Below are 144,179 nucleotides of genomic sequence, written 5' to 3' on the forward strand. Positions count from 1 at the left end.
CTAGAGAGTCAGCCACTGTTCTTAATTTAATATTAACCCCTTTTCCATACTGGTCCGTTTTTGATCTACCCAGGAAAATTACACAATAAGATATGGATAAACTCACATCAGTTAATAATAAACCACCTACCTTGTGCTTGCTAAGAGCAACCAGTTCACCAATCCTGAGAGCTGCAAAAAAACGCTATCACAAAAGCACAGCGAAACAAACAAGTCTCCACTGAGTCATAACAAATTGAACCTAAGACCTCCCATAGTCGTCCTAACAGTTCTACCAAAAGAGGGCGCCTAGAATCAGGATGGCAATTCCCTTTTTTGAACCCTTTTAATACCTGTTTTACTGGAAAATAAGAAAACAGTGACACCCCTCCTTTAAGTTTCAAAAAGAACGATATACCCGATAAGTCTTTGTGGAGCGATGCATAACTCTTACCATTGTATAAATACATATTAATATACTGCAAAACCCATTCCACATTAGGATTATTATAAGACATATGATTCGACTTGCAAAAAACTTTCCATTCCTTCCATGCTGCGGCATACGCCGCCCATGTACTAGGAGCCAGAGAACCTTGAATAAAACCAGGTATGAGATTTAAATTATCTGCCACAGTTCCTCTGGACAAGGCACCATCTGACAAGAATCCGTCCGGTTCCGCTGTAAAAAAGACAGTGTTGTCTGATCACATGTCTCCAACACCAAGGAACATTTTAACCATATATTAAATGACAAACACTGCAACACCAATCGCTTCAAAATTCTACTTCCCCAGAAGCACTTAGACGACAACGTATTAATGCAAAAAACTACGCCACTGTTCCCAGACCGTAATTTAATACGTCTGTTTGCCAGTGCAGAACCCCAAATTGAGAATACCACCAAGATGGCAAATAATTCCAAAACCACATCCTTCTTTACAACGCCCATAGAATGCCATACATCCGGCCATGCATCTCCGGACCATTCAGAGTTAAAAACCACCTGAAAACCCCAGCTCCGATCCGAAAAAACAAAAAGCGATAATTCATCTGAAAAACAAAAATCATGCTGTATACAAGACACCCCGTTAAAATCCCGCAAAAACTGCTGCCAGACCGATAGGTCCTCCTTCATTTCCTTTGATAACCTCAAGTGCGCATTTGGTGACTTCAACCCCTTAATGCCGTCATACAGACGTCTACAAAAAACCCGACCCATAGGGATAATTCTCAGGCAAAAATTCAAAGACCCTAATAAGGATTGCATCTGACGCAGCGTCACTTTACTCCTCAACAGCATGTCAGCAATTGCTGCCTGCAATGCCAGTACTTTATCTGCAGGCAGACTACATTCCATAGAAATGGAGTCCAAAGTGATACCCAAGAACTCCAACCTATTGCAAGGTAAAACCGTCTTCTCCTCTGCAATAGGCACGCCAAAGTGCCGCATCAAGGCCAAAACTTTTTCCAACAAACTCAAACACAAACCCGAAGACCCATCACCGATAAACAAAAAGTCGTCTAAATAGTGTAAAACCCCACCCCCGGGAACCATCTCCTGAATAACCCATTGTAAAAAGGACGAAAAACACTCAAAATAAAAACAAGACAACGAAAAACCCATAGGTAAACACTTGTCAAAATAAAATTCCTGATTAAAATAAAAACCCAATGAATTGAAACCATCCGGGTCCACTGGCAAGATCCGAAATGCAGACTTAATATCGGTTTTTGCCAACAACGCCTTGCTACCAAACGTCCTTAACAACTCGACCGCCATATCGAACGATGCATAATGAACCGATGCTAAATCCGTGTCCACCTCATCGTTCAATGAAAAGTCTTTTGGATAGGACAAGTGATGAATCACTCTGAAAGTGCCAGGTTCCTTCTTAGGTACTATACCCAAAGGGGAAATTCGAAAATCCTGAAAAAGGGGGGTTAGAAAAAGGTCCTTCTATTCTCCCTTGATACAACTCTTTCCTAATATGCTCTAAAACAAACTCTTCATGCTGATTAACGGAAGCTAAATTATTAACTAAAACGCAACCTGGACCTCTAAACCTAGGAACAAAAAACCCAGAATTAAAACCATTAAAAACAACATTAGCCTTCGGTCTGTCGGGGTACCTGTCTAGCCAGGGGAGCATGTTTACCAGGTTCACTGGTGTCCGGGCCTTTGAGAAAATGCTCCCTGGTGCTGGTAAGCTGCTGGCCCTGCGACGACTGCTTCTTAAAACATTTGAATAATGGATGTCCCCCCCCACAAAAAGAGCATTCATGCCTGAATTTGCAATTATTTTGCCATTTGCACATACTTTCATTAAACGAGAAACAGAAGCCCCTTTTTAGCTGTGCATTTTGTTGCTGTCTATTCCCATAACTCTGCTGTGGTGCCATTAAGTTAAGCCACAGGCCCACATCCTTCTCACCCCACCGCATAGAGGGGTGTACTGACATTTTTTGGCGGAATGACTCGTCATAAACGAGCCAAGCCGTCCCACCAAAATTCCTATAGGCTTCAAGAATCGATTCCATGTGCTGAAACAACCCACTGCAATGCTCAGACTCTTTTTCACCTAATACAGCTGCAAAAATAAAAAAGGCTTGTAGCCAATTATGAAAGGATTTATACGGCCTCTTTTTTTCACTGTCACCTTCACTTTTAACATCTGACACTACTATACGTGACTGTTCTTTTGCGGATGGGAGCAAAGAAAAAATATCCACATACTCTTTTCTCCATATCCTTTCCTTCACTCCCATGCTCAAGTGAAAACCCAGGGGGGAGGACTGACATGTAATAGCTTCTTTAAACAAATTGCCCGGAATCCCCTCAACCTGGACATTCTGAGCTGACGCAGATCTGCCCTCCTTCCCTAACATTTCCCTACATACACTATACATCATATTTTTTAACATACCTACATTAAAATCCTGCCCACCACTAAGCAGCACATGTGGGTTCTCACCGGTCTTCCGTGAGCCTGCATACACGTCCTCTGTGTCCCGATCTTGATAGCAACTCCTGGAACGCTGCCTCAGCGCCGCCATCTCCGCTGCGCCTGCCGCAGCTTCGTCCCCAGATGATGATCCGGACGCCCATGCCTGAGAAACCACCGCCGCCTCATGCGAGCTCTTTTGCAAAGGAGGCGGCGGTGGCGGCAGCGGGCTATAGCAGCCCAGGACCAAATCCCCGCTGACCGACGGCACCGCTACCGGAACGTGCTCGCGGTCGCATGGGGGAACCAGGCGGACGGACACTGGGCTGCACACTTCCGGGTGACGCAACTTCCGGGGACCCGGTACCGTCGGCAGCTCTCGCGATGAGACCGGAATCACGCGAGAAGTCCTCGACCGTCCTCTTGCAGCGACCGCCTCCATCCGCGCTGGTAACTCGGCACCCGAACCGGATCCTCCGCTACCACGGGCCGCCGACCTCTTCTTCCGTCCCCGCGACGATTTCCTCGCTGATGCCGGCGGTGAGTATCTTGCTCTTTCCTTGCGACTTCTTTTTTCCCCAGAAGTCACCGCTGGCTCCGACACCGCCGACCGTTCTTCCATCCGAGTCGCCGCTCCTGGACCGGGCATCTCCGCTCCCGAAGCCGAAGTCTCCAGGCATCTTCTTAGCCACGCTGCTCCGTCTTCTTCTCCGGCTCTCTGAAGTATCTGCTGGATAAGACCTTCCATGACCAGAAGCTTTCTCTTCATCAGCTGTGACTGACTCACAGCTGGTGAAGCAGCCCCGTATATAAAACAAAACCTGCACAGCAACCAAAAACTTCCAATCAATAACTTTAAAATTAGGCGCGCAGCAACCCCATTGGTTACTAGGGGACACTCACGTTACTAGGCAGATTTGAAAATTAACCCCTGACTATAAAGACACATAAACAATCCTCCATAAACCCTCATGTTCAGTGTCATCATGCAGTCACTGCGCTATTTGCTAACAGGGACTGTTCATTAATTTCAGCCTATTGGATCGGCCTCCACAACTGTCACAATCTCTCATGTGGCCCCTGAGGAAAATTAATTTCCCACCTCTGTGCTGTTATGTATAGTGCTGTACATTTTTCTATCTCCAGATGTGTACCAGAGCACCTTAGTATTAATCCCGAAACCTATCACATGATCAACCAAGAGAATCATGTGACATGTCATGTGATTCATTGGGAGCTGGGGAAGGGTGGGCACGCCTTCTGAACTGCCTGGGGCCCTGGCTACTTTTAATCCGCCCCTGATGCCAGAATAAATGTATTCACTACAATTAAAAGGGTTGTGCACTATTTTCATAATAATGACCTATGCTTAGGTCATCAATATCAGATTGGTACAGTTTCAACACCCAACGTCCCCATGATCAGCTGTTATCACCTCCTGTGGTGGTTAAATGGGTATTCCCACCTCCAAGATCCTATCCCAACATGTAATAGGTGTAATAATCATAATTAATTATAGAATTACAGAACATCTTACCTCACCACAGTATGTAGAGCAGCTCCTGAGTACTGCAGTTTAGCTCCTGTTTACTCACTCATTATCCATTACACGATTGATGACCTAAGGATTGGTCTTTAACATTGTAGTGGATTACCGCTTTAAATGGATTGTTTCATCAGAAAATAACCTATTATTAAAATCAGGTTTTTTATGTGAAATGTTTTCATTAAAAATAAGAAATTAAAATTCTTCACAAAATTCACATGTACATTAGCCACAATGTACAGACTACGACCATATCTGTTCTATTGAAGCATCTAATGAGCAAGGGCAGAGGTCATTGTGATGTGAAGGGGGCAGGGCCAGGTGTGACATCGCCTATTGTGATTGGTGGCTTATGTTAACAGCTGTGTATAGAGGAATATTATCTGTCATTGTAGTCCTGCCTCTGATGGTAAAGATACTTATATCAGTGTATTATACGATGAGGTAACATTACAAGTAAGCACGTGTTTAAGAACAAGTAACGGACTCTATGTGGCCTGAGAGTTGAGCAAGTAAGCTTTTATTCATTTGGCATAGAACTGCTTTAAACACATTTGAGCCTGATACTTATACATGTATTAAAAATCTCTTGATGTTGATAGTCTTGTAAGCCTGATCTTCAGCCCACTGATCCATAAGGCAAGCATCGCTCTTCAGGATCTGTTTTAGAAATTAGCTCGTATTTGCAGGTTTCCTTATTAAGCTTGCAAAAACATCTCTCTGAGTCATATTGAGTTGGCCTGTTAGCACTATGGAAAAATACAGAAATCCATTAGTTTGAAATTCCACATTATAGCTTCTCTATACATAAAAGTCCAGCTCTTTACATTCTCAGTGTTTGTTACATTTTTGAAGCCGCAGAATTTCTGCACCTTTGTTTACTTGCGTTTTTTCATTGGATTTTTGATGCTGTGTTTTTATCACATTTTTTACGCTGTCTCTGGTGTGTCATGTTTTAAGTAAAACTGCTTTATTTTATCCTTCCTGGTATTAACATTCTTAGCATGTAAAAGATACACATCTGGTTTTTATGCATTTCCACCTAAGAAATGCCCCCAAAAGCATTTTTTGCCAGCAGATTTTCTGCATTTAATGCAAGTCTATGGGGCGATTTTGCATAGAAAACTCAGCATACCCACAAGAGAAATTTACATGCTGCGGATTGGAAAAACGTACAGTGGGTGAGTTTACAGTGTAAAAGGAGTGCAGTGCACAGATTTCTTTAAATCCATTTTTCTTGAACTTCAAAACACTGCATTTTTGACTGTGAAAATACGCAGCATCAAAAATACAAAAAAACTCATTATGGGAGTGTACCCTGAATGTTAGGTATTTTTTTTTTTTTAAATCAATAAAAATCTTTTATTTGGCAGCTATGTATTAGATGTGTATAGGAACCAAGATTTTGATTATTTTTACTTTACTTCGTGCTTTTCCAATAACCTTACATTTTCTCACTTCATGCTGGATAGGCCATTTCTTCCTGGTATTGTCAGAACTTTGTTGTGTGTTAATCAGATGGCTTCTGCAGCTATATCTTGCCTTCTTTTTTCATGTCTCCAAAGAGCTATGACAGACTACAGCTGCATCCCCCTCCTCCCAGTTTAGCGGTTATTGTTCAACCCTAAAAAGATGTTTTGACGCTCAGCAGGATTTTGAGTATGCAAAGAATCTGCATGCCCGGACAGAAGTATTGTAGATTGCTTTTACCTAATAGGTACTGTATATTATAAAGGTTTGTATATTCTCAATAGAGCAAATCTACTGAGATTTGAATTTGGGTATACAGTAGTGATGAGCGAGCATGCTTGTCACTACTCGGTACTCGCACGAGTATCGCTGTACTCGGGCTGCTCGGCGGGGACCGAGTAATCTCGCGATACTCGTGCTGTACTCGTGGTCTTCATCCCTGCATGTTGGCGCTCTTTTGAGAGCCAGCCCTCATGCAGGGATTGGCTGGCAGACCACTGCAATGCCACAGCCCTGTTAGTTGTGGAATTGCAGTGATTGGCCGGCCTGCACAGCGTGACCGAGCCTTTATATCGGCCGGCGCGCTGTGCTCTGCTCACAGCTATCCAGACAGTCAGTGTAGGGAGAGTGTCGCTGATTCAGGGAAAGCTTTGCGGCCCTTTATAGCTTTTTCAGTTGCAGGGCTGCAAACAGTGTGACCAAAAGTCCTTCTCAGGACTATTCTAGTTGTATACAGGCAGGCAGGGTATAGCCAGGTCGGAGTACAGTAGCAGAGTCCTTCTCAGGACTATTGTTGCTATATACAGGCAGGGTATAGCCAGGTCTGAATACAGGCTAGTGACCAAAAGAGTCCTTGTCAGGACTATTGTACCAGTATACAGGCAGGCAGGCAGGCAGGGTAGTGGTGACCGTATACCAGCCTTCATCATATCTGGGGCTGGTGTACACAGTGTAAAACAGTCCAGATAGTGTCTGACTTGTCTGTAATTGTCGCTCCCCAAAAAAACCTGTTAGGTTATTATTGCGTCCGTGCTTGGTTTTTAAAACCGCACGTGTGTGCCTGTTGGTGGCAGCGTACAGGTGCACTTGTGTGCAATTTCCACACACTTTGATATAACGCACAAGTAGTGAATATACACGTCAGCAGTGCACAGCATTGCAAAATGCGCAAGGGCATTGGCAAGGAACAAGGAAGTGGACGTGATGGTGGTGTGGCGCCCCTGACCTGGTCAGGCACCACTGAGTACTGCACCCATGCTGGGGACAGTACAACACAGGTAATCCAGAAGGCTGACTGGGGTGTGGAACACAGGCGCATAGTGATCAGGTCTCACACATGTACCTATGAGAGGACCCCTGGGGATCCCAGGAGGGGGAAAAGCCTTCACCTTCACTGGAATAGTGGAGGGGGCCAAAAGCCTCCATCTCCTCTCAAGGGGTGTGGTAAGAGAGTCTGGTTGCTAGGTGGCGTAGGCAGGCACAAAAAGGGAAAAGAGAAGGAGGAGTAAACAGTCTAGAGTCTGCAGCAGAGTGTGGAGGAGTGAGGAGCAGGAAAGTGAAGCTCAGACAGGAGCAGCAGTGAAGGTCCCAGATGTGAGCCGGTTCAGAGCAGAGTCCAGGGAGCTCCGAGGAGAGCTGACCCCTTCCCCTGGGCTGCTGTAGTCTGACAGCGTCCGCGCAGTGGCTACCGACGGGGGAGAACGGTCAACTAGGAGTGCTACCCGAAATCCATCTTCAGCTAGAGAGAGAGCAACGGAGTGGGAAGTAAGGAGACTGCTAGAGAGTACCAGGCCCAAACGGGCGGCAGATCCCGAAGCAGAGATAGATCCAGCTTTCTTTTGCTAAACCTGCCGGTGTGGGGCTCTCAAAGCCCACGCCACAACACCACAAAAGCCGCAGCCACGTAGCCACAGTTAGGGCCCATAGGTCACAGGAGGCAAGCAGCTGGAGTGGCCTGGTCCAGGCGACAAGCAAACGGCAACCGAAGGGGAGAGAGGCTGCAGCATCTTCCCTGGGTGACCCCCATAGGGACTAAAAGTCGGGGTTACCCCAAACCACCAAGGGCTAAGGAAGGCGAGTTAGTAGTCACCCTCACAAGTCAGCCTGAAGGACACTTGGTTCCCACTTGGTTCATCCCAGCTACGCCCGGGTCACTCACCCTGCCATCAACTGTGAGTAAAAACCCTGAAAGACATCCTGCCTGTGTTGAGTCATTCTGCGCCTTGTAGTTCTACACATCTACACAGGGCCCTGGGGCTTGCCTCACTCTCAGGAGGCTACTACAACTGGCTGCACCCACCATCAGCCCCAGGCATCCCTTAACCTGCAGTGGCGGTCCCCCACTGACCGCAAATCTGAGAGTGGCGTCACGACAAACTACAAAGAAGGTTTCCTACCTGTGACCAGACAGATCCATCTACGTGGAGTCCCTGAAGGTAATGCACCGACACAGCGTTCACGGGGCTTCACATCTGGCGTCACGAACAGGATAAGGACTAGACCTGTTCAGACAGGTGACCATGTGCCTGGGCGGTCCGCTTGGAAAATTGGAAGCGCCGCCATATTGCCACCATGAAAAGCGCGCTGAAAAACAACAGCAGCCCGCGCTGGAAGAAGTTACCGCCCACGAAGAGGTGTGGCTACCCAGAGATCCCCTGCAGAGTTCTGACCTCGCTTGTGAAGAGAGCGGAAGCGTCCAGAGACGGCGGGAAGGAAAGGGAACCACAAGCCTGCTGCTGCAGAGAGAAGAAATGGAGTCCGGACGTGGATACCCAGAACCAGGCTCTGCTGCCTGGTGGTGCCGGGAGCTTGCTATCTTCTGCGATCAGCTGGAGGCCAGGATTATGCGACAGCTCAGTGAGGGACGCACGGAGCTTCTGGAGATGGCTGCGGCGGTTCGGACCTACGAGGAGGGAGCCGCGCGACGCATGCCAGATCGAGCGGCGACGACTCAGATCCCGATGGTGCCACCGATGGGTGAGTCCAGAGTTGCCCCGGCCAGCGCAAGTGCTCCGACCCCTGCTGCTACGACCGCGGTCCCAGAAGAGGCGCCTGTCGCGGCGACGCTGAGCGAGGCCGCAGCCACGCTAGGTGCGGCCCGCCAAATCCAGGCTGCCGCAGCGACACCCCGCCTGGCCCGCAAAGGTCCGACTGCCACGGCGATACTCATCCGTGCCGCAGGTGTGACGCTGACCCAGGCTGCCACCCTGCTGAGCCCAGTCCGCCAAGACCCCACCGCAGCAGCGACGCTCGTCCGAGCCGCAAGTGAGATGCTGAACCAGGCCGCAGCCCCGCCAGGTGCGGCCCGTCAAGCCCCGATCACTGCAGCGACGCCCAGCTCTACCTGCACGGCCCCCATTGAGGATGCGACGCCAATTCAGACCGCGGCTGCAATGCCCAGTCCGGCCCGCCAAGAACTGGCCACAACAGCGACGCAGATCCAGGCCGCCGCCACGCCAGGCTCGGCCCGCACAGACCAGGCCGCCGCCACGCCAGGCTCGGCCCGCACAGACCAGGCCGCCGCCATGCCAGGCGCGGCCCGCCAAGACCAGGCCGCCGCAGCGATGCCCTGCGCGGCCCGCCAAGAAAAGACTACATCACCATTTACCCCGGCCTGCAAGGCCAGAGCAGACACCGCTCCCCAGTCTAAGGAGGTCCCTGCAAGGAAATCCCTGATAGGTGAAGACCCCGCGTACTGGCAGCTGAAGGCTGACATGGAGGCCAAGTTTCCACAGGAGATGGTGGACCAGTACATGCTCCCTCCGCACACCCCTAAGGCAACCCCTGCGGCAACCACGCCGAAGAGTCCACCGCCTGGGCCAGCTGAGGAACACTCATCCCCAGCGCTGCCACGACCAGAGTGCAGCGAAGAACTAAGGGGGAGAGGAGGGCAAGAAGTTGAGGAGTTGCCCCCGGAGCCAGCAGCAGTGCTAGTCCCAGAGCCGGAGATGCTGCCATATTCCCGCTGGGACGAGGAAGACCTGACACCTCCTGCTGAAGAAGACCTGCCCAACCGCCCCACCTGGGAGCTTGTAAGCTGCACTTCGCAGAATCCAGCCCGCAAGACACAGCGCCGCAGTAGAACCCAGTCTTTCCCTGCACCGCCATCCCCAGAGCAGAAAGACGAAGTCACGGCCAGAGACCTACAAGAAAAACGGTTCCTGAGAAGAGCCAAAGCACAGATCAGAGGACCCCTGCATCGAGGAATTGTCGAGGATTTCAGCCTCAAATCAGGATACGGCTTTATAGTATCACCTGGTGTGAAGGAAGGGATTTTTGTCAATCGAAGGGATGTGAGAGCCCACCTGCCCAGAGGACACCCTGGAAGAAATTTGAAGATAGGAGACTCAGTGGAGTTCACTATGCATCAGGGAGAAAGAGGCTGGTATGCCCTAGATGTTGCACCATGTTCTAGAAGTCTTTGCAGAAGCCCTGCAGTCACAACAGAAGATGAAGACAGAGACACTGAAGAAGAAAGAAAATACAACGAACCCACAGACGAAGAAAGAGATCAAGAAACCAACAGGTGCCGCAGCCCTACAGGCCCAAGCCCTGGTATGGAAGAGTAGAGGAATCTGCATAAAGTAAAGCATACAGCAAGTTAAAGTTTTGAAAAGTTGGAAGTTTTGCAACGTTTACGTTTAAGTATGTGCCCACATAAACTTGTGTGAGAAAACCATAAACCTTAAGGCTATGAACTGGCTATAGCCACAAACTCTCGCAGTGTAAATAGTTACACCAGAGGGCACCACCACCACCAGAGTCAGCCTGTTTAGGGGCTTGGCTCGTCTGCAACCAGGAGGAGCCCGTCCGTATATAGGGCCTTGGCTCGCCTGCGACCAGAGAGCATGCCTGTTTATGGGGCCTGGCTCTCCACCACAAAGAGGGTACCTGGTCAGCACCAACTGTGGAGGCCGCCTCTACATCCTGCCAGAAGAGGCTGAAGGCGCGGATCCACCAAGCCAGGTATACCCTGAAACCACCAGCCCATGAAAGCCGCCTCTACATCCTGCCAGAAGTGGCTGAAGGCGCGGCCAACGGGAGAGGCAGATTGGAGGAAAGGTCTGGGGAAGTAGATGGCCCAGATCTGGTTACCAAAAGGACCGGTGACCTGCCTCCTGAAAGGGTTTGGGTGGGTTAACGGACTTGTGGGTGGAGGGTGGTGATGTATGGTACCTGGTGCTTTTAAAATGTTTTACATGTTTTAATGTTTTTATGCATTTTTAAAATGTTGTCTTGCAGCCCGAGGACGTGCTGGTGATAACTAAGGGGGAATGTGGCGCCCCTGACCTGGTCAGGCACCACTGAGTACTGCACCCATGCTGGGGACAGTACAACACAGGTAATCCAGAAGGCTGACTGGGGTGTGGAACACAGGCGCATAGTGATCAGGTCTCACACATGTACCTATGAGAGGACCCCTGGGGATCCCAGGAGGGGGAAAAGCCTTCACCTTCACTGGAATAGTGGAGGGGGCCAAAAGCCTCCATCTCCTCTCAAGGGGTGTGGTAAGAGAGTCTGGTTGCTAGGTGGCGTAGGCAGGCACAAAAAGGGAAAAGAGAAGGAGGAGTAAACAGTCTAGAGTCTGCAGCAGAGTGTGGAGGAGTGAGGAGCAGGAAAGTGAAGCTCAGACAGGAGCAGCAGTGATGGTCCCAGATGTGAGCCGGTTCAGAGCAGAGTCCAGGGAGCTCCGAGGAGAGCTGACCCCTTCCCCTGGGCTGCTGTAGTCTGACAGCGTCCGCGCAGTGGCTACCGACGGGGGAGAACGGTCAACTAGGAGTGCTACCCGAAATCCATCTTCAGCTAGAGAGAGAGCAACGGAGTGGGAAGTAAGGAGACTGCTAGAGAGTACCAGGCACAAACGGGCGGCAGATCCCGAAGCGGAGATAGATCCAGCTTTCTTTTGCTAAACCTGCCGGTGTGGGGCTCTCAAAGCCCACGCCACAACACCACAAAAGCCGCAGCCACGTAGCCACAGTTAGGGCCCATAGGTCACAGGAGGCAAGCAGCTGGAGTGGCCTGGTCCAGGCGACAAGCAAACGGCAACCGAAGGGGAGAGAGGCTGCAGCATCTTCCCTGGGTGACCCCCATAGGGACTAAAAGTCGGGGTTACCCCAAACCACCAAGGGCTAAGGAAGGCGAGTTAGTAGTCACCCTCACAAGTCAGCCTGAAGGACACTTGGTTCCCACTTGGTTCATCCCAGCTACGCCCGGGTCACTCACCCTGCCATCAACTGTGAGTAAAAACCCTGAAAGACATCCTGCCTGTGTTGAGTCATTCTGCGCCTTGTAGTTCTACACATCTACACAGGGCCCTGGGGCTTGCCTCACTCTCAGGAGGCTACTACAACTGGCTGCACCCACCATCAGCCCCAGGCATCCCTTAACCTGCAGTGGCGGTCCCCCACTGACCGCAAATCTGAGAGTGGCGTCACGACAAACTACAAAGAAGGTTTCCTACCTGTGACCAGACAGATCCATCTACGTGGAGTCCCTGAAGGTAATGCACCGACACAGCGTTCACGGGGCTTCACAGTGGTGCAGGCAGAGGCCGAGGTCGTGGGCAAGCTCTAATTTCGCCACAACAAAGGGCCACATCTAGTCGCTCGCACGTCCTGTCCCAAATTCTTGGGGACCGCAGCAGTACACCGCTCTTGAACCAAGACCAGTGTCAACAGGTTGTTAGTTGGATAGCAGATAATGCTTCCAGTCAGATTGGCACCACCACAAACACTCTGTCTTCCACACGGTCAAGTGTCAGTAGCCGTGATACTGCACCGCACATTTCTGAACCTGATCCTCCTTCCTACCACCAGGCTGAGTACACGTCCTCCTCGGACATTAATGATCCCACACTTGGACACTCGGAAGAGCTCTTCACGTTTCCATTCACACATTCTGGCCTCTCGCCAGCTCATATTGAAGTGGGTCATGAGGAGATCGTCTGTACAGATGGCCAAATATTTGAGCAGCCACGTTCTCACGAAGTTGGCAACGTGTCTCAACAAGTGGTGGACGATGATGAGACACAATTGTCAGCAAGTCAGGAGGAGGAGCAGGGTGCGGAAGAGGAAGACGACGTGGTGGATGATCCAGTAACTGACCCAACCTGGCAGGAGGATATGCAGAGCGAGGACAGCAGTGCACAGGGGGAGGGAGGCGTAGCATCACAACAGGCAGTAAGAAGCAGGGTGGTGGCCCCAGGCAGAAGTCAGGCAACCGTTCCCCGGAACAACACGACGACACAAGCTGCCTGTACAAATGTTAGGTCTTCCCGAGTCTGGCAGTTTTTTAAGTTGGATCCAGATGATTCAAAAAAGGCCATTTGCAACACCTGCCGTGCCAGCATCAGCAGGGGTACCAAAACTAGCAGCCTGACCACCACCAGCATGATCAGGCACATGTCAGCCAAGCACCCGACTTTGTGGGAAGTACAACAGAGTCGAGGAGCAGTGCTTGCTGATGTCACTGCTACGTCTTCGCTGGTTGTGCATGCGAGCCAATCCTCTGTCCATGCTGCCTGCGAACAAGCCTCCTCCACTCCTGCACCTGCAGTTGCCTACGCAGAAAGAACACCATCATCAAGCACGTCCTTGTCCCAGCGCAGCGTTCAGTTATCCATTCAGCAAACCTTTGAACGCAGGCGCAAATACACTGCCAACACCCCACATGCCACAGTTCTAAATGCTAACATTTCGCGACTGCTTGCGCTGGAAATGTTGCCTTTTAGGCTGGTGGAGACAGAAGCATTCCGTGACCTGATGGCGGCAGCTGTCCCACGTTACTCGGTCCCCAGCCGCCACTATTTCTCCCGGTGTGCCGTCCCCGCGTTGCATAACCACGTGTCACAAAACATCACATGTGCCCTGAACAACGCTGTTTCACCCAAGGTCCACCTAACCACAGACACGTGGACAAGTGCTTGTGGGCAAGGCCGCTACATCTCGTTGACGGCACACTGGGTTAATATTGTGGAAGCTGGGACCCAGTCTGAGCGAGGGACGGAACACGTCCTTCCCACACCAAGGTTTGCAGGCCCTACCTCAGTCAGTGTTTCACCCACACTCTACAGCTCAGGAATGTCATGCTCTTCAGCCTCCTCCTCCTCCTGCGCATCCTCATCCACTGTGCCCTCCACACCAGTCACAAGCTGGAAGCACTGCAGCACTGCCTCGGCGAAGCGGCAACAGGCTGTGCTGAAGCTAATCTGCATAGGTGACAAACCCCACAATGCAGAAGAGCTGTGGACAGCTCTGAAACAGCAGGCAGATCACTGGCTCACACCTCTGAACCTAAAGCCAGGAAAGGTCGTGTGTGACAATGGCCGGAACCTGGTGGCGGCTTTGAGGCGAGGCCAGCTGACACATGTTCCATGCGTGGCCCATGTGCTCAACCTCGTGGTTCAGCGGTTTATAAAGTCATACCCAGAGCTGTCTGATCTGCTGGTAAAAGTTCGCCGCCTGTCTGCACATTTTCGAAAGTCACCTACTGCTTCAGCCGGCCTTGCCGGCTTTCAGCGCCGTTTGCATCTTCCGGCTCACAGACTGGTGTGTGATGTCCCCACGCGTTGGAATTCAACTCTGCACATGTTGGTCAGGATATGTGAGCAGAAGAGGGCAGTTGTTGAGTACCTGCATCACCTAAGCCGTCGGGAAATGGGTCAAACTCCACACATAACACCTGAGGAGTGGAGATGGATGTCAGACCTATGTACCATCCTCCAAAACTTTGAGGACTCCACCAAGATGGTGAGTGGTGATGACGCCATTATTAGCGTCACCATACCGCTACTCTGCCTTCTAAAACGGTCTCTGCTGAAAAACAAACATGATGCATTGCAGGCGGAGCGCGATGAGTTGCAGCAAGAAACAGTAGTGGGTGTGGGTGATAACACACAGCCCAGCCTCGTCTCATCACAACGTGCAGTGGAGGACTATGACGAGGAGGAGGATGAAGACATGGAGCAACTCTCCGGCCAAATTGAGGATATGACATGCACACCAGTCATATCCTCGGTTCAGCGTGGCTGGCCAGAGGACAGGGTAGATGAGGAGGAGGAGGAGGAGGAGGAGGAGGACAGCATGTTCAGTCATCTTGTTGGTCAGGCTACTGAAGTCCTGGCTGTTAAGAGTCTGGCGCACATGGCTGACATTATGGTAAGCTGCCTGTCTCGTGACCCTCGCGTTAAGAACATCTTGGCCGACAATCATTACTGGTTGGTAACACTGTTAGACCCACGCTACAAGGAGAACTTTTTGTCTCTTATTCCCGTGGAGGAGAGGTCAACCAAAATGCAGCAGTTTCGGAAGGCCATACTCACGGAAGTAGGCAAAGCATTCCCCTCACAAAACGCTAGCTGCATAGGTCAGGAATCAGTGGACAACAGAGGCGTACAGCCGAGAGAGGCACAAGTCCAATCCGCCAGAGGTAGGGGAACAGTCTTTAAGATGTGGGACAGTTTTCTCAGCCCCTCACGTACCACAGCCCCTGAGGTGCGGGGTAGTGCCACAAGAAATCCTAAGTTTGCCCAGATGCTGAAGGAGTACCTTGCAGATCGAACAACTGTACTCCGACATTCCTCTGTGCCTTACAATTATTGGGTATCCAAGCTGGACACGTGGCATGAATTGGCTCTCTACGCCTTGGAAGTCCTGGCCTGCCCTGCTGCTAGCGTTTTGTCAGAGCGTGTTTTTAGTGCCGCAGGTGGAATCATTACAGATAAACGCACCCGCCTGTCAACTGAAAATGCTGACAGGCTGACTCTGATCAAGATGAACAAGGGTTGGATTGTGCCAGACTTCACCACACCACCAGCAAATGAGAGCGGAATTTAAAGTTTGCCATGTACCTCCACTCACCCATGCTGGATACCTGCCTTTTTTGAAGCTGTCTTTCCGCCCGGGCCTGGGCGTTCCCTGCATCGGTTGGAGTCTGAGAGTGAAGAGGGGTGAGCTGACTATGATTTTTTGTCCACTCACCCATGGGTACACACGTCTGGACTTTGGATAATCGCTGGACTGCTCCTCCTTCTCCTCATGCGCCACCATGATGATGACCGTTACAAATTGCAATACTTAGGCCTTTGTTTCAGGTATACCCCCAGTGGTAAATTTTTTCGCCCATTCTTTGCAGAATGGACATTACAACGACAGGAGACCCGCTCCTTTGCAATGGGAACAATGTTTTGAGGCCCTCATGCACGTCTCTACCCAGGGACAATGTGGAGCCTCCCAATTTTTGGCTGCCCTGCCTAAGGGCTATACTATAATACACCCACTTCCTTAAAATGGACACTTAATGTTTTGAGGCCCTCATGCACGTCTCTACCCAGGGACAACGTGGAGCCTCCCAATTTTTGGCTGCCCTGCCTAAGGGCTATACTATAATACACCCACTTCCTTACAATGGGCACTTCAGGTTTACAGGCCATCATGCACGTCTCTATCCAGGGACAATGTGGAGCCTCCCAATTTTTGGCTGCCCTGGCAAAGGGCTATACTGAAATAGACCCACTTCCTTACAATGGGCACTTCAGGTTTAAAGGCCATCATGCACGTCTCTATCCAGGGACAATGTGGAGCCTCCCAATTTTTGGCTGCCCTGGCAAAGGGCTATACTGAAATAGACCCACTTCCTTACAATGGGCACTTCAGGTTTAAAGGCCATCATGCACGTCTCTATCCAGGGACAATGTGGAGCCTCCCAATTTTTGGCTGCCCTGGCAAAGGGCTATACTGAAATAGACCCACTTCCTTACAATGGGCACTTCAGGTTTACAGGCCATCATGCACGTCTCTATCCAGGGACAATGTGGAGCCTCCCAATTTTTGGCTGCCCTGGCAAAGGGCTATACTGAAATAGACCCACTTCCTTACAATGGGAACTTCAGGTTTAAAGGCCATCATGTACGTCTCTATCCAGGGACAATGTGGAGCCTCCCAATTTTTGGCTGCCCTGGCAAAGGGCTATACTGAAATAGACCCACTTCCTTACAATGGGCACTTCAGGTTTAAAGGCCATCATGCACGTCTCTATCCAGGGACAATGTGGAGCCTCCCAATTTTTGGCTGCCCTGGCAAAGGGCTATACTGAAATAGACCCACTTCCTTACAATGGGCACTTCAGGTTTAAAGGCCATCATGCACGTCTCTATCCAGGGACAATGTGGAGCCTCCCAATTTTTGGCTGCCCTGGCAAAGGGCTATACTGAAATAGACCCACTTCCTTACAATGGGCACTTCAGGTTTAAAGGCCATCATGCACGTCTCTATCCAGGGACAATGTGGAGCCTCCCAATTTTTGGCTGCCCTGGCAAAGGGCTATACTGAAATAGACCCACTTCCTTACAATGGGCACTTCAGGTTTACAGGCCATCATGCACGTCTCTATCCAGGGACAATGTGGAGCCTCCCAATTTTTGGCTGTCCTGGCAAAGGGCTATACTGAAATAGACCCACTTCCTTACAATGGGCACTTCAGGTTTAAAGGTCATCATGCACGTCTCTATCCAGGGACAATGTGGAGCCTCCCAATTTTTGGCTGCCCTGGCAAAGGGCTATACTGAAATAGACCCACTTCCTTACAATGGGCACTTCAGGTTTAAAGGCCATCATGCACGTCTCTATCCAGGGACAATGTGGAGCCTCCCAATTTTTGGCTGCCCTGGCAAAGGGCTATACTGAAATAGACCCACTTCCTTACAATGGGCACTTCAGGTTTAAAGGCCATCATGCACGTCTCTATCCAGGGACAATGTGGAGCCTCCCAATTTTTGGCTGCCCTGGCAAAGGGCTATACTGAAATAGACCCACTTCCTTACAATGGGCACTTCAGGTTTAAAGGCCATCATGCACGTCTCTATCCAGGGACAATGTGGAGTCTCCCAATTTTTGGCTGCCCTGGCAAAGGGCTATACTGAAATAGACCCACTTCCTTACAATGGGCACTTCAGGTTTACAGGCCATCATGCACGTCTCTATCCAGGGACAATGTGGAGCCTCCCAATTTTTGGCTGCCCTGGCAAAGGGCTATACTGAAATAGACCCACTTCCTTACAATGGGCACTTCAGGTTTAAAGGCCATCATGCACGTCTCTATCCAGGGACAATGTGGAGCCTCCCAATTTTTGGCTGCCCTGGCAAAGGGCTATACTGAAATAGACCCACTTCCTTACAATGGGCACTTCAGGTTTAAAGGCCATCATGCACGTCTCTATCCAGGGACAATGTGGAGCCTCCCAATTTTTGGCTGCCCTGGCAAAGGGCTATACTGAAATAGACCCACTTCCTTACAATGGGCACTTCAGGTTTAAAGCCCATCATGCACGTCTCTATCCAGGGACAATGTGGAGCCTCCCAATTTTTGGCTGCCCTGGCAAAGGGCTATACTGAAATAGACCCACTTCCTTACAATGGGCACTTCAGGTTTAAAGGCCATCATGCACGTCTCTATCCAGGGACAATGTGGAGCCTCCCAATTTTTGGCTGCCCTGGCAAAGGGCTATACTGAAATAGACCCACTTCCTTACAATGGGCACTTCAGGTTTAAAGGCCATCATGCACGTCTCTATCCAGGGACAATGTGGAGCCTCCCAATTTTTGGCTGCCCTGGCAAAGGGCTATACTGAAATAGACCCACTTCCTTACAATGGGCACTTCAGGTTTAAAGGCCATCATGCACGTCTCTATCCAGGGACAATGTGGAGCCTCCCAATTTTTGGCTGCCCTGGCAAAGGGCTATACTGAAATAGACCCACTTCCTTACAATGGGCACTTCAGGTTTAAAGGCCATCATGCACGTCTCTATCCAGGGACAATGTGGAGCCTCCCAATTTTTGGCTGCCCTGGCAAAGGGCTATACTGAAATAGACCCACTTCCTTACAATGGGCACTTCAGGTTTAAAGGCCATCATGCACGTCTCTATCCAGGGACAATGTGGAGCCTCCCAATTTTTGGCTGCCCTGGCAAAGGGCTATACTGAAATAGACCCACTTCCTTACAATGGGCACTTCAGGTTTACAGGCCATCATGCACGTCTCTATCCAGGGACAATGTGGAGCCTCCCAATTTTTGGCTGCCCTGGCAAAGGGCTATACTGAAATAGACCCACTTCCTTACAATGGGCACTTCAGGTTTAAAGGCCATCATGCACGTCTCTATCCAGGGACAATGTGGAGCCTCCCAATTTTTGGCTGCCCTGGCAAAGGGCTATACTGAAATAGACCCACTTCCTTACAATGGGCACTTCAGGTTTAATGGCCATCATGCACGTCTCTATCCAGGGACAATGTGGAGCCTCCCAATTTTTGGCTGCCCTGGCAAAGGGCTATACTGAAATAGACCCACTTCCTTACAATGGGCACTTCAGGTTTAAAGGCCATCATGCACGTCTCTATCCAGGGACAATGTGGAGCCTCCCAATTTTTGGCTGCCCTGGCAAAGGGCTATACTGAAATAGACCCACTTCCTTACAATGGGCACTTCAGGTTTACAGGCCATCATGCACGTCTCTATCCAGGGACAATGTGGAGCCTCCCAATTTTTGGCTGCCCTGGCAAAGGGCTATACTGAAATAGACCCACTTCCTTACAATGGGCACTTCAGGTTTAAAGGCCATCATGCACGTCTCTATCCAGGGACAATGTGGAGCCTCCCAATTTTTGGCTGCCCTGGCAAAGGGCTATACTGAAATAGACCCACTTCCTTACAATGGGCACTTCAGGTTTAAAGGCCATCATGCACGTCTCTATCCAGGGACAATGTGGAGCCTCCCAATTTTTGGCTGCCCTGGCAAAGGGCTATACTGAAATAGACCCACTTCCTTACAATGGGCACTTCAGGTTTAAAGGCCATCATGCACGTCTCTATCCAGGGACAATGTGGAGCCTCCCAATTTTTGGCTGCCCTGGCAAAGGGCTATACTGAAATAGACCCACTTCCTTACAATGGGCACTTCAGGTTTAAAGGCCATCATGCACGTCTCTATCCAGGGACAATGTGGAGCCTCCCAATTTTTGGCTGCCCTGGCAAAGGGCTATACTGAAATAGACCCACTTCCTTACAATGGGCACTTCAGGTTTACAGGCCATCATGCACGTCTCTATCCAGGGACAATGTGGAGCCTCCCAATTTTTGGCTGCCCTGCCTAAGGGCTATACTATAATACACCCACTTCCTGACAATGGACACTTAATGTTTTGAGGCCCTCATGCACGTCTGTATGCAGGGGCATTGGTGAACCTCACAATTTTGGACTGCCCTGGCAAAGGAAAATACTACAAAGACTCACTTCCTCAAAATGGGCACATTAGACTCAAGAGGCCTTCATGTACGTCTCTTCTCAGGGACATCGGAGTGCCACACAATGTTTTCACGTAAAATCTTTCATGTATTAATCTCAAAAAGTAACATACACCAGCTCTATCTCACTATTGGGTATTTGGGTATGTGCCCTTAACATTTCCGCCATGAAAAATCATTTTGGGGTCATTTTGGAAGGTTTTCTGGTGAGTCCGTAAAAATGGCGTAAAACGCGGACAAAATTGTTCACAGCTGTGACTTTTCAGTGATAAATGCTTCAAGGGGTCTTCCCCATGCTGTTGCCATGTCATTTGAGCACTCTTCTGAGACTTTTGTGCCATTTTTAGGGTTTCTCCATGCTGCCGGGGGGTCATTTCACAAAAATACTCGGGTCTCCCATAGGATAACATTGGGCTCGTTGCTCGGCCCGAGTACACGAGTATCTTGGGAGGCTCGGCCCGAGCTTCGAGCACCCGAGCTTTTTAGTACTCGCTCATCACTAGTATACAGCAAAAAGAAATCCCAGTTATAATATAAGCTGTAATATATATTTGTTAAAAAGAGGATAAAGGATTTCCCCCAAAACAATACAATATATTAACCTTTCATGTACCCCTAAACAAGTGTGCACTGGGAAACATGAGTAAATAAAGTGCAAGTGCTAAACCGTGCATATAAAAAATGCTTTGATCTCACCAGTTCTGTAAAATGAGAATCATAGTCCATGGAGCCTCTGGGTTAGGTTAGTTTCACACTTGCGTTGAACGGCATCCGTTGCATTGCGTTGTGTGACGGATGTGTTGCATATAGTGGCACAACGGATGCAACGGATCGTACAAAACAACGGAATCTGCTTTTTTTTTTACATTTTTACCGGCGGCAGACTATTGTGAACGATCAGCTGATCGCTCACAGCAGCCGGCCGCCGGGTGATCAGCTGATCGCTCACAACAGCCGGCCACCGGGTGATACTGAAGTTCCACGAGAGGAGCGTGTAAGCGGTTACCCAGTCCCAGATGATTTCCTTAATCCGGCCGATGCGGCTGTGGGATCCGAGCTGCCCTCGCCCCAGGCAAGCACTCAGTCGCCGTCGCCTCCACCCTTCGCTGCAACTGACCCTGAGGCGCTGCCCACACCACCGGCAGTGGATCTCGCAATTTCTGAAAGAGATGATCAGTCTGTGGCTTCCGACCAAATTGACCCGGTTACCGTGGACTTGGAACCGGAGGAAGGCGATTCAGTTTCCAGTACACCAGAAGCAGCATGGGTACCACGTTATGGAGGAAACGGCCGCAAGATGATCCTGTCGCATGGGCACAGTTGGCATTGGAGATCATGGAAATGGAAGCAGAGTCCACTTTAGATGAGGAGATCTCAGTAGATACAATGGAAGTGGTGCCTATCTGCCGTCGCTGTGGCTTATCAGGGCACTTTGCAAGAGTGTGCCCATGAGGTAACCAGCACTAAGAAGGGGACCGGAACCTGCAAGTTTCCAAAGTTTTAAATAGACTGCACCCTTGTTGAACCTTTCTCCCACTCTTTGTTCCAGGATAATAGGCCATCAGGGCCTTGTACGGTGCAGTACTGGTAGACGGCACCAGGAGGCCCCGGTGGGGGTCAGCGCAAGGGGCAACAGCTACCAGGTTGCTCAGGGTTTTTACAGAGAAGAATGTTGAAAAATGTTACAATGCCAGTAGTTTTACGATGCCATAGAACTGTTAGGTATCGTTTTTTTGTTTATTGTTTTTCACAGTTTGTTGTTTTTCATATAGATATCAGCAAATGACAGTTTGAGTAACTAATTGAAAATTAACGAAGAAGTTACCAGATTAACAACTAAATTCCTTTTCAGTGTGTACAACTGGTACATGGACTCCATTATATTTTATAAGTATATATAAGTAAATATGGACCATTGTCACAGGACTGGCGTGACCGGCTCAAACTTGTGTATTGTGAATAGTTGCACCTCCTGTGCCAACCAGAGTCATCTAAAGACAACACCCGGAACCTTAACCTGGTCATGGACCCGTGGATAGGTTTTCAGGGGGTCAGGTTGTTTGGGTGGCGGTTTATTGGGTCCGGGACATTGGGACTGGACTGTCGTAGGAGGGGCTGCAACGGAGCAGGTTGAGCCTCCGTTACCAGTAAAACCGGTAGCGCCCCACCGTTGGACGATGAACTTTTAACAGTTAGTAATGTTTAAGAAAAGTGCCTCCACTGCGTGGGATGAACCTGTTAATAAATGCTTTACTAATATTACCTTTCTTTTTCTAAGGTTAAAACAAAATAAACCTCCGGTGTCCTGTAGCTCGGGGACGAGCTACGTTTAACCAAGGGGGAGTGTGACACCCTGGACTATCAGGTCGTCACAGGGTATTGTGTAATCTGCCCTTCTGCACAGTATCCACATCCTCCTTGGTTACAGATCCCTGGCCTTCGGTGTTGCTAAGAGCAGAGACAGTCAAAACCCTAGGAACACTCTGCACCACACCCACCAGACACACCAATGGGGAGCCTGAAGGGAATAGGGCCACCCACTTGGGGGGTTGGTAGGGGAGAGTCAGAGGTGTTAGGAGCAGGAGAGTTGAGTGGTGACTCTCGAATGGAGAGGTCACAAGGAGTGTGTAGTGCTGGAGGGGAAGGAGAGAGGATGACAGGAGCAGGGCTCCCTGTAGAATACTAGGTGGCAGACATTGGTCTGGGCCTGGTAGGAGCTGGAACCCCCGGTCGCAGGGGATTGTGTCAAGGGGCATGGATCTGCCGAGGAGGGCAGCCGGAGGCCTTGAGCCATCTCCGGGCAGGGACCAGGGCACGACGGGGTACGTGGACCTTAGGCCGCGAAGTAGCTTCCCGCATCCTGGTAATTTACCTGACAAGGGTAAAGTCTTCAAAGTTCATCCTCCACCCGCTCCAAAATCTGGGTACTAGTCTAGACTAGACTAGGAGTCGGAGACCCGGTTGCAGGGTATTGAGGCTGGGTTTCTGGACCTGGTCTTGGAGGACGAGAGGCATCTGAGTCTAATAACCGGTCCGTGACCTAAAGACGGCGGGGTACAGTACCCTATGTTGGGGAGTAGCTTCAGGCAACCCGGCAATTAACCTGCGGAGGATAGTGACATTATGGACTGTCCCCAAGAGGCTCAGAGATCAGGGGCATTAGCGGAACAAAGGGGATAGAGCTTTCTAACCCATGCAGCCCACAGAAATCCCAAGCGTGAGCCCTTGAGAGCACAGCTCCACTACCAACAAAGAGGGAGCGGGACCCGGACAGCTTTAAGCCAACAGGCCACCATAACACTTTGAATTTGTGCACGGAGGCAGGCTCCGGATCACCCGGCAGTACTATAGGGAATGGATACCCGGATGGGCTCCCCCAAGAGGGCAGCGGCACCCAGAGACTTGGTTCACCTTGTTGTCAGAGTCTGCTTTGCGGTTGCGCCATCAACGATGCTGCCTAAGTGAGTACATGGTCCTCCCCTGCTTCCAACCGGCCTTGCGGCCTTGTGCACCCCCGCTCCACCATCATCCAGAGTCCCGGGGCCTTCCCCCTACCCATGGGTGGAATGTCATCTGGCTGCCCCACTCCATCTCCCCAGGGTACTCCCATCGGCAGCGGCGGTACTCCCTTTACCGCTAACCACGGGTGGCATCACGAACTCTTATCCCCTGTAAATAGTCCCCTTTACATTTGAGTGGCCGCAAGCCCCTGGGTCCGGAGACCCTCGAGCCACAGCAAATCCCAGATCCGAGCAGTTCGACCGCTGCAGGGGCGGCACACATCCACTGTACTTGTACTGCACAACACAGCGGATTAGATGCTGTGAAAAGACGCTGCGTCCAAAATGCTGCTACTCCTGATTGTGGGCCTGTTCCCTTACACGTAACTTCAGTGAAAGCGCTTAGCGCAGAGCGCAGTCAAAATATGAGCCGTGCCGTACTGCGATCTTTTAGAGGCAGAATAAATTAATAAATAGCGGTTAAATATTTGGCTTTATTTATTTATTTTTTATGCCCCCATCTCATTGTAGATTGTAAGCTCTCACAAGCATGATTGTCTTTTTTCCCTCTAAATATTGTAATTCTATAACTGTTACTTGTTTGTATATGATCCTCTTGAATTGTAAAGCTCTGCGGAATATGTTGGCGCTATAGAAATAAAGATTAATATTATTATTATTATTATTATTATTATTATTATGCCATTCACAGTGTGGCATAAATGAGTAGGTGGTTTTATTCCTCAGGTCAGTAAGATTACAGCGATACCAGATTTATATAGTTTTTTTTTTAGGTTTGGAGACTAGCACAGTAAAAACGCTTTTTTACAAAAGAAACGTTTTTGCATCACCGGATTTTGAAGGCTATAACTTTTTTATTTTTTTGCCGATAGTCATATGAGGGCTTGTTTTAAGTGGGATGAGTTGGAGTTTATATTAGTACCATTTTTGGCTACATGGTTGCTTTTGATCACTTTCACAATAAAAAAATTTGTAACTCAGAAATTGTTTTGTTTTTTTTTTTATACGTCGTTTACCATGCTGTAAAACTGATAATACAGCTTCTTCGGGTCAGTATGATTACAGCGATATGTCTTTTATATAGTTTTTCTTTGTTTTGCAACTTTTACACCATAAAAAAACTCTTTTACTGGAGAACTGTTTTTACATTGTTGTATTCTGAGAGCTACAACATTTTTATTTTTTGGCTGATGGAGCTGTATGGCTGCTTGTTTGTTGGACAAGATTACATTTTCAGAGGTACCATTTTTATTTACGAAAAACTTTTTGATTGCATCTTATTCCACTTTTTTGTCAGCTGTATGTTGGAAAGACATGGTTTACCGTTTTATAGCTCGGGCTGTTACAGACGTGGCAATACCAAATGTGTGTACTTTTTATTTTACACAAATATAACTATTTATTGAAATATTTTTTTTTAATTTTGTTCTTTTGGTTCTGATTTTTTTTAATAGTTTTACTTTTTTTTTAATTTTTATTTTTACTTTTTCACTTAATCCCTTTATGGGACATTACATTACAATGCTCTGATTGCAGCTGTAATGTCCTGCAGTACTTGATCACTTCAGGACATCGCAGCTGTCAGAGCTGCAGTGAGAAAACCTGTGTGATCATGCTGCAGGCATGATCATACAGGCTTTCCATAGTCAAGTGACCTGGAGAGCGTCCTGATGACCTCGGATCACTATGATAACACTCATGCCCTTGCAATTACATTGCGGGGACCCTGATCGGAGGGGAAAAAGAGCGCGATCCCTCTCCCAATCTCCTTTGTGCCAGGGCTTGGGGCTCGGCTGTCAGGTAAGCCAAGTCCCCGGCTGTGATCGCGGGTGTGTACCGCCCCCGTGTCAGCAGCCGAGCTGCTCGGATCCGGACCCGCGGTGGCTCTAGGGGCATCCGGACCCGGGGGGGGCCTCGCAGCCACTCGAATGAAGGGGGGAATTTACAGGGGGTGTGGTATATTAAGAGTTCGTGAAGCCACTCGTGCTGTGTGGTAAGGTGGAGTACCACCACTGTGGCTGAGAGTACCCGGTGGCGATGGAGTGGTCAGCCAGGTGTTTAACCCCTCCACGGTAGGGGGAGATGCCCCGGGACTTGGTGATGGTGACAGGGAGGTGTCGTTGGGGAGGTAAGGGTCACTTGCGTACTCACTCAGTCCAATAACGCTGACAACGACAACTTTAGTAAACCAAAGTTCTGGACACCGCTGACGCTGACAGGGAGCATGTTTGGGTCCCGTTTCCGTTGGTGTTGCCTGTTGATCTGTGACCTTTCCCTTGGCACCTTGTTTCCTTCTGGTTGGTCCCTGTAGCTTGAAACTAGTTGGGTCCTGCTTCCCAGTATGGCTAACTGAGTGAGCTTGCTCTCAGGGTTCACACTTGGGATTTTCTGGACCGTATGTGTGGAAAGTCCTAGCCCCCTCGTTGTGCTAGTACCCCGATTTTGGAGCGGGTGGAGAGCAGATCTTGAAGGCTCTGTTCTCGTCAGGTAAATTGTCAGGTTGCCTTAAGCTACTCCCTGACCTAGGGTCCACGTACTCTGGCCCCAGCCCGGTGATGGTACAAGGCCGCCGGCTGTCCTCCACGACAATGCCGTGCCCCTTGTCACGATCCCCTGCGACCGGGGGTCCAGCTCCTACCAGGCCAAGACCAACATCTGCTACCTAGTAGTTCCAAGGAGCCCAGCTCCTGACCTCCTTTCATTTTCACCTCCAACACTACACTGACCTACTTCTGACACTCCTGACCTCCCCTTAACCAACCCCCCAAGTGGGCGGCCCTATTCCATTCAGACCGTCCTCTGGTATGTCTGGTGGGTGTGGTGCAGAGTGTTCCTAGGAGTTTGATTAGCTGGTTTTGGCAACACCAATGGATAGGGCCCCGTAACCAAGGAGGAGGTGGATATTGCACAGAAGGGCAGATTGCACAATATCCTGTGATTACCTGATAGGCCAGGGCGTCACAGGTGCACTCGGAAAGGGATTAAATCATTCTCTCTCATTATTCTGGTGTTCGGCAGATCTAAATAATTTTGGTTCCTAACTGACCTAAAACAGGAAAGGTTTATTCTGATTTCATGTCAGGTAATGAGAAAAATATGCATATGTGTCTTTTTAGATCATGTATGTGAACTTCTGGTTTCAACTATATATAGAGCCTATTACTACAGTATATGGAGGACTATGAGGGGGATGCATTATACCATATGGATTACTATGTGGGTCTATCTAATATATAAAGCTGAGTGTATGTGTATATGTATTTCCGCTAAAGGAATCCGCACCGTCGCATTTACAGTCACGAAATTTTGCACAGACACTTCATGTGACCTAGGGAATGTTATAGATTATGTTTTGACAGGAAAATGTAACCCCGCACTTTACAGTTACTCTCCAAAAAATCATGCCTCCATTAAAGTAAATGGAGCCTAGAATTACTGGTTTTAATAGCAGCTGTGATTGGTTGCTATAGGAACAAAAGACATTGTTAGTATAAGAAGCTTATGTGTGAGGTAATATGATGTCGGTGGGGAGACAATAGAGAGAGACAGAGACAGACAGACATAGACACAGAGTAAGAGGCAGACAAGGAAAGAAACAGACAGAGACAGAAAGGGAAAGAGACAGAGAGATAGAGACAGACAGTGAAAGAGACAGACAGTGAAAGAGACAGACAGTGAAAGACACAGACAGAGACAGACCTGGAAAGAGACAGACCTGGAAAGAGACAGACCTGGAAAGAGACAGACAGAGACAGGCAGACAGGGAAAGAGGAGACAAAGATAGATGGGGAAAGAGACAGACCTTGATAGAGAGAGATGGGGAAAGAGACAGAGGAATAGAGACAGAGAAGGAAAGAGACAGACAGAGACAGGCAGACAGGGAAAGAGACAGACAGGAAAAGACACAGATAAAGAGATGGACAAAGACAGACAGGGAAAGAGACAGAAAAAGAGATGGGGAAAGAGACAGACGGGGAAAGAGACAAACGGGGAAAGAGGCAGACGGGGAAAGAGACAGACGGGGAGAGAGACAGATGGGGAGAGAGACAGACGGGGAGAGAGACAGGCGGGGAGAGAGACAAGCGGGGAGAGAGACAGGTGGGGAAAGAGACAGACGGGGAAAGAGACAGACGGGGAAACAGACATACGGGGAAAGAGACAGATGGGGAAAGAGACAGACGGGGAAAGAGACAGATCTGGAAAGAAACAGATGGGGAGAGAGACAGATCTGGAAAGAAACAGACCTGGAAAAAGACAGACAGAGACAGATGGGGAAAGAAACAGACGGGGAAAGAGACAGATGGGGCAAGAGAGAGACAGACATACATAGAGACAGACACAGAGATAGAGAAAGACTGATACAAAGACAGAGAGAGAAATAGACAGACAGAGACATAGACATAGATAGACAAGGAAAGAGACAGACAGACAGCAACACACAGACAGAGACTAGGAGAGAGACAGAGAAACAGTTACTATCCCGAGCAACGCCCGGGTACTACAGCTAGTTATAATATATGAAAAGATATGTGGGACCTTGATAATACTTGGAGGACTTTGTGGAAACCATTATATTATTAAGTCAGCTATGTGGGGCCATTATAGTATTTGTAGGTCTATGAGGGAACTTTATACTTTATGGAAGTCTATCTAAGGGCCTTTATAACTAATGCAAGCAATTATATGTTGTGAAGGTTTGTGTGGGTTGCATTATACTGTTTGAAGGGCTAGTGGGAATCATTATAGAGTGTGAAGAAGTGTGAGGGTCATTATGCTATATGGAGGGCTGTGTGAGGGTCACACTTGGGGATAATACTGTATTGGAAATCACCAACTATTCCTTGCCTGGTTAGTTGAAGGGGGGTACAGTTATGTCAGCATACTGCGCTCGGGAAAGGTACTTTGGAGGAATTCACTGTGGGGGTATTATACAGTGTTTGTGAGGTACTTTAGCTGGCATCATATTTTATGGGTGCAATGAAAAGGGAATCTAGGGGAGTCAATAGGAGGAAAATTACTTTTGTAAGAGCCATCAAGTTATGAGATATGCCCTTATGTGACCCAGTCTCAAATATATACTTTATATATATATATATATATATATATATATATATACATATATATATGTATATATATATATATATTTTTATTTGTCACGGTAACATTGCTCTCCTCACAGGGAGTGACGTTATGCCTGGAAGGAAAGGGGGTGGGTTCCCATGCTAGGTGCACCAGCACTCGACACTTCCTAGCTCGAGACCAGAAGGGGGAGCTCAAGAACCCGGTTTGAGGGGAGCTTCCCTTTGCCTTCTGACCTGCAGGAGAAATTAGACACACGTACAAAAGTGAAACTAGTCAGAACAAGTCAGGAGGAGAAAGCATATGGTCGCTGAGAAGGGAGCTGCGGTATAGCTTCCTCAGGGCCGAGCGCACAGGACCGGACACCGGAGTCCGAGGCTGCGTGGGTACTGAAATCCCCGCAACTGAATCCGGAGAGCAGGGAACTGCATGTCTTCTGGCCCACAGAGTGCCCAGGGCACAGCAGCATAGTAGAGCCAGGAGCCGTGATCAGTAAAGCGGCACCAGTAAAAGGCTCGCGCTGCCTGCCATACGGGTGAGAACCAGAACCGACACAAGGAAGAGGGTTACAGCGTAGCTTCAAGCCGCAGGGACCCACACATCAGAGCAAGAAGGAAGGCCTCTGAACCCAACTGGCTAGGTGGATCCTTTCAATTGCTTCCAGGCTGACCGGACCTCGATTACTAGCTTGACCAGTCTCCTGGGCCTGTATCATCTACTACTAAGTAAAAGGTAAAGGAAACTACAGCCCCTGAGTTGTCCATTTATTGCCAGTGTCCTCAGTCCTGCACCCCAACGTTAAGTCCCTCCACCATTTGCAAAGACTGCTACTCCCAACAGTCCTGGGGCCCAGCTCTACCTGTGGAGAGCTGTACCAACTCAGCTGCATTACCACCAACCCCCAGGGAACTGAATAGCAGTGACGGCACCTATGTTGCCGCACACCACAGGTGGCGTCATGACATCTCCCCTGTAAATAATCCCCACAACCATCATCTAAAAACGACACCGCTGGGGTTACGGAGCCGGAGTGTCTGTGCTCTGAAAGCTTGCAAATATAATGTTTCTGGTTAATCAATAAAGATATCACTCCTAGAATACTTTTGTCATTTTTGGGCTTAAAGGTATTTGCATCAATTTTTCTAGCTACCACAATATAATTTTATAATGTACACTATATTATATTTGACAATATGTAAACAACTTACTTTGAGCAACACATCTTCATTCCTTTTTTGTTACATGAACAGTCTAAACAATTGTCATCCCTCCACTTTGTGTCAAGTTCAAATAATTTTCCATTATGGAGACAACCTAGAATATGAGGCATAATAAAACTCTAAAAATTGCATTAGGAAAAGTGTGTTATGATGTTATATAAAAGAAAAGTTTTTTTGAAAAAAACATTTGTTTTGTATCACACACGGTATGGTAAGACCCATAAAATGGTCAGAGGTTCATGCAGTATGCATTATTAAAGGTAATGTGTCACTCATTTTTTCCATATAATAATAATAATAATAATAATAATATAATATAAATTGTTAAATATTTTGCAATTTCTGCTTTCTCATTGGTAAAAAAACACCAATCACCTAAAGTCATAGACTGCCTGGAGTAATAAAATTAATTTCCTCCTGGTAGCTGTAGCACCTGCACAGCTTTAGAATGCTATTAATTTGCAGATTATCCCCATATCTACAGGTTAATAGGACTTTTGACATAACAGGTTCCCTTTAATTTCAGGCGTGTAACATCCTCCTACACAGCATACACTGTCTTGGCTGCATAATTCTCTGCATTCTGGTATAGGAATGACATATGGACACCATACAGTATAGTCTGTCCAATGCTTTATAGGATCAAGTGCATCTTAATACATTAAAATATTATCAAAGTAATTTATTTCAGTAATTCAATATAAAAAGGGAAACACATACTGTATATTATATAGAGTCATTACAAACAGAGTGATCTATTTCAAGTGTTTATTTCTATTAATGTTGATGATTATGGCTTACAGCCAATGAAAACCCAAAAGTCATTATCTCAGAAAAATAGATTATGTAAGACCAACTGAAAAAATGATTTTAAACGCAGCAATGTTGGTGCCTACTGAAAAGTCTGGACAGTAAATGCTTCCTTTGCATGAATTACTGCATCAGTGTGGCATGGCATGGCGGCGATCAGTCTGTGGCACTGCTGAGGTGTTATGGAAGTCCAGGTTGCTTTGAGGGCAACATTCAGCTCGTCTGCATTGTTGGGTCTGGTGACTCTCATCTTCCTCTTAACAATACCCCATAGATTCTCTATGGAGTTTGGTCAGGTGAGTTTGCTGGCCACTCAAGCACAGTGATACTGTGGTTATTAAACCAGGTATTGGTACATTTGGCAGTGTGGACAGGTGCTACGTCCTGCTGGAAAATAAAATTTCCATTTCCAAAAAGCTTGTCTGCAGAATGAAGCATGAAGTGCTCTAAAATTTCCTAGTAGACGGCTGCATTGACTTTGGTCTTGCTAAAACCCAGTGGACGTACACCAGTAGATGACATGGCTCCCCAAACCATCACTGAGTGTTAGGGCGGCTTTGCACGTTGCAACATTGCACGTATGATGTCGGTGGGGTTAAATCGAAAGTGACGCACATCCGGCGTCACTTTCGACATCGTAGTGTGTAAATCCTAGATGATACGATTAACGAGCGCAAAAGCGTTGTTATCGTATCATTGGTGTAGACTCCGACTTTTTCAAAATTACGCTGCCGCGACAGGTACGATATTGTTCCTCGTTCCTGCGGCAGCACACATCACTGTGTGTGAAGCCGCAGGAGTGAGGCACATCACCTTACCTGCCGCTGGCGGCTATACGGAAGGAAGAAGGTGGGCGGGATGTTTACATCCTGCTCATCTCCGCCCCTCCGCTTTGATTCGCCGCCTGCCTTGTGACGTCGCTCTGACGTTGTACGACCCGCCCTCTTAGGAAGGAGGCGGGATGCCGGCCAGAGCGATGTCGCAGGACAGGTGAGTGCATGTGAAGCTGGCGTAGCGATAATGTTCGCTATGCCAGGAATCACAAGATATCGCTGCTGCGATGGGGGTGGGGACTATCGCGTGCGACATCGCAGCATTGGCTTGCGATGTCGCAACATGCAAAGCCCGCCTTAGAGTTGAGCGATGTTCGAGGTTCGCCAATTTCATGTTCATTTTGGGGGTGCTCGAGATTGAACTCGAACTCGAGCTTTTTGCTAAAAGCTCGACAGTTCGAGTTACGTTCGAGAATGGTTCGATCAGCAAAAGCAGGGCTTTTTACAGCTACAGTGTGCAGGGAGCCATCGCTGGCAGCCTGCGGTAAGCTGGTAACCAAGATAAATATCGGGTATCCAAGCAAAGTGCTTTGCTTGGTAACCCAATATTTACCCTAGTTATGTGTGCAGGGAGCCGACACTTCCCCGCTGGGCTCCGCCCCCTCCTGCACTCGGCATGTATACACACACTCACACTCACCTGTCCCCAGCCATGCAGTCCCCAGCACTGACGTCCTCAGCGCCACATGGCCCCGCTAGGCTCCACCCACTTCACACTCCGCCGCCCGCACACATGGCCCCGCTAGGCTCCACCCAATTCACACTCCGCCGCCCGCACACATGGCCCCGCTAGGCTCCACCCACTTCACACTCCGCCGCCCGCACACATGGCCCCGCTAGGCTCCACCCACTTCGCACTCCGCCACCCGCACACATTACCTCGCTTAGCTCCACCCACCTCGCACTCCGCACACATTACCCCACTTGGCTCCACCCACCTGGCACTCTGCACACATGGACCCGCTTGGCTCCACCCACCTTGCACTCCACACACATTACCCCGCTTAGCTCCACCCACCTCACACTCCGCACACATTACCCCGCTTGGCTCCACCCACCTGGCACTCTGCACACATTACCCCGTTTGGCTCCACCCACCTGGCACTCTGCACACATGGCCCCGCTTGGCTCCACCCACCTCGCACTCCACACACATTACCCCGCTTAGCTCAACCCACCTCGCACTCTGCACACATTACACCGCTTGGCTCCACCCACCTGGCACTTTGCACACATTACCCCGCTTGGTTCCACCCACCTCGCACTCCACACACATTACCCCGCTAGGCTCCACCCATCTGGCACTCTCCACACATTACCCCGCTTAGCTCCACCCACCTTGCACTCCGCACACATTACCCCGCTAGGCTCCACCCATCTGGCACTCTGCACACATTACCCCGCTTAGCTCCACCCACCTTGCACTCCGCACACATTACCCCGCTTAGCTCCCCCCACCTCACACTCCGCACACATTACCCCGCTTGGCTCCACCCACCTGGAAGTTTGCACACATGGCCCCGCTTGGCTCCACCCACCTCGCACTCCGCACACATTACCCCGCTTAGCTCAACCCACCTCGCACTCTGCACACATTACACCGCTTGGTTCCACCCACCTCGCACTCCACACACATTACCCCGCTAGCTTCTACCCATCTGGCACTCTGCACACATTACCCCGCTTAGCTCCACCCACCTTGCACTCCGCACACATTACCCCACTTAGCTTCACCCACCTCGCACTCCGCACACATTACCCTGCTTGGCTCCACCCACCTGGCTCTCTGCACACATTACCCCGTTTGGCTCCACCCACCTGGCACTCTGCACACATGGCCCCACTTGGCTCCACCCACGTCGCACTCCACACACATTACCCCGCTTAGCTCAACCCACCTCGCACTCCGCACACATTACCCCGCTTGGCTCCACCCACCTGGCACTCTGCACACATTACCCCGCTTGGTTCCACCCACCTCACACTCCACACACATTACCCCGCTTGGCTCCACCCATCTGGCACTCTGCACACATTTCCCCGCTTAGCTCCACCCACCTTGCACTCCGCACACCTGGCCCCGCTTAGCTCCACCCACCTCGCACTCCGCACACATGGCCCCGCTCGGTTTACCTGCGGTGATGAAGTCCCGCCTTCCCGACCTCAACGCTGTCACTGTCCTCCATGGCCGCCGCTTCACATTTCCCCTCGCTGTTGACCCGAAACTATCACTAGCGGTGACGTCACAGGCTCCCGCGATACTTGGCTGTGAAGGCGGCAGTCATTGAAGTCAGTGACAGCTCTGCTATCAGCAGTGCAGGAGATCGTCACCGCAGGTAATGTACCTCGCTCCTGACAGCAGCACTTGTCATGCCCTGCAGTGACCTGGGCTGACCTATTGATGTTAGCTCAGGTCACTGCATTGCTCTCCCAGTCAATATGGAACATTCTGTTCTTCATTGACTGGGGCATTGACTATAGTATGGATCATCATGGGAACCCCTTGGATTACAGCAGACCTGGATTTGTTTTTCTTTCTAATAAATTGGTGAAAGAGGGAATGTTTTGGGCAGTGTTTTTTCAAATAAAAATGTGTTTGTCGTCTATTTTTTTTATTACTGACTGGGTTGGTGATGTCGGGTATCTGATAGACACCTGACGAACCCCAGGGCTTGATGCCAGGTGACATTACACATCTGGTATTAACCCCATATATTACCCCGTTTGCCACCGCACCAGGGCACGGGATGAGCTGGGGCGAAGCACCAGGATTGGCGCATCTAATGTATGCGCCACTTCTGGGGCGGCTGCGGCCTGCTATTTTTAGGTTGGGGAGAGTCTAATAACCATGGACCTCCATAGTCTGAGAATATCAGACCCCAGCTGTCCGCTTTACCTTGGCTGGTGATCCAATTTTGGGGGGACCCTCACGTGTTTTTTTTAAAAAATTATTTATTTAATTTAAAATAACAGCGTGGGGCGCCCTCAGTTTTGGATTACCAGCCAAGGTGAAGCTGCCAGCTGTGGTCTGCAAGCTGCAGCTGTCTGCTTTACCCTAGCTGGCTACAAAAATAGGGGGAACCCAACGTCATTTTTTTTTTTTAAATTTATTTATTTTTTGGCTAAATACAAGGCTAAGCACCCCTTAGTGCCACATGAAAGGCACCAAAGGGTGCAAAATTACAAAATGCAGGAGAGTGCGACATTATGTGTCTTTCTGCCGTTATAATAACAGAAAAGACTGATATGAAGTGTACAAGCACAGGAAAATCACCAAAGCTCTCTATGCTGTGAAAAGCAGGAGAAAATGGCACTGGAGTGAACATGTGACCACCTCATGTAGGTTGAAGCTATGGATTCTGGGTAAATGTATGTATTTTCCCTCCTTCAGTTTTTTTGCAGTACGCAAAAAAAACGGAAGGCACACGGATGACAAACAGGTGACATACGGACCGTATACGGAACGGAAACGGATGCCACATGGATGCACTCGTGAAAAAAAAGAACCGGTTTTTGCGGACCGCAAAAACGGATCGGTCGTGTGAATGAAGCCTTATTCTGATCTGCCGTTTATAAACAGCAGGCAGAAATAAGTGAATAGCGCCCCCCAGCGTCAGAAAATCTCCGGGGTTTCAGGGGTAGCTGAGACCCTGGAGATCATGATTCAGGCCGGTTTTTCCGGTCCCCGCTCACGTGATCACCGATATACACCATATACCGATGATCACGTTACAGTAAATGACAGCGCCAGTAAAAAATTATTTATCTCCCATCTGGCATGAACAAACATGTCAGATGGGAGATAAATCTCCTCCCCGGTCCCCCAGTGTCGCCAAGGTGCCCGCCCCGACCCCCTCCCGGGAATCCAAGATGACCGCGCGCACAGCAGCGCGCCGGCCGCATTCACCCTACTCCTCTGATTCCTGTTGCATGTGCCATGACACATGCGACAGAAAACTCCTCCCCAGGCCCTGCCAGGTCACCCTCTATAACTCTACCGGTGTTCTCCGGTGTCCCACGGTACCTGTGCAGCGTTGATCCCCCGAGGCCCCCTCCTTCACAATAGACGCTGCCGCATGCACAGAGCGGCTGTCAGCTCAGCTTCCTGTGTTCAGACACAGTGAGTGGTGGTAACCATGCATCTGTAAGCTACTGCAATGGCCTGCTCATGAGGTAAGGAACATAGTTGATCAGGAGAGCTATACTACATTTCCAAATGGAGGTATTTGATTTTGATCTTCCTGCACCACAACATCACACACAGTTCATTCTTCAAAGGTATCACCCCAATTACACTTGCTTCCACCCACATCACAAATCTCAAACTGGCAAACTGACTGTGGAGAACCACACATGGGCGAGTTTCAAGAGCTGTTCACACATTCTATCCCATGGGCATCACAGGTCTGCTCCAAAGATTCCCAGAATGAAGAGGAGGAAAGCATCTGCACTGATGCCCAAAATCTTTGTGATTTGGATCCTGGCCTGTGCGAAGTAGGGTCCAAGCAGGATCCCGACCCTCGTTAATTGACATTAGACAGTCTGTAGTTAGGAACTTAGGATATCATCCTGTATAGTTAGCGCCGGACAGGCAAGGGTTTATTTTTTAGGTGTTTTTTTTTGTTTGTGCTTTACTGCAATAAACCTGACCAAGAGTCAGTTACACCTGGAATTCGGCTATCTGCCTGAGGTGAATACCGAACCTACGTGCCCTTTGAACCCAGCAAAGACGATCCCTGAGCGTGTTATTATCACACAGCCTATAATTCAATTACAGTCAAAATAATCTGTATAAGTTTCTTGAGCCTCAAAACAATCACAAACACCTCAAATTTTTCTATACAGACAGCAAAAAACTGCCCTATTTTCATGGAATGTCCTGGAATTTCTGGACGGTTGGCAACTCTGTTCCCCTCCCCGCATGGTTTCATATTTACAGTAAGGGTAGGGTCAACCGTATTTTCTCTCATCCAAGAAAATGGGTCCAATAGTGCTAATCTGATAAAAGTTTGATCCGAGTGTGATTCGATTTTGTCAGCTATGAAGGAGATGGAAATATTTTTTTTCCTCATCTTCTCTATTCTGTCAGTCTGTGAAAATCAGACCGCACTCAGTTGTCATCCAAGTGCAGTCCGATGTTGTTTACAGACCCCCAGACTTGCTTGGCCAAGTGCAATACAAATTCTGGATGCAAGTTGTGTATGCTGCGATTTTTTTTATCTTGGACCAACTCATTCTAAGGAACAAATCAGACATTTACATAGCCCCATAGAATAAGATTTGTCTGAATGAGATCTGATGTTTTGTTGGATTGCATTCAGACCGAAAATATGGTTGTGTGACCCTAGCCTAAAAAGCACAGGGAGATAGCGGATTCCCTGCTAGATACTCGTATGAGCGAACCTGACCTTTAAAGTTTGGGGTTCATACTGAGCACTGAGTGTCTGGGGCTCGAACCCGAACACAGTCCTTATAAAACATGGCCATGCCTAAGTTTGGGTGCTGTTTGTATGCTATCTGTTCAATCCATCATAGGTGAAAACCGTTTGCAGTCCTTGAATGGCTCTCAATGGGGGTAAAAACAACATTTTAACATGCTGTGTTAAAAACCAAAACAAAAAAAACCAGCATCTCTCCCCCAGAAATGCTCTGTCTATGGCTGGCTGTATGTGGGAGGAGAGATGAAATGCCCAATCATTGACTTCCACTTTCATTATACTCTTTACTCAAGTCGAGTAAAGTAAGTTAGAGTCCCCATTGAGTTATATGGGGTTCGGGAAAAGGTTCTGGTCAAGTCTGGGTCCCGAAACAAACTTTTAAGTAAAGTCTGGCAAAACCTGAACAGGCACGGATCCACTCATCTCTACTCCCAGCTAAATCCCTCTCCACAAGTTATATTTCTGTTCCTGAGCAGGATTATCACCCATTAGTGATACCGCACCCTACCACTGAGTGTCAATGGGGGGGGGGGGTTACTTCTTGTTGATTTAGGGTGAGAGGGATCAGTCACTTAATTTATTGTTTCACTGCTGACTAACTGAGCCTTTCCCTCTTTATCATCCCTCAATTACTGAGCCCCCTCCGCTTGTAACACCCTTGACCAGGTGCGTACATAGAAATCATGGGGCCCATAGCAACATTTCTATTTTGGCCTCTCTGCCCCCAACCAAAAAAAAAAATATTTGGCTGGGTCACAGAAGATCGTATTTCACAACTTTGCAGGAATAACTAAATCATTTTCGTCCTATTGAATCCCCTACATTCCTCTTTCATTGCAGCCATAAACTACCATGCCAACAATAGTGCCCCACAAACACTGTATGATCCCCCATAGTAAATTCCTCCATAGTACCCTCCACATGCACAGTATGATGACCCTACTGTACCACCCCTTCACCTATCCCAGCAATGAATGGTGACACCGACACAGTGAGATCCCCAACTGTGACTGCCACACATTCTTCCATGCAGTATAATGAGCTTACATATAGTATAATGGTTCCTATTATCCCTCCAAATCGTATAATGGTCCCCACACATCCCTCTGCACAGTATGATAGACCCCACACAAACCTTCACACTGTAAAATTGCTTGCATACATTATAATGGCCTTCAAATAACTATAATCTATAAAGGCTCCCTTAAAGCCCTCCAAATATTATGATGGCCCCACAAAGCCTTCCATTTAGTATAATAGGCCTCACATAGTCCTCTATATAGAAATGGGCCCCACATAGTCCTCCATATAATATAAAGCTCCCCCACAGACTTCCATAAAGTATAATGGGCCCCACCTAGTCCTTCATATTGTCTATTGCACCCCATAGTCCTCCATAAAGTATTATGCACCCCATAGTCCTTAATATATTATAATGCATTCCCCATATTCCTTCATATATTATAATACACTCTGAATATTCCTCTATATAGTATTGTGCAGCTCCCACATATTATGCACCCCAATGTAGTATTATGCAGCCCCATATATAATATTATACAGCCCCCACATAACAACATGCACCCCATATAGTACTATGTAGCCCCATATAACATTATGCAGCCCCACACATAGTTGTGATGCTAGTCACTACTTACAGATAGTATAGATCAAGAGTAGCCAGGAAAGCCGGGTTCTGGTAATACTAGGACACATATGGTCACAAGGAGTAAGCATAGGCATAGTCAGGTCATGATTCAATTGTCAGAATTCCAGGAGAGCACGTAATAGGTTCAGGGAGAAGACAGAGACAATGTAACGCCTGCCTGGATCAACAGACTCAGATGGTATGTAATGGACAGGCTTGAGGGAAGCCACTCACCAAGCAGGACCCCCAGAACATTGAAACACTTTAACCCCTATACAGGGATTTGGAATTACACAGGGCCCTGGAGATCACTACCTGTAGAAGGCTGCAGTCCAATGAGAGTAGTCGTCAGGCAGGGTCAAACCAGGAATAGCAGAACAGGGACAGAATCGGCAGGCAAGGACGTAATCAGAAAACGTAGCAGAGGTCAAATCTGAATCGGGCAGCGAGGTACAAAAACAGCAGGCAGGAGGGTAGTCAGAAAAACACGCAGAAGTCAGCACACAGGAATCACAAAACAGAATAGGGCAGATCAGGAGCCAGGAAATCAGAACTATCTCTGGCAGAGGTCAGCAGACAGGAGGGGAACTAAGAAGGGTGTGGTGTCTTCCCATTGGCTGTAGCTGAACGCTGACAACTTTAGCTGGAAGACACACGCCACCCACAGTCAGCCAGTGGTACTGCAGATCCCAAGGTTACCCAGCACAGTGGATGATCGGAGCCTGCGCCCACCGGTGCTGCTGGCATCGACTCCTCTCCCATCGCCATCCACGGTAAGAACACGGCGCCGCCTGGAAATCGGAGCAGAAGTCGCTGGAGCGGACTTCGGTGGTGACGTAACAGACGTGGTCAGGTAATAGTCCAAGGTCAAAAGGCAGGAGGTCACAACAGGAACAGGGAGTGGGCAGAGAAGAGTCAAATAATAGTCCGGGGTCAGGAAAAAAAGATCAGAATGCTAGCAGACACAGGCCAACAGCACAACTGCACAACCAGAAAATACAACTAGCAAGGTTCTGGGAAAACATGCTCAGTAAAGAAGCCAGAGCAATTAACAGGAAGGTGGAACACCTGAGTAATCAGCACCTCCCAGAACCAACATGGAATCCTGTGCTGTCAATCAAGCTGCCAGCTCAGGTAACCGCAGCAGAGCATCTCCTAAAGCAAGATGGAGGAATCATGTCACTGCCAGGTCTGTATTATCCAAAATAACAGTTGCACTCAAGTAAAGGGGAGGGAAAAATAACTAAAGTATGTAAATAGTGAATATTGAAATGAGAATCAGGTGTTTTAATTGAGAGTTATACCTTTGCGTGGTAACTGAGCTTAAGTAAATCTGGCCAATTTTATTTGCAACTAACTTATTTTTTTCAAAAATGTTTCATGTTTTCTGGGCAGCAATGCTTATTCTCATTTCAATATTCACTATTTACATCCTTCATTTATTTTCACCTCCCCTTTACTTGGGTGCAACTGTTATTTTGGATAATGTATGCTATGTTCAGTTTACACCAGTTCAGACCTTCAGTTTAGGAAGTGCCGGCAATTTCTCTGTACTGCCAGGTCTGTAGTCCAGAAAGGCCACAGCAGAGCATCTCCTAGTCAACAAGATGCTCTGCACAGAGGAATCATGACAATAGTATTATGCAGCCTAATATAGCATTATGCAGGCCCATATAGCATTATGCAGTCCCACATATAATTATGCACCCCCATATAACATTATGCACCCCCATATACAGTCATGGCCAAAAGTTTTGAGAATGACACCAAAATTATATTTTCACATGATCTGTTGCCCTCTGGTTTTTAATTGTGTTTGTCTCATGTTTACATCACATACAGAAATATAATTGCAATCATATTATGAGTACCAAAAGGTTATATTGACAGTTAGAATGAGTTAATGCAGCAAGTCAATATTTGAAGTGTTGACCCTTCTTCTTCAGGACCTCTGCAATTCTCCCTGGCATGCTCTCAATCAACTTCTGGATCAAATCCTGACTGATAGCTGTCCATTCTTGCATAAGCAATGCTTGCATTTTGCCAGAATTTGTTGTTTTTTGTTTGTCCACCTGTCTCTTGATGATTGCCCACAAGTTCTCAATGGGATTAAGATCTGGGGAGTTTCCAGGCCATGGACCCAAAATCTCTATGTTTTGTTCCATGAGACATTTAGTGATCACCTTTGCTTTATGGCAAGGTGCTCCATCATGCTGGAAAAGGCATTGTTAGGCACCAAACTGCTCTTGGACAGTTGGGAGAAGTTGCTCTTGGAGGACATTCTGGTACCATTCTTTATTCATGGCTGTGTTTTTAGGCAAGACTGTGAGTGAGCCGATTCCCTTGGCTGAGAAGCAACCCCACACATGAATCGTTTCAGGATGCTTAACAGTTGGCATGAGACAAGACTGGTGGTAGCGCTCACCTCTTCTTCTCCTAATAAGCTGTTTTCCAGATGTCCCAAACAATCGAAAAGGGGATTCATCTGAGAAAATGACTTTACCCCAGTCCTCAGCAGTCCACTCCCTGTACCTTTTGCAGAATATCAGTCGGTCCCTGATGTTTTTTCTGGAGAGAAGTGGCTTCTTTGCTGCCCTCCTTGAAACCAGGCCTTGCTCAAGCAGTCTCCGCCTCACAGTGCGTGCAGAAGCCTGCCTGCTGCCATTGCTGAGCTAGTTCGGCACTGCTGGTAGTCCGATCCCGCAGCTGAAACAGTTTTAAGATACGGTCCTGGAGTTTGCTGGTCCTTCTTAGGCACCCTGGAGCCTTTTTGGCAACAATTGAAGCTCTCTCCTTGAAGTTCTTGATGATGCGATAGATTGTTGACTGAGGTGCAATCTTTGTAGCTGCGATACTCTTCTCTGTTAGGTATTTTTGTGCAGAGCAATGATGGCTGCACGTGTTTCTTTAGAGATAACCATGGTTAACTGAAGAGAAACAATGATACCAAGCACCAGCCTCCTTTTAAAGTGTCCAGTGGTGTCATTCTTACTTAATCATGACTGATTGATCGCCAGCCCTGTCCTCATCAACACCCACACCTGTGTTAATGGAACAATCACTAAAACAATGATAGCTGCTCCCTTTAAGGCAGGAATGATGAGGAATGCAATGATGTTGAAATGTGTTTTGGGGGTTAAAGTTCATTTTCTTAGCCAATATTGACTTTGCAAGTAATTGCTGTTAAGCTGATCACTCTTTATGACATTCTGGAGTATATGCAAATTGCCATTAGAAAAACTTAAGCAGTAGACTTTGTAAAAATTAATATTTGTAGCATTCTCAAAACGTTTGGCCATGACTGTAGCATTATGCAGGCTAGTATAACATTATGCACCCCCATATAGTATTATGCAGCCCCATAAAGCAATATGCAGCCCCATATAGCATTTTGCAGCCCCATATAGTATTATGCAGGCCATATAGCATTATGCAGCCCATATAGCATTATGCAGCCCCATATAGTATTATGCAGCCCCATAAAGTATTATGCAGCCCCATATAGTATTATGCATTCCCACATAGCAGTATGCACCCTCATATAGTATTATGTAGCCCGATATAGCATTATGGACTCGCATGTAGCATTATGCACCCCCATATACTATTATGCAGCCTCAAATAGTATTATGCTGCACCCATATGGTATTATGCAGGTCTCATATAGAATTATGCACCCCATATAACAATATGCACCCTGACCATGGTTTCCACATTGCTCCCCATTCCCCAGCTGCGTCCTTTGCACATCTCATCACAGCGGCGTGCAGTAGCGACATCATTGTGCTCCACTGTGCTGAGCTGTCAGAGCGCTGCAGACAAAGCGAATGATGAGAGTGGGAGCGCTCCACTCCTTTCCTCATCATTACTTTTAATTGTATCGGCATCTGTGATGACAATACAATTGAAAGAGCGATGCAAGGCGGGGGGCCCATGGGAAGGGGGGCGGTGCCGGCGCTGACACAGGGTGGGCCCCCTGACTCACAGGCCTATAAACAGCCACGTGGTCTGTTACCATTGGTGGTATGCCACTGCCCCCGACTGAGCCCCTCCCCTTGCATGACCCCTTACTGACTGAGCCCCTTCATTACACCATTTCTCATAAATGTGTACCATTGTATTTTTATATTATACCATGATATTAGCACATTTTAACAAACAATTGATAGTCTTGTATTATTTCTATGTAACTACTGTACATAATGGGCCCCAAGAATTATTTTCTCTGTTGTGCCCAAGTTGCTCCAGTCCGACAATGCCTGCTGCTTCTTTCAAAAAAGCAGCAGTTTTTCCATTTCAGTCAGGAAAAAAAAAACAATCATATGCCTTAGATTTATGAAATGTCCTAGCTTTTGCTGGTACTGTAAAAATCAGTTTTTAATTTGCATAAAACTCATGAAAAAATACTGCAAAAAAGCAGCAAAAAGGCAGCATGTGAACATACCTTTATTAGCTAGGCCATCTCTCAATGTATTTCCCCATCGCCTACGACTGCAGTAGATGGGGAAATAAAATTACACCCGCTGATAGTCACCAGTAAATCTAATTTTAACGATTTACTACCTTATCTGGGCATGTGGTATGAGTGTCATGGTCAGACACATCCTGTTTAATTCAGAGGGAGGGACTCTGAACCTTAAAAAACCTATGCAGACAATGCAAGAACTGACAAAAATGAAAAGAAAGAGGGACTCCAATACACTCCGTAGCAGACATACAGTTCCTACAAGTAGTATTCAACCCCCTGCAGATTTAGCAGGTTTACACATTCGGAATTAACTTGGCATTGTGACATTTGGACTGTATATCAGCCTGGAAGTGTGAAATGCACTGCAGCAAAAAAGAATGTTATTTCTTTTTTTTTTTTTTAAATTGAGAAAAGTTTATTCAGAGGGTCATTTATTATTCAACCCCTCAAACCACCAGAATTCTGTTTGGTTCCCCTAAAGTATTAAGAAGTATTTCAGGCGCAAAGAACAATGAGATTCACATGTTTGGATTAATTATCTCTTTTTCCAGCCTTTTCTGACTAATTAAGACCCTCCCCAAACTTGTGAACAGCACTCATACATGGTCAACATGGCAAAGACAAAGGAGCATTCCAAGGCCATCAGAGACAAGATCGTGGAGGGTCACAAGGCTGGCAAGGGGTACAAAATCCTTTCCAAGGAGTTGGGCCTACCTTTCTCCACTGTTGGGAGCATCATCCGGAAGTGGAAGACTTATGGAACTACTGTTAGCCTTCCACGGCCTGGACAGCCTTTGAAAGTTTCCACCCATGCCAAGGCCAGGCTTGTCCGAAGAGTCAAGGCTAACCCAAGGACAACAAGGAAGGAGCTCCGGGAAGATCTCATGGCAGTGGGGACATTGGTTTCAGTCAATACCATAAGTAACGTACTCCACCGCAATGGTCTCCGTTCCAGACGAGCCTGTAAGGTACCTTTACTTTCAAAGCGTCATGTCAAGGCTTGTCTACAGTTTGCTCATGATCACTTGGAGGACTCTGAGACAGACTGGTTCAAGGTTCTCTGGTCTGATGAGACCAAGATCGAGATCTTTGGTGCCAACCACACACGTGACGTTTGGAGACTGGATGGCACTGCATACGACCCCAAGAATACCATCCCTACAGTCAAGCTTGGTGGTGGCAGCATCATGCTGTGGGGCTGTTTCTCAGCCAAGGGGCCTGGCCATCTGGTCCGCATCCATGGGAAGATGGATAGCACGGCCTACCTGGAGATTTTGGCCAAGAACCTCCGCTCCTCCATCAAGGATCTTAAGATGGGTCGTCATTTCATCTTCCAACAAGACAACGACCCAAAGCACACAGCCAAGAAAACCAACGCCTGGTTCAAGAGGGAAAAAAATCAAGGTGTTGCAGTGGCCTAGTCAGTCTCCTGACCTTAACCCAATTGAAAACTTGTGGAAGGAGCTCAAGATTAAAGTCCACATGAGACACCCAAAGAACCTAGAGTTGGAGAAGATCTGCATGGAGGAGTGGGCCAAGATAACTCCAGAGACCTGTGCCGGCCTGATCAGGTCTTATAAAAGATGATTATTAGCTGTAATTGCAAACAAGGGTTATTCCACAAAATATTAAACCTAGGGGTTGAATAATAATTGACCCACACTTTTATGTTGAAAATTTATTAAAATTTAACTGAGCAACATAACTTGTTGGTTTGTAAGATTTATGTATCTGTTAATAAATCCTGTTCTTGTTTGAAGTTTGCAGGCTCTAACTTATTTGCATCTTATCAAACCTGCTAAATCTGCAGGGGGTTGAATACTACTTGTAGGCACTCTAAAGGAGGACCTCATACACATTTTGTTAAAATTTTTAGGTAGTGGGACTGCTAGACCCCTAAAGCTCATGCACTAAATGCAAGGGCTGCCAAAAATAGAAGGAGGGACTACAATAAACCATGGAAAACACATAGAGGAGGACCTTACAATTCTATTTTTTTCCCATTATTAAAAGGGTGGTTCACCCATATTTTTTATTTTCTAGATCGATATTATATTGAGAAATAATGTTTCTCTCAAATACCTTATGTTGGAAATAGTGCCTGTGAGAGGCGCTATTGTAGACCACTGTTCCCCGCTCCATGACCCCCGGGCTCCATGACCTCGGGGATCCGGTGACGTCACGCCAAGTTCCTGACCCGCGGCCAGCCGCAGTGTCCATGAGTGACTGGGCTGTGGGCGGTGTTTCACCGCTCTTCACAGCCCTTCTGCTTCTCCTCCCCCACAGCAGAGCGCTGCAAGCAGGAGACACTCTGGGCTGTGAGGAGTTGTGAAACACCGCCCACACCCCTGTGAGTCAGGAAGAGTGGGGCCTGGCTGCGGTGATGTGACGTGATCCGAAACTTAACGTGACGTCACCGGATCTCCGAGGTCACGGAGCCCGGGGGTCACGGAGTGGGATACAGCGGTCCGCAATAGTGCCGCTCACAGGCACTATTGCCAACATAAGGTATTTGAGAGAAACATTGTTTCTCAATATGATATCGATCTAGAAAATAAAAAATATGGGTGAACCACCCCTTTAAAGAGTCTGACTAATTGACTAGTAAATCCTATACACTATGTGCAAGGGCTGCCAAAAATTTGAAGGTGGGACTCCAATAAACCCTAGAAGAGGTGCAGAGAAGGATCTTAGAATACATTTTTTTCCCATTATCAAGGAGTAGGACTTGACTTGTAAAGACTATGCACTATGTGTAAGGGCTGCCAAAAATTAGGAGGCACTCGTGAATAGATAATCATGGAAGATAGGTCTCATGAATGAAGGCACAATTTCAACTGGCCCATGGCCTTGGCCTCTGCGTTCACCATCAGCAGTATGTCCACTTCCTGGTCCCTTACCGCACACTCTGTACATATTAACTTAGCTAAACGCACACTCTGTACATATTAACTTAGCTAAATGATGTATGCCTGCAAACTTTACTATATTAATAGGGAATAGAAGAGATGTAGCCCTGACAAGGGACTTTGGTTTTAGGGTGAAGCAACAAGAATTTTAAGGCTATAATCCCTTCCTGTATTTCTGTGATCCAGACTTATGCCTCCTCCAGCAGCTCTCCCTACACTGAATGCAGCAGTACTAATAGTGAATAGAATACATATAGCCCTGAAAAGGGACTTTTGGTTTTAGGGTGCAGCTAATCCCTGCCTATATGCCTGTAATCCAAACCTATCCCTCCTCCAGCAACTATCCCTACAATGAATGTAGCTACCGGTGGTATTAATTGGTGATAGAATCGATGTAGCCCTGACAAAGGATGTTTGGCTTTAGGATGCAGCAGTAAAAACTTTAAGGCTATAATCCCTGCATATATGCCTGTAATCCTAATTTATCTCTCCAGCTGCATGTATCCCTACAATGCAAACGGTTGTATTAATAGGGAATACAATAGATGTAGCCCAGACAAAGGATTTTAGGTTTTAGATTGCAGTAACAAGTACTAGAAGGGGGTAATACCTGTTTATATGCCTCTAATACTAACCTATCCCTTCTGCAGGAGCTATCACTACACTGTTTCCGGTTTAGAGTGAGTCGAGCGTCATGTCACCAGTTTTTATATAGTCCCGATGACATGTTGCAGTCATCCAATCACAGTAATGGCAGTAGTGTTTAGTGTTTAGTGTCTGAGAAACAACCGAGAAACATGTGGGGCGGGGAATCTAGCATGGTGCTCTGGTGACAGGGATTCTCAATTGAGTATCGATGGTGCACGAGCACCCCAATGCTTGTGTAACGCCCCTGTAAACGGGTCGTTACAGGGTATTAAATGTTACCCCATTTTTCCCGGGCAAGAGGAAGAAGGGTCCCCACAACACACACTAACATCACACTGGCAGGAAGGAGTTAACAGCATTTTCAGCATGAAGTTTGTTCTGAGTCCATGACTCATCCTGTCTCCTTAATGAGCAGGTGGCTGGACACAGGCAGGTCCCAATGACAACCAAGGGGAGGGGGGCCTAAAGGAGTGAGTTTAGTGCAGAGCACACAGAAGTTTTAGGCAGAACGTCAGAGGCTGCAAGGGAGTGCAGACGTCCAGAGAACAGCTCCTGTTGAGGAGATGCCACGAGACCAGGGCTGATAACACCTAGAGGAGGGGAATGGAGCTGAGGACTGTGGTTCCCTGGAGAAAGTTGTACCCGGTGGCGGTTGTGTTAGGCCTGCTACCGGGGATGAGAGAGACAGAGAGGCGGCGAGTTCCCAAGATGCTCTATGCCACGGGGACGGCACTAACGCACCGAAAGGGAGAGACCCCCAGAACACCTCACCGGACACCCCTTCCTCCTACCTGCCTACAGGCTACAGGCGGCGAGGACCAGCACCCGGGTGCGATGTGAAACGGACTTTAAATAAAGAATAACTGGAACCGCACACCGTGACTGCTGTGAGTAATGCCGCCGCACTGTGCCCCCGGTGTCCCTGAGGACTGTTGCCCTGGGTCTCATTAACCTCCTGGGGCCACCCCGCTCCACCCGTGGGGAGCGATTCCATCCGGCTGCCCGTAACACCTGCCCCGGAGAGAGACTGCGCTGCGGCGGCTGAACACCTGGCCGCAAACCACGGGTGGCGCTGCAAGCATCCCCCGTCCCCGTCCCGTACCGTTTCCTGGGGGAGAGCAATGGCAAGCCCCCCCAGGGACCCCGTTACCCTCCTTCCGTCCCCCTTGTAACACCGGACTGACGGTCGGACTTTCCTTTTTATTGAAACCCGCCGGGGGTCACGGAAGCCGGGTCGGGCCACTCACAGCCTGACCCCGAATACCACCGGCCCGGTGACCGTGCGAGCCCTGCAAGCCCCGGCGTGGGTGTTTCAACTTGGCGCTGCGAGCAGGGTCCGGACCAGACCCGGTAACGCCGGGTGACGCGTGCCTTGTGTTTACCATCTGCAAAATTGGATTGTCTAACATTTCTTTTGGTGCCCGCAGCTGCGGGTATGCGACAAATGGACTTGGACTGTACAATGGCGTCCATTGAGAATGGGATGGGCGCCATGCGTACCAACAAGGACTGGACTTGCCCGCCCTTCGTGGGTGGGGCTGCAGCGGGGCGCGAAAATCCGTGCCCGCCCCTTTGTTGGACACTTATTAGGAGCCAGGAACCCTGCCTCACCAGACCCAGGAGTAGATGGGGAGATGATATGGACTGCCCGGGTGCGAGCTTTGGCGAGTGGTGGCCGGAGGGGTGAGCCCAGCACCGCAGCCCATGCCGGGATTTGGACTCTAGAGGTTTTCCCCCTAAACCTGGGTACCTGGAGGGCCCTGGAGCGTCATAAGGAGGCCTGTTCCAAAAAGTTTAAATGTTTTTTTTTTATATATGCAAATGTTTCTTTTTCCATGCTTTTCTTCTCTTTCTTCTTCTTTTTCCTCCTGCCTCTTCCTATCCTTTATTGGGTCCCGGTAAAAGGGACGTGTTAATTTGTTTATCTATGAAAAGTTTTTTTTGCGGTGTTGTTTGTTGTCGCATCCCCGGAGTGTTGCGTTTTTGGTCTGGAGGAATGTAACGCCCCTGTATACGGGTCGTTACAGGGTATTAAATGTTACCCCATTTTTCCCGGGCAAGAGGAAGAAGGGTCCCCACAACACACACTAACATCACACTGGCAGGAAGGAGTTAACAGCATTTGCAGCATGAAGTTTGTTCTGAGTCCATGACTCATCCTGTCTCCTTAATGAGCAGGTGGCTAGACACAGGCAGGTCCCCATGACAACCAAGGGGAGGGGGGCCTAAAGGAGTGAGTTTAGTGCAGAGCACACAGAAGTTTTAGGCAGAACGTCAGAGGCTGCAAGGGAGTGCAGACGTCCAGAGAACAGCTCCTGTTGAGGAGATGCCACGAGACCAGGGCTGATAACACCTAGAGGAGGGGAATGGAGCTGAGGACTGTGGTTCCCTGGAGAAAGTTGTACCCAGTGGCGGTTGTGTTAGGTCTGCTACCGGGGATGAGAGAGACAGAGAGGCGGCGAGTTCCCAAGATGCTCTATGCCACGGGGACGGCACTAACGCACCGAAAGGGAGAGACCCCCAGAACACCTCACCAGACACCCCTTCCTCCTACCTGCCCGGGACAGACCAAAGGCTACAGGCGGCGAGGACCAGCACCCGGGTGCGAAGTGAAACGGACTTTAAATAAAGAACAACTGGAACCACACACCGTGACTGCTGTGAGTAATGCCGCCGCACTGTGCCCCTGGTGTCCCTGAGGACTGTTGCCCTGGGTCTCATTAACCTCCCGGGGCCACCCCGCTCCACCCGTGGGGAGCGATTCCATCCGGCTGCCCGTAACACCTGCCCCGGAGAGAGACTGCGCAGCGGCGGCTGAACACCTGGCCGCAAACCACGGGTGGCGCTGCAAGCATCCCCCGTCCCCGTCCCATACCGTTTCCTGGGGGAGAGCAATGGCAAGCCCCCCCCCGGGACCCCGTTACCCTCCTTCCGTCCCCCTTGTAACACCGGACTGACGTTTGGACTTTCCTTTTTATTGAAACCCGCCAGGGGTCACGGAAGCCGGGTCGGGCCACTCACAGCCTGACCCCGAATACCACCGGCCCGGTGACCGTGCGAGCCCTGCAAGCCCCGGCGTGGGCGTTTCACTTGATCGAATATCGAGCATGCTCGCCCACCACAAGCGATTAGGGATGAGCGATCCCGAGCTGTAAAGTTTGGGGTTCGTACTGAACACTGCGTGTCCAAGTCTCCTACTTGAACAAGAGGTTTTAAAAAAGTCTGTGCCTGCGTTCGAAGTTTGGTTACTACTCGTATGGTAATAAAGTTCATTGAAAGGCTGCAGGGCAGCCAATGAAGAACCTTAATTGCATGCGGAAGTTGCCTATATGCTGCAGTGAACAGTGAAAAAAGAAAAGACTTTGGCTCCCACCTATTTTTGACAAACTGCTCAGTTAAAGCTGACAACTGTGGGCTGCAACCCTCACCTGTCAGCTTTATATTGGCTAGTAACTCAAAATAGAGGGGATCCCACACTATTTAAAATAATTTAAATGACTAATTTAAAAAACTGGCATGGGCACTACCCTATTTTTGATAACCAGCCAAGCAAAAAGCAAACAGCTGGGTGCTGCTGTTATCAGGCTGGGAAAGTCCATGGTTATTTGGCTTCTGCTAGCCTAAAAATAACAGCTGCAGTCACCCCAAAAGTGGTGCAACCATTAGATGCTCCAATTCTGGCACTTTGCTCGGCTCTTGCTGATTGCCCTAGTGTGGTGGCAACAGGAGTAATACTTTTGACATTGATGTCAGCTGTGAAGTGACAGCTGGCATCAAGCTCAGGTATTAGTAATGGATAGGCATCTATCAGACACCCCCTTTACTAACCCAGTAAGTGTGGAGTTACAAAACACATACAGGAAAAAAATAGTTTATTTGAATAAAGACTCCTCCACACTCCCTTGTTCACCAGTTTATTAATTAAAAAGAAATCCTTCAAGTTCCAACATAATCCAATGGAGTAATGTCCCACGAAGTCCATTGATTCCTATGGAGCTTTGCTCTGAGAATGCTCTCAGAATGACGTTGCATAGCTTACTGCCATCAGTGACAGCCCTAATTTCTAGCGAGCTGTGATGTCAGTAACTCAGTGCCGTCCCCCCTCGTGAAAAATTCCGGGCTGTGACATCAGCTAGTTACTGGCATGATCACTCGTGAGAAATTCCGTACTCACCACCGACCGGCAGTGACTTTTGCAGAACTATTGTCTGTTAAATGCAGATTGACTGTTAAATGTTTATTGCCTCAGCCCCTTTAACTGCATAAAGCAGAGGACAATTATAAAATTGGATTAAACTAGTGACCAATGAGAGAGCAGCCATCTCCCACCAATCCTGTAAGACACAATACCCTGAAATGAGAACTGAAGGGTATAAAAGGGACATTACTTCTGTCACCAGGTTGATATTCTACAAGATTTTAGCCTAGGATCTATGGTTCCAGCTGGAGGGTTAGACAGCTGCTAGAAGATTCATTCATAGTACAGGACTTCAGCCTAGGTTCTACGGGTCCAGCTGGAGAATCACAGAACTGCTTCACTGCTCAATGCTGAGCCCATGAATTTGCTTGGAGAATCCAGGTTTATTTATTTATATATTTTACACACTTTTATAGTGCAATTAATTCCACAGTGCTTATAGGTGTGATCATCATAGTCCCCATTTGGGCACACAATCTAAATTTCCCATCAGTATGTCTTTAGAGTGTGGGAGGAAAATTGGAGTACCGGAGTAAACCCACGCAAAAGCGGGGAGAACATACAAACTCCTTGCAGATGTTGTCATTGGTGGGATTTGAACCCACTGTGACCGCAATGCTAACCATTGAGACACCGTGCTGCCCTAGGTTGGGATAATTCAGTCACCTGGCTATATATATTCCTAAGCTTGCCACTATCTCCTCTAAGTGGGTGCCCACCAAAAGCGGAGTACTGCAGCTAGGCCAGCGAAGGAGAGCACCCACTGACCCTCGTGTCTCCACAACTGATGGCAGCGGTGGAATACTAATCAGCCTGGCTAATCCGAGGGAGCTGCAGGGGACTTGTGTTTGTAGACACTGACCAAGAGCTCAACAACCAGGTAGGCATATAGGCATAGCCAGCAGGCCATAGGTGTGGCATATAGGAATGAGACACCATCATGTCTAACCCCCACCAGCTCGGCCTTGGGAAGAGGACCAAAGTGGGTATACAGCCTCCACAGTAAACCACAACTTCAAGAACTGGGCCAGATTTTACAGATTGAATACAGGACCAGACCAGTGGACAAGAGCACCCACAGACCCTCATGTTTCCACAGGCGCATCTAATGGATGCACCACCTCTGGGGCATCTGCAGGCTGCTATTATAAGGCTGGAAGGGGCCAAATAATGATGAGTTTTCCAGGACTAATAATACCAGCCTCCAGCTGTCTGCTTTACCTTGGCTGATTATCAAAAATTGGGCAGAGCCCACGTTGTTTTTAAAAATTATTTTAACTATCCCCCCCTTTTTTTTATTCCATATCAACACTATTTTGCAGGGCAATTGCCCCCATTTTGCAGCACCCTAACCCTTACTACGACTATTTTACTGCCAATCTACAGCACACAATTTCGGGTCTCCATTGACTGCTATGGAGTTTGGGGTCAAGTTCGAGGACCAAACCGAACTTTTAACTAACCCTGCGAACCCAAACATCTATGCATCTGCTCATCTCTCTACTAGTGATATACAAGTTATGAAATGTCTGTCTGATAGGTGCATTGAGTTCCTCAGATTATACTAGAACAGTCTTCATGATTTATTCTTGAAAATTCTTGAATTATTAGACAAATGTCTTAACATATTTCAGAGAAACCACATTAGCTGTTAGTGTATTACAAAACAAAATCACATTATGGACTGCCTGTTTGTGAGATATTCACTTACCCTCAAGCTTCTCGCCTTTATCTAATGCTGGAGGTAATGCATAATAGCAGCTTGCATTACTCAGAGCAATAAAAACCCCAGCACTGAGTATAAGAACCACAAGACACTTCTGAAAGATACATAAAAACAATATATACTTGTTACTGTCTTTTAATGTAGTATCAGATATTTGTTCACCCCCAGTGTTGTGATCTTTAGGCTATGTGCGCACGTGTGCGTATTACATGCAGTTACGCTGCAATCTGCAGCGCAGCGTAACTGCATGCATCCTGCGTCCCCTGCACAGTCTATGGAGATTGTGCAGGGGCCGTGCGCACGTGGCATATTAGAACGCAGCGATTCGGCTGCTGCCCGAATCGCTGCGTTCTAAGAAGTGACATGTCACTTCTTCCGTGCGGTTTGCATGCTGTCTATAGGGAGAGGCAGCATGCAGAGCGCACGTTCTCTGCTGGCACCATGCGCTTCAGAACGGAGCTTTTCAGCTGCACCTTTTAGGTGCGGTGCAGAGCGCACACGTGCGCACATAGCCTTACCCCAGAATACTTCAGTATACAATTCCATACTTATCAGTGTGCATTTTTGACTAATTGCACTTCTACCTTTTTTTGTCTAGTTTTTGATGCTTTTACCTGTATTTTTTTTTCTTAATTTGTAATACAGTCATGGCTGAAATTGTGCCCAAAAATGAAGTATTTTTCCAGGAAAATTATTGCAATTGCACGTTTTGTTATACACATGTTTATTTCCTTTGTGTGTATTGTAATAACATAGAAAACCTGAGAGAAAAGGGCAAATTGGACATAATTTTACAGAAAGCTCCAAAAATGGATCGGACAAAATTGTTGGCACCCTCACCTTAATATTTGGTTGCACACCCTTTGAAATAAATAACTGCAATCCCAATCTCTGATATTTGAAGGGTGCCTTTTAAGACCTCTTTAAAGGTGTTCAATGGGATTTAAATCTGGATTTTTTCCTCTCCACTTCAGACCGCTCCAGCGCTTTGTTTCCATCCATTTCTGGGTGTTTCTTGAAGTATGTTTGGGGAAATTGTTCTGCTGGAAGTTCCATGACCTAGGATGCAAACCCAGCTTTCTGACTCTGGGCACTGCATTGCAACCCCAAATCTTTTGGTAATCTTCAGATTTTATGATGCCTTGCACACAATCAAGGCACAAAGTGCCAGAGGCAGCAAAACACACCAAAACGTCTTTCAGCCTCTACCATATTTGACTGTAGGTACTGTCTTCTTTTATTTGTAGGCCTCATTCCAATTTCGGTATATAGTAGAACAATGTGCTTTACCAAAAACCTCAATCTTGGTCTCATCTGTACTATATTTCTGAACGCGGCGATACCAAATGTGTGTAAATTTTTTTAATTTTGTTTAACCCTTTAATTTTCAATGGGGGGGAAAGTGTGGTGATTTGAACTTTTAGGGGTTTTTTATTTATTTTATTAAAACTTATTTTTTTTACTTTTTTTTTATTTATTTATTTTACCCTAGGGGGTTGTAAGGATCAGCAGTCTGATCGCTCATACTTTTCACCCGATCAGAGCAGCACCACTCAGATAGGGAGAAATGATCATCACTTGTAACGTGCAGTACTCGACTGCTTGTTACAGGACCTGAGTCCCGTAAGTTACAGGAGTCATCACATGACCCTGTGCTACCATGACAACCATCGGATCTACATGATCACGTTACGTGACTTCCGGTGGAGGCCAGTGAGTACAGATTTACTGTGATCGCCATTAAAATGGCCCTGTCACATTTTGACAGTGCCATTTAAGGGGTTAACAGGTACGAGTGGATAGCGATTCTACTCGTGCCTGCAAGGCACACATGTCAAATCAGCTGGCGTGCGCGGATCCCCCCTGGCTGCCCGCGGCAGCCTGTGGGGATTAATACTATGACCACAGGGACGTAATATTACTGCCTGCGATCGTTAAGGGGTTATACTCTCAATCACACTATTGTTGCACTATTAATTTTTGTTTAGTTCCTATTAAGTTAAATTAATTTAATTTAATTAAGTTAAAATGATCTTAATATATTACAGATTAAATCTCTGTGGTACTGCCTATACATTAGATTTTAATGTCTTTCTTTCGTTCTTACCGGGATAATTAAGTTTTGTTTTGTTTTTTCTATAACTTTTTTTTTTACTTTCTCATCAACAAAGATGTATGAGGGAGTGTTTTTTTTGCAGGATTAAATTGTAGTTTTTAAAGGACACCATTCATTTATTCACTTTACCAGAAAAAAAAAAATAATATTGTAGCTTTGATTCTTCCAATCAATACTACTATATTGTTATCGAATTCATATTATTTTTTAAATATTACTGCTTCCAAAAATTCTAAAATTTGCAAAAAATATGGTTTGTGTTGTATTATCAATAACATAAGCTTCTATTTAAGTCTAGAAAAGAAAAGTCATTTTCTCACATGTATCTGTGATATATAATTTTCTCATTTAACGGAATCTGTCAGGTCCTATAACACTATTAACCTGTAGTTATTGGGTTAATATGCCAGTTAATACTGTTATGTAGGTGCCTAGATGCCTGGGGAAAAATGAAATTTATTTCTCTCGGGAGGCGCCAGCTTTCAGTTATGCAGGAGTGCCTGGAGCAATTACAAATTGAGATAGGTGGCTGTAACCACTTCCTGAGTTTGACTGACTGATAGTTGGCTCTGCAGTCCATCAGTGAAGAGCCGTTTGTCAGTCAGTGCCGGGGCATACTCACAGCCACATCTCTCAGTGCTGTGAGTGGTGACTATAGTTCCTCTACATGACTGAAAGCTGGTAGCATGCGTTAGAAATAAAGTATCTTTTCCCCAGGATTAAAGATGAGCGGACCCGAATTTTAAAGTTTGGTGTTTGTACCGAATAAAGGCTTTTCAAAAAATATCGAGTTTGGAACTCGGGTGCTTTTTGTATGCAAACTACTCAAGCAAACAGCACTGTGCTTGGCTACAATCGGTACTCGGCCACTTCAAGCCGCTTGCAGTGTTTGGATGCTTCGCACTGGGGGTAAAAACAACGTTGCCAGATGTAGTGTGCACAAACGACAAAAAAAAAATGGAAAAACAGGGGACTCTTAGTACACTGATGTGTTGACAAAAAAAAAGACTAAATTGCTTGATTTTTTTCAATCTCCGCTAAAAATAATAAAAGTTAATCAATAAAATAAAAATGTAACAAATTTGTTAATAGGACAAATACTGTTTCATATATTAAAAAATATATTAAGAAAGGGAGGAAAAATTACAGAGAAGGATCCACATCCAAGGTATAGGATATCAGATCATGAGATAGGTGTATTAACCAAAATGCGTAATCTCCCATCTCCTTTTTGAGACTACATCAGACGTATTGCCAGGATTATGTACATATTTTTATGGAATTGAAATAAAAGTTATTTTTATCCTATGCCTATACCTTGAATGTGGATACTTCGCTGGAATTTTTCCTCCCTCTTTTAGTCCCTTCTGTTTGGACTTGTGCGGCAGCTCCTGCCTTTCTGAGCGAGGATTACCAGGGGAATCCATCCCAATATCATTGGAAGACTGGTGAGATGACTATACTTTTTTCTATGAATAGATTAAAACATAAAATGAATGCCTCTTGGAATGTTGCGACACACACAGAAAAAAAAATAGTTTTTCAATGAAATTTGCCAAAATAGTAAAACATGAAAAATAACTATATATATATATATATATATATATATATATATATATATATATTTATTTGGTAAATGGTAATATAGATTTCTGCTGCAAAGTGAATAACATGCAAATGGCATTGTCAAAATCTCTCATATTTGTCCCCAAAAAGTTAATAAAAGTTTAATCAACGAGTTATATGTAACCCAAAATGGGGCTATTAAAAAAATACAATCGCCATCCTGCAAATAAACAAGGCCACGTGGGACTATATTAATGGAAAAAATGTATGGCTCTTTGGATTGTGCGACACATAAAGGGTTGAAGAAAAAATGTACAGAAGATTTTGGCACAATATTCAGTACAATTGCAAAAAAATTGACAATACAAGGAAATGTAATGAATCCAGTTATATAAAGGAAAAACACATTGGAAATTTTACCTTGTATAAAGTGCACATCCATAGCTACTGTATATATTACAGTCTACTAATGATGAAGAAACCTACCATCTTAGGCTGGTATATTGGTACGGGAACTGTGCTCTTCTCTTAACCACGTAATTTATACTGCGGACTTTACCTAATGGGACTGCTGGGAAATTTTTATTTTGGGTTGATTCTGAGAAAAACTTAAGTAAAAATTATTGTAAATATGGCCATATGTTTGCTTGTGGAGAGTTAATTTAACTAATGTACAATATAATTGCTTACTTTAATTATTCTAATCCTTTAAAAAGAAATATGTTCAAGTAACAACATAAGATGATGGCTCGAATGGCAGCAAATGGCGGGTAGGATTAGGAATACAAATTTCATGCTTCTGTTATCAGTCACCAGATAATCTGGCCATGGAGTGATGAGATTAATGTTTAAGGCGCATATCCTGTAGGATACAGGTCAAGGAAAGTTTCTGTATGAGAAAGAGAAGTCAATTTATTTTATGAAATCATTTTTACGCAGCAAGTCATATCTTTAAAAACTGCTCTGTTAGGTCATTTGCACACATTGAGTATTTGCTGTGTTTTTATGTTAATATTGGAGCAAAACTAAAATTGATAAACCTGATTATTTTCCATTTTAATTTTTTCCTCCCTTTCTTTCAATAGCCATAACTTTTTTAGTTTTTTGTCAATATAGCCGTATGAGGGCTTGATATCTTGTGGGAAAAGTTTCTGATTTTGAATTATATTACAGTGGAACCTTGGTTTCCGAGCATAATTGGTCCCAGACGTGTGCTCTTATGCCTGCTTTACACGCTTCAATATATCTTTCAATCCGTCGCCGGGGTCAAGTTGTAAGTGACGCACATCCGGCATCGTTCGTGCTGCAGTTGCGTGTGACACGTACGTGCGATCAAGATTGAACGCAAATACGGTGATCGCATACACGTCCTTCATTCCTCATATATTGAACGTTTGGTTGTACGAAACTAGTCAATTGTAACGTGTGACATCCATCATACGATTTATTAATTCCAACTTTGTTACGTCATAAGCTGTGGGGGGGTGTCTTTGCATGTCAATTTTGTATGTCCAGCGCCATCAAGGTAATTAATCGCACATGCGTTACGGCGTAATGACTCCTTAAATAGGTTTTTGCGATGCTTTCTTAAACTGCAATGATGTATGTGTGTGTTTATACTGTTGTATTTCGTGCAAGCACATTGGTGTCCTTATTGCGATCTTTCTCCATTGCATACATTGTGCTTTCCCTTTTTTTTTTTTTTGAGGTACCGTAAGTTTTATTTTTATAATATTTATTTATTTATTTCTGTTTTATTTTAAATTAAATTTGTTATCTTTATTTCCTAGATTCTTTAAGTTTTTTGTATTTTTTACATATAATTTTGGTTTTTAAATCAACTGTTTTTTTATTACTGTTTGGTATTCATTTTATTGTATATAATTGTTGATGGTATTTTTTTTTATCTTTTTACAAAAGTTTATGCATAATAATCATTATAAAAAAATAGAAAGCCACACATAGCATTTATTTAAATTTAACAATATCATTTCCATTAGGTTGATCATGTTGTCAGATCAAGAATATGCTGTTTTAGCCATTGGGTTGGTTCACACAGCATCCTTAGAGGAGGAGGAAGAAACTAGGGCAGACAACCCACAAGTCCGGCGACTTTGGTCACGAGAATGGCTTATTCGATGACCAGTAATAACCCATATGCACCTCCTAAGGGAATTGCAAGACACCCATCCCCACGATTACCGGAATTATTTGAGGATGTCGGAGGATTATTTTTTGTACATTGTTTCGAAAGTTAAACCATTCATACAAAGGCAAGACACAGTTATGAGACCTGCAGTACCAGTTGAAAAGCGTGTAGCTGTCACCCTGCGTTTCCTGGCAACTGGACGCTCATTAACGGACCTACAGTTCTCCTCTGCAATATCACGGTCCCTTCTCAGTAGTCTCATCCCCGAAACTTGTGTCGCTATGATAAATTGCTTAAGAGAATATATGCCATTTCCAAAAAATGCAAATGATTGGTCAAAAATTGCGGAGGATTTCCAACATCTATGGCAGTTTCCTAATTGCGGAGGCACAATAGATGGGAAACACATCCGCATCACTCAGCCCCACAACAGTGGTTCTTTTTTTTTAATTATAAAGGTTATTTTAGTGTTATTCTCATGGCCCTGGTGAACGCACACTATGAGTTTGTAAATGTTGATGTCGGAATTAATAGTAGAGTCTCTGATGGTGGAGTATTAGAAAGAACATTGTTTGGCCAACGGCTATTTAACTCTCAAATCCCATTTCCTAATAACAGACAAACCGTGGAAAATTTAAATTTTGTTAAAATAGGCGACAAGGCCTTCCCACTGCACAAACATTTGTTAAAACCATTTCCTATGGCAACATTGAATAGAGCACGTAGAATATATAATTACAGGCTTTCACGTGCTCGTCGCATTGTTGAAAACGCCTTTGGAATTATGGCCAGCCGTTTTCGAATTTTGTATACGCCTATTAATTTGAAGTTAACATCAATTGATAGTGTAGTATTAGCGTGTTGCATACTGCATAATTTCCTCCGAAAAAGGGATTCCGCAAGCTATATGCCATTAGGCTAAGCAGATGCAGATAATAATTTAAATGGCAATATTACACTTTGATCATGGCGAGAACATGATGCCAATCTAGCATCCTTGCAAATTCCACGTTCTACTGGTAGTAGGAGAATGGAAGCAGTTGCCAATAAAGACCATTATTGTTTCATAGTTTTAAGGTTGAAGGGAGACTCTAAGTCCATCTAATTCAACTCGTAGCCTAACATGTTGATCCAGAGGAAGGCAAAAAAACCCCAATGTGTCAAACAAGCTCCAATGGGGAAAAAAATTCCTTCCTGACTCCACATACGGCAATCAGACTAGTTCCCTGGATCAACACCCTGTCATAAAATCTAATATACATAACTGGTAATATTATAATTTTCAAGAAAGGCATCCAGGCTCTGCTTAAATGTTAGTAGTGAATCATTCATTACAACATCATGCGAGAATTCCATAGTCTCACTGCTCGTACAGTAAAGAATCCTCGTCTGTGATTATGATTAAACCTTCTTTCCTCAAGACGTAGCGGATGCCCCCATGTTCCAGTCGCAGGCCTAGGTGTAAAGAGATCTTTGGAAAGGTTTCTGTACTGTCCCCTCATATATTTATACATTGTGATTAGATCCCCCTAAGCCTTCGTTTTTCCAAACTAAATAACCCCCAAGTTTAAAAACCTGTCTTGGTATTGCAGCCCACCCATTCCTCTAATAATCTTGGTCGCTCTTCTATCTACCTGTAAGATTATGCTATTTATAACCTTCTATACTTTTGCTATCAAGAAAAGCATCCATTCCTCTCTTAAATTCATTCAGTGAGTTGGCCATCACCACTTCCTCAGGAAGAGAGTTCCAGAGCCTCACTGCTCATACCGTGAAGAACCCTCTTCTATGCTGATGTAGAAATTTTCTTTCCTCCAATCGAAGAGAATGCCCCCTTGTTCTTGTCATAGTCCTTAGTACAAACAGATCATGGGAGAGATCTCTATATGGCCCTCTGATATATTTGTACATGTTTATTAGGTCTCCCCTAAGTCTTCTCTTTTCTAGAGTAAATAGACCTAATTTTGATAACCTTTCCATGTATTGTAATGCACCCACTCCATTTATTATTTTAGTAGCCCGCCTCTGAACCATTTCAAGTTCAGTAATGTCTTTCTTGAGCACCGGCGCCCAAAATTGCACACAATACTCCAAGTGTGGTCTGACGAGTGATTTGTACAGAGGGAGAATGATGTTTTCATCTCGTGCCCCCAGACCTCTTCTAATGCATCCCATCACCCTATTTGCTTTGGTGGCTGCTGCCTGACACTGGGCACTCCAATTTAGCTTCTTATTGACTAATATGCCTAAGTCTTTTTCCATGTCTGATTTCCCCAGCAGTTTTCCATTTAGTAAGTAATCGTAGCATCTGTTTCTCCTTCCCATGTGCATAACCTTACACTTATCTGTGTTAAACCTCATTTGCCATTTTTCAGCCCAATTCTCCAATTTACTCAAATCCATCTGTAGTTGCAAACTGTCCTCCTTTGTGTTAACTACCTTACATAGTTTTGTATCATCTGCAAATACTGATATTTTACTCTGTAAACCATCCACCAGATCATTAATAAATATATTAAATAGTAGGGGTCCCAATACAGACCCCTGTGGCACCCCACTAGTAACCCTGGCCCAATCTGAGTATGCGCCATTCATAACCACTCTTTGTTTTCTATCACTAAGCCAGCTACTTACCCATCTACACACATTTTCCCCGAGCCCAAGCTTTCTCATTTTACTTATCAGTCTTTTATGTGGGACAGTGTCAAATGCTTTACCGAAGTCGAGATAAATGACATCCAATGATTCTCCTCGGTCCATGTGAGAGCTTACATCCTCATAGAAGCTGATCAGGTTAGTTTGACAGGAGCGATCCTTCATAAATCCATGTTGATATGGAGTTAAACAATTATTAACATTGAGACATTCCATAATAGTATCCCTTAAAAACCCTTCAAACATTTTACCCACAACAGATGTTAAGCTTACCGGCCTATAGTTTCCAGGTTGCCTTTTACACCCTTTTTTGAATATTGGTACCACATTTGCTAGCCGCCAATCCAGTGGAACAGACCCAGTTTCTATAGAGTCTTTAAATATAAGGAATAGAGAGGCCTGTCTATCACATTACTTAACTCCCTTAATACCCGAGGGTGAATGCCATCAGGGCCTGGTGATTTGTCAATTTTAATGTTACTAAGTCGGTTCTGCACTCCTTCCTGGGTTAGGCAGGTCATACTTAATGAAGCGTTTACATGATCACTCTGCATTTCCCGTGGCATATGCTTTTCCTGTGTGAACACAGTTGAGAAAAAAGCATTTAAAACATTTGCTTTTCCCACATCGCTTTCCATGATTTTACCCTCATTGTTCTTTAAAGGGCCAACACCATCAATTTTAATCTTTTTTCTGTGTATATAATTAAAAATAGTTTGGAATTTGTTTTGCTTTCCTTAGCAATGAGTCTCTCAGTTTCTACTTTTGCTAAATGTATTTGTTTTTTACACTTTTTTTTTTTTTTCTATATATATTTTTAATGCTTCTTTGCTGCCTTCTTGTTTTAGCTTTTTAAATGCCTTTTTCTTATTATTCATTGGCCTTTTTACATCCTTATTTAGCCACATTGGTTTTCTCCTGTTCCTAGCCCTTTTATTTCTGTATGGTATGGCTAGCTCGCAGTGGGTGTTTAATACCGATTTAAAAATTTCCCACTTATTTTCTGTGCTCCCATTTTTGAGGACATTGTCCCAATCAATTTGGCGAAGGTCTTCTCTAAGCTGATCAAACTTTGCTTTCCTGAAATTCAGCGTTTTTGTAACCCCCCTCCAAGGCACCTTACTGAAGGACAAGTGGAATTGTATTATATTGTGGTCACTATTCCCAAGGTGCCCATCCACTCGTACGTCTGTTATTCTATCTGGCCTGTTGCTTAAAATTAAGTCGAGAAGGGCTGCCCCTCTAGTTGGGCCTGGCAAAAGTTTGGACAGATAATTATCCTTAGTTACTGACAGAAGCCGGTTTCCTTTCTGAGATACGCAGGTTTCAGTTTACCAGTCTATATCGGGGTAGTTGAAGTCCCCCATAATAATCACCTCATTGTGATTTGCTGCTTTGTCGATTTGTTTCAATACATTTTCAGTGGTTTATGTTATATTTGGTGGCTTATAACAAACCCCTATGAGGATTTTATTAGTTTTCCCTCCTTGTATCTCCACCCATAGAGACTCCACCTCTTCATTTCCCTCTTGAATATCTTCTCTTATTCTGGGCTGTAAACTGGACTTTATATATAGACAGACTCCACCCCCTTTCCTCTTTTTACGATCCCTCCTAAACAATTCATATCCTTGCAGGTTAGCCGCCCAGTCATAACTGTCATCTAACCATGTCTCAGTTATTCCTACTATGTCGTATTTTTCCTCATACATTACCAGCTCCAGTTCTTCCATCTTATTGGTCAGGCTTCTTGCATTGGTCAGCATGCAGGAAAGAAGTTTTGCTCCACTTTTCTTAGCTTCCTTCTTAGTACCCTGTCTTGGGTCCTCTTTACGGCATCTAGTATCCTTGATTAGTTTTTCCTTCTGCTGCATGTTCTTGTCTGCTGTTTTTTCTCCCATCCCCGCTTCTTCTAGTTTAAAGCCCTCCTGATGAGTGTGGCAAGCCTTCTGGCGAACGTGTGTTTCCCAGGTTTTGTGAGGTGTATCCCGTCTCTTGCGAGAAGTCCATCGTAGAGGTAATTCACTCCATGGTCCAAGAATCCAAATCCTTGCTGCCTGCACCATCGTCGTAGCCAGTTGTTCAAATCTAGTATAGTATCCTATTCCATCTTCTGACACCATGGCCATCGACTGGGAGGATTGATGAGAAAACAACCTGTACGTTCCGTTCCTTTATTTTCTTCCCCAGAATTTCAAAGTCTTCACAAATAGTTGGTAGATCATTTCTTGCCGTGTCGTTTGTTCCTACATGTATCAATAGGAACGGGTATTCGTTCTTGGATCCGAGGATAGTTGGTATCCTGTTGGCCACATCCTTGATTTTTGCTCCCGGGAGGCAGCATACTTCTCGTGCGGTTATGTCCGGCCTGCAGATAGTTGCCTCCGTGCCTCTTAGTAGTGAGTCGTCCATAACTACCACTCTTCTTTTCTTTCTGGACACACTGCTTGTTGCTCCTGAGTGTTTTTGAGTGTCTTTTGTTTCTGCTTTTGTTGACAAAGTAACTTCTTTTGATGATACTGTGTCTTCTCCTGTAGATATGGTATCATCCTGAGCTGTGCCATTTTCGTTCTGCAGCATGAGGGCTTCATATTGGTTGCTAAGCTGTGTGGGTGGTGACGACCACTTAATACGCTGGCTTCTTTTGGTCACATGTGTCCACTTTTCCGCCTCTGTATGTGTTCTGAAGCTTTTCTCACTTTCCATATCCTGAATGATTGCTTCTGCCTCGTCCAAGAAGTCCTCATGTTCTTTAATTAGCTTCAAAGTTGCTATTCTTTCTTCCAGTCCCTGCACCTTTTCCTCTAAGAGGGCAACAAGTTTGCACTTTTGACAGGTGAAGTTGGATTTTTTGTGTGGCAGATCCGTAAACATGTAGCATGTGTTGCAGGTGACCATGTGGATTTTCTTCTCTTCCATATTGCGATAGTTTGGGATTTGTTTTGCCTTCCTTAGCAATGAGTCTCTCAGTTTCTACTTTTGCTAAATGTATTTGTTTTTTACACATTTTATTTTTTTCTCTATATCTTTTTAATGCTTCTTCGCTGCCTTCTTGTTTTAGCTTTTTAAATGCCTTTTTCTTATTATTCATTGCCCCTTTTACATCCTTATTTAGCCACATTGGTTTTCTCCTGTTCCTAGCCCTTTTATTTCTGTATGGTATGGCTCGCTCGCAGTGGGTGTTTAATACCGATTTAAAAATTTCCCACTTATTTTCTGTGCTCCCATTTTTGAGGACATTGCCCTCCAAGGCACCTGACTGAAGGACAAGTGGAATTGTATTATATTGTGGTCACTATTCCCTAGGTGCCCATCCACTCGTACGTCTGTTATTCTATCTGGCCTGTTGCTTAAAATTAAGTCGAGAAGGGCTGCCCCTCTAGTTGGGCCCGGCACAAGTTGGGACAGATAATTATCCTATTGTAGTTACTTCAATAGCACTGGTGCTGTAAGTTGGCAAGAGGAAATGTTGTAATTTATTAGTGTGAGAATTAATCCTCATTTCTCTCTGATTATTTTTCAATTTTTAATTTTTGTTCTGTTACCCTTTTATGGCTTACATAGAATGATTTTTTGTGATAAAAAAAGGTGTGAGTTCTAAACATCCAATACATTTATTTAAATGCAATATTATAATATTTATGTCTTGATTTTGTGCTGAAAAAAATATCTGTTTTATAATTAATATATTATATTTGAACATTGATTTTTATTTCCACATTTTTTTTTTAAAGTTTTAACTTTTATTTCATTATGAGTAAACCAAAAAAATATAAAAAAAAACAAGATAAGGCTTGAAATAAGTTTTAATTATGTTAATTTCACATATTACAAACACTATTTCACCATCTGACAAGCAAATAAGGGAAAAAATGTATTGCCCTGAAAAATTGACTAAACAAAAAAATCAGAATTTTCTGCGACCTGCTCGGCTTTTTTGAGGCCTGGATGTGATCTTGGAAGGTGTTTCCTCCACCTCCATCGTTTGGCTTGAAGCCTCAGTAAAAAACGATGATGGCCCAGCCTGATTAGCAATATTGTATGTTGAAGAAGCATTTAATTCCCCATCAATTCCAGCCCGTACCACTTCCAAGATCACTCGCTAGGCATGTTGCTTTTGTTCTTTATCCATATCTTGCATTTTTTCATCCAGATATTGTGTAAAGCCGCTGACTGTTTTTTTATTAAATTTTTCTATGATATTGTGGCACAAGCCAACTAAATCACTGGATTTCGGTGGTAGTGGCAGCTTTCTTTTGTGACGGGACAATAATCTCATACTTGATGTTGGAGTTGAGCTTTCCTGAACGCCTTCAAACGGCTCTTCACCTTCATTCTGGGTTTTTATGGTTTCTTCTCGGGTTGGCTGGCTTGCGTTACTACGGTTCTGTAATAATAAATATTTGGGTTACCAAAGTTTAAAAAATTAGGTATCCTTTTTCCTTTTTAGTTAACATTAAACATTTAATACCTAATAAAATCTTTCTGAAAACCACTATTTTAAGAAGAAAAAAAAAAAAACAAGGCTTTTAAAAAAAAAAAATAAGAAAAAAAAAAATACCTCTGATTGAAAAAGCTCAGTCTCATCCTCCTGCATTGGGAGTAGGCTTGAACTTGTTCTTGGAATTTCTTGATCACGTATAAATAATAACAAATCAAAATACCATAGACGTGGAACATAAATATCATCTGTTCCTGCGCCAGACCGCTTGGATTCTTCTATTTTTTTAAGTTCTTTTTTAAATACGGTCCATAGACCTTGTATTTTTTTTAACAACATTTATATCCACTTGTTCAGTTGGGTAATGAATTTTCACTATTTCCACCAACTCAAGATATGCACTACGTTTAACTATCTTGTTGCTGCAGTCTGTAGATTTAACTTGCCATAAACATGGCAAAGCTTGATATTTCTCGATGAACTGTCTAATAAACGCTTCATTATGAGTTGTACACATCTGGATAGGAGATGAAAAGGAATTTTTCAGTGAACATGTAAAAGCACATATTTTTTTACAAAGAAAAAAAAAATTAAGTATAGAAATCAACCTTTCTTAAGATAGTTAAAGCATACCTTAGATATTTGACTAAATTATTTGTAAAACAAAATCTAACAATAACAAAAATTAAAAATAATTACCTTGCAAGTTTGTAAAACAAGAAGGACAAACCAAGGAAAAAAAAAAATCCCCTTTCAGAACGCACGTGCGGTAGCGTATATGTGGTTTGCCACATTAAACATGCATTGAAAGCCTTTTATAGTCACGAAAACATCGCACATCGGTCAGGTGTAATTTATTACAGAAATTAAGGACGTACGTGCGTTGATTGAAGGATTTGTTAATTGAAAAAAATAAAAAAGGGTGTCACTAATTTGTAACATTTGCTTTCTAAATGCAAAAAAAAAAAACCATATGTCACAAAACACATGATCTGAAATATCGCACACAATATTGGCCAATTTAACACATACTACTAACGCACGTGTGACAGCAAATACACGACCTATGTACAATCTCAGTAGATCGCATATGCGACCTGGGCGTGACACATCGCATACGAGATCGCACACATAATTGCAAGGTATAAAGCTGGCTTTAAACCAAGTTACTCTAATATCAAAGCAATTGAAATGCAGACAATTCGTTCCACAACCCAAAAATATTTACTGTATTTATACAAACTTATTACAGTAATACAAAATAATGTCCTGTATTCATATAACATTATTTCAGTACACTAATACAAAATACTGTGCAGTACAGTTAAAGCATATAAAACAAATTAAACTGCACGTTAGCTTACAATAGAATTGTTAGTGTACGAGAGGTACAGTATAAGCAATGTGCTGTACTGGTTAGAAGACTGAAAGTACAATACTGTATCCACAAATGCAAATTGATAGAAATGCTATATAGTATATACTGTACTGTTCAATTGTATACTGTATACAGTACATATGTACAGAAAGTTACCTCCAGAGCGGGTCAGAGCGTGGTGAAAGGACAGAACCGGAAGGGTGCACAGTGCGAATTTGCTCTTATTGCAAATCATTGCTCTTAATCCAAGTTACACATTTTTAAAAAGCTTTGCTTGTCTTGCAAAACACTCTCAAACCAAGTTACTCTTAAACCAAAGTTCCACTGTAGTCATTTTGTCTCATATTGTTCTGAAAAGGGGGGGGATTTCTAAATGCGGTGAAATTCCACAAAAAGTGCAATTCCACAATTGTTTTTTTTATTTTTTTTATTTACCATATTAACTATATAGTAAAACTTACCTGGCATTATGATTCCCCAAATCAGTATGAGTTTGCTGATACCAAACATGTTTAATTTTATTTTTATTGAAATGGTGAAAAAAAAATTCTAGACCTGTAGCATTCTCATTTTTCAGGGTCAGGGGGTTATATTTTGTGTCCTGAGCTGACTGTTTTAATTTTTGGGTACATGTGATGTTTTGATCGCCTCTTATTGCATTTTATTGCAGTGTTGCAGTAACCAAAAAAACGTAATTCTGGCTTTTTGAATTTTTTTTTTCCCCTCGTTACTTCCTTTACTGATTATCAGAGTCATTTATTTTATATATTGATAGATCAGGCATTTCTGAACGCTGCAATACCAAATATGTATTTTTTTTATCATTGTTTCATGTTCAATACAGTAAAAGAGGGGTGATTTGAACTTGTATTTTTTTACGTTTTTTTCACATTTCAATTTTTTTTTCCATTTTCTTGTTTTTACTAGTCCCACTTAAAGCTCATACACTCAGATCACTGCTGCTGTTTAGAGTGATGCTTCAGCACCTCTCTGAACAGCCGAAATGCTGATCTCCAGTGAACGCCAGTGCTGAGTCGGCAATCTCAGGAACAATGTCTTGCAAGTGACGGGTCATCAGCTGAAAAGAAGCTATGCATGAAAGATGCATGGCTATATACGACTATTTACTCCAGATCCAAATGCGGGTTAGAGTAGCTTCCAGATGGAGGTAAGGAAGAGGGAAGAAGCCCATTCGTATCACCACCCCTCGTGTGTCTTCCTGAAGAGTAGATGGGCACCTGGATGTCACAGATCAAAGTATAAATAGCGTAAATAATCATCGCTTTTACCAGTCATGGAGTATGTAAGAAAATCACCTCCTATAAGCCACGTCTGGAAGTGGCCCGTACACCTGCGTGCATGTATAAAGCACAATTAATCACAGGACCTGCGATTAGTTTCAATGCGCACCTGCTCATAGCGTGGTAGTCTGATGCCATGACATTGTATAAATCACAATGCGCATGTGCAAATGAGTAACATAGACTTTAGAGGACCTGCAGTGCACATCATGTGATTAAAATGAATGTGTGGTACAAAGACAGCCCAGCAAGACCTGAGGTCATAATCCCAGTGCACATGCGAATAGGCATGAGCACATAGAATAAAACTTGCAATAAATACAACCACGCATGCACAAATAAAATAGTAAACAAATGGTCTTACACAACCTGGGAAAGAATTAAGTGAAATACTATCGCGCCAGCAAATATTAATAGCGACAGGAATCAATCTGCGACTGTATAAAGGCAATATTGATTCTTGGTAGGGAAAGGGCTTTTAAAATGTTTTTAATCTAGTGTCATTCTGGATTGTCTTATATTTTGTGTAATAAAGATTATTTTATATGTATCTATTGGTGATCCCAATCTTGTGGCATACTGTTTTCTTTTTATCCTAAAGCATGCAAATGTGATGCCCGTGTTTCTATGATATGTGATGCCCTGGCCTATCAGGTTGTCACAGGGTATTGTGCAATCTGCCCTTCTGCACAGTATCCACTCTTCCTTTGCTACAGATCCTGGTCGATTGGTGTTGCTAACAGCTTAGCCAGTCAAAATCCTAGGAACACTTTGCACCGAACCCACCAGACACACCATTGGGGGGCCTGAAGGAAATAGGGCCGCCCACATGGGGGTTGGTAGGGGAAAGTGAGAAAGTAACAAAAGAAGTGAAACAGGAGTGAAAGGAGTAGGAGGTGGAAGGTGACTCTCCAAGAGGGAGAGGTCATCGGTCCGGAGCAGGGCTCCTGAAGTTTACTAGCTGGCAGACGTTGGTCTGGGCCTGGTAGGAGCTGGAACCCGGTCGCAGGGGATCGCGTCAAGGGGCACGGACTGCCGAGGAGGGCAGCCGGTGGCTTTGAGCCATCATCGGGCAGGGGCCAGGGCACGACTGGGTACGTGGACCCTAGGCCGGGAAGTATCTTCATGCGTCCTGGTAATTTACCCGACGGGGGTAAAGACTTCAAGATTCATCCCCAACCCGCTCCAAAATCAGGGTACTAGCGCACCGATGGGATAGGACTTTCCCAAATTACAGTCCAAAGAAATCCTATGCGTGAACCCTGAGAGAAAGCTCACTCTGTTAGCCGTACGGGTGAGCGGGACCCGAAAAGTTTCAAGCTTGAGGGTCCAACTAGTGAGAAGGTGCCACGGAAAAGGCCACAGGCTAACAGCAACACCAAGGGCATGGATCCACATGTGCTCCCTCCATGCAGCAGCGGTGCTCAGAATTCTGGTTTACAAGCTGTCGGAGTTGTTATTCTTGGACTGAGAATGCTGAAAAGCCCCTTTTCCTCTACCCAACGGCACCCCAGTCACCAACACCCAATAGGCCCCGGGGCACAAACCCATACCCACGGAGGGGTTAAACATTCTGCTGCTACACTATCGCCCCCGGGCTCCCCAACAGCAGCGGTGGCACGGGGACGGTACACCTCGAAAAACCTGGTGTCACGAACAGGCTACGAGCAGGACCCACTTACCTGGGTGACGTGCACCTTGAAAGCCGAGGACTGCAGGTCCAGAGTCCTTTTCCCGCCAATTCCGCCATTGTGCGCCATCTTTTCGCGCCAAAACGCTGTCTTCATCGAGAAAGCGCGCAAAGCCTAAGCCCCGCACTTAGTCTTCCTTGTGAGGCCAGAACTGGAAGTTCCCAGAGAGCCACGGTCAGTGAGAGAGTGCGGGGGAAAGACCGAGGGGGCGGGCCAGAATGTAATACTAGCGGAAGTGGAGCAGGGACGCCAGGACTCTGCGACAATGTTCCTTGAAGACGCAGAGGCAAGATGGCGGAGCAAGACTGGTCCCCAGAGCGTGCTGTCCCTGGGACCGCGACATGGATAGAGGAGGAAACAGAGCAGCTGTGCAGGAGAATACGGACGCAGTTCGTGTTCATTCTGACTCAGTGGAGGGAAGAGATGAGGAGCCTGACGGTGGCGGTGCAAGCCCGTGAGATTGAAATCCCACGTGAAGAGAGGGCAAGCAGTTAGCCAGTCCCTATTGATTGCTCAAATCCGGCCACAGCGGCTGAGGGATCCGGACCGTCCCCACTTGCGGTGAGCGCTCCACCATCAACTACCCCATCCTCGGCGGACGCCGAGCTGCCCACACCAACCCCAGCAGTGGAACCTTCAGTGCATCTACAAGAAGCTCCAGCTGCAGAGATCCAGACCACAACCCTCATTCCAGTCCCGACATTGGTCACCCAGACACCGGCCAGACCAGACCCGGCCACATCACCAGGCCCGTCCTCAGAGGCTGAGCACCCGAACCCTGCAACCCCAGCTGCAGAGGAGTCGGTTCATCAGTTTGCACCAGCGGGAGCGGAACGAAGATGTCCACCTGTTCCGCTACCGCACGGCATCCCGACGGCTGTTGGGGCCACCAGAGTCCACGTAAAGCCAGAGCCAGATAGGGAGCTAAGGCCGGACGCTGATGCCCCCTACTGGGAACAACAACAGTACCAACTGCAGACGGAGATTGCAACCCGAGATAGGGCAGAGAAGGAGCAGATAAGGAGTGCTGCTTCTAGAGTTAAAAGGCCACGATGCCGTGGCCGGGTGGAGCGGTTTGACTCCGAGCAAGGATGGGGGTTTATCCGCGAAGCAGGCCTCACAGTAGGGGTGCATGTGTCCCGACGAGATGTGGCACAGCACCTCCCTTGGGGCCACCCAGAACGTAATCTTCAGCCACAGTAGATGGTTACCTATACCCGACATTGCCGAAAGTGGGGCTGGTATGCCCTGGAGGTAACTAAGCATGTGATTTTTGAGGAAGGGTATGTGTCGGCGTCAGTAGCACGTAGTCGCAAGGAAGCATGGCTACGGGACCTGACAGTCTATTACTAGAAAAATGTTACAGTACCAGTAGATGCGATGCCATTGAAATGTTAAGTATCGGTGCTTTCATTTGTTATTTTTCATAGTTTGTTATTTTCCATATAGAAAATGTTAGTAAATAAGTGCCTAATCAACCAGTTTTAATGAAACTGAAAGTTACCATATTTGCAAACAAATTGTTGAAAAGTGTACAACCGGTACATGGACTTCGTTTAAGTTTTTATACATAAGTAAATATGGACCACGGTCACAGGACTGGCGTGATCAACACAAACTTGTGTTTTGTATAATAGTTGCACCTCCTGTACCAACCAGGGTCGTCTAAAAGATAACACCCGGGACCTTAACCTGGTCACGGACCCGCGGATAGGTTTCCAGGGGGTTAGGTTGTTTGGGTGGCGGGTTATTGGGATCCGGGACGTTGGGACTGGACTGTCGCAGGAAGGGGCTGCAACGGAGTAGTTTGAGTCTCCGTTCCCATAGAAACTGGTAGTGTCCCACCGTTGGGCGACAAACTTTTAATAATGTTAGTAACGTTTAAGTGAAGTGCCTCCCCTGTGAGGGATGGAACCCGTTAATAAAAATTGTGCTAACCCTCTATATTTCTCTTTTGCAGTTAAAAATAAATAAATAAATAAACCTCTGGTATCCTGTACCTCGGGGACGAGCTACGTTTAACCAAGGGGGAATGTGACGCCCTGGCCTATCAGGTCGTCACAGGGTATTGTGCAATCTGCCCTTCTGCATAGTATCCACTCCTCCTTGGTTACGGATCCTGGTCCATTAGTGTTGCTAACAGCTTAGCCAGTCAAAATCCTAGGAACGCTTTGCACCGAAACCACCAGACACACCACTAGGGGGGCCTGAAGGGAATCGGGCTGCCTACATGGGGGTTGGTAGGGGAAAGGGAGAAAGGGACAAAAGAAGTGAAACAGGAGTGAAAGGAGTAGGAGGTGGAAGGTGACTGTCCGAGAGGGAGAAGTCATCGGTCTGGAGCAGGGCTCCTGAAGTTTACTAGGAGGCAGACGTTGGTCTGGGCCAGGTAGGAGCTGGAACCCCGGTCGCAGGGGATCGCGTCAACTGGGGATTGGAATCCGCAGCGTATGTTGGCCCAAACTTTCTGCCCCCCCCTGCTGCAAATTGCAGTCCGCAGCTGCTCCAGAAAATGGCGCTTTCATAGAAGTGCCATCTTCTGGCACTGTATCCAACTCTTCAGCTGCCCTGGTGCTGGGTGGCACGCTTTGTAATAAGGTGTTAATACCAGCTTTGTTTTACCAGCTGGTATTAAGTCTGAGATTCTTAATATCAGGCCAAGTTTGACCTGACCATTAAGAATCTCCAATAAAGGGTTAAAAAAAGACACCACACAGAGAAAAAATACTTTATTATAAATAAATACACAGACACACTTAGGGACTCCATGTTTATTACTCCCTCTCACCCCTCCACGATCCTGGTCTTCTGTCTTCTTCAACCGATCTAGCTGTGCTATATCAAAATGCACGGAGGGAGGAAGAATACTTCTGCTCCCCTTGCAGTCTAATCACTCAATGAGTGAGCAGAAGCGGCAGTTTGGTAAGGGGTGACGTCACCGCTGCCAACGTTGCCATAGTAACCTAACGAGCTGCTTACTATAGCAACAGTGATCTTCGATCACCCAATTCCCGGCACCGCTATTCATTTCTCAGCCAATCCCTGCATGTGGGATGACTCTGTAAAGAGCGCCAACATGCAGGGAGGGGGAGCCAAGTATGTGCCCGAGCATCTCGCCGGCACACGGCACTCGCCGAGTATACCGAGTACTCAGAAGCTTGGGCGAGCACCGCGTGCTGGCGAGATGCACTGACAGGACTTAGCATGACGTCATAGCCATATGACCGGTCTGTAACCAATGAGTTAATACAACATTCACACATGACTGGTCACATGGGTATGACGTCACGGAAGGTCCTATCGTCAGTGCTGGTTACTGGGAGGGCACAGCGATGATCAGAAGCAGAAGCGGCGGGAGACAGAGTCTGCAGGACGCCTCGTGGGACCTGTAAGTATAATGAAAATGTTTATTATTAACTGCATTCTTTATTTTACAGCCCCCCCACCGCCCCATCACATAACTGTAAAGTCCAAGTTTGGTGTTCGGATGCTAGTTCGCGTTATCTCAGAACTCGAACTTTACAAAATGTTTGGGCACATCTCCCGAACATGAACACGAACATCAGGGGGTTTGCCCATCACTATTCGAGACTTCTCGGTTCTCTTCATCAGGCATGGTATAGCACAATATCTGAAGAAACACATTTAAATAAACAAATACTGAGCTTAGAGAGTTAAGGTCCAGTCACACTAAGCAACTTACCAGCGATCCCAACAACGATAGGGATCGCTGGTAAGTTGCTAGGAGGTTGCTGGTGAGATGTCACACTGCGACGCTCCAGCGATCCCACCAGCAACCTGACCTGGCAGGGATCGCTGGAGCGTGGCTACACGAGTTGCTGGTGAGCTCACCAGTGACCAGCCCCCAGTGCCGCGTGGAAGATGCTGCGCTTAGTAACTAAGGTAAATATCGGGTAACCAACCCGATATTTACCTTGGTTACCAGCGCACGCAGCTACACGTGCAAAGAACAGGGAGCAGCGCACACTGCTTAGCGCTGGCTCCCTGCTCTCCTAGTTACAGCACACATCGGGTTAATTAACCCGATGTGTCCTGCAGCTACATGTGCACAGAGCAGGAGCCGGCACTGACAGTGAGAGCGGCGGAGGCTGGTAACAAAGGTAAATATCGGGTAACCAAGGACAGGGCTTCTTGGTTACCCGATGTTTACTGTGGTTACCAGCCTCCGCAGAAGCCGGCTCCTGCTGCCTGCACATTTAGTTGTTGCTGTCTCGCTGTCACACACAGCGATCTGCGCTTCACAGCGGGACAGCAACAACTAAAAAATGGTCCAGGACATTCAGCAACAACCAGCGACCTCACAGCAGGGGCCAGGTTGTTACTGGATGTCACACACAGCAACATCACTAGCAACATCGCTGCTACGTCACAAAAGTTGTTCGTTAGCAGCGATGTTTCTAGCGATGTTGCTTAGTGTGACGGGGCCTTAAGTCCTTAATTAGCTTTGATTAGTTGTGTGAAAGTTTTCTTGTCCCAATGTCCATGTAAGATCAGAGGCACAATCTTTAGAGCAAATCCCTCAGATTTTGTAGTGAGTCATAAATCTTCCTGACAGATTTAGTCCTGTGTGTACAGAATCAAACATTGTAATTAATTTGTATTTCCAGACCCTTTGATGATTTTGTGGTCTGAAGTTGCCTTTTAATATGACAACTTTTATGTGGTTTATCCTGTTGCCTGTGCACGTTTTTCTACCAAAATATGCATGGATACAGCACTCTGTGAACAGCCAGCTTCTTTAGCCATAACCTTATGTGGCTTACCTTCCTGGTGGAGTGTGTCAATGGTTGCCTTCTGGACATTTGTCAAGTCAGGAGTCTTCCCAATGATTGTGTAGCCAACTGAACCAGACTAAGGGACCATTTTGAATGCTTAGGAAGTCTTTGCAGGTGTTTTGTGTTAATTATTCTAATATTCTGCAATAATTTTGGCTTTTCATTGGTTGTAAGCCATAATCATCAACATTAACAGAAACACTTGAAATATATCATTCTGTTTGTAATGGCTATATAATATATGTGTTTCGTTTTTGTATTGAATTACTTAAATAAATTAACTTTTTGATGATATTCTAATTTATTGAGATGCACCTGTGTATTTAAAATCAATTAGGTGGTTATACAGACCAAAATCATGATGTGGATCCCAAGACAAATGGTTTAAATGATGGAGTGGGAGGAAAACCCCACACATATCACTGTGGGAACAGGTTTGTCGGGGGAGGGTATGTCATAGAGTAGTGTTTACTATGTATATATAGTGGTTAAATCAAGAGATTAAAACCTTCACCCCCGGCCAATTTTCCGTTTTCCGGGGGGAGTTTTTTGCTCCCCTTCTTCCGAGAGCCGTAACTTTTTTACCTTTCCGTCAATCTTGCCATATAAGGCCTTGTTTCTTGCGGAACGAGTTGAACTTTTAAATGAAACCACACGTTTTACCATATAGTGTACTGGAAAACGGCAAAATAAATTCAAGTGCAGAAAAATTGTAAAAAAGTGAGATTGCATGATCGTTTTTGAGATATTTTATTCACCGTATTCACTATATGCTAAAACTGATGTCTTGATGTGATGCCTTAGGTTGTTGTGAGTTTGTAGACACCAAACATGTATAGGTTTACTTTTATCTAAGAGGTTAAACAATTTTCTAAGTTTGTACAAAAAAGTGGCCGACTTTTTGCGCCATTTTCTGCGGCCTGTAGTATTCTCATTTTTCGGGATAAGGGGCTCAGTGATGGCTTATTTTTTGCATCTCAAGCTGACATTCTTAATGGTACCATTTTTGTGCAGATGCTACCTTTTGATCACTTGTTATTACATTTTGCACAAAATTTGCAGCAAAAAAAAATGTAATTTTGGCGCTTGGAATTTTTTTTGCCGCTACGTCGTTTACCAATCAGATTAATTGATTTTATATTTTGATCGGACATTTCTGAATTCGGCGATACCAAATGGGTGAATATTTTTGATCCCTTTAATTTTCAATGGGGCGAAAGGGGGGTAATTTGAACTTTTAGGTTTTTTAATTTTTTTTTACTTTAAAACTTTTTTTTACTTTTTTTATTTTACTAGTCCCCCGAGGGGACTACAAGGATCAGCAGTCTGATCGCTCATTCATTTCTGTTGATCACAGCATGTCTTGTAAAAGACAGCACTCGGCTGGCTGAAACAGGAAGTGAGTCATGTGAGCTATAGGAGTAATCACATGACCCTGTGCTAAAATGGCAACCATCGGGTCACAGTGATCATATCACGGCGCCACCGCTGGAGTCGGGTAAGTGAATGTTTACCATGGCGGGGATTTATATTGCGCTGTCACATTTTGACAGTGCGATTTATGGGATTAACAAACACGTGCATCTGCGAAGCCCACATGTTTGCTGTTCAAATCAGTAGACATGTGTGGGGATTGCCGGATGCTCACCGCAGCATCTGGCGGTGATTACCAGAACATGACTTAGGATGTACCAGTACGGCCCGTGGTCGTTAAGAGGTTAATGACCAGGCCAATTTTGTAGGCTGCTTTCACACTACGTTTTTTTAACATGCGTCCTGAACGTTTTTTTAACACAAAAACGGATCTAGTGCAAATGCGTTTTCATTTCAATGCATTTGCAATGGACTCATGTCAACATGCGTTCACATGCGTTTGCGTGCGTTATAGTGAGGATCCAACGAGTTGCAGTTTTTTTAACATTTTTCAAAAACGCTACTTGTAGCGTTTTTGAGCTGCGTCCAAATACTGCAAATTGCTGGATCCTGACTATACTGCATACAAACGCATGTGAACGCTGGCATGTTGATAGACAGGATCCTGCTTGCTCTACTGAGCATGCACAGAAACCAGCCTCGGGTGATCAGTCCCTCTCTCCCCCTCCCTCTCTGTCTCTCTCCCCCTCCCTCTCTCCCCGTCCCTCTCTGTCTCTGTCTCTCTCCCCCTCCCTCTCTCCCCCTCCCTCTCTGTCTCTCTCCCCCTCCCTCTCTCCCCCTCCTCTCTCTCTCCCCCCGCCTGAGAGCTGCGTTCACTCGTAACCAAGGTAAATATCGGGTAACCAAGCAAAGCGCTTCTCTTAGTTACCCGATGTTTACATTGTGTATGTGTGCAGGGAGCAGGCAGCCCGGCTCCTAGCAGCTGCGGATGCTCGTAGCCAAGGTAAATATCGGGTATCCAAGCAAGTTACTCGATGTTTACCTTGGTTACGAGCCTCCGCAGCTGTCAGAAGCCGGCTCCCAGTCTATCACGTTCAGTTCCACTGACTCCCGATCACATGACTCCAATGCCCGCCCATAAAATTAAAGTGACAGGATCCTGCAAAATAACACATGCGTTTGAATGCGTTTTTTTGCTGTAAAAGCAGGATCTGCTTTTACAGCAAAAAAACGTTCATGACGCATGTTAAAAAAACGTAGTGTGAAAGCAGCCTTAATGACCAGGCTAAATTTTAGAAATCTGACCTGTGTCACTTTGACAGGTTATAACTCTAGAATAGACCTAGGACAGAAACACTACAGGGGGTGATTACCTACAAGTTCAGGTAATACAATGTACACACAAACAGTACAGAGAATGGACAGTGAACCACGCCTAAAATATGAACCTACACAACATGATACACAACCCCCGATATTTCACCATCACAGACTGCATTACTTCTTTAGTGAACTCCAAGAATGAGTCTTTCTGGTGGTCTCAAGGTACTGCAATACAACTCATGATGAATTCAGTGTAGTATTCAGATAAATACATAATTTAAATGAAGCTAGAGGGGGTGCATAATTATAAATTATGTCTTATACAAGGATGGCATGGATTTTATATTGGGGCTATCAAGTTATGTCTATCTGGTTTTTGCAGTCATAGTCACATAGTAACATGGTTTCTAAGGCTGAAGAAAGACCTTATGTCCATCTAGTTCAGCCTATTTGAGTGCCGCTGTTCTCCAGTGTTGAACCTGTGGAAGACAAAAACCCACAGTAGAAGCCAGTTTTCTTCATAGGGAAAAAAAATATTTCCAGACTCCTAAGCTGGGTCAACTATCTACCTGTAATATTATGTTATTCATAACCTTCTATACTGTTGCTATCAAGAAAAGTATCCATTCCTCTTAAATTCATTCAGTGAGTTGGCCATCACCACTAGAGTTGAGCGCGGTTCGCGGTTTGAGGTTCTCCAGTTCGCGGCTCGAGTGATTTTGGGTGCTGTTCTAGATCGAACTAGAACTCGAGCTTTTTGCTAAAGCTCGATAGTTCTAGATACGTTCGAGAACGGTTCTAGCAGCAAAAAGCAGGGCTTTTTACAGCTACAGTGTGCAGGAGCCATCGCTGGCAGCCTGCCAGAAGCTGGTAACCAAGATAAACATCGGGTATCCAAGCAAAGCGCTTTGGTTAGTAACCCGATGTTTATCCTAGTTACGTGCAGGAAGCCCACACTTCCCCGCTCAGCTTACTCCGCCCCCTCCTGCATGCTGCATGTACACACACACACACACACACACACTCACACTCACCTGTCCCCAGCCAAGCAGTCCACGACACTATCGTCCTCAGCGCCACCCACTTCACACTCCGCCGCCAGCACACATGGCTCCGCCCACCTGCACTCTGCACACATGGTCCCGCTCGGCTTACCTGCGGCGATGAAGTCCCGACCTCAGCGCTGTCACTGTCCTCCATGGCCGCCGCTTGTCACATCACCTTCTCTCGCTTCCGACCCGAGACTGACTAGCGGTGACGTCACGGGCCGCTCGCGATACTTGGCTGTGAAGGCGGCGGTCATTGAACTCAGTGACAGGTGCTGTCAGCAGTGCAGGAGATCAGCACAGGTAATGTACCTCGCTGACAGCAGCACTTGTCATCCCCTGCAGTGACCTGGGCTGACCCATTGATGTTAGCTCAGGTCACTGCACTGCTCTCCCAGCCAATGGGGAACATCCTGCTCTTCACTGACTGGGACAGTGTGGATCGTCATGGCAACCCCTTGGCTTACACCAGACCTGGATTTGTTTTTCTTTCTAATAAATTGGTTAAAGAGGGAATGTATTGGGGAGTGTTTTTTCAAATAAAAATGTGTTTGTCGTCTATTTTTTTTTATTACTGACTGGGTTGGTGATGTCGGGTATCTGATAGACGCCTGATCTCACCAACCCCAGGGCTTGATGCCAGGTGACATTACACATCTGGTATTAACCGCATATATTACCCCGTTTGCCACCGCACCAGGGCGCGGGATGAGCTGGGGCGAAGCACCAGGATTGGCACATCTAATGGATGCGCCACTTCTGGGGCGGCTGCGGCCTGCTATTTTTAGGCTGGGGAGAGTCCAATAACCATGGACCTCCCTAGTCTGAGAATATCAGACCCCAGCTGTCTGCTTTACCTTGGCTGGTGATCCAATTTTGGGGGGACCGCTACGTGTTGTTTTTTTTTTAAATTATTTATTTAATTTAAAATAACAGCGTGGGGTGCCCTCAGTTTTGGATTACCAGCCAAGGTGAGGTTTCCAGCTGTGGTCTGCAGGCTACAGCCGTCTACTTTACCCTAGCTGGCTACAAAAATAGGGGGAACCCTACGTCATTTTTTTTTCATTTTTTTGGCTAAATACAAAGCTAAGCACCCCTTAGTGCCACATGAAAGGCACCAAAAGGTGCAAAATTACAAAATGCAGGAGAGTGGGACATTATGTGTCTTTCTGCCATTATAATGACAGAAAAGACTGATATGAAGTGCAGAAGCACAAGAAAATCACCAGAGCGCTCTACGCTGTGAAAAGCAGTAGAAAATGGCACTGGAGTGAACATGTGGCCGCCTCATGTAGGATGAAGCTATGGATCCTGGGTAAATTTATGCATTTACCCTCCTTCAGTTTTTTTGCAGTACACAAAAAAAACGGAAGGCACACGGATGACAAACAGATGACATACGGACCGTCTACGGAACGGAAACGGATGCCACACGGATGCACCCGTGAAAAAAACGGACTGTTTTTTGCAGACCGCAAAAATGGATCGGTCGTGTTAATGTAGCCTTATTCTGATCTGCCGTTTATAAACAGCAGGCAGAAATAAGTGAATAACGCCCCCCCAGCGTCAGAAAATCTCCGGGGTTTCAGGGCTAGCTGAGACCCTGGAGATCATGATTCAGGACGGTTTTTCCGGTCCCCGCTCACGTGATCACAGGTATACACCGTACACCGATGATCACGTTACAGTAAATGACAGCGCCGGTAAAAAATTATTTATCTCCCATCTGGCATGAACAAACATAATAAATCTCCTCCCCGGTCCCCTCCGGTCCCCCGGTGTCGCCAAAGTGCCCCCCCTGATGCCCTCCCAGAAATCAAAGATGGCCGCGCGCACAGCAGCGCGCCGGCCGCATTCACCCTACTCCTCTGATTTCTGTCGCATGTGCCATGACACATGCGACAGAAAACTCCTCCCCAGGCCCTGCCAGGTCACCCCCTATAACCCCACCGGTGTTCCCCGGTGTCCCACGGTACCTGTGCAGCGTTGATCCCCCCACGGCCCTCTCCTTCACAATAGACGCTGCCGCATGCACAGAGCGGCTGTCAGCTCAGCTTCCTGTGTTCAGACACAGTGAGTGGTGGTTATGCATCTGTAAGCTAAATGGGCGGCACGGTGGCTCAGTGGTTAGCACTGCAGTCTTGCAGCGCTGAGGTCCTGGGTTCAATTCTCACCAAGGACACCATCTGCAAGGAGTTTGTATGTTCTCCCCGTGTTTGCGTGGGTTTCCTCCGGGTACTCCGGTTTCCTCCCACACTCCAAAGACATACAGCGCTATGGAATTAATAACGCTATATAAATGAATAAATTATTATTAGTACTTCAATGCCCTGTTCATGAGGTAAGGAACATAATTGATCAGGAGAGCTATATACTACATTTCCAAATGGAGGGATTTGCTTTTATAGTTTCCTGCTGAATGACTACCAAACATGAGAGTCCGTTATACGCCACAAGAAAACACATCTAAATAGCGAGCTCTGTTGTTAAGTATTCATTCAGCTGGATAACTGGACTTAAAGGGGTATTCCATCTCCAAGATCCGATCCCCAATATATAGTAGGTGGAATAGCAATAATATCAGCAAATACCAATATTTGGAAATGTAGAATAGTTCTCCTGATTAGGCATGCCCTTACCTCATGAGCAGGGCATTGCAGCTTTGGTAGCAACCATTTCGACATGGACTCTGCTGCTGTGGACCCGGGGAGAGTGAGTGCAGATTCATTGCACCCACACTCCTCACATGAAGGGTCTGCACTCCTAGAAAATGGGGGATACGTTCAATGACTGTCTCCCCCCCATATTCTAGACGGTCCAGAGTCGTCGTGGAACCCCTTTATTTTTTTTCTTACAATAAATTGGTGAAAGAGGAAATGTTTTGGGGACTGTTTTTTCAAATAAATTTCTTTTGTCGATTTTATTTTTGTTAGTACTGACAGTTTATGATGTTGGGTATCTAAGAGACGCCATGACATCACAAACTGCTGGGCTTGATGTCAGGTGACCTTACAGCTAGTATCAACCCGATTTATTACCCCGTTTGCCACTGCACCAGGGCACGGGATGAGCTGGGGTGAAGCGCCAGGATTGGCGCATCTAGTGGATGTGCCACGTCTGGGGTGCCTGCGGCCTGCTATTTTTAGGCTGTGAAGGCCCAATAACTATGGACCTTCCCACCCTGAGAATACCAGACCACAGCTGTCCGCTTTACCTTGGCTGGTGATCCAATTTGGGGGGGACCCTACTTTTTTTGTGTAATTATTAATATTTATAAAATAATTATAAAAAAGAGCCTGGGGGGACTTCCACATAGGCTCCCCAACCACGGTAAAGCTGCCAGCTGTGGTTTTCAGGCTACAGCCGTCTGCTTTACCCTAGCTGGCTATCAAAAATGGGGGGACCCAACGTCATTTTTTTTTTTAACTATTTTTTAAATAGAAAAAATTAATGGGCTTCCCTGTATTTTGATTGCCAACCAAGGTAACGGCAGGCAGATGGGGGTGGCAACCCATAGCTGTCTGCTTTATCTGCGCTGAGAATCAAAAATACCGCGGAGCGCTACATTTTTTTTAAAGATTTATTTTTACAGCACTGTGATGTCCAGCAATCAAAATACAGGGAAGCCCATTTTGGTTTTAGTTATTTAAATAAATAGTTAAAAAAATATATATGGGCTCCCGCTGCATTTTTTGTATTGCTAGCTAAGGGTAATCCAAGCAGTTACTGGCTGCTAACCCCCACTGCTTGGTGTTACCTTCACTGGCAATGGAAAATCCAGGGAAGCATTTTTTATTTTTTTTGCCAAAATACTACAAAAAAAGGACGTGAGCTTCGCCATATTTTTGTATGCTAGCCAGGTATAGCAGGCAGGTGCTGGAAGAGTTGGATACAGCGCCAGAAGATGGCGCTTCTATGAAAGTGCCATTTTCTGAGGCGGCTGCAGACTGCAATTCGCAGCAGTGGGGCCCAGAAAGCTCAGGCCAACCTGTGCTGCGGATTCCAATCCCCAGCTGCCTAGTTGTACCTGGCTGGACACAAAAATGGGGCGAAGCCTATGTCATTTGTTTTCTAATTATTTCATGAAATTCAGGAAATAATAAAAAAAGGGCTTCCCTTTATTTTTGGTTCCCAGCCGGGTACAAATAGGCAACTGGGGGTTGGGGGCAGCCGTACCTGCCTGCTGTACCTTGCTAGCATACAAAAATATGGCGAAGCCCACATAATTTTTTCAGGGGGCAAAAAACTTCTGCATACAGTCCTGGATGGAGTATGCTGAGCCTTGTAGTTCTGCAGCTGCTGTCTGTCTGTATGGAGAAGAGCAGACAGCAGCTGCAGAACTACAAGGCTCAGCATACTCCATCCAGGACTGTATGCAGAAGTTTTTTGCCCACGAAAAAAATGAAGTGGGCTTCGCCATATTTTTGTATGCTAGCCAGGTACAGCAGGCAGCCACGGGCTGCCTCCAACCCCCAGTTGCCTATTTGTACCCGGCTGGGAACCAAAAATATAGGGAAGCCCGTTTTTTTTTAATTATTTCACTTATTTCATGAAATAATTAAAAAACAAATGACGTGGGCTTCGCCCCATTTTTGTGTCCAGCCGGGTACAACTAGGCAGCTGGGGATTGGAATCCGCAGCACAGGTTAGCCCGAGGTTTCTGGGCGCCTCTGCTGCGAATTGCAGTCCGCAGCCGCCCCAGAAAATGGCGCTTTCATAGAAGCGCCATCATCTGGCGCTGTATCCAACTCTTCCAACAGCCCCGAAGTGGCTTGTTGGGTAATAATGAGTTAATACTAGCTTTGTTTTACTAGCTAGTATTAAGCCAGAGATTCTTAATGTCAGGCACGTTTGACCCGGCCATTAAGAATCTCCAATAAAGGGTTAAAAAAAAGACACCACACAGAAAAAATACTTTAATAGAAATAAATACACAGACACATTAGAGACTCCATCTTTATTACCCCCTGTCAGCCCTCCACGATCCATGGTCTTCTGTCTTTCTTGTTCAACAAATGCAGCTCTGCTCCATCACTGCGGCATGGGGGAAGACGCTGCTTCCCGTGCAGCCTTCACTCCGTGAGTGATCAGTGCTGCTGGCTGTCAGCAGTAACAGCGGTAACGCTGACAGACGCATTACCATAGCAACGGTGCTCCCGGAGCCACGGTTAGCGGTGACATCACCGCTAACTGCGTTGCTATGGCAATGGTGATCTCCATTAATGACCGGCTGTGTCAGCCGGTCCCTAACGGAACGGGGAGTCGACCGTGTGCTAGAGCATGTCGCCGGTACACGGCAATACACAAATGTGCACCGTGTACCGGAGAGTGCAATGACAGGTCCTACATGACGCGTCATAGTCATGTGACCAGTCTGTAGCCAATGAGATAATAGCCACGTGACTGGTCACATGGCTATTTTGACGTCACGATAGGTCCTGCATCACTGCTGGCAGTGCTGGTCACCGGGAGGATTCAGCGATCATCGGATGGAATAGCGGCAGGAGACAGAGTGCAGCAGGGATCGCGGGGACCGGTAAGTGTTATGGCAATGTTTATTAACTGTATGTGTACATTTATAATGCGTTTTTATGTGTTTGTGATTGCCTCCCACTATATCCTATTGGTTCGAGTTCGGTTCGTCGAACGTTCGCCGAACTGAACTCGAATGAGACCTTCGTTCGACGAACCAAACTCGAGCCGAACCACGGCCGGTTCACTCATCTCTAATCACCACTTCCTCAGGAAGAGAGTTCCAGAGCCTCACTGCTCTTACCGTGAAGAACCCTCTTCTACGCTGGTGCAGAAATTTCTTTCCTCCAAACGAAGAGAATGCCCCCTTGTTCTTGTCATAGTCCTTGGTAAAAACAGATTATGGGAGAGATCTCTGTATTGCCCTCTGATATACTTGTACATATTCATTAGGTCTCCCCTAAGTCTTCTGTTTTCTAAAGCAAATAGTAGAGATGAGTGAACCGGTCATGGTTCAGCTCGAGTTCGGTTCGTCGAACGGAGGTACCGTTCGAGTTCAGTTCGTCGAACGTTCGACGAACCGAACTCGAACCGCATAGGAAACAATGGCAGGCATTCACAAACACATAAAAACACCTAGAAAACACCCTCAAAGGTGTCCAAAAGGTGACAAACAACTCACAACACAACACACACACAAACACATGGCAAAGTGACAAGGACATATACTCATGCGAAAACAAAAGAGCTGGACAAGGAAAAAGAGGAGACACAGATATATGAGTATATGCAAGGAAACGTCGATGCCATTATTGTGCAACTTAAGCCCTGCTCATTTTAGGCTTCCAATCTGGATAAATTGCCTGAGCTTGCCACGTACGCCTTGGGGATCTTGTCGTGTCCTGCAGCCAGCGTTCTCTCAGAACCTGTCATCAGTGCTGCTAGGGGTCTGCTGGCAGATAAGCACACGTGTCTGTCCACTGACAATGTGGACATGGCTCTCAGAGGACTTTTCTTCCCCTGGGTCAGCCAGGGGAGGCGAAAGGCACGCGTATTTTTGAGAGTGCTTCATGCAAAGCATCTGTTTCATTTTCAAAAGGGGGATCAAGTCATGCCAGTCAAGTGGGGTGTGTGTGGCCCAATTAGTGGAAACGAGGGAGACAGTGGTTGGAGTCCCCTCGCTGTGTTTGTAAAAGAACCAAGATGAACAAGTCATGGCTCTCAGAGGACTTTTCTTCCCCTGGGTCATCCAGGGGAGGTGAAAGGCACACGTATTTTTGAGAGTGCTTCATGCCAAGCATCTTTTTCTTTTTCAAAAGGGGGGTCAACTGATGCCAGTCAAGTGGGGTGTGTGTGGCCCAATTAGTGGAAACGAGGGAGCTAGTGGTTGGAGTCCCCTCGCTGTGTTTGTAAAAGAACCAAGATGAACAAGTCATGGCTCTCAGAGGACTTTTCTTCCCCTGAGTCATCCAGGGGAGGTGAAAGGCACGCGTATTTTTGAGAGTGCTTCATGCCAAGCATCTTTTTCTTTTTCAAAAGGGGGATCAAGTGATGCCAGTCAAATGGGGTGTGTGAGGCCCAATTAGTGGAAACGAGGGAGACTGTGGTTGGAGTCCCCTCGCTGTGTTTGTAAAAGAACCAAGATGAACAAGTCATGGCTCTCAGAGGACTTTTCTTCCCCTGGGTCATCCAGGGGAGGTGAAAGGCACGCGTATTTTTGAGAGTGCTTCATGCCAAGCATCTTTTTCTTTTTCAAAAGGGGGGTCAACTGATGCCAGTCAAGTGGGGTGTGTGTGGCCCAATTAGTGGAAACGAGGGAGACAGTGGTTGGAGTCCCCTCGCTGTGTTTGTAAAAGAACCAAGATGAACAAGTCATGGCTCTCAGAGGACTTTTCTTCCCCTGGGTCATCCAGGGGAGGTGAAAGGCACGCGTATTTTTGAGAGTGCTTCATGCCAAGCATCTTTTTTCTTTTTCAAAAGGGGGATCAAGTGATGCCAGTCAAGTGGGGTGTGTTTGGCCCAATTAGTGGTAATGAGGGAGACTGTGGTTGGAGTCCCCTCGCTGTGTTTGTAAAAGAACCAAGATGAACAAGTCATGGCTCTCAGAGGGCTTTTCTTCCCCTGGGTCATCCAGGGGAGGTGAAAGGCATGCATATTTTTGAGAGTGCTTCATGCCAAGCATCTTTTTCTTTTTCAAAAGGGGGATCAAGTGATGCCAGTCAAGTGAGGTGTGTGTGGCCCAATTAGTGGAAACGAGGGAGACTGTGGTTGGAGTCCCCTCGCTCTGTTTGTAAAAGAACCAAGATGAACAAGTCATGGTTCTCAGAGGACTTTTCTTCCCCTGGGTCATCCAGGGGAGGTGAAAGGCATGCGTATTTTTTAGAGTGCTTCATGCCAAGCATCTTTTTCTTTTTCAAAAGGGGGGTCAACTGATGCCAGTCAAGTGGGGTGTGTGTGGCCCAATTAGTGGAAACGAGGGAGAGAGTGGTTGGAGTCCCCTCGCTGTGTTTGTAAAAGAACCAAGATGAACAAGTCATGGCTCTCAGAGGACTTTTCTTCCCCTGGGTCATCCAGGGGAGGTGAAAGGCACGCATATTTTTGAGAGTGTTTCAAGCCAAGCATCTTTTTCTTTTTCAAAAGGGGGATCAAGTGATGCCAGTCAAGTGAGGTGTGTGTGGCCCAATTAGTGGAAACGAGGGAGACTGTGGTTGGAGTCCCCTCGCTGTGTTTGTAAAAGAACCAAGATGAACAAGTCATGGCTCTCAGAGGACTTTTCTTCCCCTGGGTCATCCAGGGGAGGTGAAAGGCACGCGTATTTTTGAGAGTGCTTCATGCCAAGCATCTTTTTCTTTTTCAAAAGGGGGATCGAGTGATGCCAGTCAAGTGGGGTGTGTGTGGCCCAATTAGTGGAAACGAGGGAGACAGTGGTTGGAGTCCCTTCGCTGTGTTTGTAAAAGAACCAAGATGAACAAGTCATGGCTCTCAGAGGACTTTTCTTCCCCTTGGTCATCCAGGGGAGGTGAAAGGCACGCGTATTTTTGAGAGTGCTTCATGCCAAGCATCTTTTTCTTTTTCAAAAGGGGGATCAAGTGATGCCAGTCAAGTGGGGTGTGTGTGGCCCAATTAGTGGAAACGAGGGAGACTGTGGTTGGAGTCCCCTCGCTGTGTTTGTAAAAGAACCAAGATGAACAAGTCATGGCTCTCAGAGGACTTTTCTTCCCTGGGTCATCCAGGGGAGGTGAAAGGCACGCGTATTTTTGAAAGTGCTTTATGCCAAGCATCTTTTTCTTTTTCAAAAGGGGGATCAAGTGATGCCAGTCAAGTGGGGTGTGTGTGGCCCAATTAGTGGAAACGAGGGAGACAGTGGTTGGAGTCCCCTCACTGTGTTTGTAAAAGAACCAAGATGAACAAGTCACGGCTCTCAGAGGACTTTTCTTCCCTTGGGTCATCCAGGGGAGGTGAAAGGCACGCGTATTTTTGAGAGTGCTTCATGCCAAGCATCTTTTTCTTTTTCAAAAGGGGGGTCAACTGATGCCAGTCAAGTGGGGTGTGTGTGGCCCAATTAGTGGAAACGAGGGAGACTGTGGTTGGAGTCCCCTCGCTGTGTTTGTAAAAAAACCAAGATGAACAAGTCATGGCTCTCAGAGGACTTTTCTTCCCCTGGGTCATCCAGGGGAGGTGAAAGGCATGCGTATTTTTGAGAGTGCTTCATGCCAAGCATCTTTTTCTTTTTCAAAAGGGGGATCAAGTGATGCCAGTCAAGTGAGGTGTGTGTGGCCCAATTAGTGGAAACGAGGGAGACTGTGGTTGGAGTCCCCTCGCTGTGTTTGTAAAAGAACCAAGATGACCAAGTCATGGCTCTCAGAGGACTTTTCTTCCCCTGGGTCATCCAGGGGAGGTGAAAGGCACGCGTATTTTTGAGAGTGCTTCATGCCAAGCATCTTTTTCTTTTTCAAAAGGGGGATCAAGTGATGCCAGTCAAATGGGGTGTGTGAGGCCCAATTAGTGGAAACGAGGGAGACTGTGGTTGGAGTCCCCTCGCTGTGTTTGTAAAAGAACCAAGATGAACAAGTCATGGCTCTCAGAGGACTTTTCTTCCCCTGGGTCATCCAGGGGAGGTGAAAGGCACGCGTATTTTTGAGAGTGCTTCATGCCAAGCATCTTTTTCTTTTTCAAAAGGGGGGTCAACTGATGCCAGTCAAGTGGGGTGTGTGTGGCCCAATTAGTGGAAACGAGGGAGACAGTGGTTGGAGTCCCCTCGCTGTGTTTGTAAAAGAACCAAGATGAACAAGTCATGGCTCTCAGAGGACTTTTCTTCCCCTGGGTCATCCAGGGGAGGTGAAAGGCACGCGTATTTTTGAGAGTGCTTCATGCCAAGCATCTTTTTTCTTTTTCAAAAGGGGGATCAAGTGATGCCAGTCAAGTGGGGTGTGTTTGGCCCAATTAGTGGAAATGAGGGAGACTGTGGTTGGAGTCCCCTCGCTGTGTTTGTAAAAGAACCAAGATGAACAAGTCATGGCTCTCAGAGGGCTTTTCTTCCCCTGGGTCATCCAGGGGAGGTGAAAGGCATGCATATTTTTGAGAGTGCTTCATGCCAAGCATCTTTTTCTTTTTCAAAAGGGGGATCAAGTGATGCCAGTCAAGTGAGGTGTGTGTGGCCCAATTAGTGGAAATGAGGGAGACTGTGGTTGGAGTCCCCTCGCTCTGTTTGTAAAAGAACCAAGATGAACAAGTCATGGCTCTCAGAGGACTTTTCTTCCCCTGGGTTATCCAGGGGAGGTGAAAGGCACGCGTATTTTTGAGAGTGCTTCATGCCAAGCATCTTTTTCTTTTTCAAAAGGGGGGTCAACTGATGCCAGTCAAGTGGGGTGTGTGTGGCCCAATTAGTGGAAACGAGGGAGACTGTGGTTGGAGTCCCCTCGCTGTGTTTGTAAAAGAACCAATATGAACAAGTCATGGCTCTAAGAGGACTTTTCTTCCCCTGGGTCATCCAGGGGAGGTGAAAGGCATGCGTATTTTTTAGAGTGCTTCATGCCAAGCATCTTTTTCTTTTTCAAAAGGGGGGTCAACTGATGCCAGTCAAGTGGGGTGTGTGTGGCCCAATTAGTGGAAACGAGGGAGAGAGTGGTTGGAGTCCCCTCGCTGTGTTTGTAAAAGAACCAAGATGAACAAGTCATGGCTCTCAGAGGACTTTTCTTCCCCTGGGTCATCCAGGGGAGGTGAAAGGCACGCATATTTTTGAGAGTGTTTCAAGCCAAGCATCTTTTTCTTTTTCAAAAGGGGGGATCAAGTGATGCCAGTCAAGTGAGGTGTGTGTGGCCCAATTAGTGGAAACGAGGGAGACTGTGGTTGGAGTCCCCTCGCTGTGTTTGTAAAAGAACCAAGATGAACAAGTCATGGCTCTCAGAGGACTTTTCTTCCCCTGGGTCATCCAGGGGAGGTGAAAGGCACGCGTATTTTTTAGAGTGCTTCATGCCAAGCATCTTTTTCTTTTTCAAAAGGGGGATCGAGTGATGCCAGTCAAGTGGGGTGTGTGTGGCCCAATTAGTGGAAACGAGGGAGACAGTGGTTGGAGTCCCTTCGCTGTGTTTGTAAAAGAACCAAGATGAACAAGTCATGGCTCTCAGAGGACTTTTCTTCCCCTTGGTCATCCAGGGGAGGTGAAAGGCACGCGTATTTTTGAGAGTGCTTCATGCCAAGCATCTTTTTCTTTTTCAAAAGGGGGATCAAGTGATGCCAGTCAAGTGGGGTGTGTGTGGCCCAATTAGTGGAAACGAGGGAGACTGTGGTTGGAGTCCCCTCGCTGTGTTTGTAAAAGAACCAAGATGAACAAGTCATGGCTCTCAGAGGACTTTTCTTCCCTGGGTCATCCAGGGGAGGTGAAAGGCACGCGTATTTTTGAAAGTGCTTCATGCCAAGCATCTTTTTCTTTTTCAAAAGGGGGATCAAGTGATGCCAGTCAAGTGGGGTGTGTGTGGCCCAATTAGTGGAAACGAGGGAGACAGTGGTTGGAGTCCCCTCACTGTGTTTGTAAAAGAACCAAGATGAACAAGTCACGGCTCTCAGAGGACTTTTCTTCCCTTGGGTCATCCAGGGGAGGTGAAAGGCACGCGTATTTTTGAGAGTGCTTCATGCCAAGCATCTTTTTCTTTTTCAAAAGGGGGGTCAACTGATGCCAGTCAAGTGGGGTGTGTGTGGCCCAATTAGTGGAAACGAGGGAGACTGTGGTTGGAGTCCCCTCGCTGTGTTTGTAAAAGAACCAAGATGAACAAGTCATGGCTCTCAGAGGACTTTTCTTCCCCTGGGTCATCCAGGGGAGGTGAAAGGCACGCGTATTTTTGAGAGTGCTTCATGCCAAGCATCTTTTTCTTTTTCAAAAGGGGGGTCAACTGATGCCAGTCAAGTGGGGTGTGTGTGGCCCAATTAGTGGAAACAAGGGAGACTGGTTGGAGTCCCCTCGCTGTGTTTGTAAAAGAACCAAGATGAACAAGTCATGGCTCTCAGAGGACTTTTCTTCCCCTGGGTCATCCAGGGGAGGTGAAAGGCATGCGTATTTTTTAGAGTGCTTCATGCCAAGCATCTTTTTCTTTTTCAAAAGGGGGGTCAACTGATGCCAGTCAAGTGGGGTGTGTGTGGCCCAATTAGTGGAAACGAGGGAGACTGTGGTTGGAGTCCCCTCGCTGTGTTTGTAAAAGAACCAAGATGAACAAGTCATGGCTCTCAGAGGACTTTTCTTCCCCTGGGTCATCCAGGGGAAGTGAAAGGCATGCGTATTTTTTAGAGCGCTTCATGCCAAGCATCTTTTTCTTTTTCAAAAGGGGGGTCAACTGATGCCAGTCAAGTGGGGTGTGTGTGGCCCAATTAGTGGAAACGAGGGAGAGAGTGGTTGGAGCCCCCTCGCTGTGTTTGTAAAAGAACCAAGATGAACAAGTCATGGCTCTCAGAGGACTTTTCTTCCCCTCGGTCATCCAGGGGAGGTGAAAGGCACGCGTATTTTTGAGAGTGCTTCATGCCAAGCATCTTTTTCTTTTTCAAAAGGGGGATCAAGTGATGCCAGTCAAGTGGGGTGTGTGTGGCCCAATTAGTGGAAACGAGGGAGACAGTGGTTGGAGTCCCCTCGCTGTGTTTGTAAAAGAACCAAGATGAACAAGTCATGGCTCTAAGAGGACTTTTCTTCCCCTGGGTCATCCAGGGGAGGTGAAAGGCACGCGTATTTTTGAGAGTGCTTCATGCCAAGCATCTTTTTCTTTCTCAAATGGGGGGTCAACTGATGCCAGTCAAGTGGGGTGTGTGTGGCCCAATTAGTGGAAACAAGGGCGACAGTGGTTGGAGTCCCCTCGCTGTGTTTGTAAAAGAACCAAGATGAACAAGTCATGGCTCTCAGAGGACTTTTCTTCCCCTGGGTCATCCAGGGGAGGTGAAAGGCACGCGTATTTTTGAGAGTGCTTAAAGCCAAGCATCTTTTTCTTTTTCAAAAGGGGGATCAAGTGATGCCAGTCAAGTGGGGTGTGTGTGGCCCAATTAGTGGAAACGAGGGAGACTGTGGTTGGAGTCCCCTCGCTGTGTTTGTAAAAGAACCAAGATGAACAAGTCATGGCTCTCAGAGGACTTTTCTTCCCTGGGTCATCCAGGGGAGGTGAAAGGCACGCGTATTTTTGAAAGTGCTTTATGCCAAGCATCTTTTTCTTTTTCAAAAGGGGGATCAAGTGATGCCAGTCAAGTGGGGTGTGTGTGGCCCAATTAGTGGAAACGAGGGAGACTGTGGTTGGAGTCCCCTCGCTGTGTTTGTAAAAGAACCAAGATGAACAAGTCATGGCTCTCAGAGGACTTTTCTTCCCCTGGGTCATCCAGGGGAGGTGAAAGGCATGCGTATTTTTTAGAGTGCTTCATGCCAAGCATCTTTTTCTTTTTCAAAAGGGGGGTCAACTGATGCCAGTCAAGTGGGGTGTGTGTGGCCCAATTAGTGGAAACGAGGGAGACTGTGGTTGGAGTCCCCTTGCTGTGTTTGTAAAAGAACCAAGATGAACAAGTCATGGCTCTCAGAGGACTTTTCTTCCCCTGGGTCATCCAGGGGAAGTGAAAGGCATGCGTATTTTTTAGAGCGCTTCATGGCAAGCATCTTTTTCTTTTTCAAAAGGGGGGTCAACTGATGCCAGTCAAGTGGGGTGTGTGTGGCCCAATTAGTGGAAACGAGGGAGAGAGTGGTTGGAGCCCCCTCGCTGTGTTTGTAAAAGAACCAAGATGAACAAGTCATGGCTCTAAGAGGACTTTTCTTCCCCTGGGTCATCCAGGGGAGGTGAAAGGCACGCGTATTTTTGAGAGTGCTTCATGCCAAGCATCTTTTTCTTTCTCAAATGGGGGGTCAACTGATGCCAGTCAAGTGGGGTGTGTGTGGCCCAATTAGTGGAAACAAGGGCGACAGTGGTTGGAGTCCCCTCGCTGTGTTTGTAAAAGAACCAAGATGAACAAGTCATGGCTCTCAGAGGACTTTTCTTCCCCTGGGTCATCCAGGGGAGGTGAAAGGCACGCGTATTTTTGAGAGTGCTTAAAGCCAAGCATCTTTTTCTTTTTCAAAAGGGGGATCAAGTGATGCCAGTCAAGTGGGGTGTGTGTGGCCCAATTAGTGGAAACGAGGGAGACTGTGGTTGGAGTCCCCTCGCTGTGTTTGTAAAAGAACCAAGATGAACAAGTCATGGCTCTCAGAGGACTTTTCTTCCCTGGGTCATCCAGGGGAGGTGAAAGGCACGCGTATTTTTGAAAGTGCTTTATGCCAAGCATCTTTTTCTTTTTCAAAAGGGGGATCAAGTGATGCCAGTCAAGTGGGGTGTGTGTGGCCCAATTAGTGGAAACGAGGGAGACTGTGGTTGGAATCCCCTCGCTGTGTTTGTAAAAGAACCAAGATGAACAAGTCATGGCTCTCAGAGGACTTTTCTTCCCCTGGGTCATCCAGGGGAGGTGAAAGGCACGCGTATTTTTGAGAGTGCTTCATGCCAAGCATCTTTTTCTTTTTCAAAAGGGGGGTCAACTGATGCCAGTCAAGTGGGGTGTGTGTGGCCCAATTAGTGGAAATGAGGGAGACAGTGGTTGGAGTCCCCTCACTGTGTTTGTAAAAGAACCAAGATGAACAAGTCATGGCTCTCAGAGGACTTTTCTTCCCCTGGGTCATCCAGGGGAGGTGAAAGGCACGCGTATTTTTGAGAGTGCTTCATGCCAAGCATCTTTTTTTTTTTCAAAAGGGGGGTCAACTGATGCCAGTTAAGTGGCGTGTGTGTGGCCCAATTAGTGGAAACGAGGGAGATAATGGTTGGAGTCCCCTCGCTGTGTTTGTAAATGAACCAAGATGAACAAGTCATGGCTCTCAGAGGACTTTTCTTCCCCTGGGTCATCCAGGGGAGGTTAAAGGCACGCGTATTTTTGAGAGTGCTTCATGCCAAGCATCTTTTTCTTTTTCAAAAGGGGGGTCAACTGATCCAGGTTCAGAGCTGCCCCTGCTGGCCGGAGGGAGAACTGCGGTGGATGTTAAACTTGCTGGCCAATGGACCTCCCCATTACCTCCAGGCTCAGCATTAACCCTTTGGAAGGGCAATGCTGTTGTGGCGACCAGGTCCTGGGGCGCCACATTGTCACCTGGCGACCGGAGTTCAAATTGATTGAGTGGACTACGTTGGTGACTTAACATCCGTGTGCGGCAATGATGCAAACCTGTCTGCGGCCCTTCGTCAGGGCAATGTGACACACGTGCCTTGTATGGCTCACGTGTTGAATCTGATTCTCCAGCAATTTTTAAAATACCATCCCGGCCTACATGGCCTTGTGCAGCGGGCACACTGCTATGTGCTCACTTTCATCCTTCGCACCCAGCAGCTCAACAACTTTCATCGCTCCGGAAGTCTTAGGGTCTGGCGGTTAAACGCCGGAAATGCGATGTTCCGACACGCAGGAATTGGAATCTGCACATGTTGCAGCGTGTGTGGCAGCACCGCAGAGCCCTGCTGAAATACGGTATGACGTATACCCTGGGCTAACTTGATCCAGAGGTGGTGCAGATCACGCTGCTGGAGTGGTGTCAGATCAAGGACCTATGAACCCTTCTACACAGTTTACAAATGTCGATGAAGATGTTTAGCACTGGCGATGCCATTCTCAGCGTGACAATTCTGGTCATCCACAAGATGGAGCACACTGTAAGCATTATTCGGAGTCAGGTGTTGGTCCAAGAGGAAGGTGAGGAAGTACAGGAGGAGTCATATGCAGAAGAGATAATAAGATCTACAAGGTCCAGACAGTGAGCAGCACCTAGGCGGCAGTCATGGTGGGTGATAGGGATTAACAAGGGCGCATAGTATCAGCAAAAATTATTGAGGAAGGTGCAGGAGCCCATGAAGAAATGGAGGACGAACTTGCGATGGGCATGGAAGACTCAGCAGATGAGTGAGAGCTTGCTCACATTTCGGTTGTGCGAGGTTGGGGAGAGAGGGCAGAGGAAGGAGGCACAATTCTCACCTCTCTGCCACCAACACACCAAGCACTTGGTCCTCCTGGATGCTGTCAGGGCCGGGAAGACTGGTAGGCCCTAGAGGTGGATCCACTGGACCATGCACCCCACCGGAGGGCAGGGTACACGGCAGCCGGAGCACTGGCGTGGCAGGGACAAGTATAAGCAGGTCACCAGAGTCACAGAGTTCTTTAGGACAGTAAAGTAAACAGGCACAGGTACCAGGGAGCAAGGACAAGAAGTCAGCAGGACACGGCACCAGGGGACCTGAGCACCTAGCTCATAAGACTATGCTACAAGACACGTTGATCAGGCCCCGCCCACATGGAAAGGCAAGTCTCATATACCCAGCACAGCCCTATGTCATTTCCTGCTTCAGGTGTGCTGGGCCTATAAGACCAGGAGAGTGGGCGCGGCCTGGTCCTATACAGAGGCATTAGTCAGAGTCAGACTCCTGAGACCAGGAACAGAACACAGGAGAGCACGAACGGGGGCGGTAGCCATGACCGGTGGACACGTGGACAGGATCAGTGGTCACGGAGCGATGCCGGGATAGTGCGACCGGGTCAGTGGGTAAGAAGCGGTGCTGAGGCATCGGGAGCGTAACAGTACCCCCCCTCTATGCCCCACCCTCCGTGCACAGTACCCCAGGGGCACCCTGGATCGAGTCATCGGACCAGGACCAAACGCAAAGGCGGGGAAGGACCGCTGACCCCGTACCGCCTTCTTGGCCGCACGACGCTTAGCCGAAGATCTACCAGCAGTGGCAACGGGGGCAACGGGAAGCGGGGGACAGACAGAAGCAGGACTGGGGTCGTGGACGACCGGATCGGGTGTCTCGGACCAGGTACAGGACAGTGTCTCATCCTCAGTAGCCGGTGGCATCAAAGTCTCAATTGTCAGGGACGGTGGAACGACGCTGGAGTGCGTCGTCTCTTCTGGTTCCGGTGGCACCACAGGCACAAGTGACAGGAGTAGTGGTACGGCACTGGACTGCGTCGTGACCTCTTCCTCTTCCAGCGGCAGAACAGGTTCAGGTGACAGGGGCCGAGGAACAGGCTGTAGGCAGTGGTCATGACACAAGGGTCCCCAGCGGGTAATAGCGCCAGAGCGCCAACTAATGACAGGGTCATGGATTTGAAGCAAGGGCAGACACAGCAGGAGCTCAGGAGCCATCCTCGGGATGACATAGAAGGCGATGGTCTCCGTATGCGAAGTGCCAACCTGGAGGCTCATGGGCTCGGTGGTAAACCGGACAGGTTCGTAGAGTGGTTTGCCATCCACTGAGGCGAACCAGAGAGGCTTCTTCAGCGGAGTGACAGGGACCTGGTATTTGTCTACCGTGGCCTGGTGAATAAAGTTGCCTGCTGCCCCGGAATCAATGTGGGCCTCAGCAGAAAACCGGGTCCCCTCTGTCGTCACCCGGACAGTCTGTTTAACTGGAACCAAAGGGATTTCGGTGGCAAGGGTGGCGGTTCCCACCATCCTTTGGACCTGGGGTCTACCTGGTTTCTCCGGGCAAGAACGGAGCATATGTGAACTGTCTCCGCAATAGAAGCACAGGCCCCGGGCGAGCCGTTATGCACGGCGTTGCTTGGCTTGGGTCAGACGGTCCACTTGCATGGGTTCTGGCGATAAGTCACGGAAAGGCAAGGACGAGGGAGCGGCAGACCTCTGTGGGGGCAAGATGTGGCGAGGTGGTTGCTTCTCCCGGACTACCTCCTGGGCACGCTCCTGAAAACGGAGGTCAATCCGAGTGGCCAGGGAAATCAAAGCGTCCAAGGTTCGTGGAACGTCACGGCTGGCTAGTTCGTCTTTGATGCGGCCAGAGAGACCTTCCCAAAAGGCCGCCGTCAAGGCCTCATTGTTCCAGCCCAGCTCAGAGGCGAGCGTGCGGAACTAGATGGCGTATTGGCCGACGGTCAGGGTCCCTTGGCGTAGCCGGAAAAGCGAAGAGGTCACTGCGGTAGTTTGTCCGGGCTCATCGAAGGTACTTCGGAAAGCTTGCAGGAACTCCTGGATGTCGGTGATCATCGGGTCCTCATTTTCCCACAGGGAGTTAATCCAGACCAGGGCTTCGCCTTCCAGGTGTGACATCAGGAACGCCACCTTGGCCTGGTCTGAGGCAAACAAGTGCGGGAGCAACTGGAAGTGCAGGGAGCACTGATTCAGGAAACCGCGGCAGGACTTGGGATCCCCTGCATAGCGAGGCAGAGCAGCGAGGCGAAGTTGCGAGGCCGTGGAGGAAACTGGTTCGGACCTGGAGACTGGTTGCTGCGTGGACTCAGACGAGGCGGCGGTCTGCAGCGTATATAACCGATGGTCCACGGACGCCAGGTATTTCAGCATCCGGTTCAGGGTTTCACGCTGTTGTGCCAGCTCCTGGCGCAGCTCAGCCAGCTCTGATGTTTGTGCTCCAGCGGGATCCATGGCCTGATCAAACTGTCAGGGCCGGGAAGACTAGTAGGCCCAGGAGGTGGATCCACTGGACCATGCACCCCACCGGAGGGCAGGGTACACAGCAGCCGGAGCACTGGCGTGGCAGGGACAAGTATAAGCAGGTCACCAGAGTGACAGAGTTCTTTAGGACAGTAAAGTAAACAGGCACAGGTACCAGGAAGCAAGGACAAGAAGTCAGCAGGACACGGCACCAGGGGACCTGAGCACCTAGCTCATAAGACTATGCTACAAGACACGTTGATCAGGCCCCGCCCACATGGAAAGGCAAGTCTCATATACCCAGCACAGCCCTATGTCATTTCCTGCTTCAGGTGTGCTGGGCCTATAAGACCAGGAGAGTGGGCGTGGCCTGGTCCTATACAGAGGCATTAGTCAGAGTCAGACTCCTGAGACCAGGAACAGAACACAGGAGAGCACGAACGGGGGCGGTAGCCGTGACCGGTGGACACGTGGACAGGATCAGTGGTCACGGAGCGGTGCCGGGATAGTGCGACCGGGTCAGTGGGTAAGGAGCGGTGCTGAGGCATCGGGAGCATGACAGATGCACAAGACACATGAGCGCCTTCTTGCTGCACTACCTATAACATGACCCTCGGATTGTACGAATTCGAAGTAATGCTAACTACTGGGTTGCCACACTGTTAGATCCCCGGTACAAGACAAAATTTGGCGAAATAATTCCTGCCATAGAAATGGACGCACGTATACAGGAGTATCTGCAGAAGGTGGTACGGATTCTTAGATCTGCTTTTCCAGTAAACACCAGTGCTGCACAGAGTGAATCTCAACGCTTTATCATGGATAGGAGGAAATGGTCTTTTACTTGTCCACATCTGAGGGACCGAGGGCTGGCTGCTGTGCTGAGATGGCATTGAGTACGGTGTCCCTGCAGAGTTGCACTTTTGGTGATATACCAAATGAGTTGAAAAAAGGACAAATGCTGGTGGAAAGGGGAACAGGTGTGTTGGAAAGGGGAAAAAAGTTTTTGTCCGTGGGTTTGTTGGTTAAGCAAAAGTATCATTTGATGAAAAAACACCATCTGTTACGGTGGGACTGGCAGATTTGGATAAGGTGGTATATACTATGTTACCGCTATATAACGAAAATTAATAAGAAAAGAAAGAGAAAGGTATATATCCCCATCAGCAGTCAGTGTCCACCTTGCTCCCAGATGGAAAAGGAGAGGTTGGCAACTGGAAGGTTAGGTGGAGGATACAGATCCGTGTGGCTATGAAACTAATAGTTGCCTGAACCGAGTTAGACGCCACTCGGATCTTGAGACTGGGAGCCCTGTTAGCGTCACAGAGTCCACACGCCCACCCAGCCCAGGAACTCCCTGTTAACATCACAGAGGCCATTCAGTACGCTGACCGTGTGCATTGGGGCCACACCTGTGGACAGCAGGCGCATCAGCAGCAGCAGGCCTATTAATGCCACTGGGCTGCACAAGCAGGACTTGTAGGACAGGAGCTGGTCTTAACCGTTCTGCGTTACCAACTGTGGTGGCGGCCTGCATCGACGCCCTATCCCTGCCTACCTCTGGCCTAAAGCCGCAATGGGTTCAACTCATGGAGGTGTGCTCTTTCGGAACATAATAGAAGACTGCGCACCTCCTTGTTGCCTCCAGGCCGTTTTATAACCTGGGTCCGCCCCAAACCAGGGTGGACCACAATGCACCTCCTGGAGACAAAAGCAGAGTGACACGTCATGAGTGGCATACCTAGCGTCCTATTTGGAACCGCAACTTCAATAATGACCTCATGGCTGCCACGACACAAACACCTCACCAGTCATCGTCTGACCATCAATAATGAGGTAACAAGTCATAGGGGCGGGCCTCTGCAAGCCATTTGGGAGTGGCCTGGCCACATCGTCAGGACACCTGATGCCCTGTGGTCTATATGGGCCCCCCCACATCAGGGGCAGGGCCAAAGAGTTCATTACCGGACCTAGTCTCTGATGCAGTAAGTGCCTGAGCATGGTCATTTGCATGAAATACAGTCTCTGAAAAAAGACTATCAGCTTTAGCATGGTGTCTAGGCACAAAACAGGACTTAGACCCGGCACGGAATGCAAGTACCTGTGCAAAGAGGCTTTTCGCACTAAGTGTCGGAGCATGCGCTGTATCCCGAAATGAAGACTTAGCCTCAGGAATGGCACAGTCAGGCTGAGCATACTCACTAGGCGAAACACTGTAGTTAGGCTGTGGCTAGGGTAAATCGGCACACGCATGCGCACTAGCTGCCTCTCCACACTTACACGTGGAGAAGAAATTGCTCTTCGGGTGTGGACTTGGAGATGCTGTCTATGAACAGAAGGAAAAGCTAAAGGAAGCCTCACTTTCTATCCCTCTGAATTATCAAATGCAGCAATGAATTCCCTGAGTTTGCTATAACATTAGCGTAGCAAAATGTGCATGAGGGTGTCATGCAGAGGTGCTAGAAATAGCTTGGCACCAGTGGGGCACTGATGGAGTACAACAGCCAGTTCTATGATGCCACTAAATGGCAGTATTTTTTGCTATCATTATACCTTATTAAAAACAGAGCAGGAGGGTGTCCTGCACAGGTGCTAGAAATAGCTTGGCACCAGTGGGACAATAATGAAATACAAAAGCCAGTTCCATGATGCCACTAAATGGCAGTATTTTTTGCTATCATTATAGCTTATTAAAAACAGAGCAGGAGGGTGTCCTGCACAGGTGCTAGAAATAGCTTGGCACCAGTGGGACAATAATGAAATACAACAGCCAGTTCTATGATGCCACTAAATGGCAGTATTTTTTGCTATCATTATAGCTTATTAAAAACAGAGCAGGAGAGTGTCCTGCACAGGTGCTAGAAATAGCTTGGCACCAGTGGGACAATAATGAAATACAGCAGCCAGTTCTATGATGCCACTAAATGGCAGTATTTTTTGCTATCATTATAGCTTATTAAAAACAGAGCACGAGGGTGTACTGCACAGGTGATAGAAATAGCTTGGCAGCAATGGGACAATAATAAAATACAACAACCAGTTCTATGATGCCACTAAATGGCAGTATTTTTTGCTATCATTATACCTTATGAAAAACAGAGCAGGAGGGTGTCCTGCACAGGTGCTAGAAATAGCTTGGCACCAGTGGGGCACTAATGGAGTACAACAGCCAGTTCTATGATGCCACTAAATGGCAGTATTTTTTGCTATCATTATAGCTTATTAAAAACAGAGCAGGAGGGTGTCCTGCACAGGTGCTAGAAATAGCTTGGCAGCAGTGGGACAATAATCAAATACAACAGCCAGTTCTATGATGCCACTAAATGGCAGTATTTTTTGCTACCATTATAGCTTATTAAAAACAGAGCAGGAGGGTGTCCTGCACAGGTGCTAGAAATAGCTTGGCACCAGTGGGGCACTAATGGAGTACAACAGCCAGTTCTATGATGCCACTAAATGGCAGTATTTTTTGCTATCATTATAGCTTATTAAAAACAGAGCAGGAGGGTGTCCTGCACAGGTGCTAGAAATGGCTTGGCACCAGTGGGACAATAATGAAATACAACAGCCAGTTCCATGATGCCACTAAATGGCAGAATTTTTTGCTATCATTATAGCTTATTAGAAACAGAGCAGGAGGACGTCCTGCACAGGTGCTAGAAATAGCTTGACACCAGTGGGGCACTAATGGAGTACAACAGCCAGTTTTATGATGCCACTAAATATCAGTATTTTTTGCTATCAATATAGCTTATTAAAAACAGAGCAGGAGGGTGTCCTGCACAGGTGCTCGAAATAGCTTGGCACCAGTGGGACAATAATGAAATACAACAGCCAGTTCTATGATGCTACTAAATGGCAGTATTGTTTGCTATCATTAAAGCTTATTAAAAACAGAGCAGGAGGGTGTCCTGGACAGGTGCTAGAAATAACTTTGCACCAGTGGGACAATAATGAAATACAACAGCCAGTTCTATGATGCCACTAAATGGCAGTATTTTTTGCTATCATTATAGCTCGTTAAAAACAGAGCAGGAGGGTGTCCTGCACAGGTGCTAGAAATAGCTTGGCACCAGTGGGGCACTAATGGAGTACAACAGCCAGTTCTATGATGCCACTAAATGGCAGTATTTTTTGCTATCAATATAGCTTATTAAAAACAGAACAGGAGGGTGTCCTGCACAGGTGCTAGAAATAGCTTGGCACCAGTGGGACAATAATGAAATACAACAGCCAGTTCTATGATGCTACTAAATGGCAGTATTGTTTGCTATCATTAAAGCTTATTAAAAACAGAGCAGGAGGGTGTCCTGCACAGGTGCTAGAAATAGCTTGGCACCAGTGGGACAATAATGAAATACAACAGCCAGTTCTATGATGCCACTAAATGGCAGTATTTTTTGCTATCATTATAGCTCATTAAAAACAGAGCAGGAGGGTGTCCTGCACAGGTGCTAGAAATAGTTTGGCACCAGTGGGGCACTAATGGAGTACAACAGCCAGTTCTATGATGCCACTAAATGGCAGTATTTTTTGCTATCATTATAGCTTATTAAAAACAGAGCAGGAGGGTGTCCTGCACAGGTGCTAGAAATAGCTTTGCACCAGTGGGGCACTAATGGAGTACAACAGCCAGTTCTATGATGCCACTAAATGGCAGTATTTTTTGCTATCATTATAGCTTATTAAAAACAGAGCAGGAGGGTGTCCTGCACAGGTGCTAGAAATAGCTTGGCACAAATGGGACAATAATGAAATACAACAGAGAGTTCTATGATGCCACTAAATGGCAGTACTTTTTGCTATCATTATAGCTTATTAAAAACAGAGCAGGAGGGTGTCCTGCACAGGTGCTAGAAATAGCTTGGCACCTGTGGGACAATAATGAAATACAACATCCAGTTCTATGATGCCACTAAATGGCAGTATTTTTTGCTATCATTATAGCTTATTAAAAACAGAGCAGGAGGGTGTCCTGCACAGGTGCTAGAAATAGCTTGGCACCAGTGGGACAATAATGAAATACAACAGCCAGTACTATGATGCCACTAAATGGCAGTATTTTTTGCTATCATTATAGCTTATTAAAAACAGAGCAGGAGGGTGTACTGCACAGGTGCTAGAAATAGCTTGGCACCAGTGGGGCACTAATGGAGTACAACAGCCAGTTCTATGATGCCACTAAATGGCAGTATTTTTTGCTATCATTATAGCTTATTAAAAACAGAGCAGGAGGGTGTCCTGCACAGGTGCTAGAAATAGCTTGGCACCTGTGGGACAATAATGAAATACAACAGCCAGTTCTATGATGCCACTAAATGGCAGTATTTTTTGCTATCATTATAGCTTATTAAAAACAGAGCAGGAGGGTGTCCTGCACAGGTGCTAGAAATAGCTTGGCACCAGTGGGGCACTAATGGAGTACAACAGCCAGTTCTATGATGCCACTAAATGGCAGTATTTTTTGCTATCATTATAGCTTATTAAAAACAGAGCAGGAGGGTGTCCTGCACAGGTGCTAGAAATAGCTTGGCACCTGTGGGACAATAATGAAATACAACAGCCAGTTCTATGATGCCACTAAATGGCAGTATTTTTTGCTATCATTATAGCTTATTAAAAACAGAGCAGGAGGGTGTCCTGCACAGGTGCTAGAAATAGCTTGGCACCAGTGGGACAATAATGAAATACAACAGCCAGTTCTATGATGCCACTAAATGGCAGTATTTTTTGCTATCATTATAGCTTATTAAAAACAGAGCAGGAGGGTGTACTGCACAGGTGCTAGAAATAGCTTGGCACCAGTGGGGCACTAATGGAGTACAACAGCCAGTTCTATGATGCCACTAAATGGCAGTATTTTTTGCTATCATTATAGCTTATTAAAAACAGAGCAGGAGGGTGTCCTGCACAGGTGCTAGAAATAGCTTGGCACCATTGGGACAATAATGAAATACAACAGCCAGTTCTATGATGCCACTAAATGGCAATATTTTTTGCTATCATTATAGCTTAGTAAAAACAGAGCAGGAGGGTGTCCTGCACAGGTGCTAGAAATAGCTTGGCACCAGTGGGGCACTAATGGAGTACAACAGCCAGTTCTATGATGCCACTAAATGGCAGTATTTTTTGCTATCATTATAGCTTATTAAAAACAGAGCAGGAGGGTGTCCTGCACAGGTGCTAGAAATAGCTTGGCACCAGTGGGGCACTAATGGAGTACAAAAGCCAGTTCTATGATGCCACTAAATGGCAGTATTTTTTGCTATCAATATAGCTTATTAAAAACAGAGCAGGAGGGTGTCCTGCACAGGTGCTAGAAATAGCTTGGCACCAGTGGGACAATAATGAAATACAACAGCCAGTTCTATGATGCCACTAAATGGCAGTATTTTTTGCTATCATTATAGCTTATTAAAAACAGAGCAGGAGGGTGTCCTGCACAGGTGCTAGAAATAGCTTGGCACCAGTGGGGCACTAATGGAGTACAACAGCCAGTTCTATGATGCCACTAATCGGCAGTATTTTTTGCTATCATGATAGCTTATTAAAAACAGAGCAGGAGGGTGTCCTGCACAGGTGCTAGAAATAGTTTTGCACCAGTGGGACAATAATGAAATACAACAGCCAGTATCATGATGCCACTAAATGGCAGAATTTTTTGCTATCATTATAGCTTATTAAAAACAGAGCAGGAGGGAGTCCTGCACAGGTGCTAGAAATAGCTTGGCACCAGTGGGGCACTAATGGAGTACAACAGCCAGTTCTATGATGCCACTAAATGGCAGTATTTTTTGCTATCATTATAGCTTATTAAAAACAGAGCAGGAGGGTGTCCTGCACAGGTGCTAGAAATAGCTTGCCACAAGTGGGACAATAATGAAATACAACAGAGAGTTCTATGATGCCACTAAATGGCAGTATTTTTTGCTATCATTATAGCTTATTAAAAAAAGAGCAGGAGGGTGTCCTTCACAGGTGCTAGAAATAGCTTGGCACCAGTGGGGCACTAATGGAGTACAACAGCCAGTTCTATGATGCCACTAAATGGCAGTATTTTTTGCTATCATTATAGCTTATTAAAAACAGAGCAGGAGGGTGTCCTGCACAGGTGCTAGAAATAGCTTTGCACCAGTGGGGCACTAATGGAGTACAACAGCCAGTTTTATGATGCCACTAAATGGCAGTATTTTTTGCTATCATTATAGCTTATTAAAAACAGAGCAGGAGGGTGTCCTGCACAGGTGCTAGAAATAGCTTGGCACAAGTGGGACAATAATGAAATAAAACAGAGAGTTCTATGATGCCACTAAATGGCAGTATTTTTTGCTATCATTATAGCTTATTAAAAACAGAGCAGGAGGGTGTCCTGCACAGGTGCTAGAAATAGCTTGGCACCAGTGGGACAATAATGAAATACAACAGCCAGTTCTATGATGCCACTAAATGGCAGTATTTTTTGCTATCATTATAGCTCATTAAAAACAGAGCAGGAGGGTGTCCTGCACAGGTGCTAGAAATAGCTTGGCACCAGTGGGGCACTAATGGAGTACAACAGCCAGTTCTATGATGCCACTAAATGGCAGTATTTTTTGCTATCATTATAGCTCATTAAAAAAAGAGCAGGAGGGTGTCCTGCACAGGTGCTAGAAATAGCTTGGCAACAGTGGGGCACTAATGGAGTACAACAGCCAGTTCTATGATGCCACTAAATGGCAGTATTTTTTGCTATCATTATAGCTTATTAAAAACAGAGCAGGAGGGTGTCCTGCACAGGTGCTAGAAATAGCTTGGCACAAGTGGGACAATAATGAAATACAACAGAGAGTTCTATGATGCCACTAAATGGCAGTATTTTTTGCTATCATTATAGCTTATTAAAAACAGAGCAGGAGGGTGTCCTGCACAGGTGCTAGAAATAGCTTGGCACCAGTGGGACAATAATGAAATACAACAGCCAGTTCTATGATGCCACTAAATGGCAGTATTTTTTGCTATCATTATAGCTCATTAAAAACAGAGCAGGAGGGTGTCCTGCACAGGTGCTAGAAATAGCTTGGCACAAGTGGGACAATAATGAAATACAACAGAGAGTTCTATGATGCCACTAAATGGCAGTATTTTTTGCTATCATTATAGCTTATTAAAAACAGAGCAAGAGGGTGTCCTGCACAGGTGCTAGAAATAGCTTGGCACCAGTGGGGGCACTAATGGAGTACAACAGCCAGTTCTATAATGCCACTAAATGGCAGTATTGTTTGCTATCATTATAGCTTATTAAAAACAGAGCAGGAGGGTGTCCTGCACAGGTGCTAGAAATAGCTTGGCACCAGTGGGACAATAATGAAATACAACAGAGAGTTCTATGATGCCACTAAATGGCAGTATTTTTTGCTATCATTATAGCTTATTAAAAACAGAGCAGGAGGGTGTCCTGCACAGGTGCTAGAAATAGCTTGGCACCAGTGGGACAATAATGAAATACAACAGCCAGTTCTATGATGCCACTAAATGGCAGTATTTTTTGCTATCATTATAGCTCATTAAAAACAGAGCAGGAGGGTGTCCTGCACAGGTGCTAGAAATAGCTTGGCACAAGTGGGACAATAATGAAATACAACAGAGAGTTCTATGATGCCACTAAATGGCAGTATTTTTTGCTATCATTATAGCTTATTAAAAACAGAGCAAGAGGGTGTCCTGCACAGGTGCTAGAAATAGCTTGGCACCAGTGGGGGCACTAATGGAGTACAACAGCCAGTTCTATAATGCCACTAAATGGCAGTATTGTTTGCTATCATTATAGCTTATTAAAAACAGAGCAGGAGGGTGTCCTGCACAGGTGCTAGAAATAGCTTGGCACCAATGGGACAATAATGAAATACAACAGCCAGTTCTATGATGCCACTATATGGCAGAATTGTTTGCTATCATTATACCTCATTAAAAACAGAGCAGGAGGGTGTCCTGCACAGGTGCTAGAAATAGCTTGGCACCAGTGGGACAATAATGAAATACAACAGCCAGTTCTATGATGCCACTAAATGACAGTATTTTTTGCTATCATTATAGCTTATTAAAAACAGAGCAGGAGGGTGTACTGCACAGGTGATAGAAATAGCTTGGCACCAGTGGGACAATAATGAAATACAACAACCAGTTCTATGATGCCACTAAATGGCAGTATTTTTTGCTATCATTATACCTTATTAAAAACAGAGCAGGAGGGTGTCCTGCACAGGTGCTAGAAATAGCTTGGCACCAGTGGGGCACTAATGGAGTACAACAGCCAGTTCTATGATGCCACTAAATGGCAGTATTTATTGCTATCATTATAGCTTATTAAAAACAGAGCAGGAGGGTGTCCTGCACAGGTGCTAGAAATAGCTTGGCACCAGTGGGACAATAATGAAATACAACAGCCAGTTCTATGATGCTACTAAATGGCAGTATTTTTTGCTATCATTATAGCTTATTAAAAACAGAGCAGGAGGGTGTCCTGCACAGGTGCTAGAAATAGCTTGGCACCAGTGGGGCACTAATGGAGCACAACAGCCAGTTCTATGATGCCACTAAATGGCAGTATTTTTTGCTATCATTATAGCTTATTAAAAACAGAGCAGGAGGGTGTCCTGCACAGGTGCTAGAAATAGCTTGGGACCAATGGGACAATAATTAAATACAACAGCCAGTTCTATGATGCCACTAAATGGCAGAATTGTTTGCTATCATTATAGCTTATTAAAACAGAGCAGGAGGGAGTCCTGCACAGGTGCTAGAAATAGCTTGGCACCAGTGGGGCACTGATGGAGTACAACAGCCAGTTCTATGATGCCACTAAATGGCAGTATTTTTTGCTATCAATATAGCTTATTAAAAACAGAGCAGGAGGGTGTCTTGCACAGGTGCTAGAAATAGCTTGGCACCAGTGGGACAATAATGAAATACAACAGCCAGTTCTATGATGCCACTAAATGGCAGCATTTTTTGCTATCATTATAGCTTATTAAAAACAGAGCAGGAGGGTGTCCTGCACAGGTGCTAGAAATAGCTTGGCACCAGTGGGGCACTAATGGAGTACAACAGCCAGTTCTATGATGCCACTAATCGGCAGTATTTTTTGCTATCATTATAGCTTATTAAAAACAGAGCAGGAGGGTGTCCTGCACAGGTGCTAGAAATAGCTTGGCACCAGTGGGACAATAATGAAATACAACAGCCAGTTCCATGATGCCACTAAATGGCAGTATTTTTTGCTATCATTATAGCTTATTAAAAACAGAGCAGGAGGGTGTCCTGCACAGGTGCTAGAAATAGCTTTGCACCAGTGGGGCACTAATGGAGTACAACAGCCAGTTTTATGATGCCACTAAATGGCAGTATTTTTTGCTATCATTATAGCTTATTAAAAACAGAGCAGGAGGGTGTCCTGCACAGGTGCTAGAAATAGCTTGGCACAAGTGGGACAATAATGAAATACAACAGAGAGTTCTATGATGCTACTAAATGGCAGTATTTTTTGCTATCATTATAGCTTATTAAAAACAGAGCAGGAGGGTGTCCTGCACAGGTGCTAGAAATATCTTGGCACCAGTGGGACAATAATGAAATACAACAGCCAGTTCTATGATGCCACTAAATGGCAGAATTGTTTGCTATCATTATAGCTTATTAAAAACAGAGCAGGAGGGAGTCCTGCACAGGTGCTAGAAATAGCTTGGCACCAGTGGGGCACTGATGGAGTACAACAGCCAGTTCTATGATGCCACTAAATGGCAGTATTTTTTGCTATCAATATAGCTTATTAAAAACAGAGCAGGAGGGTGTCCTGCACAGGTGCTAGAAATAGCTTGGCACCAGTGGGACAATAATGAAATACAACAGCCAGTTCTATGATGCCACTAAATGGCAGTATTTTTTGCTATCATTATAGCTTATTAAAAACAGAGCAGGAGGGTGTCCTGCACAGGTGCTAGAAATAGCTTGGCACCAGTGGGGCACTAATGGAGTACAACAGCCAGTTCTATGATGCCACTAATCGGCAGTATTTTTTGCTATCATTATAGCTTATTAAAAACAGAGCAGGAGGGTGTCCTGCACAGGTGCTAGAAATAGCTTGGCACCAGTGGGACAATAATGAAATACAACAGCCAGTTCCATGATGCCACTAAATGGCAGTATTTTTTGCTATCATTATAGCTTATTAAAAACAGAGCAGGAGGGTGTCCTGCACAGGTGCTAGAAATAGCTTTGCACCAGTGGGGCACTAATGGAGTACAACAGCCAGTTTTATGATGCCACTAAATGGCAGTATTTTTTGCTATCATTATAGCTTATTAAAAACAGAGCAGGAGGGTGTCCTGCACAGGTGCTAGAAATAGCTTGGCACAAGTGGGACAATAATGAAATACAACAGAGAGTTCTATGATGCTACTAAATGGCAGTATTTTTTGCTATCATTATAGCTTATTAAAAACAGAGCAGGAGGGTGTCCTGCACAGGTGCTAGAAATATCTTGGCACCAGTGGGACAATAATGAAATACAACAGCCAGTTCTATGATGCCACTAAATGGCAGTATTTTTTGCTATCATTATAGCTCATTAAAAACAGAGCAGGAGGGTGTCCTGCACAGGTGCTAGAAATAGCTTGGCACCAGTGGGGCACTAATGGAGTACAACAGCCAGTTCTATGATGCCACTAAATGGCAGTATTTTTTGCTATCATTATAGCTTATTAAAAACAGAGCAGGAGGGAGTCCTGCACAGGTGCTAGAAATAGCTTGGCACCAGTGGGGCACTGATGGAGTACAACAGCCAGTTCTATGATGCCACTAAATGGCAGTATTTTTTGCTATCAATATAGCTTATTAAAAACAGAGCAGGAGGGTGTCCTGCACAGGTGCTAGAAATAGCTTGGCACCAGTGGGACAATAATGAAATACAACAGCCAGTTCTATGCTGCCACTAAATGGCAGTATTTTTTGCTATCATTATAGCTTATTAAAAACAGAGCAGGAGGGTGTCCTGCACAGGTGCTAGAAATAGCTTGGCACCAGTGGGGCACTAATGGAGTACAACAGCCAGTTCTATGATGCCATTAATCGGCAGTATTTTTTGCTATCATTATAGCTTATTAAAAACAGAGCAGGAGGGTGTCCTGCACAGGTGCTAGAAATAGCTTTGCACCAGTGGGGCACTAATGGAGTACAACAGCCAGTTCTATGATGCTACTAAATGGCAGTATTTTTTGCTATCATTATAGCTTATTAAAAACAGAGCAGGAGGGTGTCCTGCACAGGTGCTAGAAATATCTTGGCACCAGTGGGACAATAATGAAATACAACAGCCAGTTCTATGATGCCACTAAATGGCAGTATTTTTTGCTATCATTATAGCTTATTAAAAACAGAGCAGGAGGGTGTCATGCACAGGTGCTAGAAATAGCTTGGCACCAGTGGGGAACTAATGGAGTAAAACAGACAGTTTTATGATGCCACTAAATGGCAGAATTGTTTGCTATCATTATAGCTTATTAAAAACAGAGCAGGAGGGTGTCCTGCACAGGTCCTAGAAATAGCTTTGCACCAGTGGGGCACTAATGGAGTACAACAGCCAGTTTTATGATGCCACTAAATGGCAGTATTTTTTGCTATCATTATAGCTTATTAAAAACAGAGCAGGAGGGTGTCCTGCACAGGTGCTAGAAATAGCTTGGCACAAGTGGGACAATAATGAAATAAAACAGAGAGTTCTATGATGCCACTAAATGGCAGTATTTTTTGCTATCATTATAGCTTATTAAAAACAGAGCAGGAGGGTGTCCTGCACAGGTGCTAGAAATAGCTTGGCACCAGTGGGACAATAATGAAATACAACAGCCAGTTCTATGATGCCACTAAATGGCAGTATTTTTTGCTATCATTATAGCTCATTAAAAACAGAGCAGGAGGGTGTCCTGCACAGGTGCTAGAAATAGCTTGGCACCAGTGGGGCACTAATGGAGTACAACAGCCAGTTCTATGATGCCACTAAATGGCAGTATTTTTTGCTATCATTATAGCTTATTAAAAACAGAGCAGGAGGGTGTCCTGCACAGGTGCTAGAAATAGCTTGGCACAAGTGGGACAATAATGAAATACAACAGAGAGTTCTATGATGCCACTAAATGGCAGTATTTTTTGCTATCATTATAGCTTATTATAAACAGAGCAGGAGGGTGTCCTGCACAGGTGCTAGAAATAGCTTGGCACCAGTGGGACAATAATGAAATACAACAGCCAGTTCTATGATGCCACTAAATGGCAGTATTTTTTGCTATCATTATAGCTCATTAAAAACAGAGCAGGAGGGTGTCCTGCACAGGTGCTAAAAATAGCTTGGCACCAGTGGGGCACTAATGGAGTACAACAGCCAGTTCTATGATGCCACTAAATGGCAGTATTTTTTGCTATCATTATAGCTTATTAAAAACAGAGCAGGAGGGTGTCCTGCACAGGTGCTAGAAATAGCTTGGCACCAGTGGGGAACTAATGGAGTACAACAGACAGTTTTATGATGCCACTAAATGGCAGTATTTTTTGCTATCATTATAGCTTATTAAAAACAGAGCAGGAGGGTGTCCTGCACAGGTGCTAGAAATAGCTTGGCACAAGTGGGACAATAATGAAATACAACAGAGAGTTCTATGATGCCACTAAATGGCAGTATTTTTTGCTATCATTATAGCTTATTAAAAACAGAGCAGGAGGGTGTCCTGCACAGGTGCTAGAAATAGCTTGGCACCAGTGGGGCACTAATGGAGTACAACAGCCAGTTCTATGATGCCACTAATCGGCAGTATTTTTTGCTATCATAATAGCTTATTAAAAACAGAGCAGGAGGGTGTCCTGCACAGGTGCTAGAAATAGCTTTGCACCAGTGGGACAATAATGAAATACAAAAGCCAGTATCATGATACCACTAAATGGCAGAATTTTTTGCTATCATTATAGCTTATTAAAAACAGAGCAGGAGGGAGTCCTGCACAGGTGCTAGAAATAGCTTGGCACCAGTGGGGCACTAATGGAGTACAACAGCCAGTTCTATGATGCCACTAAATGGCAGTATTTTTTGCTATCATTATAGCTTATTAAAAACAGAGCAGGAGGGTGTCCTGCACAGGTGCTAGAAATAGCTTGGCACCAGTGGGACAATAATGAAATACAACAGCCAGTTCTATGATGCCACTAAATGGCAGTATTTTTTGCTATCATTATAGCTCATTAAAAACAGAGCAGGAGGGTGTCCTGCACAGGTGCTAGAAATAGCTTGGCACCAGTGGGGCACTAATGGAGTACAACAGCCAGTTCTATGATGCCACTAAATGGCAGTATTTTTTGCTATCATTATAGCTTATTAAAAACAGAGCAGGAGGGTGTCCTGCACAGGTGCTAGAAATAGCTTGGCACAAGTGGGACAATAATGAAATACAACAGAGAGTTCTATGATGCCACTAAATGGCAGTATTTTTTGCTATCATTATAGCTTATTATAAACAGAGCAGGAGGGTGTCCTGCACAGGTGCTAGAAATAGCTTGGCACCAGTGGGACAATAATGAAATACAACAGCCAGTTCTATGATGCCACTAAATGGCAGTATTTTTTGCTATCATTATAGCTCATTAAAAACAGAGCAGGAGGGTGTCCTGCACAGGTGCTAAAAATAGCTTGGCACCAGTGGGGCACTAATGGAGTACAACAGCCAGTTCTATGATGCCACTAAATGGCAGTATTTTTTGCTATCATTATAGCTTATTAAAAACAGAGCAGGAGGGTGTCCTGCACAGGTGCTAGAAATAGCTTTGCACCAGTGGGACAATAATGAAATACAAAAGCCAGTATCATGATACCACTAAATGGCAGAATTTTTTGCTATCATTATAGCTTATTAAAAACAGAGCAGGAGGGAGTCCTGCACAGGTGCTAGAAATAGCTTGGCACCAGTGGGGCACTAATGGAGTACAACAGCCAGTTCTATGATGCCACTAAATGGCAGTATTTTTTGCTATCATTATAGCTTATTAAAAACAGAGCAGGAGGGTGTCCTGCACAGGTGCTAGAAATAGCTTGCCACAAGTGGGACAATAATGAAATACAACAGAGAGTTCTATGATGCCACTAAATGGCAGTATTATTTGCTATCATTATAGCTTATTAAAAAAAGAGCAGGAGGGTGTCCTTCACAGGTGCTAGAAATAGCTTGGCACCAGTGGGGCACTAATGGAGTACAACAGCCAGTTCTATGATGCCACTAAATGGCAGTATTTTTTGCTATCATTATAGCTTATTAAAAACAGAGCAGGAGGGTGTCCTGCACAGGTCCTAGAAATAGCTTTGCACCAGTGGGGCACTAATGGAGTACAACAGCCAGTTTTATGATGCCACTAAATGGCAGTATTTTTTGCTATCATTATAGCTTATTAAAAACAGAGCAGGAGGGTGTCCTGCACAGGTGCTAGAAATAGCTTGGCACAAGTGGGACAATAATGAAATAAAACAGAGAGTTCTATGATGCCACTAAATAGCAGTATTTTTTGCTATCATTATAGCTTATTAAAAACAGAGCAGGAGGGTGTCCTGCACAGGTGCTAGAAATAGCTTGGCACCAGTGGGACAATAATGAAATACAACAGCCAGTTCTATGATGCCACTAAATGGCAGTATTTTTTGCTATCATTATAGCTCATTAAAAACAGAGCAGGAGGGTGTCCTGCACAGGTGCTAGAAATAGCTTGGCACCAGTGGGGCACTAATGGAGTACAACAGCCAGTTCTATGATGCCACTAAATGGCAGTATTTTTTGCTATCATTATAGCTTATTAAAAACAGAGCAGGAGGGTGTCCTGCACAGGTGCTAGAAATAGCTTGGCACAAGTGGGACAATAATGAAATACAACAGAGAGTTCTATGATGCCACTAAATGGCAGTATTTTTTGCTATCATTATAGCTTATTATAAACAGAGCAGGAGGGTGTCCTGCACAGGTGCTAGAAATAGCTTGGCACCAGTGGGACAATAATGAAATACAACAGCCAGTTCTATGATGCCACTAAATGGCAGTATTTTTTGCTATCATTATAGCTCATTAAAAACAGAGCAGGAGGGTGTCCTGCACAGGTGCTAAAAATAGCTTGGCAGCAGTGGGGCACTAATGGAGTACAACAGCCAGTTCTATGATGCCACTAAATGGCAGTATTTTTTGCTATCATTATAGCTTATTAAAAACAGAGCAGGAGGGTGTCTTGCACAGGTGCTAGAAATAGCTTGGCACCAGTGGGGAACTAATGGAGTACAACAGACAGTTTTATGATGCCACTAAATGGCAGTATTTTTTGCTATCATTATAGCTTATTAAAAACAGAGCAGGAGGGTGTCCTGCACAGGTGCTAGAAATAGCTTGGCACAAGTGGGACAATAATGAAATACAACAGAGAGTTCTATGATGCCACTAAATGGCAGTATTTTTTGCTATCATTATAGCTTATTAAAAACAGAGCAGGAGGGTGTCCTGCACAGGTGCTAGAAATAGCTTGGCACCAGTGGGGCACTAATGGAGTACAACAGCCAGTTCTATGATGCCACTAAATGGCAGTATTGTTTGCTATCATTATAGCTTATTAAAAACAGAGCAGGAGGGTGTCCTGCACAGGTGCTAGAAATAGCTTGGCACCAATGGGACAATAATGAAATACAACAGCCAGTTCTATGATGCCACTAAATGGCAGAATTGTTTGCTATCATTATACCTCATTAAAAACAGAGCAGGAGGGTGTCCTGCACAGGTGCTAGAAATAGCTTGGCACCAGTGGGACAATAATGAAATACAACAGCCAGTTCTATGATGCCACTAAATGGCAGTATTTTTTGCTATCATTATAGCTTATTAAAAACAGAGCAGGAGGGTGTACTGCACAGGTGATAGAAATAGCTTGGCACCAGTGGGACAATAATGAAATACAACAACCAGTTCTATGATGCCACTAAATGGCAGTATTTTTTGCTATCATTATACCTTATTAAAAACAGAGCAGGAGGGTGTCCTGCACAGGTGCTAGAAATAGCTTGGCACCAGAAGGGCACTAATGGAGTACAACAGCCAGTTCTATGATGCCACTAAATGGCAGTATTTATTGCTATCATTATAGCTTATTAAAAACAGAGCAGGAGGGTGTCCTGCACAGGTGCTAGAAATAGCTTGGCACCAGTGGGACAATAATGAAATACAACAGCCAGTTCTATGATGCTACTAAATGGCAGTATTTTTTGCTATCATTATAGCTTATTAAAAACAGAGCAGGAGGGTGTCCTGCACAGGTGCTAGAAATAGCTTGGCACCAGTGGGGCACTAATGGAGCACAACAGCCAGTTCTATGATGCCACTAAATGGCAGTATTTTTTGCTATCATTATAGCTTATTAAAAACAGAGCAGGAGGGTGTCCTGCACAGGTGCTAGAAATAGCTTGGCACCAATGGGACAATAATGAAATACAACAGCCAGTTCTATGATGCCACTAAATGGCAGAATTGTTTGCTATCATTATAGCTTATTAAAAACAGAGCAGGAGGGAGTCCTGCACAGGTGCTAGAAATAGCTTGGCACCAGTGGGGCACTGATGGAGTACAACAGCCAGTTCTATGATGCCACTAAATGGCAGTATTTTTTGCTATCAATATAGCTTATTAAAAACAGAGCAGGAGGGTGTCCTGCACAGGTGCTAGAAATAGCTTGGCACCAGTGGGACAATAATGAAATACAACAGCCAGTTCTATGATGCCACTAAATGGCAGTATTTTTTGCTATCATTATAGCTTATTAAAAACAGAGCAGGAGGGAGTCCTGCACAGGTGCTAGAAATAGCTTTGCACCAGTGGGACAATAATGAAATACAACAGCCAGTTCCATGATGCCACTAAATGGCAGTATTTTTTGCTATCATTATAGCTTATTAAAAACAGAGCAGGAGGGTGTCCTGCACAGGTGCTAGAAATAGCTTTGCACCAGTGAGGCACTAATGGAGTACAACAGCCAGTTTTATGATGCCACTAAATGGCAGTATTTTTTGCTATCATTATAGCTTATTAAATACAGAGCAGGAGGGTGTCCTGCACAGGTGCTAGAAATAGCTTGGCACAAGTGGGACAATAATGAAATACAGCAGAGAGTTCTATGATGCTACTAAATGGCAGTATTTTTTGCTATCATTATAGCTTATTAAAAACAGAGCAGGAGGGTGTCCTGCACAGGTGCTAGAAATATCTTGGCACCAGTGGGACAATAATGAAATACAACAGCCAGTTCTATGATGCCACTAAATGGCAGTATTTTTTGCTATCATTATAGCTCATTAAAAACAGAGCAGGAGGGTGTGCTGCACAGGTGCTAGAAATAGCTTGGCACCAGTGGGGCACTAATGGAGTACAACAGCCAGTTCTATGATGCCACTAAATGGCAGTATTTTTTGCTATCATTATAGCTTATTAAAAACAGAGCAGGAGGGTGTCATGCACAGGTGCTAGAAATAGCTTGGCACCAGTGGGGAACTAATGGAGTAAAACAGACAGTTTTATGATGCCACTAAATGGCAGTATTTTTTGCTATCATTATAGCTTATTAAAAACAGAGTAGGAGGGTGTCCTGCACAGGTGCTAGAAATAGCTTGGCACAAGTGGGACAATAATGAAATACAACAGAGAGTTCTATGATGCCACTAAATGGCAGTATTTTTTGCTATCATTATAGCTTATTAAAAACAGAGCAGGAGGGTGTACTGCACAGGTGATAGAAATAGCTTGGCACCAGTGGGACAATAATGAAATACAACAACCAGTTCTATGATGCCACTAAATGGCAGTATTTTTTGCTATCATTATACCTTATTAAAAACAGAGCAGGAGGGTGTCCTGCACAGGTGCTAGAAATAGCTTGGCACCAGTGCGGCACTAATGGAGTACAACAGCCAGTTCTATGATGCCACTAAATGGCAGTATTGTTTGCTATCATTATAGCTTATTAAAAACAGAGCAGGAGGGTGTCCTGCACAGGTGCTAGAAATAGCTTGGCACCAGTGGGGCACTAATGGAGTACAACAGCCAGTTCTATGATGCCACTAATCGGCAGTATTTTTTGCTATCATTATAGCTTATTAAAAACAGAGCAGGAGGGTGTCATGCACAGGTGCTAGAAATAGCTTGGCACCAATGGGACAATAATGAAATACAACAGCCAGTTCCATGATGCCACTAAATGGCAGAATTTTTTGCTATCATTATAGCTTATTAAAAACAGAGCAGGAGGGAGTCCTGCACAGGTGCTAGAAATAGCTTGGCACCAGTGGGACAATAATGAAATACAACAGCCAGTTCCATGATGCCACTAAATGGCAGTATTTTTTGCTATCATTATAGCTTATTAAAAACAGAGCAGGAGGGTGTCCTGCACAGGTGCTAGAAATAGCTTTGCACCAGTGGGGCACTAATGGAGTACAACAGCCAGTTTTATGATGCCACTAAATGGCAGTATTTTTTGCTATCATTATAGCTTATTAAAAACAGAGCAGGAGGGTGTCCTGCACAGGTGCTAGAAATAGCTTGGCACAAGTGGGACAATAATGAAATACAACAGAGAGTTCTATGATGCTACTAAATGGCAGTATTTTTCGCTATCATTATAGCTTATTAAAAACAGAGCAGGAGGGTGTCCTGCACAGGTGCTAGAAATAGCTTGGCACCAGTGGGGCACTAATGGAGTACAACAGCCAGTTCTATGATGCCACTAAATGGCAGTATTTTTTGCTATCATTATAGCTTATTAAAAACAGAGCAGGAGGGTGTCCTGCACAGGTGCTAGAAATAGCTTGGCACCAGTGGGACAATAATGAAATACAACAGCCAGTTCCATGATGCCACTAAATGGCAGAATTTTTTGCTATCATTATAGCTTATTAAAAACAGAGCAGGAGGGAGTCCTGCACAGGTGCTAGAAATAGCTTGGCACCAGTGGGGCACTAATGGAGTACAAAAGCCAGTTCTATGATGCCACTAAATGGCAGTATTTTTTGTTATCAATATAGCTTATTAAAAACAGAGCAGGAAGGTGTCCTGCACAGGTGCTAGAAATAGCTTGGCACCAGTGGGACAATAATGAAATACAACAGCCAGTTCTATGATGCCACTAAATGGCAGTATTTTTTGCTATCATTATAGCTTATTAAAAACAGAGCAGGAGGGTGTCCTGCACAGGTGCTAGAAATAGCTTGGCACCAGTGGGGCACTAATGGAGTACAACAGCCAGTTCTATGATGCCACTAATCGGCAGTATTTTTTGCTATCATTATAGCTTATTAAAAACAGAGCAGGAGGGTGTCCTGCACAGGTGCTAGAAATAGCTTGGCACCAGTGGGACAATAATGAAATACAACAGCCAGTTCCATGATGCCACTAAATGGCAGAATTTTTTGCTATCATTATAGCTTATTAAAAACAGAGCAGGAGGGAGTCCTGCACAGGTGCTAGAAATAGCTTGGCACCAGTGGGACAATAATGAAATACAACAGAGAGTTCTATGATGCCACTAAATGGCAGTATTTTTTGCTATCAATATAGCTTATTAAAAACAGAGCAGGAGGGTGTCCTGCACAGGTGCTAGAAATAGCTTGGCACCAGTGGGACAATAATGAAACACAACAGCCAGTTCTATGATGCCACTAAATGGCAGTATTTTTTGCTATCATTATAGCTTATTAAAAACAGAGCAGGAGGGTGTCCTGCACAGGTGCTAGAAAAAGCTTTGCACCAGTGGGGCACTAATGGAGTACAACAGCCAGTTCTATGATGCCACTAAATGGCAGTATTTTTTGCTATCATTATAGCTTATTAAAAACAGAGCAGGAGGGTGTCCTGCACAGGTGCTAGAAATAGCTTGGCACCAGTGGGACAATAATGAAATACAACAGCCAGTTCTATGATACCACTAAATGGCAGTATTTTTTGCTATCACTATAGCTCATTAAAAACAGAGCAGGAGGGTGTCCTGCATAGCTGCTAGAAATAGCTTGGCACCAGTGGGGCACTAATGGAGTACAACAGCCAGTTCTATGATGCAACTAAATGGCAGTATTTTTTGCTATCATTATAGCTTATTAAAAACAGAGCAGGAGGGTGTCCTGCACAGGTGCTAGAAATAGCTTTGCACCAGTGGGGCACTAATGGAGTACAACAGCCAGTTTTATGATGCCACTAAATGGCAGTATTTTTTGCTATCATTATAGCTTATTAAAAACAGAGCAGGAGGGTGTCCTGCACAGGTGCTAGAAATAGCTTGGCACAAGTGGGACAATAATGAAATACAACAGAGAGTTCTATGATGCCACTAAATGGCAGTATTGTTTGCTATCATTATAGCTTATTAAAAACAGAGCAGGAGGGTGTCCTGCACAGGTGCTAGAAATAGCTTGGCACCAGTGGGACAATAATGAAATACAACAGCCAGTTCTATGATGCCACAAAATGGCAGTATTTTTTGCTATCATTATAGCTCATTAAAAACAGAGCAGGAGGGTGTCCTGCACAGGTGCTAGAAATAGCTTGGCACCAGTGGGGCACTAATGGAGTACAACAGCCAGTTCTATGATGCCACTAAATGGCAGTATTTTTTGCTATCATTATAGCTTATTAAAAACAGAGCAGGAGGGTGTCCTGCACAGGTGCTAGAAATAGCTTGGCACCAGTGGGGAACTAATGGAGTACAACAGACAGTTTTATGATGCCACTAAATGGCAGTATTTTTTGCTATCATTATAGCTTATTAAAAACAGAGCAGGAGGGTTCCTGCACAGGTGCTAGAAATAGCTTGCCACAATTGGGACAATAATGAAATACAACAGAGAGTTCTATGATGCCACTAAATGGCAGTATTTTTTGCTATCATTATAGCTTATTAAAAACAGAGCAGGAGGGTGTCCTTCACAGGTGCTAGAAATAGCTTGGCACCAGTGGGGCACTAATGGAGTACAACAGCCAGTTCTATGATGCCACTAAATGGCAGTATTTTTTGCTATCATTATAGCTTATTAAAAACAGAGTAGGAGGGTGTCCTGCACAGGTGCTAGAAATAGCTTTGCACCAGTGGGGCACTAATGGAGTACAACAGCCAGTTTTATGATGCCACTAAATGGCAGCATTTTTTGCTATCATTATAGCTTATTAAAAACAGAGCAGGAGGGTGTCCTGCAGAGGTGCTAGAAATAGCTTGGCACAAGTGGGACAATAATGAAATACAACAGAGAGTTCTATGATGCCACTAAATGGCAGTATTTTTTGCTATCATTATAGCTTAATAAAAACAGAGCAGGAGGGTGTCCTGCACCGGTGCTAGAAATAGCTTGGCACCAGTTGGACAATAATGAAATACAACAGCCAGTTCTATGATGCCACTAAATGGCAGTATTTTTTGCTATCATTATAGCTTATTAAAAACAGAGCAGGAGGGTGTCCTGCACAGGTGCTAGAAATAGCTTGGCACCAGTGGGGCACTAATGGAGTACAACAGTCAGTTCTATGATGCCACTAAATGGCAGCATTTTTTGCTATCATTATAGCTTATTAAAAACAGAGCAGGAGGGTGTCATGCACAGGTGCTAGAAATAGCTTGGCACAAGTGGGACAATAATGAAATACAACAGCCAGTTCTTTGATGCCACTAAATGGCAGTATTTTTTGCTATCATTATAGCTTATTAAAAACAGAGCAGGAGGGTGTCCTGCACAGGTGCTAGAAATAGCTTGGCACCAGTGGGGCACTAATGGAGTACAACAGCCAGTTCTATGATGCCACTAAATGACAGTATTTATTGCTATCATTATAGCTTATTAAAAACAGAGCAGGAGGGTGTCCTGCACAGGTGCTAGAAATAGCTTGGCACCAGTGGGACAATAATAAAATACAACAGCCAGTTCTATGATGCCACTAAATGGCAGTATTTTTTGCTATCATTATAGCTTATTAAAAACAGAGCAGGAGGGTGTCCTGCACAGGTGCTAGAAATAGCTTGGCACCAGTGGGACAATAAAGAAATACAACAGCCAGTTCCATGATGCCACTAAATGGCAGAATTTTTTGCTATCATTATAGCTTATTAAAAACAGAGCAGGAGGGAGTCCTGCACAGGTGCTAGAAATAGCTTGGCACCAGTGGGGCACTAATGGAGTACAAAAGCCAGTTCTATGATGCCACTAAATGGCAGTATTTTTTGCTATCAATATAGCTTATTAAAAACAGAGCAGGAGGGTGTCCTGCACAGGTGCTAGAAATAGCTTGGCACCAGTGGGGAACTAATGGAGTACAACAGACAGTTTTATGATGCCACTAAATGGCAGTATTTTTTGCTATCATTATAGCTTATTAAAAACAGAGCAGGAGGGTGTCCTGCACAGGTGCTAGAAATAGCTTGCCACAAGTGGGACAATAATGAAATACAACAGAGAGTTCTATGATGCCACTAAATGGCAGTATTTTTTGCTATCATTATAGCTTATTAAAAACAGAGCAGGAGGGTGTCCTGCACAGGTGCTAGAAATAGCTTTGCACCAGTGGGGCACTAATGGAGTACAACAGCCAGTTTTATGATGCCACTAAATGGCAGTATTTTTTGCTATCATTATAGCTTATTAAAAACAGAGCAGGAGGGTGTCCTGCACAGGTGCTAGAAATAGCTTGGCACAAGTGGGACAATAATGAAATACAACAGAGAGTTCTATGATGCCACTAAATGGCAGTATTGTTTGCTATCATTATAGCTTATTAAAAACAGAGCAAGAGGGTGTCCTGCACAGGTGCTAGAAATAGCTTGGCACCAGTGGGACAATAATGAAATACAACAGCCAGTTCTATGATGCCACTAAATGGCAGTATTTTTTGCTATCATTATAGCTCATTAAAAACAGAGCAGGAGGGTGTCCTGCACAGGTGCTAGAAATAGCTTGGCACCAGTGGGGCACTAATGGAGTACAACAGCCAGTTCTATGATGCCACTAAATGGCAGTATTTTTTGCTATCATTATAGCTTATTAAAAACAGAGCAGGAGGGTGTCCTGCACAGGTGCTAGAAATAGCTTAGCACCAGTGGGGAACTAATGGAGTACAACAGACAGTTTTATGATGCCACTAAATGGCAGTATTTTTTGCTATCATTATAGCTTATTAAAAACAGAGCAGGAGGGTGTCCTGCACAGGTGCTAGAAATAGCTTGACACCAGTGGGGCACTAATGGAGTACAACAGCCAGTTCTATGATGCCACTAAATGGCAGTATTTTTTGCTATCATTATAGCTTATTAAAAACAGAGCAGGAGGGTGTCCTGCACAGGTGCTAGAAATAGCTTGGCACCAGTGGGACAATAAAGAAATACAACAGCCAGTTCCATGATGCCACTAAATGGCAGAATTTTTTGCTATCATTATAGCTTATTAAAAACAGAGCAGGAGGGAGTCCTGCACAGGTGCTAGAAATAGCTTGGCACCAGTGGGGCACTAATGGAGTACAAAAGCCAGTTCTATGATGCCACTAAATGGCAGTATTTTTTGCTATCAATATAGCTTATTAAAAACAGAGCAGGAGGGTGTCCTGCACAGGTGCTAGAAATAGCTTGGCACCAGTGGGGAACTAATGGAGTACAACAGACAGTTTTATGATGCCACTAAATGGCAGTATTTTTTGCTATCATTATAGCTTATTAAAAACAGAGCAGGAGGGTGTCCTGCACAGGTGCTAGAAATAGCTTGGCACCAGTGGGACAATAATGAAATACAACAGCCAGTTCCATGATGCCACAAAATGGCAGTATTTTTTGCTATCATTAGCTTATTAAAAACAGAGCAGGAGGGTGTCCTGCACAGGTGCTAGAAATAGCTTGGCACCAGTGGGGCACTAATGGAGTACAACAGCCAGTTCTATGATGCCACTAAATGGCAGTATTTTTTGCTATCATTATAGCTTATTAAAAACAGAGCAGGAGTGTGTCCTGCACAGGTGCTAGAATTAGCTTGGCACCAGTGGGGCACTAATGGAGTACAACAGCCAGTTCTATGATGCCACTAAATGGCAGTATTTTTTGCTATCATTATAGCTTATTAAAAACAGAGCAGGAGGGTGTCCTGCACAGGTGCTAGAAATAGCTTGACACCAGTGGGGCACTAATGGAGTACAACAGCCAGTTCTATGATGCCACTAAATGGCAGTATTTTTTGCTATCATTATAGCTTATTAAAAACAGAGCAGGAGGGTGTCCTGCACAGGTGCTAGAAATAGCTTGGCACCAGTGGGACAATAAAGAAATACAACAGCCAGTTCCATGATGCCACTAAATGGCAGAATTTTTTGCTATCATTATAGCTTATTAAAAACAGAGCAGGAGGGAGTCCTGCACAGGTGCTAGAAATAGCTTGGCACCAGTGGGGCACTAATGGAGTACAAAAGCCAGTTCTATGATGCCACTAAATGGCAGTATTTTTTGCTATCAATATAGCTTATTAAAAACAGAGCAGGAGGGTGTCCTGCACAGGTGCTAGAAATAGCTTGGCACCAGTGGGGAACTAATGGAGTACAACAGACAGTTTTATGATGCCACTAAATGGCAGTATTTTTTGCTATCATTATAGCTTATTAAAAACAGAGCAGGAGGGTGTCCTGCACAGGTGCTAGAAATAGCTTGCCACAAGTGGGACAATAATGAAATACAACAGAGAGTTATATGATGCCACTAAATGGCAGTATTTTTTGCTATCATTATAGCTTATTAAAAACAGAGCAGGAGGGTGTCCTGCACAGGTGCTAGAAATAGCTTGGCACCAGTGGGGAACTAATGGAGTACAACAGACAGTTTTATGATGCCACTAAATGGCAGTATTTTTTGCTATCATTATAGCTTATTAAAAACAGAGCAGGAGGGTGTCCTGCACAGGTGCTAGAAATAGCTTGCCACAAGTGGGACAATAATGAAATACAACAGAGAGTTATATGATGCCACTAAATGGCAGTATTTTTTGCTATCATTATAGCTTATTAAAAACAGAGCAGGAGGGTGTCCTGCACAGGTGCTAGAAATAGCTTTGCACCAGTGGGGCACTAATGGAGTACAACAGCCAGTTTTATGTTGCCACTAAATGGCAGTATTTTTTGCTATCATTATAGCTTATTAAAAACAGAGCAGGAGGGTGTCCTGCACAGGTGCTAGAAATAGCTTGGCACCAGTGGGACAATAATGAAATACAACAGCCAGTTCTATGATGCCACTAAATGGCAGTATTTTTTGCTATCATTATAGCTCATTAAAAACAGAGCAGGAGGGTGTCCTGCACAGGTGCTAGAAATAGCTTGGCACCAGTGGGGCACTAATGGAGTACAACAGCCAGTTCTATGATGCCACTAAATGGCAGTATTTTTTGCTATCATTATAGCTTATTAAAAACAGAGCAGGAGGGTGTCCTGCACAGGTGCTAGAAATAGCTTAGCACCAGTGGGGAACTAATGGAGTACAACAGACAGTTTTATGATGCCACTAAATGGCAGTATTTTTTGCTATCATTATAGCTTATTAAAAACAGAGCAGGAGGGTGTCCTGCACAGGTGCTAGAAATAGCTTGACACCAGTGGGGCACTAATGGAGTACAACAGCCAGTTCTATGATGCCACTAAATGGCAGTATTTTTTGCTATCATTATAGCTTATTAAAAACAGAGCAGGAGGGTGTCCTGCACAGGTGCTAGAAATAGCTTGGCACCAGTGGGACAATAAAGAAATACAACAGCCAGTTCCATGATGCCACTAAATGGCAGAATTTTTTGCTATCATTATAGCTTATTAAAAACAGAGCAGGAGGGAGTCCTGCACAGGTGCTAGAAATAGCTTGGCACCAGTGGGGCACTAATGGAGTACAAAAGCCAGTTCTATGATGCCACTAAATGGCAGTATTTTTTGCTATCAATATAGCTTATTAAAAACAGAGCAGGAGGGTGTCCTGCACAGGTGCTAGAAATAGCTTGGCACCAGTGGGGAACTAATGGAGTACAACAGACAGTTTTATGATGTCACTAAATGGCAGTATTTTTTGCTATCATTATAGCTTATTAAAAACAGAGCAGGAGGGTGTCCTGCACAGGTGCTAGAAATAGCTTGCCACAAGTGGGACAATAATGAAATACAACAGAGAGTTCTATGATGCCACTAAATGGCAGTATTTTTTGCTATCATTATAGCTTATTAAAAACAGAGCAGGAGGGTGTCCTGCACAGGTGCTAGAAATAGCTTTGCACCAGTGGGGCACTAATGGAGTACAACAGCCAGTTTTATGATGCCACTAAATGGCAGTATTTTTTGCTATCATTATAGCTTATTAAAAACAGAGCAGGAGGGTGTCCTGCACAGGTGCTAGAAATAGCTTGCCACAAGTGGGACAATAATGAAATACAACAGAGAGTTCTATGATGCCACTAAATGGCAGTATTTTTTGCTATCATTATAGCTTATTAAAAACAGAGCAGGAGGGTGTCCTGCACAGGTGCTAGAAATAGCTTTGCACCAGTGGGGCACTAATGGAGTACAACAGCCAGTTTTATGATGCCACTAAATGGCAGTATTTTTTGCTATCATTATAGCTTATTAAAAACAGAGCAGGAGGGTGTCCTGCACAGGTGCTAGAAATAGCTTGGCACAAGTGGGACAATAATGAAATACAACAGAGAGTTCTATGATGCCACTAAATGGCAGTATTTTTTGCTATCATTATAGCTCATTAAAAACAGAGCAGGAGGGTGTCCTGCACAGGTGCTAGAAATAGCTTGGCACCAGTGGGGCACTAATGGAGTACAACAGCCAGTTCTATGATGCCACTAAATGGCAGTATTTTTTGCTATCATTATAGCTTATTAAAAACAGAGCAGGAGGGTGTCCTGCACAGGTGCTAGAAATAGCTTAGCACCAGTGGGGAACTAATGGAGTACAACAGACAGTTTTATGATGCCACTAAATGGCAGTATTTTTTGCTATCATTATAGCTTATTAAAAACAGAGCAGGAGGGTGTCCTGCACAGGTGCTAGAAATAGCTTGACACCAGTGGGGCACTAATGGAGTACAACAGCCAGTTCTATGATGCCACTAAATGGCAGTATTTTTTGCTATCATTATAGCTTATTAAAAACAGAGCAGGAGGGTGTCCTGCACAGGTGCTAGAAATAGCTTGGCACCAGTGGGACAATAAAGAAATACAACAGCCAGTTCCATGATGCCACTAAATGGCAGAATTTTTTGCTATCATTATAGCTTATTAAAAACAGAGCAGGAGGGAGTCCTGCACAGGTGCTAGAAATAGCTTGGCACCAGTGGGGCACTAATGGAGTACAAAAGCCAGTTCTATGATGCCACTAAATGGCAGTATTTTTTGCTATCAATATAGCTTATTAAAAACAGAGCAGGAGGGTGTCCTGCACAGGTGCTAGAAATAGCTTGGCACCAGTGGGGAACTAATGGAGTACAACAGACAGTTTTATGATGTCACTAAATGGCAGTATTTTTTGCTATCATTATAGCTTATTAAAAACAGAGCAGGAGGGTGTCCTGCACAGGTGCTAGAAATAGCTTGCCACAAGTGGGACAATAATGAAATACAACAGAGAGTTCTATGATGCCACTAAATGGCAGTATTTTTTGCTATCATTATAGCTTATTAAAAACAGAGCAGGAGGGTGTCCTGCACAGGTGCTAGAAATAGCTTTGCACCAGTGGGGCACTAATGGAGTACAACAGCCAGTTTTATGATGCCACTAAATGGCAGTATTTTTTGCTATCATTATAGCTTATTAAAAACAGAGCAGGAGGGTGTCCTGCACAGGTGCTAGAAATAGCTTGCCACAAGTGGGACAATAATGAAATACAACAGAGAGTTCTATGATGCCACTAAATGGCAGTATTTTTTGCTATCATTATAGCTTATTAAAAACAGAGCAGGAGGGTGTCCTGCACAGGTGCTAGAAATAGCTTTGCACCAGTGGGGCACTAATGGAGTACAACAGCCAGTTTTATGATGCCACTAAATGGCAGTATTTTTTGCTATCATTATAGCTTATTAAAAACAGAGCAGGAGGGTGTCCTGCACAGGTGCTAGAAATAGCTTGGCACAAGTGGGACAATAATGAAATACAACAGAGAGTTCTATGATGCCACTAAATGGCAGTATTTTTTGCTATCATTATAGCTCATTAAAAACAGAGCAGGAGGGTGTCCTGCACAGGTGCTAGAAATAGCTTGGCACCAGTGGGGCACTAATGGAGTACAACAGCCAGTTCTATGATGCCACTAAATGGCAGTATTTTTTGCTATCATTATAGCTTATTAAAAACAGAGCAGGAGGGTGTCCTGCACAGGTGCTAGAAATAGCTTAGCACCAGTGGGGAACTAATGGAGTACAACAGACAGTTTTATGATGCCACTAAATGGCAGTATTTTTTGCTATCATTATAGCTTATTAAAAACAGAGCAGGAGGGTGTCCTGCACAGGTGCTAGAAATAGCTTGACACCAGTGGGGCACTAATGGAGTACAACAGCCAGTTCTATGATGCCACTAAATGGCAGTATTTTTTGCTATCATTATAGCTTATTAAAAACAGAGCAGGAGGGTGTCCTGCACAGGTGCTAGAATTAGCTTGGCACCAGTGGGGCACTAATGGAGTACAACAGCCAGTTCTATGATGCCACTAAATGGCAGTATTTTTTGCTATCATTATAGCTTATTAAAAACAGAGCAGGAGGGTGTCCTGCACAGGTGCTAGAAATAGCTTGACACCAGTGGGGCACTAATGGAGTACAACAGCCAGTTCTATGATGCCACTAAATGGCAGTATTTTTTGCTATCATTATAGCTTATTAAAAACAGAGCAGGAGGGTGTCCTGCACAGGTGCTAGAAATAGCTTGGCACCAGTGGGACAATAAAGAAATACAACAGCCAGTTCCATGATGCCACTAAATGGCAGAATTTTTTGCTATCATTATAGCTTATTAAAAACAGAGCAGGAGGGAGTCCTGCACAGGTGCTAGAAATAGCTTGGCACCAGTGGGGCACTAATGGAGTACAAAAGCCAGTTCTATGATGCCACTAAATGGCAGTATTTTTTGCTATCAATATAGCTTATTAAAAACAGAGCAGGAGGGTGTCCTGCACAGGTGCTAGAAATAGCTTGGCACCAGTGGGGAACTAATGGAGTACAACAGACAGTTTTATGATGCCACTAAATGGCAGTATTTTTTGCTATCATTATAGCTTATTAAAAACAGAGCAGGAGGGTGTCCTGCACAGGTGCTAGAAATAGCTTGCCACAAGTGGGACAATAATGAAATACAACAGAGAGTTATATGATGCCACTAAATGGCAGTATTTTTTGCTATCATTATAGCTTATTAAAAACAGAGCAGGAGGGTGTCCTGCACAGGTGCTAGAAATAGCTTGGCACCAGTGGGGAACTAATGGAGTACAACAGACAGTTTTATGATGCCACTAAATGGCAGTATTTTTTGCTATCATTATAGCTTATTAAAAACAGAGCAGGAGGGTGTCCTGCACAGGTGCTAGAAATAGCTTGCCACAAGTGGGACAATAATGAAATACAACAGAGAGTTATATGATGCCACTAAATGGCAGTATTTTTTGCTATCATTATAGCTTATTAAAAACAGAGCAGGAGGGTGTCCTGCACAGGTGCTAGAAATAGCTTTGCACCAGTGGGGCACTAATGGAGTACAACAGCCAGTTTTATGATGCCACTAAATGGCAGTATTTTTTGCTATCATTATAGCTTATTAAAAACAGAGCAGGAGGGTGTCCTGCACAGGTGCTAGAAATAGCTTGGCACCAGTGGGACAATAATGAAATACAACAGCCAGTTCTATGATGCCACTAAATGGCAGTATTTTTTGCTATCATTATAGCTCATTAAAAACAGAGCAGGAGGGTGTCCTGCACAGGTGCTAGAAATAGCTTGGCACCAGTGGGGCACTAATGGAGTACAACAGCCAGTTCTATGATGCCACTAAATGGCAGTATTTTTTGCTATCATTATAGCTTATTAAAAACAGAGCAGGAGGGTGTCCTGCACAGGTGCTAGAAATAGCTTAGCACCAGTGGGGAACTAATGGAGTACAACAGACAGTTTTATGATGCCACTAAATGGCAGTATTTTTTGCTATCATTATAGCTTATTAAAAACAGAGCAGGAGGGTGTCCTGCACAGGTGCTAGAAATAGCTTGACACCAGTGGGGCACTAATGGAGTACAACAGCCAGTTCTATGATGCCACTAAATGGCAGTATTTTTTGCTATCATTATAGCTTATTAAAAACAGAGCAGGAGGGTGTCCTGCACAGGTGCTAGAAATAGCTTGGCACCAGTGGGACAATAAAGAAATACAACAGCCAGTTCCATGATGCCACTAAATGGCAGAATTTTTTGCTATCATTATAGCTTATTAAAAACAGAGCAGGAGGGAGTCCTGCACAGGTGCTAGAAATAGCTTGGCACCAGTGGGGCACTAATGGAGTACAAAAGCCAGTTCTATGATGCCACTAAATGGCAGTATTTTTTGCTATCAATATAGCTTATTAAAAACAGAGCAGGAGGGTGTCCTGCACAGGTGCTAGAAATAGCTTGGCACCAGTGGGGAACTAATGGAGTACAACAGACAGTTTTATGATGTCACTAAATGGCAGTATTTTTTGCTATCATTATAGCTTATTAAAAACAGAGCAGGAGGGTGTCCTGCACAGGTGCTAGAAATAGCTTGCCACAAGTGGGACAATAATGAAATACAACAGAGAGTTCTATGATGCCACTAAATGGCAGTATTTTTTGCTATCATTATAGCTTATTAAAAACAGAGCAGGAGGGTGTCCTGCACAGGTTCTAGAAATAGCTTTGCACCAGTGGGGCACTAATGGAGTACAACAGCCAGTTTTATGATGCCACTAAATGGCAGTATTTTTTGCTATCATTATAGCTTATTAAAAACAGAGCAGGAGGGTGTCCTGCACAGGTGCTAGAAATAGCTTGGCACAAGTGGGACAATAATGAAATACAACAGAGAGTTCTATGATGCCACTAAATGGCAGTATTGTTTGCTATCATTATAGCTTATTAAAAACAGAGCAGGAGGGTGTCCTGCACAGGTGCTAGAAATAGCTTGGCACCAGTGGGGCACTAATGGAGTACAACAGTCAGTTCTATGATGCCACTAAATGGCAGCATTTTTTGCTATCATTATAGCTTATTAAAAACAGAGCAGGAGGGTGTCATGCACAGGTGCTAGAAATAGCTTGGCACAAGTGGGACAATAATGAAATACAACAGCCAGTTCTATGATGCCACTAAATGGCAGTATTTTTTGCTATCATTATAGCTTATTAAAAACAGAGCAGGAGGGTGTCCTGCACAGGTGCTAGAAATAGCTTGGCACCAGTGGGACAATAATGAAATACAACAGCCAGTTCCATGATGCCACTAAATGGCAGTATTTTTTGCTATCATTAGCTTATTAAAAACAGAGCAGGAGGGTGTCCTGCACAGGTGCTAGAAATAGCTTGGCACCAGTGGGGCACTAATGGAGTACAACAGCCAGTTCTATGATGCCACTAAATGGCAGTATTTTTTGCTATAATTATAGCTTATTAAAAACAGAGCAGGAGGGTGTCCTGCACAGGTGCTAGAAATAGCTTGACACCAGTGGGGCACTAATGGAGTACAACAGCCAGTTCTATGATGCCACTAAATGGCAGTATTTTTTGCTATCATTATAGCTTATTAAAAACAGAGCAGGAGGGTGTCCTGCACAGGTGCTAGAAATAGCTTGGCACCAGTGGGACAATAAAGAAATACAACAGCCAGTTCCATGATGCCACTAAATGGCAGAATTTTTTGCTATCATTATAGCTTATTAAAAACAGAGCAGGAGGGAGTCCTGCACAGGTGCTAGAAATAGCTTGGCACCAGTGGGGCACTAATGGAGTACAAAAGCCAGTTCTATGATGCCACTAAATGGCAGTATTTTTTGCTATCAATATAGCTTATTAAAAACAGAGCAGGAGGGTGTCCTGCACAGGTGCTAGAAATAGCTTTGCACCAGTGGGGCACTAATGGAGTACAACAGCCAGTTTTATGATGCCACTAAATGGCAGTATTTTTTGCTATCATTATAGCTTATTAAAAACAGAGCAGGAGGGTGTCCTGCACAGGTGCTAGAAATAGCTTGGCACAAGTGGGACAATAATGAAATACAACAGAGAGTTCTATGATGCCACTAAATGGCAGTATTGTTTGCTATCATTATAGCTTATTAAAAACAGAGCAGGAGGGTGTCCTGCACAGGTGCTAGAAATAGCTTGGCACCAGTGGGGCACTAATGGAGTACAACAGTCAGTTCTATGATGCCACTAAATGGCAGCATTTTTTGCTATCATTATAGCTTATTAAAAACAGAGCAGGAGGGTGTCATGCACAGGTGCTAGAAATAGCTTGGCACAAGTGGGACAATAATGAAATACAACAGCCAGTTCTATGATGCCACTAAATGGCAGTATTTTTTGCTATCATTATAGCTTAATAAAAACAGAGCAGGAGGGTGTCCTGCACAGGTGCTAGAAATAGCTTGGCACCAGTGGGGCACTAATGGAGTACAACAGCCAGTTCTATGATGCCACTAAATGGCAGTATTTATTGCTATCATTATAGCTTATTAAAAACAGAGCAGGAGGGTGTCCTGCACAGGTGCTAGAAATAGCTTGGCACCAGTGGGACAATAATAAAATACAACAGCCAGTTCTATTATGCCACTAAATGGCAGTATTTTTTGCTATCATTATAGCTTATTAAAAACAGAGCAGGAGGGTGTCCTGCACAGGTGCTAGAAATAGCTTGGCACCAGTGGGACAATAATGAAATACAACAGCCAGTTCCATGATGCCACTAAATGGCAGTATTTTTTGCTATCATTAGCTTATTAAAAACAGAGCAGGAGGGTGTCCTGCACAGGTGCTAGAAATAGCTTGGCACCAGTGGGGCACTAATGGAGTACAACAGCCAGTTCTATGATGCCACTAAATGGCAGTATTTTTTGCTATAATTATAGCTTATTAAAAACAGAGCAGGAGGGTGTCCTGCACAGGTGCTAGAAATAGCTTGACACCAGTGGGGCACTAATGGAGTACAACAGCCAGTTCTATGATGCCACTAAATGGCAGTATTTTTTGCTATCATTATAGCTTATTAAAAACAGAGCAGGAGGGTGTCCTGCACAGGTGCTAGAAATAGCTTGGCACCAGTGGGACAATAAAGAAATACAACAGCCAGTTCCATGATGCCACTAAATGGCAGAATTTTTTGCTATCATTATAGCTTATTAAAAACAGAGCAGGAGGGAGTCCTGCACAGGTGCTAGAAATAGCTTGGCACCAGTGGGGCACTAATGGAGTACAAAAGCCAGTTCTATGATGCCACTAAATGGCAGTATTTTTTGCTATCAATATAGCTTATTAAAAACAGAGCAGGAGGGTGTCCTGCACAGGTGCTAGAAATAGCTTGGCACCAGTGGGACAATAATGAAATACAACAGCCAGTTCTATGATGCCACTAAATGGCAGTATTTTTTGATATCATTATAGCTTATTAAAAACAGAGCAGGAGGGTGTCCTGCACAGGTGCTAGAAATAGCTTGGCACCAGTGGGGCACTAATGGAGTACAACAGCCTGTTCTATGATGCCACTAATCGGCAGTATTTTTTGCTATCATTATAGCTTATTAAAAACAGAGCAGGAGGGTGTCCTGCACAGGTGCTAGAAATAGCTTGGCACCAGTGGGACAATAATGAAATACAACAGCCAGTTCCATGATGCCACTAAATGGCAGATTTTTTTGCTATCATTATAGCTTATTAAAAACAGAGCAGGAGGGAGTCCTGCACAGGTGCTAGAAATAGCTTGGCACCAGTGGGGCACTAATGGAGTACAACAGCCAGTTCTATGATGCCACTAAATGGCAGTATTTTTTGCTATCAATATAGCTTATTAAAAACAGAGCAGGAGGGTGTCCTGCACAGGTGCTAAAAATAGCTTGGCACCAGTGGGACAATAATGAAATACAACAGCCAGTTCTATGATGCCACTAAATGGCAGTATTTTTTGCTATCATTATAGCTCATTAAAAACAGAGCAGGAGGGTGTCCTGCATAGGTGCTAGAAATAGCTTGGCACCAGTGGGGCACTAATGGAGTACAACAGCCAGTTCTATGATGCCACTAAATGGCAGTATTTTTTGCTATCATTATAGCTTATTAAAAACAGAGCAGGAGGGTGTCCTGCACAGGTGCTAGAAATAGCTTGGCACCAGTGGGGAACTAATGGAGTACAACAGACAGTTTTATGATGCCACTAAATGGCAGTATTTTTTGCTATCATTATAGCTTATTAAAAACAGAGCAGGAGGGTGTCCTGCACAGGTGCTAGAAATAGCTTGCCACAAGTGGGACAATAATGAAATACAACAGAGAGTTCTATGATGCCACTAAATGGCAGTATTTTTTGCTATCATTCTAGCTTATTAAAAACAGAGCAGGAGGGTGTCCTTCACAGGTGCTAGAAATAGCTTGGCACCAGTGGGGCACTAATGGAGTACAACAGCCAGTTCTATGATGCCACTAAATGGCAGTATTTTTGCTATCATTATAGCTTATTAAAAACAGAGCAGGAGGGTGTCCTGCACAGGTGCTAGAAATAGCTTTGCACCAGTGGGGCACTAATGGAGTACAACAGCCAGTTCTATGATGCTACTAAATGGCATTATTTTTTGCTATCATTATAGCTTATTAAAAACAGAGCAGGAGGGTGTCCTGCACAGGTGCTAGAATTAGCTTTGCACCAGTGGGGCACTAATGGAGTACAACAGCCAGTTTTATGATGCCACTAAATGGCAGTATTTTTTGCTATCATTATAGCTTATTAAAAACAGAGCAGGAGGGTGTCCTGCACAGGTGCTAGAAATAGCTTGGCACAAGTGGGACAATAATGAAATACAACAGAGAGTTCTATGATGCCACTAAATGGCAGTATTGTTTGCTATCATTATAGCTTATTAAAAACAGAGCAGGAGGGTGTCCTGCACAGGTGCTAGAAATAGCTTGGCACCAGTGGGGCACTAATGGAGTACAACAGTCAGTTCTATGATGCCACTAAATGGCAGCATTTTTTGCTATCATTATAGCTTATTAAAAACAGAGCAGGAGGGTGTCATGCACAGGTGCTAGAAATAGCTTGGCACAAGTGGGACAATAATGAAATACAACAGCCAGTTCTATGATGCCACTAAATGGCAGTATTTTTTGCTATCATTATAGCTTAATAAAAACAGAGCAGGAGGGTGTCCTGCACAGGTGCTAGAAATAGCTTGGCACCAGTGGGGCACTAATGGAGTACAACAGCCAGTTCTATGATGCCACTAAATGGCAGTATTTATTGCTATCATTATAGCTTATTAAAAACAGAGCAGGAGGGTGTCCTGCACAGGTGCTAGAAATAGCTTGGCACCAGTGGGACAATAATAAAATACAACAGCCAGTTCTATTATGCCACTAAATGGCAGTATTTTTTGCTATCATTATAGCTTATTAAAAACAGAGCAGGAGGGTGTCCTGCACAGGTGCTAGAAATAGCTTGGCACCAGTGGGACAATAATGAAATACAACAGCCAGTTCCATGATGCCACTAAATGGCAGTATTTTTTGCTATCATTAGCTTATTAAAAACAGAGCAGGAGGGTGTCCTGCACAGGTGCTAGAAATAGCTTGGCACCAGTGGGGCACTAATGGAGTACAACAGCCAGTTCTATGATGCCACTAAATGGCAGTATTTTTTGCTATAATTATAGCTTATTAAAAACAGAGCAGGAGGGTGTCCTGCACAGGTGCTAGAAATAGCTTGACACCAGTGAGGCACTAATGGAGTACAACAGCCAGTTCTATGATGCCACTAAATGGCAGTATTTTTTGCTATCATTATAGCTTATTAAAAACAGAGCAGGAGGGTGTCCTGCACAGGTGCTAGAAATAGCTTGGCACCAGTGGGACAATAAAGAAATACAACAGCCAGTTCCATGATGCCACTAAATGGCAGAATTTTTTGCTATCATTATAGCTTATTAAAAACAGAGCAGGAGGGAGTCCTGCACAGGTGCTAGAAATAGCTTGGCACCAGTGGGGCACTAATGGAGTACAAAAGCCAGTTCTATGATGCCACTAAATGGCAGTATTTTTTGCTATCAATATAGCTTATTAAAAACAGAGCAGGAGGGTGTCCTGCACAGGTGCTAGAAATAGCTTGGCACCAGTGGGACAATAATGAAATACAACAGCCAGTTCCATGATGCCACTAAATGGCAGATTTTTTTGCTATCATTATAGCTTATTAAAAACAGAGCAGGAGGGAGTCCTGCACAGGTGCTAGAAATAGCTTGGCACCAGTGGGGCACTAATGGAGTACAACAGCCAGTTCTATGATGCCACTAAATGGCAGTATTTTTTGCTATCAATATAGCTTATTAAAAACAGAGCAGGAGGGTGTCCTGCACAGGTGCTAGAAATAGCTTGGCACCAGTGGGACAATAATGAAATACAACAGCCAGTTCTATGATGCCACTAAATGGCAGTATTTTTTGCTATCATTATAGCTCATTAAAAACAGAGCAGGAGGGTGTCCTGCATAGGTGCTAGAAATAGCTTGGCACCAGTGGGGCACTAATGGAGTACAACAGCCAGTTCTATGATGCCACTAAATGGCAGTATTTTTTGCTATCATTATAGCTTATTAAAAACAGAGCAGGAGGGTGTCCTGCACAGGTGCTAGAAATAGCTTGGCACCAGTGGGGAACTAATGGAGTACAACAGACAGTTTTATGATGCCACTAAATGGCAGTATTTTTTGCTATCATTATAGCTTATTAAAAACAGAGCAGGAGGGTGTCCTGCACAGGTGCTAGAAATAGCTTGCCACAAGTGGGACAATAATGAAATACAACAGAGAGTTCTATGATGCCACTAAATGGCAGTATTTTTTGCTATCATTCTAGCTTATTAAAAACAGAGCAGGAGGGTGTCCTTCACAGGTGCTAGAAATAGCTTGGCACCAGTGGGGCACTAATGGAGTACAACAGCCAGTTCTATGATGCCACTAAATGGCAGTATTTTTTGCTATCATTATAGCTTATTAAAAACAGAGCAGGAGGGTGTCCTGCACAGGTGCTAGAAATAGCTTTGCACCAGTGGGGCACTAATGGAGTACAACAGCCAGTTCTATGATGCCACTAAATGGCATTATTTTTTGCTATCATTATAGCTTATTAAAAACAGAGCAGGAGGGTGTCCTGCACAGGTGCTAGAATTAGCTTTGCACCAGTGGGGCACTAATGGAGTACAACAGCCAGTTTTATGATGCCACTAAATGGCAGTATTTTTTGCTATCATTATAGCTTATTAAAAACAGAGCAGGAGGGTGTCCTGCACAGGTGCTAGAAATAGCTTGGCACAAGTGGGACAATAATGAAATACAACACAGAGTTTTATGATGCCACTAAATGGCAGTATTGTTTGCTATCATTATAGCTTATTAAAAACAGAGCAGGAGGGTGTCCTGCACAGGTGCTAGAAATAGCTTGGCACCAGTGGGACAATAATGAAATACAACAGCCAGTTCTATGATGCCACTAAATGGCAGTATTTTTTGCTATCATTATAGCTCATTAAAAACAGAGTAGGAGGGTGTCCTGCACAGGTGCTAGAAATAGCTTGGCACCAGTGGGGCACTAATGGAGTACAACAGCCAGTTCTATGATGCCACTAAATGGCAGTATTTTTTGCTATCATTATAGCTTATTAAAAACAGAGCAGGAGGGTGTCCTGCACAGGTGCTAGAAATAGCTTGGCACCAGTGGGAACTAATGGAGTACAACAGACAGTTTTATGATGCCACTAAATGGCAGTATTTTTTGCTATCATTATAGCTTATTAAAAACAGAGCAGGAGGGTGTCCTGCACAGGTGCTAGAAATAGCTTGCCACAATTGGGACAATAATGAAATACAACAGAGAGTTCTATGATGCCACTAAATGGCAGTATTTTTTGCTATCATTATAGCTTATTAAAAACAGAGCAGGAGGGTGTCCTTCACAGGTGCTAGAAATAGCTTGGCACCAGTGGGGCACTAATGGAGTACAACAGCCAGTTCTATGATGCCACTAAATGGCAGTATTTTTTGCTATCATTATAGCTTATTAAAAACAGAGCAGGAGGGTGTCCTGCACAGGTGCTAGAAATAGCTTGGCACCAGTGGGACAATAATGAAATACAACAGCCAGTTCTATGATGCCACTAAATGGCAGTATTTTTTGCTATCATTATAGCTTATTAAAAACAGAGCAGGAGGGTGTCCTGCACAGGTGCTAGAAATAGCTTGGCACCAGTGGGGCACTAATGGAGTACAACAGTCAGTTCTATGATGCCACTAAATGGCAGCATTTTTTGCTATCATTATAGCTTATTAAAAACAGAGCAGGAGGGTGTCATGCACAGGTGCTAGAAATAGCTTGGCACAAGTGGGACAATAATGAAATACAACAGCCAGTTCTATGATGCCACTAAATGGCAGTATTTTTTGCTATCATTATAGCTTATTAAAAACAGAGCAGGAGGGTGTCCTGCACAGGTGCTAGAAATAGCTTGGCACCAGTGGGACAATAATGAAATACAACAGCCAGTTCTATGATGCCACTAAATGGCAGTATTTTTTGCTATCATTATAGCTTATTAAAAACAGAGCAGGAGCGTGTCCTGCACAGGTGCTAGAAATAGCTTGGCACCAGTGGGGCACTAATGGAGTACAACAGCCAGTTCTATGATGCCACTAAATGGCAGTATTTATTGCTATCATTATAGCTTATTAAAAACAGAGCAGGAGGGTGTCCTGCACAGGTGCTAGAAATAGCTTGGCACCAGTGGGACAATAATAAAATACAACAGCCAGTTCTATGATGCCACTAAATGGCAGTATTTTTTGCTATCATTATAGCTTATTAGAAACAGAGCAGGAGGGTGTCCTGCACAGGTGCTAGAAATAGCTTGGCACCAGTGGGACAATAATGAAATACAACAGCCAGTTCCATGATGCCACTAAATGGCAGTATTTTTTGCTATCATTAGCTTATTAAAAACAGAGCAGGAGGGTGTCCTGCACAGGTGCTAGAAATAGCTTGGCACCAGTGGGGCACTAATGGAGTACAACAGCCAGTTCTATGATGCCACTAAATGGCAGTATTTTTTGCTATCATTATAGCTTATTAAAAACAGAGCAGGAGGGTGTCCTGCACAGGTGCTAGAATTAGCTTGGCACCAGTGGGGCACTAATAAAGTACAACAGCCAGTTCTATGATGCCACTAAATGGCAGTATTTTTTGCTATCATTATAGCTTATTAAAAACAGAGCAGGAGGGTGTCCTGCACAGGTGCTAGAAATAGCTTGGCACCAGTGGGACAATAAAGAAATACAACAACCAGTTCCATGATGCCACTAAATGGCAGAATTTTTTGCTATCATTATAGCTTATTAAAAACAGAGCAGGAGGGAGTCCTGCACAGGTGCTAGAAATAGCTTGGCACCAGTGGGGCACTAATGGAGTACAAAAGCCAGTTCTATGATGCCACTAAATGGCAGTATTTTTTGCTATCAATATAGCTTATTAAAAACAGAGCAGGAGGGTGTCCTGCACAGGTGCTAGAAATAGCTTGGCACCAGTGGGACAATAATGAAATACAACAGCCAGTTCTATGATGCCACTAAATGGCAGTATTTTTTGATATCATTATAGCTTATTAAAAACAGAGCAGGAGGGTGTCCTGCACAGGTGCTAGAAATAGCTTGGCACCAGTGGGGCACTAATGGAGTACAACAGCCAGTTGTATGATGCCACTAATCGGCAGTATTTTTTGCTATCATTATAGCTTATTAAAAACAGAGCAGGAGGGTGTCCTGCACAGGTGCTAGAAATAGCTTGGCACCAGTGGGACAATAATGAAATACAACAGCCAGTTCCATGATGCCACTAAATGGCAGAATTTTTTGCTATCATTATAGCTTATTAAAAACAGAGCAGGAGGGTGTCCTGCACAGGTGCTAGAAATAGCTTGGCACCAGTGGGGAACTAATGGAGTACAACAGACAGTTTTATGATGCCACTAAATGGCAGTATTTTTTGCTATCATTATAGCTTATTAAAAACAGAGCAGGAGGGTGTCCTGCACAGGTGCTAGAAATAGCTTGCCACAAGTGGGACAATAATGAAATACAACAGAGAGTTCTATCATGCCACTAAATGGCAGTATTTTTTGCTATCATTATAGCTTATTAAAAACAGAGCAGGAGGGTGTCCTTCACAGGTGCTAGAAATAGCTTGGCACCAGTGGGGCACTAATGGAGTACAACAGCCAGTTCTATGATGCCACTAAATGGCAGTATTTTTTGCTATCATTATAGCTTATTAAAAACAGAGCAGGAGGGTGTCCTGCACAGGTGCTAGAAATAGCTTTGCACCAGTGGGGCACTAATGGAGTACAACAGCCAGTTTTATGATGCCACTAAATGGCAGTATTTTTTGCTATCATTATAGCTTATTAAAAACAGAGCAGGAGGGTGTCCTGCACAGGTGCTAGAAATAGCTTGGCACAAGTGGGACAATAATGAAATACAACAGAGAGTTCTATGATGCCACTAAATGGCAGTATTGTTTGCTATCATTATAGCTTATTAAAAACAGAGCAGGAGGGTGTCCTGCACAGGTGCTAGAAATAGCTTGGCACCAGTGGGACAATAATGAAATACAACAGCCAGTTCTATGATGCCACTAAATGGCAGTATTTTTTGCTATCATTATAGCTCATTAAAAACAGAGCAGGAGGGTGTCCTGCACAGGTGCTAGAAATAGCTTGGCACCAGTGGGGCACTAATGGAGTACAACAGCCAGTTCTATGATGCCACTAAATGGCAGTATTTTTTGCTATCATTATAGCTTATTAAAAACAGAGCAGGAGGGTGTCCTGCACAGGTGCTAGAAATAGCTTGGCACCAGTGGGGAACTAATGGAGTACAACCGACAGTTTTATGATGCCACTAAATGGCAGTATTTTTTGCTATCATTATAGCTTATTAAAAACAGAGCAGGAGGGTGTCCTGCACAGGTGCTAGAAATAGCTTGCCACAATTGGGACAATAATGAAATACAACAGAGAGTTCTATGATGCCACTAAATGGCAGTATTTTTTGCTATCATTATAGCTTATTAAAAACAGAGCAGGAGGGTGTCCTTCACAGGTGCTAGAAATAGCTTGGCACCAGTGGGGCACTAATGGAGTACAACAGCCAGTTCTATGATGCCACTAAATGGCAGTATTTTTTGCTATCATTATAGCTTATTAAAAACAGAGCAGGAGGGTGTCCTGCACAGGTGCTAGAAATAGCTTTGCACCAGTGGGGCACTAATGGAGTACAACAGCCAGTTTTATGATGCCACTAAATGGCAGTATTTTTTGCTATCATTATAGCTTATTAAAAACAGAGCAGGAGGGTGTCCTGCAGAGGTGCTAGAAATAGCTTGGCACAAGTGGGACAATAATGAAATACAACATAGAGTTCTATGATGCCACTAAATGTCAGTATTTTTTGCTATCATTATAGCTTAATAAAAACAGAGCAGGAGGGTGTCCTGCACAGGTGCTAGAAATAGCTTGGCACCAGTGGGACAATAATGAAATACAACAGCCAGTTCTATGATGCCACTAAATGGCAGTATTTATTGCTATCATTATAGCTTATTAAAAACAGAGCAGGAGGTGTCCTGCACAGGTGCTAGAAATAGCTTGGCACCAGTGGGACAATAATGAAATACAACAGCCAGTTCTATGATGCTACTAAATGGCAGTATTGTTTGCTATAATTATAGCTTATTAAAAACAGAGCAGGAGGGTGTCCTGCACAGGTGCTAGAAATAGCTTGGCACCAGTGGGGCACTAATGGAGTACAACAGTCAGTTCTATGATGCCACTAAATGGCAGTATTTTTTGCTATCATTATAGCTCATTAAAAACAGAGCAGGAGGGTGTCCTGCACAGGTGCTAGAAATAGCTTGGCCCCAGTGGGGCACTAATGGAGTACAACAGCCAGTTCTATGATGCCACTAAATGGCAGTATTTTTTGCTATCATTATAGCTTATTAAAAACAGAGCAGGAGGGTGTCCTGCACAGGTGCTAGAAATAGCTTGGCACCAGTGGGACAATAATGAAATACAACAGCCAGTTCTATGATGCCACTAAATGGCAGTATTTTTTGCTATCATTATAGCTCATTAAAAACAGAGCAGGAGGGTGTCCTGCACAGGTGCTAGAAATAGCTTGGCACCAGTGGGGCACTAATGGAGTACAACAGACAGTTTTATGATGCCACTAAATGGCAGTATTTATTGCTATCATTATAGCTTATTAAAAACAGAGCAGGAGGTGTCCTGCACAGGTGCTAGAAATAGCTTGGCACCAGTGGGGCACTAATGGAGTACAACAGACAGTTTTATGATGCCACTAAATGGCAGTATTTTTTGCTATCATTATAGCTTATTAAAAACAGAGCAGGAGGGTTTCCTGCACAGGTGCTAGAAATAGCTTGGCACAAGTGGGACAATAATGAAGTACAACAGAGAAATCTATGATGCAACTAAATGGCAGTATTTTTTGCTATCATTATAGCTTATTAAAAACAGAGCAGGAGGGTGTCCTGCACAGGTGCTAGAAATAGCTTGGCACCAGTGGGGCACTAATGGAGTACAACAGCCAGTTCTATGATGCCACTAAATGGCAGTATTTTTTGCTGTCATTATAGCTTATTAAAAACAGAGCAGGAGGGTGTCCTGCACAGGTGCTAGAAATAGCTTTGCACCAGTGGGGCACTAATGGAGTACAACAGCCAGTTTTATGATGCCACTAAATGGCAGTATTTTTTGCTATCATTATAGCTTATTAAAAACAGAGCAGGAGGGTGTCCTGCACAGGTGCTAGAAATAGCTTGGCACCAGTGGGGCATTAATGGAGTACAACAGTCAGTTCTATGATGCCACTAAATGGCAGCATTTTTTGCTATCATTATAGCTTATTAAAAACAGAGCAGGATGGTGTCCTGCACAGGTGCTAGAAATAGCTTGGCACAAGTGGGACAATAATGAAATACAACAGCCAGTTCTATGATGCCACTAAATGGCAGTATTTTTTGCTATCATTATAGCTTATTAAAAACAGAGCAGGAGGGTGTCCTGCACAGGTGCTAGAAATAGCTTGGCACCAGTGGGACAATAATGAAATACAACAGCCAGTTCTATGATGCCACTAAATGGCAGTATTTTTTGCTATCATTATAGCTTATTAAAAACAGAGCAGGAGGGTGTCCTTCACAGGTGCTAGAAATAGCTTGGCACCAGTGGGGCACTAACGGAGTACAACAGCCAGTTCTATGATGCCACTAAATGGCAGTATTTATTGCTATCATTATAGCTTATTAAAAACAGAGCAGGAGGGTGTCCTGCACAGGTGCTAGAAATAGCTTGGCACCAGTGGGACAATAATAAAATACAACAGCCAGTTCTATGATGCCACTAATGGCAGTATTTTTTGCTATCATTATAGCTTATTAAAAGCAGAGCAGGAGGGTGTGCTGCACAGGTGCTAGAAATAGCTTGGCACCAGTGGGACAATAATGAAATACAACAGCCAGTTCCATGATGCCACTAAATGGCAGTATTTTTTGCTATCATTATAGCTTATTAAAAACAGAGCAGGAGGGTGTCCTGCACAGGTGCTAGAAATAGCTTGGCACCAGTGGGGCACTAATGGAGTACAACAGCCAGTTCTATGATGCCACTAAATGGCAGTATTTTTTGCTATCATTATAGCTTATTAAAAACAGAGCAGGAGGGTCAGGGTGTCCTGCACAGGTGCTAGAAATAGCTTGGCACCAGTGGGGCACTAATGAAATACAACAGCCAGTTCTATGATGCCACTAAATGGCAGTATTTTTTTCTATCATTATAGCTTATTAAAAACAGAGCAGGAGGGTGTCCTGCACAGGTGCTAGAAATAGCTTGGCACCAGTGGGACAATAATGAAATACAACAGCCAGTTGTATGATGCCACTAAATGGCAGTATTTTTTGCTATCATTATAGCTTATTAAAAACAGAGCAGGAGGGAGTCCTGCACAGGTGCTAGAAATAGCTTGGCACCAGTGGGGCACTAAGGGAGTACAACAGCCAGTTCTATGATGCCACTAAATGGCAGTATTTTTTGCTATTATTATAGCTTATTAAAAACAGAGCAGGAGGGTGTCCTGCACATGTGCTAGAAATAGCTTGGCACCAGTGGGACAATAATGAAATACAACAGCCAGTTCTATGATGCCACTAAATGGTAGTATTTTTTGCTATCATTATAGCTTATTAAAAACAGAGCAGGAGGGTGTCCTGCACAGGTGCTAGAAATAGCTTGGCACCAGTGGGACAATAATGAAATACAACAGCCAGTTCCATGATGCCACTAAATGGCAGTATTTTTTGCTATCATTATAGCTTATTAAAAACAGAGCAGGAGGGAGTCCTGCACAGGTGCTAGAAATAGCTTGGCACCAGTGGGGCACTAATGGAGTACAACAGCCAGTTCTATGATGCCACTAAATGGCAGTATTTTTTGCTATCATTATAGCTTATTAAAAACAGAGCAGGAGGGTGTCCTGCACAAGTGCTAGAATTAGCTTGGCACCAGTGGGGCACTAATGGAGTACAACAGCCAGTTCTATGATGCCACTAAATGGCAGTATTTTTTGCTATCATTATAGCTTATTAAAAACAGAGCAGGAGGGTGTCCTGCACAGGTGCTAGAAATAGCTTGGCACAAGTGGGACAATAATGAAATACAACAGCCAGTTCTATGATGCCACTAAATGGCAGTATTTTTTGCTATCATTATAGCTTATTAAAAACAGAGCAGGAGGGTGTCCTGCACAGGTGCTAGAAATAGCTTGGCACCAGTGGGACAATAATGAAATACAACAGCCAGTTCTATGATGCCACTAAATGGCAGTATTTTTTGCTATCATTATAGCTTATTAAAAACAGAGCAGGAGGGTGTCCTGCACAGGTGCTAGAAATAGCTTTGCACCAGTGGGGCACTAATGGAGTACAACAGCCAGTTCTATGATGCCACTAAATGGCAGTATTTTTTTCTATCATTATAGCTTATTAAAAACAGAGCAGGAGGGTGTCCTACACAGGTGCTAGAAATAGCTTGGCACCAGTGGGACAATAATGAAATACAACAGCCAGTTCTATGATGCCACTAAATGGCAGTATTTTTTGCTATCATTATAGCTTATTAAAAACAGAGCAGGAGGGTGTCCTGCACAGGTGCTAGAAATAGCTTGGCACCAGTGGGGCACTAATGGAGTACAACAGCCACTTCTTGTATGCCACTAAATTTACTCAATTTTTGGTATTATAATGTCTTAGTAACAATGAGTTTGAGTGTGCAATGCAGGCAGAGGTGCTGCAAATATCTTTGCACTAGTGGGACAATACAGAAGTCCAACAGCCACTTTTAGGATGCCACTAAGTTCACTCAGTGTTTGCTAGTATAATGGCTTAGTAACAATGAGTTTGAGTGTGCAATGCAGGCAGAGGTGCTGGAAATATCTTTGCACTAGTGGGACAATACAGAAGTGCAACAGCCACTTTTAGGATGCCACTAAGTTCACTCAGTGTTTGCTAGTATAATGGCTTAGTAACAATGAGTTTGAGTGTGCAATGCAGGCAGAGGTGCTGCAAATATCTTTGCACTAGTGGGACAATACAGAAGTCCAACAGCCACGTTTAGGATGCCACTAAGTTCACTCAGTGTTTGCTAGTATAATGGCTTAGTAACAATGAGTTTGAGTGTGCAATGCAGGCAGAGGTGCTGCAAATATCTTTGCACTAGTGGGACAATACAGAAGTCCAACAGCCACGTTTA

The 144,179-nt window shown here is 45.2% G+C and overlaps 1 protein-coding gene across 1 annotated transcript; it reads right to left on the reverse strand.

Annotated features, from left to right (window-relative positions):
• Positions 1-5,034: 5,034 nt before the first annotated feature.
• Positions 5,035-58,098, reverse strand: LOC142312689 (beta-microseminoprotein-like). The gene is made up of 4 exons (XM_075351680.1): positions 58,039-58,098; positions 52,722-52,830; positions 30,047-30,152; positions 5,035-5,219 (listed from the first exon to the last, which is right to left on the reverse strand). The coding sequence occupies exons 1-4, from the start codon at positions 58,096-58,098 to the stop codon at positions 5,090-5,092; spliced, it is 405 nt and encodes a 134-aa protein (XP_075207795.1). The 3' UTR covers positions 5,035-5,089.
• Between the last annotated feature and the right edge of the window lie 86,081 nt (positions 58,099-144,179).

This window comes from Anomaloglossus baeobatrachus, chromosome 5 (assembly GCF_048569485.1).
Source record: "Anomaloglossus baeobatrachus isolate aAnoBae1 chromosome 5, aAnoBae1.hap1, whole genome shotgun sequence".
NCBI lineage: Eukaryota > Metazoa > Chordata > Amphibia > Anura > Aromobatidae > Anomaloglossus > Anomaloglossus baeobatrachus.

Bases quoted from the DNA above. Each gene is read 5' to 3' on its own strand.
- LOC142312689 (XM_075351680.1), bottom strand. From the start codon at position 58,098: ATGTATGCAATGGAGAAAGATCGCAATAAGGACACCAATGTGCTTGCA. The intron at 30,153-52,721 runs GTAAGTGAATAT...CTCATATTCTAG, and splicing joins TAAAGGCGAGAAGCTTGAGG to GTTGTCTCCATAATGGAAAA. The intron at 5,220-30,046 runs GTAAGTTGTTTA...ATTTTTCCATAG, and splicing joins ATGAAGATGTGTTGCTCAAA to TGCTAACAGGCCAACTCAAT.